Below are 144,179 nucleotides of genomic sequence, written 5' to 3' on the forward strand. Positions count from 1 at the left end.
TCACTAGTTCCTTGTCTTCCAAAATGTCCCTGGCAAGCTGGGGCCCACGCCCGAGTATTTATACTCCTTGGACAGCGCCACCAGCTGGCCGTCCAGCATTATTTCACGAGTAGTTTCTTGATGAATGATGAGATTTATAACATTCTTCCTGCCTAAAATATTTGGAAGTCCGACGACTTCCTCTTAGCGGATCAAGTGGGCCACGAATAGCCGCAGTCTTTTAGATTTTTGTTTATGGCCAGAAGTCACGTCTCCCCAGACCGTGTCTTGGTTCCTGGGCCGCTTGGTCCTTACCGGTGGATCGACAGGGCCCATGTTGCTCTGATCGGCCCGAGGGAGGCTTGGGAGATCGTGACTCCGGGTGCGCGTCCCCACAGGCGCAGAACTGGCTTCATCCTGTTGGATAGCCAGGGATTGACCAGCGTCCTGGCCTCGGGTGGCCATCCCATGGGGTGCGCTCAGCTCCCCGAGTGGATCCGGTGGGGCAGCTGGCAGATCTCTCGATGCCCCAGGTAGGGCGTCATCTTCGGGGGAGCGCAGAGTGTCAGCATCATCCCCGTGGGTCCCTCTATCGGTTGAGTCCATGGAACCGGCTGGACAGGGAGCCAGGTCCCGCAAAATGTTGCATTCCTGGCCATTAGGGTACCGCATGTGCGCATACGTGGGGTTGACATCCGTGAGTTCTACTTCGTCGACAAGAGGATCGGTTTTAGATGATCGGACGAATCTTCGGAGCAGCACGGGGCTGGGAGCTGCCAACTATGATGGTAGAGACGTCCCATGGGTGGAGCGACGCCGGAAGCTGAAGAATCGCTTGTGAGGTGTGACATTGGTAGATGTAGAAAGGAGAGACCTGATGGAATGCAACACGTCAGGGAGCATAGTTTCCCACTGCTGGTCTGGTAGGTTGCGTGACCTCAGCGCAAGACGAACAGCGTTCCAAATGATAGCGTTGTATCTCTCAACCTGTCTGTTACTGATGGGATGGTACGGTGTCATTTTACTTGTGGCGATTCCCCGTTGGGAGAGATAACTTTTGAGTTCGCTTGACATGAAGGAGCGACCCTGATCAGAGTGGATGAAATTGGCCATACTGCAAAGGGAAAAGACTTGATCAAGGCATTTGATCACTGTGGAAGTAAGCATATTGGGACAGTGGAAAGCAAAGGGAAAGCGTGAATATTCATCCACCATAGTCAGTAAGTGGGTGTTTCGTGTTGAGGAGGGCAATGGCCCTTTAAAGCCAATGCTAAGTCACTGCATAGGCTGCATAGCGTGGATGGAAGAATTGCGGTTTAAATTCCGCACAAATTCTACAGGAGGAGCACGTTCTTTTCACATCTTCCGTAGAAAATGGAAGATTTTTAGATTGCACAAAGTGCAACATACGGGTAACGCCAGGATGGCATAAGTCAGTATGAAGATCCGCCAGAGTCGAAGTTGACATAGAAGAGCAGAATGCCCACGTGAGGGTATCCGGGACCACATTCTCTTTGCCGGGTCGATGATGTATGGTGTATCCAATGGTGGCCAATTCCATCCTCCAGAGATGTATTTTGTTATTCTTGATCTTGGTGCGTTTCCGGTTATCCAGCATAAAGGCCACGGAGCGCTGATCGGTTATAAGTGCGAAATGGCGACGAGTGAGAAAATGACTCCATTTACGTACCGCTTCGATGATGGCCGTAGCCTCCTTCTCGACAGGAGGATAATGGAGCTCACTACCCTGCAAAGTTCTGGACAGAAATGCAACGGGTCAACCACCTTGATTCAAGGTAGCAGAGATCGCCACATCTGATGCATCGCACTCGACCACGAAAGGAAGATTTTCATCAATGGAACGAAGCATGGCTTTTTCCAGTTGTCGCTTGAGGAGGTTGAAAGCTGAAATAGCCGTTGCCTCCAATGGAAATGACTTTGCGTGAAGCAGGGGCTGGATCTTGTCGGAGAAGTGGGGTATCCATTTTGCATAATAGGCGAACATGCCGAGTGCCCGACGAAGAGAGCCGAGATTCGTAGGGGCAGGAAGCTCCTGAAGCGGACGAAGTCGCTCCGGATCCGGTTTGATGACACCGTTGCCCAACCAGTAGCCAAGGATGTTGACTGATGGTACTGATTTCACAGATTTGGACTCATTTAAGGTTAAGCTGCGATGACGGAGAACGTCAAAACATTTCTGGAGATTGGCATCATGCTCCTTCTAGTCATGACCAGCAATGGTGATATTATCCAGATATGGAAAAGTGTCCGTTAAGTTCTCCTGTTTGGCTAGGCTATCCATTGCCCGTTGAAAGACGGCCACCCCATTGGTGACCCCAAATGGAAGGCGACAAATCTGGTAAAGCCGACCATTGGCCTCAAAGGCCGTATACTTCTTGTCAGAGTCCTTTAACGGCACTTGATGATATGCGCTCTTTAAATCAATAGTTGAAAATACCTTGTAGTTGGCAAGGTTATTGACCATGTCATCGATGCGTGGTAGCGGGTAGGCATCCAGGTCGGTATACTGGTTAATAGTTTGCGAGTAATCGATACAAAGACGTTTCTTGTGTTGCTTCAGAGGATTTTTAACAACGATGACTTGAGCCCGCCAGGAAGATGAACATGGCTCAATGATACCATCAGCTAGAAGGCGAGAGATTTCTGTCTCGATAAAGGATCGATCATCTTGGCTGAAACGTCGTGATTTAGTGACTATGGGCTTACATCGGGGGGAAAGATTGGCAAACAAGGAGGGCTCGTCAAGCGAAGCCGCCGAAAGCGTACAAAACAGTACTTTGGAAATAGTAAGCTCCGGCTTTGACCCTCCAAACTCGAAAGTGAGTCTTTTGTGTTGTTTCTGGAAATCCTGTCCCAGGAGCACATCACTGCATAGGTTCTTGAGCACCCTGAGCTGGGTGGAGAAATAAGTGCAGCCATTGAGAATAATGTCGACATGACAAAAGCCGGAAGAATTGGTGGTCAGTGTCATCAGAGCCATTGCAATTTCCCTGTCCGAGGGGTAAATACGCAGTTTTAACTTACTGACAGCCCACTCACTAATGGAGCTGTCAGAGCTGCATGAGTCGATTAGTGCACTCAAAATGTGTCCATTTACCAAAACCTTTGTGGCTGCATGGGACAGACTTTGGGGAAAAGCAGCTGTGATGGGAGGAGGGGCAGTTTTACCCTTGACAGCTGTAACCTTAGTCGTGGCTCTTGGGGGAGGAGCAGTTTTATAGATAGTAGCTGCAAAACTAACAGGAGCTCTCGACCGGTATACCTTAGAAAAGTGGCCTTTCTTACTAACAGCGGCACTTGACTGGCATACCTTAGAAAAGTGACCTTTCTTGCTGCAATGATTGCAGGTCGCGTTACGAGCAGGACAAAATTTCCTATAATGGAACGCACCTCCACAGAAGAAACACTTCCTTCCAGATTGCCAAGGTGCCGCTAGGGCGGGGTCACCATCAATGTAGGTTTCTAGGGTAGGGTTGTCATCAGCCGGGTTGGAGTCGCCATCCATGAGGGCTTCCGCCCGAGGCCTATTGCAAGAGTCATTAAAGGTGATAGCAGCAGCCCGTGCATGTGGTGAAAGATAGGTGTCTGCATTCCTCTTTGCTAAGTCCAGAGAACATGCCTGGTCATAGGCAGCCTGTAACTTGAGGGTTTTATTCTCCAACAGACGCTGACGTATGAAGGGAGACGCAATCCCATTAATAAAGGAATCACAAATTAACTCCTCCTGGTACTGCTCAGCTGTAACAGCTTTAAGATTACAATCCTTGCTGAGCCTGCGAAGTTTCTGAAGGAATTTGTCAAGTGATTCCCCGGGTTGTTGTCGAGTTGTGGCCAGTAGATGCCGAGCAAAAATTTCATTTGGGGACTTGGCATATAGCTGCTGTAGTATTTGGATAGCGGCGTCATAGTCTACACAGTCTTCGATATAATCAAACACATGAGGGGATACATAATTAGCAAGCATTCGTATCTTGTTAGGAAATTTCTCACCACACATCTCAAGGAAGTTGGTAAAGGTACGATACCAGTGTTTCCATACCTTAGCGGCTGTAAGTGAATTCGGGTCCAGGTCGAGACGGGCGGGTCTGAGTAGTTTCTCCATGATGGATCGATTACTTGTCTGAGTTCCCTTCTACGGTTCGAGTCGTAGCTGGCTGTTCTCGAGTCACCCAAAGTGCGGAGTCGATATCAAGTTGATTAAACTGACGTAATAAACCTCACTACGCACTTGGTTTGAGCATAAAGCAAGGCTTTAATCAACTTGTTTCAGAACATGGAGGTCTAGTTGTACTTCACTAGTTCCTTGTCTTATAAAATGTCCCTGGTAAGCTGGAGCCGACGCCTGAGTATTTATACTCCTTGGACAGCGCCACCAGCTGGCCGTCCAGCATTACTTCACGAGTAGTTTCTTGATGAATGATGAGATTTATAACAGGGTATCTCAGAGATTGGTGTTGGGATCCTTGTTGTTCCAAATTTACATTCGCAACTTGGATTCAGAATACAAACTGGACAGATTCATAGACAATATGAAACTAGAAGGGGGCAATTGTGGCTCAGGAAGCAGTTTGGGAATTACAAAATGAGTTAGGCAAAATGGGGTAGATTTTGGTCTTTATCGCCTGGGCTTTAAGCATTAGAATCATAGGGGGAGAAATTTGGTATCACCCCATTTGGGGCGCAATTATCGGCCGGGCGCAAAGTTTAGCGCCTGGCGCAAATTATCACCTCCAACTGCAAACTTGGCTTCTATCGCCCCTGGAGGTGATTGCAGCACTAAATCAGGCGCTACACACCTGTCTTAAGGTGCAAAGGCCGAGGAACGAGGCGCTAACTCAGAACCTTCAGCGACTGGTGCACAAAGACATCCAGGTCTCATTGAACTTCCCCTTCTCCCAATCTATTGCCATTCAGATAATAATCTGCCTTCCTATTTTTGCCACCAAAGTGGATAACCTCGCATTTATCCACGTTATATTGCATCTGCCATGCTTCTGCCCAATCACCCAATCACCCAACCTGCAGACAGGAAGCAAAGAGTTGGAATAAATGGCTCTTTTTCCAAGTGGCAGGCAGTGACTAGTGGAGTACCGCAGGGATCAGCCCTAGGACCCCAGCTATTCACAATATATATAAATGATCTAGACGAGGGAACTAGATGTAATATCTCCACGTTTGCAGACGAAACAAAGCTGGGTGGGCGTGTGTGCTGTGAGGAGGATGCCGAGAAACTCCAGTATGATTTGGACAGGTTGGGTGATTGGGCAGAAGCATGGCAGATGCAGTATAATGTGGATAAATGTGAGGTTATCCATTTTGGTGGCAAAAACAGGAAGGCAGATTATTATCTGAACGGCAATAGATCGGGAGACGGGGAAGTGCAACGAGACCTGGATGTCCTTGTGCACCAGTCGCTGAAGGTAAGCATGCAGGTGCAGCAGGCGGTTAAGAAGGCAAATGGTATGTTGGCCTTCATAGCGAGAGGATTCGAGTACAGGAGTAAAGATGTCTTGCTACAGTTGTACAGGGCCTTGGTGAGACCACACCTTGAGTATTGTGTGCAGTTTTGGTCGCCTTATCTGAGGAGGGATTTTCTTGCCATGGAGGGAGTGCAGCGAAGATTCACCAGACTGATACGTGGGATAGCAGGAATGACATATGAGGAGAGATCGGGTCGATTGGGCTTATATTCGCTGGAGTTTAGAAGAATGAGAGGGGATCTCATTGAAACTTATAAAATTCTAACAGAACTTGACAGACTAGATGCAGGAAGGATGTTCCCGATGGTCGGGGAGTCCAGAACCAGGGTTCACAGTCTAAGGATAAGGGGTAAGCCATTTAGGACAGAGATGAGGAGGAATTTCTTCACCCAGAGAGTGGTGAACCTGTGGAATTCTCTACCACAGAAGGCAGTTAAGGCCAATTCATTAAATATATTCAAGAAGGAGTTAGATATATTTCTTAAGGCTAAAGGGATCAAGGGATATGGGGAGAAAGCAGGGACGGGGTACTGAATTTGGATGATCAGCCATGATCTCATTAAATGGTGGAGCAGGCTCAAGGGGCCGAATGGCCTACTCCTGCTCCTATCTTCTATGTTTCTATGTTTCTAGGAGAGTACTGCAGGGCTCCTCCTGAGTGGTCCAGACAGCAGAACCGTTGCTTGAGCACGCCGATCGTCTGCTCAATTATGTTCCTGGTAGCGATATGGCTCTCATTATAATGCAGCTCAGCAGGGGTGTTGGGGTTACGGAGTGGTGTCATCAGCCAGGTGCAGAGTGAATAACCCTTGTCCCTGAGGAGCCAACCATTTGGTTAATGCGGTGCCTGGAAAAGGTCTGGCACACCAGTCTGGCGCAAGATGAAAGCATCGTGGCTGCTGCCAGGATAGCAGGCATTGACGGCGAGTATCAGCTGTCTGTGGTCACAGACCAACTGGATATTTAAGGAGTGGTAGCCCTTGCAGTTTCGGAAAACCTCTGCATTTTCATCCGGTGTCTGCAATGCCACATGCCAATGCCACAGGTCAATGGCGCCCTGCACCATGGGGAAGCCCGCTATCCACGCAAAGCCCAGTGTGCATTCATGATGTTTGGCCAGGTCATGGGGAAAGAGATTTACTAGCATCTCCTTTTATAGAGGGCATTTGTCACCTCCTCGATACATCAATGGACAGCGAACTGGGAGATATTGGCGATGTCCCCAGTCGCTGCTTGAAAGGAGCCGGTGTCATAAAAATTCAGAGCCACTGTCACCTTCACTGCTACCGACAGAGATGTCCTGGTCCTCAGTTGAGGCTGAAAATCTGGTTGCAGCAGGTGGCAGAGCTCAGTAACCACCTCCTTGCTGAAGCGCAGCCTTCGCAAACACTGCTCCTCAGACAAATGAATGTAGGAGAATTGTTCCCGGAATACCCTGGGAGGGTAAGGTCTCCTGTGCCGAGGCCTGTTGGCCCTCCTCCCTCTGGCCATGTTTGCCACTCTTTCTCTGCGTCTCTGATGCCTCCGATTCTGCAGGCGCAAGACGACGCCCCGAATCAGTGCAGCCCCCATAGTCTCTTCTAAATCAAAGCAATGAAGGTCAAATCCAAAAGAACCTGCAAAGTGCTGCTCAGTAGCCAAAACTTCCTCACACAGCATTGAATCTCTCCAGAAGTCTCTCTCTCACTCTCAGAATCTCTCTCTCTCTCCGAATGCATGGTGCAAAAATGACTCCAACAAAAAAAGGCAGGAAGAGGCCGCCTTTAAATAGCGTCCCCCAAGCCCCTTCCTGACTGCAAAATGTTCCACTCTCCCTGTCGTTGCTAGTGGCAGGTGGAAAGGAAGGGTGCGCCACTCAATATCCGGTCCAGGGCGTTACCGGGCGTTGCATGCTCGACTGATATCGCGATCTGCGGGCGCAGGAGATCATGGCGGTAGAGTTTAACACCGCCGCAAAAACTCTGGTCAATTTCGCGAGCGGCGCAAACACCGCTGGACCTGGGCACTAGTTGCTTTGTGGGAGGCGCTAATCAGCCAAATTTTTCCTCCATAGAATCATAAAGGCTTACATTATAGAATGGAACCATTCAGCCCATCCTGCCTGTGTTGTTTCATTGAAAGAGCTGCCCAATTTAGTCCCACACCCCAGCTTTTTCCCCAAAACATTACAAATTAGTTCTCTTCAAATACTTGTCCAATTGCCTTTTGAAAGTTCCTACGGAACCTGATTCCACCACCCATTCAGGTACTGCATTCCAGATGATAGCAACCCTCTGTGGGGAAAAAATTCTCCTAATTTCCTGTCTAGTTCTTTTTCCAATTACTTTAAATCTATGACCACTTATTACTGATCCACTTGCTAGAGGAAACAGTTTCTCTCTACTTGCTCTGTCAAACTCCTCACAGTTTTGAATTAGGTCTCCCCTTAACATTCTCTGCTCTGAGGAGAACAATCCCAGCTTCTCCAATCGCTCCACATAACTGAAGTTCCTCATCTCTTGGTAAACCTCCTCTGTACCCTCTCCAAGGCCTTGCCATCCTTCCTTAATGTTGGTGCCCAGAATTATACATAACACTGAATAACCAGTTTTTTGTAAAGGTTTTGCATTATTTCCTTGTTTTTTATTCAATGCCCCTATTTACAAAGCCAAGTATTACATACGCTTTCTTAACTGCCTTATCAACTTGCCCTGCCACCTTCAAGGATTTGTGAATATGCACCCCCAGGCCCCTCTGCACTTCCACCCTCCTCAAAATAGTACCACTTAGATTATTCTTCCTCTCCATGTTGTTTCTCACAAAGTGAATCACTTCACACTTAGCCACATTAAATTGTACCTGCCATGTGTCTGCCCATTTCACCATTGACTGGGCAAAACACAGAAAGGAAAATTTGACAGGAGGATTGTATTCTGTTCATTAATGGAAGGAAAATCGGGCGGATTGTGTTAGGGACATCTGATGCATCTGGCCAGATTTTCCTTTAAATGTTTCATCCAGATAATGCTTAATGCCCAGGTGGTAAACCTAAAACTTAACCTCAATATACAAGTTGGGAGAACAATGGCAGATGAAATTTACTACAAGCAAGTGTTAGGAATTACACAGAGGAAGAATGTGTGAAATAAGTGCTACATAAATAGTGTTGAACCACTTAAGGGTAAATTTCAGAGCAATCTAGGGATTTTAGCAGACTCAATGCTCAACACATCCAATTACTGCAGAGAGGCAACAAACAAAACAAATCAAATACTGAACTGTATCCATCATGATAAACGATAAGAAGAATAAAACCGGCATTGACCTTGGTACCAGCTATGGACATGACAACGACACACCCAGCCCGGTCGACCCTGCAAAGTCCTCCTCACGCACATCTGGGGACGTGTGCCAAAATTGGGAGAGCTGTCCCACAGACTAGTCAAGTAACAGCCTGACATAGTCATACTCACAGAACCGTTGTCGTGTCTGAATCCGGTGCCTTGGTCGATGCTGGGTGGTCCGTCTGGTTTTACTTTTATTGTTTTTCATAGCGATTTGATACAACTGGATGGCTTGCTAGGTCATTTCAGAGAGCAGTTAAGGGTCAGCCACCTTGCTGTGGGTCTGGAGTCACATATAGGCCAGACCAGGTGAGGATGGCAAATTTCCTTCCAATCCAGATTTATTTAATTAATTGAATTTAAATTCCACAGCTGCCATCATTAGTCCATGCCTCTCGATTATTAGTCCGGTAACCTAACCACTATGTTACCGTACTCCTTCCTCATGCTGCCAACCTTTTCCCGTCTTCTATCTACTCCAGCTCTGAACCTCCATATTACTAAAGTTTCTCACCCATTGTCCCTTCTGCCATCTCCAAACTCAACTAATTTGTGAGACCCATCTCCTATTTTCTCAATCCTCTTTCCACTCAACCCCCCTTCTAGGCCCCAATGCTAACTGACTTTGTCAATGGTTCCTTCTTCTAAGGTACCACCACACACCCCTTCAAAACCACCATCATTACCCCCCCTAATAAAACTCACCCTTGACTCATCCAACTTGCCCATCTACTGCCCAATTCCAACCTCTCTCATTTCTCTAAGATTTTTGAACATGTTAGCAACTTCTAGCTCAATGCCCATCTCTCCTGAAACTCCCTCTGTTGAACCTTCTGGTCTAGCTGCCACTCTTCTCACACTTCTAAGCCAAAGTTCCAAGTGGCATCCTCAGTCACTGTGGTGCTTTATACAGTCTCATTTTCCATGACCTTTTCATTGTGTTCAACAATGTTGCACATGTCATATTCCTCCAACACCTCTTCCCTGTCTTCTAGCGCCGTGGACCACACTTGCATGATTCCATTCCTACCTGTCTCTACATAGCCAACATCTCTCCAGCACTTGCTTCCCTTCCCTTCCCCACTGCGTCATCTACAGGGGTGGGGGGGGGACAGGATGTATCCTTTGCCCCCTCCTTTTTCATATCTAGATGCCCTTTAGTGACATCATCCACTGGCATGGGGTCAGGTTCCACATATACTCCAATCACACCCAGCTCTACCGCTCCACCAGCTTTCTTGACCCCTCAACTGCCTCTATGCTGTCTGGCTGCTTGTCTGACATCACAATATCACAAGAAAATTACAGATGTGGATGGCCATTCAGCCCACCATTAAGATGCATCCTACAGTCCACCGATTGTAGCATTGAATTATTTCTCCAAGGCCATTGAGAGATTTAAATAAGAGGACTTTAAAAGGATTATAATTTGAAAGACTGAGTGCCAATGGAGGGTGGAAAAAGCGGCCAGCAAAGAGATTATCCTCCTCCCTATGGGGAGTTGCTGACAACCTACACGTGGTCTCCCTGTGTGTGCTAATTTACCAAGAACTTGCCAGCTAATATCATTAAGAAGACAACCAAACACCTGAAAGTGGCCTTCTGGTCTGAAAAGCAAGAAAGCATCAAACATGTCAACCAAGGTCCCTTTCAGGATCAACCAACCAAAATAATTGGCCCAGAACTCCGCATTTTTCAACTCAACGTTGAAGGCCTATCTAGAGCAAAGTGTGAGGTCTTATCAAAGGAACTTAGAATGCAAATGATCGATGTTCTTGCCCTCCAAGAAACCCACCTACCTGAACCCAACTCATACCAGATGCAGACCCATGGATTCCACATGATAGCGTGCTGATACCACGCGAAATACAATATGGTCACATACTTCCGGACCAACCGAATTACTGAAGCTGAAGAAATCGCGCCGGCAGACAGTTCACCATTTTCCATCACAATCAGAGTGGGTAAGCTGACTGCTGTGAATGTCTATAAGCCGCCGACGGAGACATGGCCAACCATCACCCTACCAACTGCTAACTACTCAGCCATTTATATTGGCTATTTCAACAGCCACCACTACATGTGGGGCTACCAAAAAGTAGACTGAGCGGGTGAACAACTAGAAGACTGGCCGCTGGCCTTCAATATCCATCTCGTCTATGATGCCCCTTTTTTCTGCCCGCTGGTGGAAGGAATACTCACCGGACCTCTGCTTCACGAACGTTGACAGCAAAGGAAGGCCACTCACCTGCTCCCAGAAGATTCTTAAGAACATCCTCCGCTCACAACACCGACCCAGCATCATATATGTCGGGATCGAGGTGCAGATAGTCGCCTCAGTCCCGAAACCAAAATGGAACTTCTTTAAGGCTTCATGGTCCACTTTCATGAGCATTGTCGAGCACACAATCCAGAGAATACCGCCGTCCCCAAACAACTATGCTCGTTTTGCTCGACTGCTGAAAGTGGAGATCACAAGAAGAATCCCGCGTGGCTACAGTCAAGAATACTTGCCATGCTCTTCCCAGGAAAGCGAGAGACTGCTGACACAGTTCAATGTCACTCAAGACCCGGACACAGCAACAGCATTTATGGATTCCCTTGACAAAGGCAGACTAGCACTATTGGCGAGAAGCCACCGAAAACTTGGATTTCTCACACTCCAGCAAGAAACCCTGGAACCTGCTCCGCCGGCTTGGAACCGCCTCATTGCTCCCACATGAGACACCAAAGATCAGTGCAGATGCCATTGTGGCCTGCCTCCTAACCAACTCAAAGGTAACGACAACTGTAGTGTATGTACTTTGAAGAAGGAACTATATTCTGCAGCCCCTGTATACTGCAGTACCAGTAGTGACCACCCCTGTATATAAGCCTGTGTAGTAACTTTGTATAGTAGTTCCAGTTTTGTCTCCATTCAGTAAACACCTGTTATAAACAACTCCTGCAGTCCGTGTCTCAATTACACACGGACGTTACAACAACCACGGAAAACAAACGCAGAGTGGAAAAGTTGCTTAAGCTCTCTCTGCTAAGAGCCACTCTGCACACTACCTTTGTGGCGGCCTTCACCACCGAAGAGGTGGACACAGTGCTGATAGCCACCAAGTCTGGGAAGGCCGCCGGGATCGATGGCATCTACCCTGAATTTCTCAAGAACCAGGGCCCAAGTGGATGGAAGTGGCTTGCCAAACTCGCCGACAACATCCTTGACACTGGGATAATCCCAGAAGTTTGGCACCATTCCATAGTCGTTGCCGTCCTAAAGCCAGGAAAACCAGTCAATGATCCCAAAAGCTGCTGCCCCATCTCCCTTCTGTCTATGGTCTACAAGGTGGTTGAACGGCTCTTCCTTAACCAGATAAAACTGGTTTTAGAAGCTGCCCTCCCAAATGAGCAGGCTTCAGAGAGGGAAGAAGCTGCTCTGACCAGGTCCTTGCATTTACTACCAACTTTGAGGCAGGGTTCCAGAAGCAGCTGAAAACTGGAGCTGCCTTTATAGACTTTTCATCAGCATATGACACTGTCTGGCACGAAGGTCGGCTACTGAAGCTTTCAGTAATCATCTAATGCCGTAAGTCTCTCAAGGCTTATCAACACCCTAACGAACAATTGTAAGTTCCGCGTCTATCTTGGTGACAAGATCAACCGAACACAGATGCTCAACAACAGTCTGCCGCAGGGTTGGTTCTTGCACCAGCCTTTTTCAAAATCTATTGGCGGACATGCCCTGCATCAAATCCCGGACGTTCGCATATGCCGATGACATTGCACTGCTGACGCAGGCATCAACACTAGAGGAACCAAGTAGGTCACGAACAAGCGACCTGGACCTACTGGAATGCTACTTCCAGACCTGGCGCCTCCGCCACAATCCAGAGAAGACATTTGTGTCGGCGTTCCATCTGAACAACCAAACAGCTCAATGCTTCCTTCTGCGGAAGGTGACTTACCCATGAACCACGCCCAAAAAAGCTGGGCATCACCCTGGACAGGACTCTTACCCATCGGCCTCATCATACCAACACCGGCCAACAAGTAAAACCAGGGTGAACCTGGTCCGGAAACTCACTGGAATGTCATGGGGCAGCACAGCCAAAGCACTTTGCACCATAACAGTGGCCCTAGTCTACTCTGCTGCAGAATACTGCTCTGCCTCATGGTCTGCCTGATCATGTCTGCCTGCAGCTGCCACACCAAGATCATGGACGTGCAGCTAAACGCCGCCATGAGGATGGTGTCAGGGATGCTCAAGTCCATTCCAACTGAGTGGCTCCCGGTGCTATCTCACATTGCCCCACCTGCCATTCGCCGCGATGCCACCGTGCTCCGTGAGATGGAAAAAATCATGAGCAACATCGATCTTCCCATTCACGAAAACTTGAAATATCCATCACGAAAACACTTAAAATCACGCCGGCCTTTCTGGGAAACAGCAGCCAATATTCATGCAGCTGGCTTCAACCGACTATCCAGATGGACGGAATCATGGGACACATGCAACATAAAGAACCATCACCTCATCACTGACCCAACAGCAGAGGTCCCGGGCTTTGACCTCCCTCGGAGACAGTAGACAGCGCTCAACCCAATCTGCACAGGGCATGGATGCTGCGGCCACCTGCTCCACAAGTGGAAGATGAGGGATGACCTGAAGTGCGACTGTGGTCGTGAGTCCCAGACCATGGAACACTTCACATCAACCTGCCCACTAAGATCCGTGGCAGGAGACACCTCATTTCTCCACTCAACATCTCAGGAGGCCATAGAATGGATAGCCAAACTAGACATCCCATTATAAGCTTTTCCCGTCATATGAAAAAACAACAACCCTTGTAGTGGCGCTTCTTAGTTTCCAAACAGGCGGCCACTGAGCTGTGGGGCTTTTAACAACGAGTAGACGCGTGTCGAAATAAAACATTCCCAAACGTAGCTTTGTCTTTTAAACTGTTTACTATAACACTTTACGAACAGAATTACAAAGCAAACACGTATAAACGAACACGGTCAAAAACTGTATTGCTCCAAACCTCACAACTTCTGCCTCCTTCAGCCACGTGGAGTTTAAACTGTAAAATGGCTGCATACCATGTGTGGCTTAGGGACTGTACCATTGTGGCAAGAATGAAGGGGGTGTCTCGGACTATACTACTGGAGCAAGAAAATAGGGGGTTTCTTAATACAATAAGTCAATCAGGTAAATTAACTGTATTATGCTATTTAACCAATATTTTAAAGTATTTTCTTAAGCTTTTATGGCTCTTACATTCCGGCCCCTAATTGACTAGGCACATGAAGCGTATCAATTACTCAAACATTAAGAGTCATAAACTAATGAGTTCAACATATTTACAATATAAGTGTCCACTTTTTTCGTTCAGGAACTTTTCACGCTGCTTCTTGTAGCAGGCAGAGCTTTGTGATCGGTCTTTCCAGGGTACTGGTCTTGGTTTGCAAACAAACGCGACGAACGACGCCTCTGGAGTCTGGCATGGTCTTAATTATTTTTCCCATCAACCAAGAATTTCTAGGGGCTGAATCATCCACGATTAAGACAATGTCTCCGACAATGAAGTTCCTCTTTATTTTGGACCATTTTTGACGCTCCTGTAGCAGAGGTAAGTATTCTCTTGTCCATCTGGTCCAGAAAAGGTCTGACATATACTGAACTTGCCTCCACTTCCAACGGGCATACAGATCTTCCTTTTTGAAGACTCCCGGGGGCATGGCTGGCTGTGTTTTCAACAACAACAGGTGGTTCGGAGTCAGGGCTTCGAGGTCATTGGGATCATCTGATGTCTTAGTTATCGGTTGGTCATTAATGATGGCTTCGACCTCGCACAGAACGGTTGGAGTCCCTCGTCGTCGAGCGCTTGCTGCTTCAGTACAGAACTGAGTAGTTTTCTTACGGTGCGTATCTGTCTTTCCCAGACACCTCCATGGTGGGATGCAGCCGGAGGATTGAAGATCCACTTAATTCCTGTTTGCATCATGGCTTCCTGTATTTTAAGCCGATTCCAACCTTCAATAGCTTCCCGTAGTTCTCTCTCCGCTCCGACGAAATTAGTGCCATTATCAGAACGCATAATGGACACCTGCCCTCTTCTACAGACAAAGCGCCGCAAGGCGTTAATACAGGAATCAGTGTCAAGCGTGTGTGCCACCTCAATATGAACTGCTCTGATGGTCAAACAAGTGAAAAGCACACCATATCTCTTGACAAGGCTCCGTCCTCGCTTTACCTCGAAAGGCCCGAAACAGTCCACCCCTACGTTTGTAAATGGGGGCTTGTCTGGTAACAAACGGTCTTCAGGCAGGTCTGCCATTTTCTGCTCCCCAGCTCTAGTGTGTAACCGTCTGCAAACAATGCATTCAGAGAGTATTTTTCTTATTACAGAATTAGCTCCTGGAATCCAGTATCTTTGTCTTAGCTTCGCAAGCACGTGATTCCTCCCACTGTGTCCAATACTCTGGTGTATATGCTGAAGAATGAGAGTAGCAACCCGGAGGTCCTTAGAAAGGATAGCAGGATGCTTGGCCTCCTCTGGCATAGCAGATTTGTTTAGTCTCCCTCCCACCCTCAGTACTCCATCTTGCAGTGTAGGGTCCAGCTTGTAGATATGACTACCTTTCTTGATTGGAGTATTTTGCTGTAAAGCTTCGATTTCTTCTGGGTATCTTTGTCTTTGACTGAAGCAAACTATCTCCATCTCAGCCTTGGCCAAATCCTCCACGGTCAATGAATTCTTACCCAATGTGGTCTTGTGCTGATGCATATACTGCTGTAGAAGCATTCTCTGCTTATCGGGGTTACTTTCAGACTGACTGATAGTGGCTCGGTACTCTTTTCTCTTACCGCTCAGGTGTAGCAGCAACTCTTTCAACCTTAGAAACCATGCAACTGCTTTCCTCAACTGGTGCCATCCTGAGAAATGGTTAACAAGCTTGTTCACTGTGTCGAAGTTCTCTTTCGTAGTTATGAGATTTACTGTGACTGATCTCTTGACTTCGACGTCGTCTTCAGCAATCTGACTTGGCATATCTGGTCTTTCTGGCCATGATCTCTCTGTTTCCAGCAGATAACTTGGGCCTTGTATCCAAGTTTCACTCCTCATGAAGTTTTCAGCCTTCAATCCCCGTGAGGCTTGATCTGCTGGGTTTAATGAGGTGTTTACATACCTCCATTGAGGTGGTTGTGTAGATTCTCTAATGGATTAGATTCTGTTTGCTATGAAGGTCTTGAAGCGTATCTTCTCATTCTCTATATACTTCAGCACCGTCGTGCTATCCGTCCAGAAGACAGATTCTTCTAGTGGGAGCTGTAACTCTTTCCGCATCGCCTGGTCAACTTTAACTGCAACAACCGCTGCCGTCAACTCCAGTCTCGGGATGGTGACCTGCTTCAGCGGAGCCACCCTGGATTTCCCCATGAGGAAGGCACAATGTTTCTGGCCCTGTTGATTTGTCAGCAAGAGGTAAGTAGCCGTGCCATAGCCGTCCTCACCGGCGTCCGAGAAATGATGTAGTTGAGCCGTCTTTGTAACTCCAAAACTCACGGGCTTGATGCATCTACTGACGTTGAAGCTAGAAAGTTGTTGCAAATCTGTCAACCATCTGTGCCATCTCTGAGCTTGACCTTCTGGGATATCTTCATCCCATCCTCTCTTGTCTCTACACAGCTCTCGTAGCATCAGCTTCACCGGCAGAATGAGTGGTGCCAGGAATCCAAGAGGGTCGTAGATGGAACTGACCACGGAGAGAATCCCTCGTCTTGTGGATGGTCTTTCGTTCACCATTATCCTGAAGTTGAACGTGTCTGACTCAATGCACCATTGTACACCAAGAGCTCTCTCGATAGGAAGGACATCGTGGCTCAGGTCCAGATCTTTGACTTCAGTGGCTCTTTCCTTTTCTGGGATAGACGCTAGAACTGCTCTGCTGTTGCTTATCCACTTAGTCAGATGGAATCCTCCATTTGAACACAGAGTTCTAAGGTCTCTTGACAGTGCGATGGCATCGTCTTCTGTTGACACGGACTTCAGACAGTCATCGACATAAAAGTTTCTGAAGATTGTCTCCACAGCCTCTGATGGTGCTTTGCCTTTGCCATCTTCTGCAGTTTTTCTGAGAGCATAGCTTGCACAGCTGGGAGATGATGTGGCTCCGAACAAGTGTACAGCCATTCTACATTCCACCATCGCTTGACTAACGTCGCCATCTGGCCACCAAAGGAAACGCAGGAGATCAGCATCTTCATCAGGGATTCTGACTTGGTAGAACATTGATTCTATGTCTGCCATCATGGCAACGAGCTCTTGTCTAAACCTAGTCAAGACGCCAATGAGGGTATTAGTAAGATCAGGACCTTGAAGCAGCTGGTCGTTCAGTGAAGTTCCTCTGAATGAGGCGGCGCAGTCAAACACTACGCGGATCTTTTTCTTCTTTGGGTGATACACACCGTGATGAGGAATGTACCAGACCCTTCCATCGTCTCTGTTCAACTGTTTCTCGGGCACTTTTACAGCATAGCCTTTCGCTATGATGTTTCTCATGAAGCCTTTGTAGTCTTCGTGAAAGTCGGGGTTCTTGTTCAGCTTTCTCTTTAGACTGATGGCGCGTTGCTCTGCTATGCAGCGATTGTTCGGCATCTTCGCGGTCTGTCTTCTCAGTGGCAAACCAATGTGATAGTGGCCATCGATGAACTGTGTAGACCTTGTCATCAAATCCATGAACTGACGATCTTCTTGTGACATCTCTGTCTTTTCCTTGCAGCTGCGTTCTGAAAAGTCTGCGTTGAACTGCTGTATCAACAGCTCTTCAATGCTTGCGATAGAGATGCGATTAACTGTGACATTTTGTCGTTCCTCCTTGTTCGACTTGTTGCCATCATCTCTCCTTAACGGTCCATTGACTACCCATCCAAGGGCTGTCCTGACGGCGTAGGGTCCGTCATCCTTGCTGTTTATCACCTGCCATGGCTCCATAGTTTTGTAGGCATTGGTTCCAATTAATAGGCCAATTTCTGCTTCAATGTATGGGAGACGAACCTTTTCTAGGTAAGGCCATCTATCCACATCCTTCTGCAGGGCTAAGTTCCCTATTCTAACAGGAATCTCCCTCTGTGTGAAAACATTAGGCAGGTCTATGAAGTCCTTCTCTTCAAGTCCACACACTTCTAGGTCTGACAGGATATAACTTTGCATTGATTTCTCATGACCCATGGTGCGTAATAGGATTTCTGTTCTTCTGCCTCTAACGTTCAGCTGTCGCATGAGTGATTCTGTGCAGAACGTTGCTGAACTACCTGGATCCATGAAGGCGTAAGTCTCCACAAGCTTCTCGCTCCTCTTAGACTTGATCTTTACTGGTACGATGGCAAGAATACAATCACTGTCACCGGCCCCAGTGAGTCCACAAGTCTCTGGTTCTAGCGACACCAGAGCACTTGAAACAACCTTCTTGTCGGTATTGTTTTCTTCACTCTTCTTAGAGACTTGTTCTTCTTTATGGATATGCAGCAGACTGGGATGTTTCCGAGTGCACTCTCTGCATGTTGTTCTTTGCTTACAGTTTCTACTCAGGTGCCCCTGAGAGAGACATCCAAAACATAGGCCGTTGTACTTCAGGAATTCGATTCTGTCCTTATGTGGCTGTGCTTTGATGTCGCTGCAGAAATCCAATGTATGATTCTTCTGGCAGAATAAGCATGGCTTCTGAAAGGCATTAGCAGGCGTCACTGTGCTGCTCTTTTTGGGAGATGAGTTCTGGGGCCTTTCTTCCTCGGCCTGAGTGATGATAGTTGCAAAGCTGCTTCCCCTGGAACCACCTTTCCTGAGAGTCTTTGATTCAACAGGCTTGGCTTTCACTCTTCCATCGGTGGTTGGGCTGGCGTCCTGGATGTTTCCAAACAATGGGTCCCTCGCAATTTTAGCCTGTTTGTCTATGAAATTCACTAAGTCTGCAAACCTGGCTCTACTTTTCCGTCTCTCCATTATCTCAAAGGCTGTTCTTCTCCATTGTTCTCTCATCCTGTAAGGAAGCTTAGAGATGATGATTCTCATAGTCGTAGGATTGTCCATCTCTTCCATGAATTCAACATCCTCCATGGTGTTGCGACATCCTATGAGGAAAAGAACATATGCGTTCAATGCCTCTCCGTCCTCTGATCTGATCTGTGGCCACTTGGTAGCCTTTTCAATATATGCAGTGGCTATCTTCAGCTCATTACCATAGTGCTCCTGCAGCAACTTCCTGGCTTCTATGTATCCCCGGTCCGGTCTCATGTGTTCACAGCTTCTGACCAGGTCTTGTGGTTTACCACTGGTGTACTGTCCCAGGTAGTACAACTTATCACTGCTGCTCTCTGTTTTGGAGTCAATGGCTTGTTCAAAGGATCTGATGAAGGGCTTATACTTGAGTGGGTCGCCTTGGAACACTGGTATGTCTCTTTGAGGGAGTCGAAACAGATTCTGTTGTTTTACAAGCATCTCTGTAATTTCGTTCTGACGTTGCATCACTCGGTATAGGCTTCTCCCTGTGTCTTCAGGCCTCTGGTGGTCATCAGCAGGGTCTAGTCTAGACCGTCTGACATCTGGGGTAGCATCACATGCCCCTGTTAGTGGAGAGGCCACTCTTCCACGCTGTAATGCCAGGGGATTGCCTTCGGACTCTCTTGTAACTCTTGAAGGTGCCCTGGATCCAACTCTATGTGACAACATTGACTGGCAGTATTCGCTCCCGCCGTCCCGTGAGCCTTCATAATCTTCATACGCACTCAACCTGGCGTCTGAGACCACGATAGCTGTTTTTATCTCCAGCTGTTCTTTCTTTGCCTGCACCTGGGCCTGTTGGGCCTGCAGTTGGGCCTGTTGGGCCTGCACTTGGGCCTGCAGTTGGGCCTGTTGGGCCTGTTGGGCCTGCAGTTGGGCCTCTTGGACCTGCAGTTGGGCCTCTTCCCGTTCAAGAGCTTGCTTCTCCGCTAAAGATGCTGCGCGCGCCATCAACGCCGCCCGTTCAACCTCCTCTCTCATGCGTCGCGACGAGCTTGTGGTAGAAGCGACTGACCTGCGTCCAGAAACAGAGCTACCTTCTTTTCGATTTTTGCTCGGTCTGGCGGAAGTCTCTGAAATGCTATCGTCTGGTCCGACTTCATCGTCAACTTTATCTTTCTCTGCTGTATCAGCATCTTGACGAATCTTTAACATCCACTGTTCTGTGGCCTTGATATAGTCCTTAATGCTGGTTGATTTAAGATCAAACCAGTTGTGCTGATCAGCGTTTCCCTCTTCTTCAGACAGAAGTGCTAATATATCTTCATTGAGTACATTAAATTCTTCATGCAGCTTGGAGAAATCGTAATACATTATGTCTTCAGCTTTCTTAATATTAGCATTATCTTCCATGAGACGATCAATGATCTTCATTTTTCCAGTTATCTGAGCTAATTTAGCCTTCCTTGCACCTATGCTTCTATGTAACTTCTCTTCCATTGCCTTTGGGGGGAGCTTTATTTCCCTCTTTTGGCCAGCAATCCTTCTGGCTGGGGGAAGCTCCTGGCTCCGTAAGGCCTCGGCCATTTTACCCGCAGCTCTTATTTAGCATCTCAATAGAATGAACAAAGCAAGTAACAGTCACTGTACCTTTGCTTTCTTATATTGTCGTCTGGCTCCGTGACCATTCATGTATACGTTCGCCGACGATTCCGTCCTTTCCTTCTTAGGGAGCAAATTTTTGACTAATGTAGTGGCGCTTCTTAGTTTCCAAACAGGCAGCCACTGAGCTGTGGGGCTTTTAACAATGAGTAGACGCGTGTCGAAATAAAACGTTCCCAAACGTAGCGTATACGTTCGCCGACGATTCCGTCCTTTCCTTCTTAGGGAGCAAGTTTTTGACTAATGTAGTGGCGCTTCTTAGTTTCCAAACAGGCAGCCACTGAGCTGTGGGGCTTTTAACAACGAGTAGACGCGTGTCGAAATAAAACATTCCCAAACGTAGCTTTGTCTTTTAAACTGTTTACGATAACACTTTACGAACAGAATTACAAAGCAAACACGTATAAACGAATACGGTCAAAAACTGTATTGCTCCAAACCTCACAACTTCTGCCTCCTTCAGCCACGTGGAGTTTAAACTGTAAAATGGCTGCATACCATGTGTGGCTTAGGGACTGTACCATTGTGGCAAGAATGAAGGGGGTGTCTCGGACTATACTACTGGAGCAAGAAAATAGGGGGTTTCTTAATACAATAAGTCAATCAGGTAAATTAACTGTATTATGCTATTTAACCAATATTTTAAAGTATTTTCTTAAGCTTTTATGGCTCTTACAACCCTCCCTATCAAATCTGCGGTCATCACCACCAGTCCTAAACAAAAACACCCTTAACGCCTCTGTCCTTGCAAACTACCACCCCACCTCCAACCTACCTTTCCTCTCCAAAGTCCTTGAACATGTTGTCACCTCCCAAATCCGTGCCCAAACTGCATGTTTGAACATCTCCAATCAGGTTTCCATCCCGCCACAGCACTGAACTGGCTCTTATCAAGGTCACAAATTATATCCTATATGACTGTGACCATGGTAAACTATCCCTCCTCATCCTTCTTGACTTGTCTGCAGCCTTTGACGCAGTTGACCACACCATCCTCCTCCAATACCTCTTCTCCACTGTCCAGTTAAGTGGGACTGCCCTCGCCTGCTTCCATTCCTACCTTGGCTCCCGGTCCAACAACGCCTCTCTTTTAAAATTCTCATCCTTGTGTTTGAATCCCTCCATGGCCATGTCCTTCCCTATCTCTGTAACCTCCTCCAGCCCGACAACCCTCCGAGATCTTGTGCTCCTCCAATTCTGGCCTCTTGCGCGTCCCTAGTTTTCATCGCTCCACTATTGGCGGTCGTGCCTTCAGCTGCCTTGGCCCTATCTCTGGAATTTCCTTCCTAAACCTCTCTGCCTCTCTACCTCGCTCCCCTCTTCTAAGAAGCTCCTTAAAAACCTACCTATTTCACCTGTCCTAATATCTCTTTATGTGGCTCCGTGTCAAATTTTGTGTGTTAACACTCTGTGATGTGCCTTGGGATGTTTTACTAAATTAAAGGCGCTGTAAGTTGTTACAGTTGAGTTTGGAGATGACTAAGATTTGTATAGAGATTTTGGCAGTGGAGGGGCTGGATAGAAAGGAATCAGCACTTTTGGTGATGGATAGGGTTTAAAGCTCTGCTCAATTTACTTTCATTGACTTCAATGGAAATGAAAATTGAGAGAGATATAAAATGGGCTTCCAATTCCCTATCGCCTGTTTAACACTGTTGCACAAAATCAAAATTACATCCAGTATATCAATTTAGAGGATGTCAGATCATAATTATGGGATCTATTTTGTCTATAAATGAAATTTTACATCAGCAGCATTTCACTGTGACACTTGCTGCATGTTGACTGAGGAACACCTGGCTTTTTTTGGAACTCGCCTCATTAAGACTTTTTATGCATGTTTGGCAGTCCCCCACACCCCCTCCCCCCTTCCCACAGGCTTTTAAAGCCTTTTTAGTGCTGCTTATTTTAACTGGGATCCACATCTGTCTACACAGCTGGATATACAAAGCTAGACAATTAAACAATTAAACTTTATGACAGTGAAATAAAAAGTGTGGGAGATACCAAACCAAAGTTTTTCTATTCAGAGCTGAACAATGTCCCCTGTGGAGAAAGGCAAACTTTTTAATGGAATTTGTATATTGACAACATGATAAAATGGTAAAGAAAGTCTTCAATTACTTTTCTTCAGTGTGTCATAAAAAGAGGCAGTGTGACTGTGTAACAGATGTATCTTCTTGTCACATTTATTTCCAATATCTTCTGCTGGGATTGCCTGCATTTATCACGTATTTTCCTTATGCTTTTCTAACCATTAAACATTTATGCTGTGAGATAGCAGCTAGTCTGTAGGCTTGACGTCCGTTTTTTGGATGAGATGTACTGTTTCATTAGTAACACATTGTTCAGATGTTATTGATAAATCATGTTTTATAACCTTGGAAATTAAATTAATCGGTGAAAATAACTGAAAATATACTTAAATCCACTGTATGCTGTTCTAATATAAGCACAACCCTCTTATGTTAAGATATAGGTGTTGCCCTTCGCTCAGTGGTAGCACTTTCACCTCTGAGTCAGTAGGTCATGAGTTCAAGCCCTATTCCAGAAGCTTGAGCACATAATCTAGGCTGACTCTTCAGTGCAGCACTAAGAGAGTACTGCACTGTCAGAGCTGTTATCCAAGAAACATTAACCTAACTAAAACTTCAAATAATTTTTTTTTATAAATCACATTTTTAAAATAACTGTAAATTACATAAAATAACTATTTTAAACATTAATATACATTTTTGAAAAAATTAATTACAGTTTTTAACAGGGCTAAAAATAAACTTACCTTTCTTTAAAGTATTTAAAAATAATAAACCTGTGGAAAAAATGTTTTAATTTTTCTTAATTCACCACTTACCTTGTTAAAAGCAGGCCTTGCAACTGCTTTTTAAACGCGCAGCTTCTAGAGACTTGCCCTCCTGGAGAAACCTGTAAAAAAAACAGAAGTTCCAGGCGTACGCGCTGCCTCTCTGGCGCACGCGTTCGACCTGTGAACCCCTTCCTTCAAGGGAATGGAAGTTCCGGTTTCCAGCGCATGCACGAAACCGGCACTTCCGTTGGCCCTACGTGTGAGTACACAGCGCGTACTCACCCGTGGGGACCCGAATTTCTGGCCCATTAAATCGAGGCCCTGTCTGCCCTTCCAGATGGATCCCATGTCAATATTCGAAGGAGAGTAGGGGAGTTTTCCCAGTGTCTTGCCCATCATTTATCTCTCAACCAACACCATTAGAACAGATTATCGCATTTGTTTTTGTGGGACCTTACTGTGTACAAATTGGCTGCTGTGTTTTCCTACTTTACATTTACAGCATTGACTATACTTCAAACGTACTTTATTGGCTATGAAGTGTTTAAGGACATGAAAGGCGCTATATAAGTGCAAGTTTTTTTCTTTCTATTTATTTTCATATTCCAGAATTTTTGCACCCATTTGAGTCGCAAGCAGTTTAATGGTTATAAAGAACTTTCTATCCTTGACTACTTTACACACATTTTTTTAAAAGACCTTCATCTTGACATGAATGTATTTGGGAAATTTTACTTTTGTTGCTCACCAACACAACTTTGTCAAAATGCATCATCTCTCCATTTGCATGTGTAGCCATCCTGACCAAAATGATGGTCATCTCTTTTCCCTTCTTCTAACAGAACATCACATGCTGACTACTTTTTCAAAAAAGCAGCGAGCTTTTGAAGACATGCACCAATATACCTTTTTAAATATATGATAGTTGTGAGTAAGAGGGAGCTGAATTAATATGCAGATAATTGAAGTAAAACAATTGCTGAAGCTTGCCTGAAAATCCACTGTTTGTGGCCGTCGTTGACACTGATGAAGAACAGCTCAGCAGCAGTAACTATCACTGGAAGTAATGGTGCTGTTTATGTTAGTCTTTTCCGGATAAAGTGTTGATAATTGGATTATACATGGAATTTAGTCCTCTGGTTTTTATCCCAACAAATCTAAACACAGGGCTTGAAATTCCTGGGTTGGGGGAGGGCTGCAAATGGCAGTTGCACCTGCAGGGGCTGCTGGATTTGGGACAGGCCTTAGATCCACCAGACTTCTGGCCTATTTACACTCCGTCATAAATTCTGGCACTTTTGCAGGAAGGACTGAAGAAGTGCCCACCCTCTCAATGGTGGAACCGTGCAAGTACTGGCTTTAGAACGTGACATTGCCATCTGTCCTAATTTCAGTCACTTCCACCTTCCTATGTTCCCTTCTAAATTAACACCAGTATATAACAAATGAGCCAATTGATCAAGGCAGAAGTGATTTGCTAAAGGTAAATTGCTGAACTACAGATCAGTCAATTCACTGTCCATTATTGCAGCAGACAAGATGCAAATGTATTCTTTACCAGGACAGCTCAGTTTATACAGCTCTACAGTAGTTCCAGGCAAGTGAATAAGAGGGCAATCAACTTCTGCAGAATCGCAGGATTCTCCAGGGTTTTAGAGGCTAACAATGTTTTAATTCATTCTTGGGATGTGCATGTCACTGGCAAGGCCGGCATTTATTGCCTATCCCTAGTTGCCCTTGAGAAGGTGGGGATGGGCCTTCTTCTTGAACCTCTGCCATCCATGTGGTGAAGGGGCTCCCACAGTGCTGTTAAGTAAGGAGTTCCAGGATATTAACCCAGCAGTAATGAAGGAATGGCGATATATATCCAAGACTGGATGGTGTGTGAGAAGTGATACTTGCTGATCTCAGGGGTCATGATCACCAGTGCTGCAGTGTAGCACTACTATGAGGCACACATTAAAACCAGAATTGACACTGAGCAAGACATTGGGATAATGAAAGGAAGGTTCAGATGCCCGGATAGATCAGGCAGTGTTCTACGGTAAGCACCAAATACAGCTTCTTGAATTTAGGGATGGGCAATAAATGCTGGCCTTGCCAGTGATGCCCACATGCCATGAATGAATAAAACAAATTGTGGCAGCATGCTGTGTCCTTCACAATTTTGCCCTCCAGAAAGACGTGACAGTCAAAATTCCAGAGAATGCTGATCTAGTTGGTGCAGAAGACCAGAACCATGAAAGGGTTGCAGCAAGCCCACAGGCAATGGTTGCTAGAGAGCTGAGATGCAAATTCAGTCAGGACACCTTCACAGATGCCTAAACAAGTATTCGTCAGGGGTCTTCGCCCACAACAGATCAGCCTCATTTCACCAAACAATCTCTGCAAAGTCAAACTATAGATCCTTAAATCCAGCCTTTACACGAAAAATCATTGCCACAGCACGGTGGCATAGTGGTTAGCACTGTTGCCTCACAGCGCCAGGGACCCGGGTTTGAATCCGGCCTCGGGTGACTGTCTGTGTGGAGTTTGCACATTCTCCCCGTGTTTGCGTGGGTTTCCTCCGGGTGCTCCGGTTTCCTCCCACAGTCCAAAGATGTGCGGGTTAGGATGATTGGCTATGATAAATTGACCCTTAGTGTTAGGGGGATTAAATACGTGGGATTACGGGGATAGGGTGGGATATGTGTTGGTGTAGGGGTTACGGGGATCGGGTGGGATATGTGTCGGTGCAGGCTCGATGGGCCGAAATGGCCTCTATCTGCACTGTGGGGTTTCTGTGATTCTGTGAATGTAAGAACCGCATTACCCATTCCTCAGTCTCCTAAAACCTAACCAAACACCAATCAATCAAGCCAGCAATTATTCCACTGAATTATTCCAGCTACAACAACATGCTATCTTCACCGTGCATACCCCTTGGGGGGGATTTTAACTCAGGTGCGGGATGGTGTTGTGTTATCCGAATTTCGTGTTTCCCACACAAATCTAAATAGATGTAGGAGATTGATGCAATTTTAACTTAAGTGGCCAAATGATTTCCAATGTGTTGGAAGCCTTTGAAAATGGGTTTTTCATGACTGAAAGTCCCCTCCGATGACATCATCATTGTTGCTGCATTTAAGGTCCACAGCAAGCCTTGCTTCTTCTGCAGGCTTCCAAGCTTTCTCCATTTGGTGTCAGAGGGACCTGCAGGAAAGATGACAAGCAGGAGGGCAAGAGCAGCTCCTCGTTTTGACGAGGCGGCACTGCAGGCATTAGTGGATGGGGCAAGGGCCCACAGGGAGGTCCTGTTCCCTTCATCAGGGAGGAAGAGGCCTCCCACTCAGACCAAGGCTGTGTGGATGCAGATGGCTGAGGAGGTCAACTCCTTGGGAGTCACCTGCAGAACCTGGATGCAGTGCAGGAAAAGATTTCATGACCTTCAGCGCACTGGAAAAGTGAGTATGAATTTCCCATCACCCTCAATCTGATCCCCATTGCCTTTCCTCACCAGCACTCAGCTTTAGCAATCTCTTCCTCCACATCCCACTTGACACTGACATCCAGGCACCCTTACCCATTCCCTCTTTCTCTATGCTCACATTCACATAACTATTCCACCATACAGCCCTCACACTCCCTATCACTCTGATGCTTTGAACACAACTGACAACACACAGGGAGAGGGCACTTCGTCTTGCAACCTCACTCCATCTTTGTCTCCTTCTAAGTATCTATGCTATGCAATCTCTACACTCACTCCTTCACTCTCACTCAACCTCCATTTGTCTCCCTCATTGCAGGAAAAGAGAGCTCACAACAAGAGAGAGCGAGCCAGGACAGGAGGAGGGCCACCCTCAATAACCCACCTGACCCCCTGGGAGGAGGCCGCCCTGGAAATCATCGGCATTGAGGATGATTCGCATGTGGGGGACGGAGAGATGGGTGCAACACAGCAAGCTGGTGACAGAAAAGTTTCCCATCTCTCTCTTTGACATTGCATGAGTCGCTGATAATGATTGTGAAGCTGTAACAGATGCACTTATGAGCATCTGCAAAAAGCTATGTGCATGTAGCCTTTGCATCACATCTGACACTTTCCTTTACTCCCCCACAGGACCATCACAAGCATCCAACCCCCCTAGCAAGGAAGAAGAGGCTGAGCAGCCAGACTCCTCAGAGGAAACAGCAACCTCTGAGGGCGCAGTGTCAGTAGAATTCAGTGCACCCAGCACCAGCGCAGACACTCACACCTCGGTGGGACCTTCGTGACATAGATCGTGTTGTCACCTGGTGTATCACAGCTCACAAGTGAGCATCAGCAGATTGTGGAGACAGGGACAGCTGTGGAGAGTCCTAGTCGGAGGGCACAGGACTCTGCCAGCTCGGCACAGCAGCATGTCGACCCTCTGCCTCTGTGTCCATCCAAAAGGTCAGAGGTGATGGAACTCCAGGCACAGATGCAGGAGTCTCTGGCAGGTTTTGTCTCTGGGGTTGCTGCGAGTGTGGAGCGAATGGAGGAGTCCATAGCGAACATGAGCAGAGCCTTTGTGGAGTCATTGGCGCAGGAACGCATCAACACGGAAAGGATGGCTACCTCCGTAGAGACGATTGCTACCTCTGTGCTAAGGCTTTCTACCGTACAGGAGAGGATGGCTATGGTAGAGAAGAGGAGGGCTACGGCCATGGAGGAGCTTAGTCGCCAGGGTATGGAAAACATGGTCATTGTTCAGAATAGAATGACATCTCTCAAGGAGCGATGGACATCTATTGAACAGAGAAATCAGACCTTCATGGAAGTCCTAAATAACAACAGAAAATGCTGGAAAAACTCAGCAGGCCAGGCAACATCCATGGAGAGAAATTAGAGTCAATGTTTCAGGTCAAAACCCTTTATCAAGACTAAAGAGGAACAGGGAATGAAATAGATTAAAAGGCCGGGCTGGGAGAGAACAAAAGAGAAGAAGAGACATTAAGACATATTCAAAACGAGACGAGATGGTGATAGGACTAGTGGAGACAAAAGACAGCTCTAGATTAGGTGTGAAATGCGCTGGCAGAATGGGAGACAGCTGCCATGTGAGAGAGAGAAAAAAAAGGAAAGGAGGGGGAAACAAAACAAAGGTGTGGATAAAAAATAAAAGTAAAAATGTAATAGGGGCCGAGGTTATGATCTGAAATTGTTGAACTTGATATTGAGTCCGGAAGGCCGTAAAGTGCCAAATCGGAAGATGAGGTGCTGTTCCTCGAGTTTACGTTGAGCGTCTGTGGAACAATGCAAGAGGCCAAGGATGGTGAGGTCCGAGTGGGAATGGGGCGGTGAATTAAAATGACAGGCGACCGGAAGCTCGGGGTCACCCTTACGGACTGAACGGAGGTGTTCTGCAAAGCGGTCACCCAATCTGCGTTTGGTCTCCCCAATGTAGAGGAGACCGCATCGTGAGCAGCGATTACAGTATACTAGATTGCAAGAAGTACAACTAAATCGCTGTTTCAACTGGAAGGGGTGTTTGGGGCCCTGGACAGTGGGAAGGGGGGAGGTGTAAGGGCAGGTGTTACATCTCCTGCGCTTGCACGGGAAGGTGCCAGGCGAAGGGGAAGGGGTGCTGGGGGTGATAGAGGAGTGGACTAGGGTGTCTCGGAGGGAGCGGTCCCTACGGAATGCTGAAAGGGGAGGGGAGGGGAAGATGCGTTTGGTGGTGGGATCACTTTGGAGGTGGCGGAAATGGCGGAGGATGATCCGTTGAATGTGGAGGCTGGTGGGGTGAAAGGTGAGGACAAGGGGAACCCTATCGTGGTTCCGGGAGGGAGGGGCAGGGGTGAGGGCAGAAGTGCGGGAGATAGAACGGACACGGTCGAGGGCCGTGTCAACCACGGTAGAGGGGAATCCTCGGTTGAGGAAAAAGGAAGACATTTCGGAAGCACTGGTGTGGAAGGTGGCATCATCGGAGCAGATGCGGTGGAGACGGAGAAACTGGGAGAATGGAATAGAGTCCTTACAGGAGGCGGGGTGGGAGGAAGTGTCGTCCAGGTAGCTGTGGGAGTCAGTGGGCTTGTAGTGAATATTATTCAATAACCTATCCCCAGAGATGGAGACGGAGAAGTCGAGGAAGGGAAGGGAAGATTCAGAGATGGACCATGTGAAGGTGAGGGAAGGGTGGAAATTGGAGGCAAAGTGAATGAAATTGTCTAGTTCAGGGCGAGAGCAGGAGTGGACTAGGGTGTCTCGGTTGCGGGGACCAAACGCAGATTGGGTGACCGCATTGCGGAACACCTCCGTTCAGTCCGTAAGGGTAATCCCGAGCTTCCGGTCACCTGTCATTTTAATTCACCGCCCCATTCCCACTTGGACCTCACCGTCCTTGACCTCTTGCATTCTTCCACGGACGCTCAACGTAAACTCGAGGAACAGCACCTCATCTTCCAATTAGGCACTTTACGGCCTTCCGGACTCAATATCGAGTTCAACAATTTCAGATCATAACCTCGGCCCCTATTATTTTTTATCCACACCTTTGTTTTGGTTTTCCCCCGACCCTTTCCTTTTTTTTCTCTCTCCCACATGGCAGCTGTCTCCCATTCTGCCAGCGCATTTCACACCTAATCTAGAGCTGTCTTTTGTCTCCACTAGTCCTATCACCATCTTGTCTCGTTTTGAATATCTCTTAATGTCTCTCCTTCTCTTTTGTTCTCTCCCAGCCCGGCCTCCTAATCTATTTCATTCCCTGTGCCTCTTTAGTCTTGATAAAGGGTTTTGACCCAAAACGTTGACTCTAATTTCTCTCCACGGATGTGGCCTGGCCTGCTGAGTTTTTCCAGCATTTTCTGTTGTTATTTTGGATTTCCAGCATCTGCAGTATTTTGCTATCGCCATTCATGGAAGTCCTTCTGAGTATGACTGCCATTGCAGATACGGGTCCCCATGGACCCCCTGATGTGCAGCAAGGTGCTCTCCAGCCACTTGCAGATGCAGAGGGGGTCCTGACCCATGAGAGGGAGGTTGGTGGCAGAGCTCAAGGAAGTGGGGGTTCCTGTCCAAGCGCTCACACTTCCGTGCCACTGCAGAGCCCTCGGTCAGAGCCCCACCAGAGTCTACACCCAAGTGAGATAGATGTCTCAACCCCTGCACAGCCACAGGAGCAGCAGACTGTTGACGAGCCCTCACAGGCTCGCAACCCCAGAGGACACCCGCCAAAAGTGTCGAAACAGGAGCAGCAGGAAAGTGAGCAAGGGGCCTCCACATCTGCTGAAGCCACAGGGGAACCATTATGTAGGAGCATGCGTAAGAGGACGATAAAGCACAAGTAGTCACAAGGGTAGTCACTTGGGTGAAATTTGATGTATTGTTAGAAAAAGCCATCAGATTAATAATGTTAATAAAAAATCTGATGGCTACTGCTGTTGTGGCGTGTGTCATTTCGCGAATAGGACTTTCATATTGAGGGCTTAGGATTACTTGCAATTGTCAGTATGCCGGTCAAATAGCTAGGAATTCGCAGGGTCTTGGCCATTGTCGATGCTCAGGTAAGAAGCTGTGAGGCAAAATGGTTTGATTAACTAGGCTAAGCAAATCTGGCCAGGATGAGTGCATTCCTTGCATCCCAGGCAGCAATATTCTCGCGTAATGCTGCCGCTGGTTGATGGGCCTCTGCAGGATGTTTGTTTTTGCACTCCTCCTCCTCCTCCTCCTCCTCCTCATCTGAGGAGGATATGAGAGGAGCCACTTGGGCCTCAGAAATCTGCAAGCCACGATGCTGTGCCATGTTGTGAAGTGCACAGAAAACCACGACGATTCTGGAGACCCTGGCTGCTGAGTACTGCAGGGCTCCACCTGATCTATCCAGGCATCTGAAGCGCATCTTCAGCAAACCGATGGCTTGTTCGATAATGGATCTGGTAGAAATTTAGCTGGAGTTGTAGCGCTCCTCAGCTTTGTTGGCTGGCCTCCTCAACGGCGTCATCAGCCACGTCCTCAGGGGATAGCCCTTGTCTCCAAGTAGCCATCCGTTAAGTTGGTCTGGTGGACTGACTAGTGGAGGCACACTAGACTGGCGCAGTATGAAGGAGTCATGGCAACTGCCAGGGTACATGGCACAAACATGCAAAATCTCCTTCTTGTGGTCACACACCAGCTGAACGTTGAGGGAGTGGGAGCCCTTGCGGTGGACAAAAATACCTGGATTGTGATGGGGAGCCTTAAGGGCCACATGTGTGCAGTCAATGACGCCCTGCACCCTTGGAAAGCCTGCCAGATGAGCTAATCCAACCGCTCGCAATGTGACACTTGCTCGATCCTTGGTGAAATGGATGTGATTGTGCGCGAGGGCAAAGAGGGCATCGGTTACCTTCGTGATGCAAGTGTGTGCGGCCTCCTGGGAGATGCCGCTGAAGCCTGTTGCTGATCCCTGGAATGAGCCTGAGGCAAAAAAGTCTAGTGCGGTGGTGACTTTGACGGCCACCTGGTCCTCTGGGCAGCACGTCTTGCTGTAGCATTGCGCAGATGTCAGTCACTACCTCTCGCGAAAGTTGGAGCCGCCTTTGGCACTGCTGTTCAGACATGTTGATATAGGTGACCCTGCATCTGTAGACCCTGTTTGGGGTGCATCTCCTGCGCTGACGGGCTTCCAGGCACTGGCCCCTTCTGGCCTCTGCAGCCTCAGGCTGGCGCTCCTGCTGATGCTGCTGTTGCTGGTGCTGCTGTTGTTCCTGGTTCTGCTGCTGCCGCGGCTGGTGCTCGAGCTCCTCTAATGCCCAGATGGGAAGGAAATAAATGGCTCCCATGCTTCTGGTACATGCCTCCGTTGAGGAAGCGCTGAGTGAAGGCGGCAAGAGGGGTTTTCCAGGAGGCCACACTGGAGATGGGTGTGAGGCTCCAACCTTCCACAGGTGTGGTTGAGCCTTGTAAAAGTTGCCCCAGACCTGAGACCACTAAGTCTTGCCTCCTGCAAATGATGGATGATCAAATCTCCTCTTTAATGGTTGACCTGCAGTTGATAGTCAGCAATCCAATAGTGCTCCCGCCAGGTTTCACATTCGTGATTCCCACCAGGCATGTTTTATGTGGGGAAAGGGTTAAAGTTGTAAGGGCCTGTTAAAATAGCATTATAGAGGCCATTTAGTGGTAATTAAGGGCCTTAAAGACCAGTCCCGCCTGTTGGATGCGGGACGGAGTCGGGACCATCAGACACGCCTGAGTTAAAATTGCTCGGAGTCGGGAACCAGGCGGGAGAGGGGTCCCGCCCGCTCGCCAGTTTTTGTGATTTTAACCCCCCGCACGCCTCCAAGCCCGACTCCACGGCTCAATGAAAATCAAGCCCAAGTGTCCATGCAACACATTCTCTGGCCTATTCTAACACTTCTCCTAACAACCACCTGAGGGCTTGGGGATCTAAGATGTATATGGCTGTTCCATGCTACAATGTGCCTCTTAGGACACAGGTGACTCTCCTCTCAGGGCTGCTGAGTCCTGGGTGGACACTGAGCAGCTTGCTTTTCTTTTACTTTGTACCCTTGCCACTGATTCCATCTCAATCTGTCAGCCACTGTCTTAGGTTGAACCAAACTGTTTGCAACCTCAGTATCCTTTTCAATCCTGAGCTGAGCTTCTGTCACAAAGGCTGCCTACTTCTACCTCTGTAGCATTGCCCATCTCCACTCTATGTTAACCCACCTGCTGCTGAAAGCCACATTCATGCCTTTGTCACCTCCAGACTTGATTATTCCAATGCTCCCTTGGCCGGTGTCTCATCATCCACCCTTCATACACTCAGTTCATCCAAAACCCTGCTGCCCATATCCCATCCGCATCAAGTCCTGCTCACCCATCACCCCATCCTTGGTGACTTCCATTGGTTCCCAGTTTGTCAGTGCCTCCAATTTAAAATTCTCATCCTCTTGTTTAAAACTCTTCTTGGCCTTGCCCTTCTCTATCTTAGTATCCTCCTTCAGTCCTTTAAACCCCCTGAAACCTCTGCATTCCTTTGACTTTGCCCTCTTGTGCATACCCCACCCTATCGCCCTACTATTGGCAGCTGTGCCTTCTACCTTTATGCTCTGGAACTCCCTCCTTAAAGTCCTCAAATTCTCCACCTCCCTCACCTCCTTTAAGCCCCTCCTTAAAACCTACTTCCTTGACCAAGCATTTGGTGACTTCTCCTAATAGTTCCTTCTTTGCCTTGGCATCCATTTTTGTTTGATTACACCTCTGTGAAGCGCCATGGGACATTTTTCTATGTTAAAAACACGATATAAATTGTTCTTGTAGTTGTTGTTTGTTGTTGATGATATTGTTGTTGTTACTAATAATTTTGGCCCGTATTTTCCGATCGGAGGCTTCCTGCGGGCGGAGGCCTCTGATCTGGAAAAAATCTACGGACTTACCTGAGGGCTCCCGAGGTGCGTATACTTCCATTCCTGGGCCTCTCCAAACGCAAAATGCGCAGGGCCCACCTATCCCAGAGGCGCATGCGGTTCGCAAGCATCCCTAGGATCACGTGGGCCATGGGGAGCCATTAGGAGAAGGGTCTGTCCCTTCATACACTTGACAGATAGACCTGTCAAATATATGATTGGAGATCACCCCAAAAAACACAGTAAAACATTAAATACATTTAAAATAAAAATCACATTTTTAAAATTAGTTGAAATTACAATAAATGAAATATTTTAAACAAAAATTTTATTTTTTGAAAAAAATAATTAAAGTTTTTTACGGGGCTAAAAATAAATTTACCTTTTTTAAAGTATTTTTAAATGATAAATGAGTGAATTTTTAAAATACTTTTTTCAACTCTTATGCTTGTTTTAACAGGCGTAAGATTTCTAAGGGTTTTCTGCGGGCGGAGGTTCTCCAGAAAGCGGAACTATCCGCCCACAGAGGCCCTTCTCCTGGGCAGGCGTCCGATCTGTCAAGAGCATTCTTGACAGATCGGAAATACCAGTTTTCAGTGTATGCGCTTTGCATGCCTGAAACCGGCATTTCCAATGTCTCTACGGGTGTATACACAGCACGTACACACCCGTACGCATTGGAATATACAGCCCATTATCATTATTGGCTCTGGGTAAGTCTGCTTCTGCCAACTACAAAGCTCCTGTGTAGGTTTCTGCAGTGAACTGGCGGAGAGCTCCTCTGTGGTGCTGTTCTCAGGGAAAGCAGCCTCATCAGGATGCACTCCACCTGTTCCACTGATACTGGTTACCAGTGATCAGCAAGAGAATAAACATTATGGATACAGAAACATCCTTAAATCACAGAGAGAGTGTAAACCAGATATCCTGTAGGCCCTCTGAGATGCTGCCCTGGATACCTCAGAATTTGGCAACCATCGATCTCTGTAAATGATCTCCCAAGACCTGCAGTCCTTCATTCAGCACTTCCTCACTGGAATAACTGACTTGCTTGGAGCTCTCAATAGGCCTGGGATTATGCAGATTTTCCTGGGGTTGCATTGCAATGATGAGAATCCCTCTCAGATGTTAGTGCATAGTATAGCATTGGGCTCTACCACAATCCCAGCCAATTGTCCTACATCTTGAGAAAGGCTGCCCAATGCTTCCACATGTTTGATGCACTGTGTAGGGGGTTTTGGTTTGGGGTTGGTGTCTGGTCAATCAGTCATGTGCTTGAGCTGCCCCAGCCCCGTGCGGTTCGAATCGCTTCCCCTTTGGTTCTGACCACTGGACTTATTTACAAGTAGCGATATAGACAAATGAGATCAGTGGTTCGGTGCAAAGAAAACTAATGTTTATTAAAATAGAGAACAATTACTATACAGAGAAAATCACTATGGATGCAGCAAAATTACACTTAACGGGGGAGGAGAAACTGACACATCGAGGGAAAGTGACTAGAATGACACTTTAGCAATTCCCCTTAACTCCCACCCTTTACATTTATCTAGGTTATCTTGTGATGGGCCAGAAAATTGATGCTCACCAGTCTAGGATGTAGAAACGCCTGCTCCGTGCCCTGTTGCCTGCCGATATCTTAGGTTTTCACCGCCCCAAAGCAGAGATACCCCAGTAATTTAAACGTAACTGCGGATATTCTACTTCCCTGGACGGGCTCTTCGTCGACGGTCCTTTTTGCTGGGTTGATGGTAAGGCAGGGCACCGGAGGCGAGGCAGGAGAGAGAGAGAGAAATGGCCTCCCAAGGGACTAGTTATACACTTCCCGGTAGCCCTTATCTCCCACCAGATCAGCTCATTTGTTTTGTCTAATCTGGACGTATTGAAGCTCATACAAAAGGTACCGATCTGGGCCCATCGACCTGGATGGTCAGTAATCAGAATTAAATGCCTCATCAGTGTTCCCCATTGTCCAACTGGTTTCGTGATGGGGCCATTCCAGTCTGAATGCCCCGTAGATCGCTTTGAAATAATTGGGTAAACAATGTTGACGTCCTCTAAACGAAGGCCTGAATACAGCTGAGCTTGTCCCACTACATATTGAATAGGCCTTGTCTGCTCTTGATTGTTTGTGCAAACAACCTTGATGGCTTTGAATCAGAGGCCCGAATGCCACTGGGTTTGTTTCTCATGCATAAATGCAGAAGGTCTGTCTGCATTCAAGTTCTGGAAAGTTCCTTCTCACAGTCATCAGAATACAAGCTTGTCAGTCCAAACTGAAACTTACAGGCTTTGGCCATGAGGCTGACCGCAGCCATCTTGCTGAGCCCTGGATTCCAAACTCAGTCGAACCAGGGCTTCTTTAATAAACCAAAAGTAAATCCTCGGGGGAGACATGAAATTTGCGAATCCTTCCAGTTCTCCCTAGGATACTGAAACTTGCTTGAAGTGTCCAATCAAGGTGAGCAAAATTTATGACCCCCCCACAAACAACCTTCCCCTATATTAATCTATTCACGATCCCCCGACACATACATTCCCCTTACTTAGAGAAAACCTAGTGCACGGCAGGCATCTATCGATAGCAAATATGATCTGTTAGAATAATCCAAGCACGAAAGGGATCCAACACCCCTGCACTACTTGGGACATCATAAAACTTTATTACAACACACAATCTTTAATAAAATCAACATCAGGCCAAAACCACATTTATTAAAATTAATGAATGGAAGGAACGAGCTTTATTAAAAATAACAAACGAGTCTGCCATCACTCGGTAGTGATACGACACAAAGCTCACATGGGTGTTTCTTCTTCCACCTGGGCATACTGGTCCTTCCACAACCTTTTCGCTTTAAATTCTACCCCGGGACCCTTTCTCCTACACTGGACACAAACCAGGTAGAGGACGACCCCTAGCTGACAGACTACTAAGATTTGGGATGCCATTCGAATCCAGGAGGGGACCTCTATACTTTCAAAAACGTCCCACCAGGATGGGGTCATAATATCTAAAATGTCAGCCCCTATCTGTACAGTCTTCTGTTCCAAAGTGTAGAAGTGCTTTTGTGATACCAGAACGGCTTTTAATAATTTGGTATGGTGCTCTGGGAGAGGGGGAATCGGGTAACCGAAGTGGGCGGCATATTTCTGGAGGTGGGTAAAACTCTCCTCCACAGTGAGGTGAACAGTGGACGGTTCAGGAATGGGGACAATTCGTATCTGTGCCACTTGAACTTCTGCCTCGGGTTTGAAGCAGAAGCTGCTGTCACTCACCGCGCACCAGCTGTGCTATCCGTGCTGGTAGTGAGACGTTCCTGTGGTGACGCAATATGTCCCACCTCCTATATATGCTACCTGTGGGGGAACATGGCCTTGTGCCATGGCTTCCATGGTACAATTTATAGGTTTCGCGTCAGCAGCTCTGAACCTGCATTGTGGTTTCGAATAGGCATTCAAGTGCTGGGGACACAGGATGATGTGTGTTCCCTATTATGTCCGTGAATGATTGAGGCACGGACAGCAGGAGTTGAACAAAACAAGTCTTTACTGATGGAAGTCAATAGTGAAACTGAAAACAACAGAGGCTCACTAGCGCCTTTTATACAGGGGTGGTCACTGCCGGTACTGCAGTCTGAGACCAGTTATTCTCTTAAAGGTACATACACAACAATTCCTCCCCTTTTAGATGAACAGTACATAACATTCATTTAACAACTAAATGTTAACTAATTACAATCACAATTACGGTTGCTAGATACATTGGTTAAGTTTAAGCAATTATAAGTTCAGTCTTTGAGGAGGCTTCCTGATTCTGTCTGGATAACGCCTCTTTGGGGTATCAGGTTCTTCTGGCAATGTTGAGTCGGGATCAATGTCGTCGTTTGGTTCATCTGCTTCCAATATTACCGGTTCTGCGGTAGCTGCAATTGGAACGTCGATTTCATTACCAGGTGTATCAGATCGTGGTGTGGAGTTGACGTTTTCCAGTGACTCTAGAATCTGGTCAGCATGGCGTCTTACAATGCTCTCCCCAACGTCCACGGTATACATGAGAGGTCCTTGCCGTGTACAAATCGTTCCTGGCTGCCAATTCTCAGTGCGGTAGTCTAGGGCCAAAACTGGTTGACCTATCTTAAAACTCCTGGTCGGCCTTTCATTCATATTCTGAAACTGCCTGTTCTCCACATCTCTTCAGACGTTTGGCTTAATCAAATCCAAGCGGCATCGTAGTCTTCGATTGAAGAACATTATGGCTGGAGTTTGGTTGGTAACCGCATGTGTCGCATTCCGGTAGGCAAACAAGAAGTTGTCCACCTTGTGTTGTAGGGGTATATCTTCATTACACATTGCCTTGATAGCCTTCTTGAATGTTTGGACAAACCTCTCGGCCAATCCATTAGTGGCTGGATGATATGGGGCAGATGTGTAATGCTTAACACCATTGTTCTTTAAGAACCTCCGGAACTCTTCAGACACAAACTGTGGTCCATTGTCAGAGCAAATCTGTTCAGGCAGCCCATTCCTGGCGAATATGGTTCGTAAAACTGTGATAGTTTTTTCCGTGGTGGTTGAGGACATTTTTATTACCTCTGGCCACTTTGAATGCGCATCCACCGCAATTAAAAACATCGAGTCCATGAAGGGACCAGCAAAATCAATGTGCACCCGTTGCCATGGAGATGAGGGCCACTCCCATGGATGCAGAGGAGCTTGTGGTGGGGCGCTTTGGACCTTCTGGCATCCTGCACAGCTCTTGGTCATCTCTTCGATTTCTCTATCGATTCCCGGCCACCACACAAACGCTCTGGCTAAGTTCTTCATTTTTACCCCACCCAGATGACCCTCATGAAGCTCATTGAGCACTCTATCCGTCAACTTAGGTGGAATTACTACTGTGGATCCACACATCAAGGTTCCTCTGCACACTGACAGCTGTTCTCTTCTCGGCGAGAATGCTGGCAGCAGTTGTTCGCCATGTGCTGGCCATCCCTTCACCGTTAAATCATAGACCCGTGATAGTGTTGGGTCATTCCGTGTTTCCTTTTCTATGTTTGCATTCGTCACAGGGAGACATTCGACTATGGTCGAGTGGAATAACTCCATTGGATCCACTGCAAAGTCTTCTTCTCCCACCATCGGCAACGGTGGGCGTGACAATCCATCAGCATTTCCATGCTGTTTAGTTCCTTTGTACTCGATGTCATATTGGTGTGCCCCTAGGAAAAGGGACCATCCCTGCAGCCTTTGTGCTGTCATTATCGGTACGCCCTTCTGAGGGTTGAAAATGGAGACAAGAGGTTGATGATCGGTTAGTAGAGTAAATTTTTGACCGTGCAGATAGTGATTGAACTTCTTCACCCCCCACACTAGGCTGAGGGCCTCTCTGTCAATCTGGGCGTAGTTACTCTCGGCAGAAGATAACGAGCGTGACGCAAAAGCAATCGGCCTCTCTAAACCATCAAGGAATTTATGTGACAGTACCGCCCCAATGCCGTAGGGAGACGCATCACATGCCAGTCTGATCGGCAGTGCTGGGTTGTAGTGAGCCAATACTTCCCTTGAAGTGATTAAGTCCTTACTCTTCTGAAAGGCCCGCTTACAATCATCGCTCCATTTCCATGCTACCCCCGTTCGTAGCAGGGCGTTCAGTGGGTGCAGAATTGTCGACAAATTCGGCAAAAACTTATGGTAGTAATTCACCAATCTGAGGAATGACCTCAGTTGCGACACATTTTCAGGCGCTGGGGCCTTAACAACCGCTTCAATTTTGTCAGGGGACTTATGTAACCCCTCTTCATCAATCACGTGGCCACAATACGATATCTGTTTCTTAAAAAATTCACACTTGGGGCGGTTGGCTCGCAGCCCATGTTCCCGTAGTCTAGTGAGCACCTGTTCTAGGTTGTTAAGGTGTTCACTGTCATCTTCACCTGTCACAAGGATGTCGTCCAAGTAACACTGAGTCCCCGGAATCCCTTGCAGGACTTGTTCCATCGCTCTTTGCCATATCGCCGGAGCCGATGCTACTCCGAATACCAATCGATGATACTGGTAAAGACCTTTGTGAGTGTTTATCATGAGATACTTCCTAGAGGACTCTTCAACCTCCATCTGCAAATATGCTTGAGCTAGGTCAATTTTTGTAAAACGCTTCCCTCCAGACAGTGAGGCGAAGATGTCTTCTATCATTGGAAGAGGATATTGTACTGTGTGAAGGACTGGGTTCACCGTCACCTTGAAATCCCCACAGATGCAAATCTTCCTTGGCTCCCTGGACTTATTGCTTAACGTTTTCTTCATGACAGGAACGATGGGTGTCACCCACTCGCTCCAGTCGACCTCAGACAACACGCCTGCCTTCTCCAGATTCTCCAGCTCTGCCTCGACGGCTGGGCGAATTGCATATGGTATCGGCCTTGCTTTGAAAATCTTGGGAACTGCATTCTCTTCTATTTTTATCGAGGCGGTTACGCCTTTAAGCGTGCCCAGTTCTTGTTGAAATACCTCTTTGGTGTTAGCTAAGATTGTTGACAATCGTCCAGGAGTGACGTCTTCATCTTTTTTACCATCCACCGTCATTGCATGAATGGAGTGCCAATCTAAGTTTATCTTCCTGATCCATTCCCGTCCCAGTAACGGTGGTCCACCATTTGGCAGTATGTAGAGATACAATTTCCGTATTTTCTTGCCGTTGTATTCGACAGGCACCCTTATTTTTCCTCTGGGGTATACTTTTTGCCCCGTATACGTCGTCAAGATGATGGATGTCTCTCTCAAGGGTATGTGTGAAAATAGCCGCTCATAGTCTCGTCGATTCATGATGGTTAGCGCTGATCCTGTATCCAATTCCATTTTAACTTGGGACCCTGGTATCGTGAGGGTGACCCAAATGGTTCGGTGATCCTCTTTTGCGATTACATTGTGAAGTTTGAGACAGCTTAGTCTCCTGTTCCCGGATTCACTATCGCTCATCTGGTCTTCGGAACTACTGTCCGTCATCTTTTGTACTTTCTTGTACGGTTCCTTAGTAGCCTTTTTGTTGCCGCTGGTCTTCTTCCCAGACCTGCAAACTCGTGCAATGTGTCCCATCTTCCCGCATTGCCTGCATATTTTGTCTTTGGACCAGCAGTCCTTCTGATCATGGTTAGTTCTGCCGCAGCGATAACATTTTGCAAATCCCCGTGTCATTTCGTGGGTGCCGTATTCCTGTGGTTATTGTTGAATTTCTGCAGCTCCCCTGGCTGCTGCTTCATACGATACTGCCACGCTGAAAGCCTTATCTAGCGTCAGCTCTTTCTCTGAGAGTAACTTCTTCTGTGTTCCTTCACTCAGGAGTCCACAGACAAATTTGTCCCGTAGGGTATCTGCCAGTCCTGCTCCGAACTGGCAGTGCTTTGCTAGCTTGCGTAGTTCCGTAAGGTACTCAGCATTGCTCTCATCTTTATGCTGAGTTCTCCTGTGGAATTTAAATCTTTCTGCTATCAACAGCGGTGCAGGGTTTAGGTGTTCCTGTAGGACAGCAACAATTTCGTTAAAACTCTTCGCCTTCGGTTTGGCTGGAGTAATCAGGTCCCGCAATAGGCCGTACGTTCTAGCGCCCATTAAGTTTAGCAATATCGATGCCTTTTTCTCCTCCGCTATTTCGTTTGCCTCGAAATATACCTCGACTCTTTCCACATACATGGTCCAGTCCTCTATTGTATTATCAAAAGCAGTGATACAGCCAGTCTTCGGCATCTTGCAAATCTAAAATGGCGCCTCCTGCGCTTTGCCTTCTTCCCCGATTTAACAAAATGGCGCCTACTGCGCTTTGCCATCTTCCCCGCTGATTAAGATGGCGCCTCCCGCGCTTTGCCATCTTCCCCGCTGTTGTTAGCGCTGCTTTCCGCGGTTCCCGTTGCAACCTGAAGCTCCTCGCAGTTTCTTGCGCGTTTAATATTTCTTTTAAATTATTTTCCCGTTGTGGGACAACCCTGTGGGACTCTTGCCTCCCTCTTCGCGGGTCTATACGCAGCCTGGCTTCGTAGCACCGGCCGCGCCCTGTGTGCTCCACCCTCTCTCTCTCTTCTTCCCGACAACGCTTCTCGGCCCCGTTGCAAACCACCCGCTCGAGTTCGCGACCGCTGCAGCCCAGGAAGGATCAGTGCACTACCTGCCACCAGCCCGATTAGCTGAAGCACCGTCGACAGGAACCAGGCCCCGCTTCCGACAGCGTCTCCAGCAATCTTCAACTCCGCAAACACAGGGGCGGATGCCCATGGTCGACGCCCATTTCTACTGCCTCTTACTTTCTTTTCTTTCTGGCCTCGAACTCTGCTCACTTCGCTGTAGGAATGGATCCCAGGTGGTGGTGCAGACTGTAGGTAGGTTCGTATCTGCTCGTCGCCAGTATTACGTCCGTGAATGATTGAGACACGGACAGCAGGAGTTGAACAAAACAAGTCTTTACTGATGGAAGTCAATAGTGAAACTGAAAACAACAGAGGCTCACTAGCGCCTTTTATACAGGGGTGGTCACTGCTGGTACTGCAGTCTGAGACCAGTTATTCTCTTAAAGGTACATACACAACACTCCCCAGCTATGGCACCCCGAGAGGTCAGTACCCGTCATAGCGTGCTCCCACTTTATGACATAGGGCGGGACCGCTGCAAAACGAATGTGTGCACCCCCTTGAATGATTCCAATGTTCTCCACCCTGTATACCGGTGCGGGTCGGGCCGGCCCGCCCATGACCGGCATTCTTACAACTATCCGCATGACGGTGTGGTTGGACTGCCCAAAAATGTACTTGCTCTCGAGGCGGTTCAGAGAAGGTTCACTCGGTTGATTCCAGAGATGAGGGGGTTGACGTATGAGGAAAGGTTGAGTAGGTTGGGACTCTACTCATTGGAGTTCAGAAGAATGAGAGGCGATCTTATCGAAACATATAAGATTGTGAGGGGGCTTGATCGGGTGGATGCAGTGAGGATGTTTCCACTGATGGGTGAGACTAGAACTAGGGGGCATAATCTTAAAATAAGGGGCTGCCCTTTCAAAACTGAGATGAGGAGAAACTTCTTCACTCAGAGGGTAGTAAATCTATGGAATTTGCTACCCCAGAGAGCTGCGGAAGCTGCAACATTAAATAAATTTAAAATGGAGATAGACAGTTTCCTAGCAGATACGGGAATTAGGGGTTACGGGGAGAGGGCAGGGAAGTGGACATGAGTCTAGATTCGGATCAGCCATGATCCTATTGAATGGTGGAGCAGGCCCGAGGGGCCGTATGGCCTACTCCTGCTCCTACTTCTTATGTTCTTAGTGTTGTGTATGTCCCTTTAAGGGAATAACTGGTCTTAGACTGCAGTACCGGCAGTGACCACCCCTGTATAAAAGGCCCTAGCAGGCTTCTGTAGTTTCAGTTTCAAGCTGCCTCTCGTTCAGTAAAGTACCTGTTAAACTGTTCTCCCGAAGTCCGTGTATTATTGAGGCGCGGACTTTACAGTGGCGACGAGTAAGTTCGAACTCACCTGCAGTGTGGCATCATCTCACGGGGATCTCACCTGAAAGGAAGGTCCTAGAAGGTCGTAGTCTGAGCAACGGGCGTCGACCGGGGGCAACCGCCCAAAGAATCCATCGGTGTTTGGAGAATTGCGGGAGAGGCTGTGGTTCCAGCGAATCGTGCTGGTAGCAGGTAGCGCGCTGACCTTTCCGGACTGCGGCGGGCTCAAGCTCGATCGAGCGGCTCTACAAATCGGGCCGCGCAGCATCGCCGGGAAAAGAAAACAAGAGAGAGAGGGTGGAGCGCACAGGGCGCGGTCAGTGCTCGAGAACAGGACAGCAGAGAGAAACTAAACGGGGGAGGAAGGAAAGCGAGATGCGCTGAAGCTGCGGGTCGCCGCCATTACCCGTAGAACGCTAGCAGCAGTGTGGCAGTAAGGGGAAGAAGCAAAAGCGCGGGAGGCGCCATTTTATCCCGTTCGGGAAGAAGCAAAAGCATGGGTGGCGCCATTTTATTCCATTGGGGAAGAAGCAAAAGCGCGGGAGGCGCCTTTTTTAAATCGGCCAAGATGCCGAAAAGTAGCAGTATCACTGCTTTCGACAACGAGGTAGAAGACTGGATCACGTATGTGGAAAGAATTGAAGTGTACTGCAAGGCAAATGAGGTGGCTGATGGAAAGAGGGCGTCGGTATTATTAAATCTGATGGGTGCGAGTACGTACGGCCTATTGCGGAATTTAATTACCCCAGCTAAACCAATGGAGAAAAGTTTTGAGGAGATTGTTCATATCTTCCAGGAACACCTAAGCCCTACACCACTGCTGATAGCAGAAAGATTCAAGTTCCATAAAAGAAACCAGCACAAAGATGAGAGCAATGCTGATTATCTTACGGAACTACGCAAGTTATCGAAGCACTGCCAGTTCGGAGCAGGACTGGCAGACACCTTACGGGATAAGTTTGTCTGCGGGCTCCAGAGTGAAGGAACCCAGAAACGACTACTTTCAAAAAAGGACCTGATGCTAGAACAGGCTTTCAGCGTGGCAGTATCCTACGAAGCAGCAGCACGGGGAGCTGCAGAAATACAACAGAAACCACAAGAATACAGCACTAACGAAATGGCGTATGGAGCTGAAAAGTGCTATCGCTGCGGCAGAACTACCCATGAGCAGAAGGACTGCTGGTTTAAAGACAAAATATGCAGGCAATGCGGGAAAATGGGACATCTAGCAAGAGTCTGCAGGTCGGGAAAGAAGACCAACATGATAAGAACTACTAAGGAACAGTACAGGAAAGTAAAGAAACTGACAGATAGTAGATCAGAAGATCAGGAGAGTGATAAAGACTCCGGGAGCAGGTGACTAAGTTGTTTAAAGTTACACAACGTGATCGCAAAAGAAGATCACCGAACCATTTGGGTCACCCTCATGATAGCAGGGTCCCCAGTGAAGATGGAATTGGACACAGGATCAGCCCTAACTGTCATGAATCGACGAGACTATGAGCGGCTATTCTCACACATACCCTTAAAGGACACGTCCATTGTATTGAAGACATACACGAGGCAAAAAGTCTACCCCAGAGGAAAAATAAGGGTGCCAGTTGAATATAACGGAAAGGAAACACAGAAACTATACGTGTATATACTACGAGATGGAGGACCACCATTATTGGGACGTGAATGGATCCAAAGACTACAATTGGATTGGCATTCCATTCTGGCACTAACTGTGACTGACAAAAAAGATGATGACGTCGCACCTGGACGTCTGTCACAAATTCTATCTGACGCGGAAGAGGTGTTCCAACAAGGACTTGGGACTCTAAAAGGAGTAAAGGCAACCATAAAGATTGAGGATAACGCAACCCCAAAATTTTTCAAGGCCAGCTGTGGAAGCTGAACTGGAGAGTCTGGAGCATTCAGGAGTGCTGTCTACGGTGGACTGGAGCGAATGTGCCACACCCATCGTTCTTGTAATGAAGAAAGCATTGAGCAGCACGCCTGGGGAGCCAAGGAAGGTTCGCATCTGTGGGGACTTCAAGGTGACTGTGAACCCAGTCCTGCACACAGTACAGTATCCGCTTGCGCGGATAGAAGATATTTTCGCCTCACTATCTGGAGGGAAACATTTTAAAAAGATTGACCTGGCTCAAGCATATCTACAAATGGAGGTGGAAGAAGCATCTAGGAAATACCTCACGATAAACACTCACAAAGGCCTTTACCAGTACAATCGACTGGTATTTGGGGTAGCATCGGCCCCGGCTATGTGGCAGAGGGCAATGGAACAAGTCCTGCAAGGGATCCCGGGGACCCAGTGTTATTTAGACGACATCCTGGTTACGGGCGAAAATGACAATGAACACCTTGCCAATCTGGAACAGGTGCTCACGAGATTGCAGGAATATGGGCTACGAGCCAACCGTCCCAAATGCGAGTTCTTCAGGAGACAAATCTCGTATTGTGGCCACATGATTGATGAGGAAGGGTTGCATAAGTCGCCGGACAAGATTGAGGCTGTAGTCAAGGCTCCAGCACCAGAAAATGTGTCGCAACTGAGGTCGTTCCTCAGGTTGGTGAACTACTACCATAAGTTCTTGCCGAATTTATCTACAATTCTGCACCCACTGAACGCCCTCCTTCAAACTGGTGTAACGTGGAAATGGAGTGATGAGTGTAAGCGTGCCTTTCAGGAATGTAAATGCCAAATCACTTCAAAAGAAGTATTGGCCCACTACAACCCAACACTACTGATTCGGTTGGCATGTGATGCGTCACCTTACGGCATTGAAGCGGTGCTGTCACACAAATTCCGTGATGGTTCAGAGAGGCCAATAGCCTTTGCATCGCGCTCACTAACCTCAGTCGAGCGTAACTACGCCCAGATTGACAGGGAGGCCCTCAGCCTGGTGTGGGGGGTGAAGAAGTTCAATCACTATCTGCACGGGCAGAAATTCACCCTACTGACTGATCATCAACACCTGGTCTCAATTTTTAGCCCAAAGAAGGGCGTTCCGGTGATGACGGCGCAACGGCTGCAAAGATGGTCACTTTTTCTAGGGGCTCATCAGTATGACATAGAGTACAAAGGTACGAAACAACATGGAAACGCTGATGGGCTGTCGTGCCTACCATTGCCTACGGCGGAAGAAGCACCTGCAGTGGACCCGGTGGAGATATTCCATGCGACCATAGTCGAATGTTTGCCTGTTACAAACGCAAGTATTGAGAAGGAAACCCGAAATGACCCGACACTCTCTCGGGTCTATGATTTGATGGTGAAGGGATGGCCAGCATATGGCGACTCACTGTTGCCAGCATTCTCGCCAAGGAGGGAACAGCTGTCAGTGTGCTGGGGAACCTTGATGTGTGGATCCCGAGTGGTAATTCCACCCAAGTTAAGAGATAGAGTACTCAATGAGCTTCACGAGGGTCATCTGGGAGGGGTAAAAATGAAGAGCCTAGCCAGGGCGTTTGTGTGGTGGTCCGGAATCGATAAAGAAATCGAGGATATGACCAAGAGATGCACAGGATGCCAGAAGGTCCAAAACGCTCCACCACAGGCCCCGCTACATCCATGGGAGTGGCCCTCATCTCCATGGCAATGGGTACACATTGATTTCGCTGGTCCATTTATGGACTCAATGTTTCTAATCGTTGTGGACGCCCATTCGAAATGGCCAGAGGTCATTAAAATGTCCTCCACCAACACGGAGAAAACTATTGCAGTCCTAAGGACCATCTTCGCCAGGAATAGGTTGCCAGAACAGATCTGTTCCGACAATGGCCTACAGTTTGTGTCTGAGGATTTCCGGAGGTTCCTGAAGAATAATGGGGTGAAACATTACACATCTGCCCCATATCATCCAGCCACAAATGGATTGGCTGAGAGGTTTGTTCAGACCTTTAAAAAGGCCATAAATGCAATGTATAATGACGACATACCACTGCAACACAAGGTGGATAACTTCCTGTTTGCTTACCGGAATGCGACACATGCAGTAACCAACCAAACTCCAGCCATACTGTTTTTCAACCGGAGACTAAGATGTCGCTTGGATTTGCTCAAACCAAACATAAGACGAGATGTTGAGGATAAGCAGTTCCAGCACATAAATGAGAAGCCAACCAGGAGCTTCAAGATAGGGCAACCAGTCTTGGCCCGCGACTGCCGAACAGAAAAATGGCAGCCAGGCACGATATGCACACAGCAGGGACCACTAATGTACACAGTGGACATTGGAGAGAGCATCGTGAGACGCCATGCTGACCAGATTCTAGAGTCACAGGAACAAGCCAAACCTGTACCACAAGCATGTGCACCTGGTAATGAGCCCGAAGTACAGATTGCGTCGACCTCAGATGCAGTGGTATTGGAAGCTGACAAACCAACCAATGACAATGAGCCAGAATTGACTCCACCGCCAGAACAAGATACTCGAGAAAGGCGCTATCCAGTCCGAATCAGGAAGCCTCCTCAAAGACTGAACTTATAAATGACTATTCCAGTTGATGTATATATTACTGAGAAAATTGTAATTGTAATTAGTTATTATTTAGTTGTTAAATGAATGTTATGTACTGTTTATCTAAAAGGGGAGGAATTGTTGTGTATGTCCCTTTAAGGGAATAACTGGTCTTAGACTGCAGTACCAGCAGTGACCACCCCTGTATAAAAGGCCCTAGCAGGCTTCTGTAGTTTCAGTTTCAAGCTGCCTCTTGTTCAGTAAAGTACCTGTTAAACTGTTCTCCCGCAGTCTGTGTATTATTGAGGTGCGGACGTTACAAATATGTTGTCAGCTGTGGCTCAGTTGGTAACACACTCTCCTCTGAGTCAGAAGGTTGTGGGTCATAGTCCCACTCCAGGGACTTGAGCACATAATAACTTGGACAACACTCCAGTGGAGTGCTGTGCTGCCGGAGGGACTGTCTTTCGGATGGGACGTTAAACCGAGGCCCTGTCTGCTCTCTCAGGTGGATGTATAAGATCCCATGGCACTAATTTGAAGAAGAGCAGGGGAGTTATCCCCATGTCCTGGCCAATATTTATCCCTCAGCCAAAATAACAAAAAACAGATTATCTGGTCATTATCACGTTGCTGTTTGTGGGACCTTGCTGTGTGCAAATTGGCTGCCGTGTTTCCCACATTACAACAGTGACTCCACTTTAAAAGTACTTCATTGGCTGTAAAGTGCTTTGAGACATCCAGTGGTCGTGAAAGGCACTATATCTTCTTAGGCAGTCCCTCGGAACCGAGGATGACTTGCTTCCACATTAAAAATGAGTTTGCAGGTGACTGATTACTCCAATGCGGGACCTACAGTCTCTGCCACAGGTGGGTCAGACGGTGGTTGAAGGGGCGGGTGGGTGGGGTGCTTGGGTTGACGTGCGCTCTTTGTGCTGCCTGCGCTTGGCTTCCGCTTGCTCCCGACGAAGAGACTCAAGGTGTTCGGCGCCTTCCCGGATGCTTCTCCTCCACTTTGTGCGGTCTTGGGAAAGGGATTCCCAGGTGTCGGTGGGGATGTTACACTTTTTCAAGGGGGCTTTGAGGGTGTCCTTGAAGCGTTTCCTCTGCCCACCTGGGGCTCTCTTGCCATGCCAGAGCTCCCAGTCAGTCAGTCTGTCTGTCTTTCTTTCTTTCTTTCTTTCTTGAAACAGAAATAGGAGCCAACAGAGGTACCAAAGAATGAAAGATCTTGCATTCATATCATCCTTTCATGACCTCAGGACATACCAAAATGCTTCACAGGCAATGAAGTACTTTTGAACTGCAGTCACTGTTGTAATGTAGGGAAATGCAGCAGCTAATTTTGAGCACAGCAAGAACCCACAAACAGCAATGAGATCAAAAACCAGGTAATGTAAGTATGCACAGACCCTGTATAAAAGGCCCTAGCAGGCTTCTGTAGTTTCAGTTTCAAGCTGCCTCTTGTTCAGTAAAGTACCTGTTAAACTGTTCTCCCGAAGTCCGTGTATTATTGAGGCGCGGACTTTACACTTATGTAGTCCACTGGGACTGGGTAGGCCTCCGAAGCTAGCCGGAGCTGGCATGGGCTTCATGCATTGTCAAAAGGGTGGAGGGCTTCGAGGCGTTTGTTGCTGATCCAGGAGGGGACTAAACCGTGTTTTAAATCCTCCAGATTACTGCGGCCCTCGCCCAGCAACCATGCCCCGTACAGCACGCACACTTCATTCTGCGCAGCCTGGTCAGAAGCGTTTCTGTCCTCCCTGATGAGAGCATTTACCGTCTTTGCATGTTTTTCCAGATCCGCTATGATCTCCTTTAAGTGGAGTGTCATGGCCTGGTCTTCATGCAACTCAGAACGTACCACCTTATTCTCATCAGTTAAAATACACTTTAATTGCGTTTTTAAACCATTAATCTGGGTCTGCAGCTCAATGTCATCCAAACTGTTGATGACCGAGGACCCCGTGTTAAAACCAGTTAAAACATCATTAAGAACACCCCTTCTTTGCCTCCCAATCCCATCCCAAATCTCGTGGTGAGTATACAATTCGGTCTTATTGACTGAAAAGTCAAATTCACGGAATTTTTGAAACATCTCTGTTAATAGGGCTTGATACAATTTGGCAGTCTCTGCGGGGCACCACGCGGGTAAGTGTATCTCAGTGAGGTTTAAAATCACCAAGGCCACCGCGTAATGCACCCCTTGATACAGCACCTGGTCTGTGGGCACTAGCACCAGGCTGTTCCCTGGTCCCTTGGTGGTGGCGGGGCATCCCTCTGCTACTGTCCGTGACGTCGGGGTCGTGGGCAGGGGCCGTCGGGGGCGGGTCACTAGTTCAGTGGCATTAACCGAGATTGGGGAGTATGGGATCGTGCATGCATCCAGGCAAGACTCCCAGTCCATCCCCCTCCCGCTATCTTGCCACTGGCTGTGGAAAATGATGGAAATGCCTGTGGGGCAGGCCTTCTCTGATCCCCACAGGCATCCCCAACACAGTGAGAGGTGTTAGGTCGTTCCTGGGTTAACGGGGTACTGCAGGGGCGTCATTGAAGACTGTGCAACCACAGCAGCCCCTTTGCTCCGACTCCTACACAAAGGAGTGGAATGGTCTTGGGATGAGGTTTGCCAGGCAGCATTTGTCAAGCTCAAGGGAGACTTGCAGACCACACCAGCCCTAGGAGCCATAGATGGGGGGAAAGAGTTCTTCTTGGAGGTAGCGGCCAGTGGGGATAGTCTCAGTGCGCAGCACGGCAGGCTAAGGCCCGTGGTCTACTCCTCCAGAGTACTCACTGATGTGGAGAGGAGCTGCTCAATTTGCGAACGGCACCTTTTGGCCAAGTATTGGGCTGTGCAAAGATCCTTGATCTTCACAGGCACCTCTCCCATCACCCTCCTCACACACCACACACCCACCCAGATGCTTCTGGACGGGAGGATTAAAGATGGGACAGTCAGCAGTGCACGTATTGCATGCTGGACCCTCCTCCTCTCGCAGATGGATCTGAAGGTGAGTGGCCTTTGCGAGCCAAAGCTCGCGGCCAATATGGTATATCCTGGAACAGCCCATTGGTGTTCCATAGAAGGGGTATGGGAGGTGAATGTAGGTTTACGGGCCGGGATACATCCCTCAGGCCGCGAAATCTATGTAGACGGTTCCAGCACGGTATCTGCTGGTGAACGACTCACGGGTTGTGGAGTTTATGACCCAACGGCAAACATTGCCCTGGCGATCAAGCTCCCCAGCACCATGAGCGCCCAACAGGCTGAACTGTTCATGGTGGTGTACGTGGTTACCCACCCCAAAATCTTCCTCACCCCATACATGATTTGCTCGGACAGCATGTTCACTTGCAACTCGTGTATGGAATACCTGGCCATCTGGTCCCGTCGCGGGTATACCTCCACCGACGGGAGGCCCTTAACAGTAAAGCCCCTGCTGGAGAAAATCCTGGCAGCCGTGGGGGAGGAAGGCGAGGTCTTCATCCACAAAGTGAGGGCCCATTCCTCCACAGAACGCCGCAGCCAGGGTAACCAGCAAGCCGACATGCTGGCCAAGGAGGGTGCATGCGCAGGCACTTTCTGGGACCCGTACGAGTCCGGGCCCGTGGCGGCAGTTAGAGGCAGGGATGGGACCCAAGGGAGCTTAGGAGTAGTGTTAGCCTCGGACCTTAAAACGGTCCAAGCCCAGGACCCTGTCCTGAAAACCGTCATTAGCGCAGTAATGGAGGGCAGGAAGGTAGAAGGCCCTTACGGCGAGCGGACCCTAATATCTCGTTCCTCAAATCCTCATAATTTTTCTGCCCCTTTTTACATTCATCAGATAGGGTCTGGAGGAGATCACTCCTCAGAGAAAACAGCAGCATCTTAGCTTGCTCTGCGTCATCACAGTCATTAACGAACGCTGCCTGTTCTATCTCCCTGATGTGCAGAGAGGGGTCTCCCTTTTCGGTGAGCTTGGGGATGTGACTAACCATGGTACTGAGCTGTTGGGTGCCATGCGGCACCACAAACTGATTTTGGATGGCCCCTGGGTCCTCGTCATCAACGGACGGGCCGTACCCCCGTTGTCGGAGGGGGTACACCGGTCCTGGTCCCGGCCTATCTAGCGGGGCCTGCTGTGCTTACCCTACCACTTCATCCTCCACCACCCCTTGCTGCCAGAACTCCTGAAAACTCGGAGCTATGGGTGGCGGCCGTGGGACCTCTGATTCCCTAGCCAACTTTGTTCTGGGTGCTGCCTGTGGGACAGTTCTGTTTGGGTTGCCGGTAAAGTCCGACTGGCCCGCCTTCAGGCTGATGAGGCATACCATGCACTTTGCCCTCGATAAGGCCATGCCCAAGCTTTCCTCCCTACAGGGCCCGCGATCTGCCTCCTCGAACCCCGGTCGCAGGCTAGCTTGTATGCTGCCTTTACCTCCCTTACTTTCACCTCCTGCTCTCTTAATTCTTGGGTGAGGTCGTAAATCGTGTCCTGCAGCCTTATCTCGTTGCCTCTCGCCTCTCTGACCTGGTATTCCAAGTGCTCCATCTTGCGCCTAGCGCTGTCTTTAATTTCAGCGGTCTGGTATTCCAGGCGCTCTACCCTCACCTGATGTTCCCGTTGCACCTCGACGGCCCGGGCCTCCAGGCGCTCTACCTTTGCCTGGTTGTCAGGAATGACCCAGGTTCTGCCTTGCCTCGCCACCAGAGGGCACCATGAACTCTTAATTGTTTCCTTCTTTTTTCCTAATTGTACTCACCTGTGCATGGTTATATGCCTGCTATTTAAGTGGTGCTTAGTTTTATGTCCAGTGCTCAGTATTGAGTTTCACACTGCCTTGTGATCCTCTTGCCGGCCTGCAAGCCTTTATCTGTGCTGTTGTTATTTTGTTTGTTTCTAGTAAAGTCTACCTTTGTTTATGCAACCTAACCTCTGCCTCAGTTTGCCTTCCTGCAGTTGGGTTCACCCAGTGCCACTCATCACAGCAAGACTGAGTCAAACATGGACCCAGCAGAGAGGGACCAATGGCTACAATGAGTCTTTGAACATCTACAACTGATCTTGGATGAACTGCGGTGCTTCGCCACATCGTTCTCCCGAAGCCAGAAACAGCTGGAGGCCCTTGTCATTGCTTTCCATCAGAGCCAGAGTCAGGCGACCCAAGCTACTCCAGCACCATTACCCGCTCCTCCGGTTTCGCTTCCCCCTCTGAAAGAACCCCGATTACCTACACCCGAGCGCTATGACGGTAACCCGGAGGATGTCGAGGCTTTCTAACCCAGTGTTCCCTGGCTTTCGAGCTGCAAGGTTCATTGTTTCCCAGTGACCGTTCCCGAGTAGCCTGCATTGTTTCGCTACTCACCGGCAAAGCACTTACCTGGGCTACGGACGTCTGGGAACAGCAAACTCCGGCATGTTCAAACTACCAACTTTTCACTGAGGAAATGAGAAAGGTCTTTGATCATCCTGTCAGTGGGAGAGAGGCATCCAACAAACTGCTTCGGCTTCGCCAGGGGGCTCATAGCGTTGCGGACTTTGCCATTGAGTTTCGCACTCTCGCGGCAGAGAGCCAATGGAATTCGGAGGCGCTCATTGCCACTTTTCGCCACGGTCTCACGGATGAAATCAAGGACGAACTGGCTTCCAGAGATTCGGTGAGTGATTTGGAGTCTCTCTTTGATATGTCCATTCGAGTGGATAATCGTCTCCGTGAGAGGCGAAGAGAACGCCGCTCCTTTTTCACCCCACTTCCGGAAACAAGAGCCTTCCCTGCTTCGAAGCCATCCGAGAACCTCCGAGCCATCCCGAGTCCATCTTTGACTGATCCAGAGGAGCCCATGCAGTTAGGAGTAACTCATCTCTCGCAGCCTGAACGTGATCGCCGAATGAGAGAGGGATCTTGCCTCTATTGTGGGGAACCGGGCCACTTTCGCTCTTCTTGTCCAGAGTTGGTGGGAAAAGCCAGGGCTCGTCCAGGACGGAGGGCCCTGAGATGAGCGTAACCGTCCCTCCCGGTCCCACTGTTTCTAGGGTCCTGCTGGCATCTTCCCTTTTCTGGGGCAATCAACAACATGATCTTAAGGCCCTGGTGGATTCTGGGGCCGATGGTAACTTCATGGATCTGGGTTTAGCTAAACAGCTCAAGATTCCCCTGACACATCCAGATCACCCCCTCACTGTTATCACCCTGGATGGAAGACCCCTGGGCTCCGGAACTATTCACCATCTTACTGCCCCCCTGTGTTTGGGCGTGGAAGGACAACATTTCGAGACCATCCAATTCTCCCTTATCCACGCTCCCGAGTTTCCATTAGTTCTAGGTTACCCTTGGTTGGCCTGCCATAATCCACGCATGGATTGGGCCGCCGGCCGGCTTACGGAATGGGGCTCCGCCTGCCACACCACCTGTCTTCGCTCCAAGCCTCCTTCCCAGCCCCAGGAGCTACCATCTCACTCTGAATTGTCCCGAGTGCCTCCCGAGTATGAGGATTTAAGAGAGGTTTTTAATAAGGTTCGAGCCACATCACTTCCCCCTCATAGGCCATATGACTGTGCCATTGACCTCCTGCCTGGGAGATCCTAGTGGTAGGATCTTCTCTCTTTCTGCTCCAGAGACCGCCGCCATGGAGGATTACATCCGTGACGCCCTCGCCGCTGGCTTCATCCATCCGTCCACCCCTCATGCTGGTGCCGGTTTTTTCTTCGTGAGTAAGAAAGATGGAGGTCTCTGCCCCTGCATCGACTACCGTGGCCTTAACAAGATTACTATAAAGAACCGTTATCCTCTTCCGCTCATGTCGACGGCCAGCCTGCCTACACGATCCGTTGCCTGATGGACTCTCGCCGGGTTCGCGGGGGCCTCCAGTTCCTGGTGGACTGGGAGGGATATGGTCCGGAGGAACGCTCCTGGGTCCCGGACCGGAACATCCTGGATCGCGACTTGGTGCAGGACTTCCTTCTGGGGGCACGTCGAGGGCCATTCCTAGCGGGGGGGGTCCTGTCAGGAATGACCCAGGTTCTGCCTCGTCTCGCCACCAGAGGGCACCATGAACTCTTAATTGTTTCCTTCTTTCTTCCTAATCGTACTCACCTGTGCATGGTTATATGCCTGCTATTTAAGTGATGCTTAGTTTTATGTCCGGTGCTCAGTATTGAGTTTCACACTGCCTTGTGACCCTCTTGCCGGCCTGCAAGCCTGTATCTGTGCTGTTGTTATTTTGTTTGTTTCTAGTAAAGTCTACCTTTGTTTATGCAACCTAACCTCTGCCTCAGTTTGCCTTCCTGCAGTTGGGTTCACCCAGTGCCACTTGTCACACTGGTGTTCCTTTGCCATCTGCGCTCTTTCTTAGCTTAACGCCTGAAGTGCCATTAGCACTTTCTCTTCCGCTAAAACCTTATCCTGCATTTCTAGGGCCAATTTCTTGAGCTTGGCAGCCTGTGCTGCTACAACACTGTCCAGCACTAGGACTTGTTTCTTGTAACACATTAACCAGACTGCCTTTTCAATTGCCCTCTTATGCTGTTTACTCGCCATCCACTGGGCGGCGGCGTCTATGGGACGCTCGGCCTTAAACATAGCGCCCACCCATTTCATGGCGATATTGACCTTTCTGCACACAGAAGTGGACAACCTCTCTTCCATTGCGGTTTCTCCCTCCGCACCACTGTCTGTCATATCGCATACTGTCACCGATGCTACTACCTGGCTCGCCATTCCTGTAGGGGGTTGTGGTTTGGGGTTTGTGTCTGGTCAGTCAGTCATGTGCCTGAGCTGCCCCAGCCCCATGCGGTTCGAATCGCTTCCCCTTTGGTTCTGACCACCGGACTTATTTACAAGTAGCGATATAGACAAACAAGACCAGTGGTTCGGTGCAAAGCAAACCAATGTTTATTAAAATAGAGAACAATTACTATACGGAGAGAATCACTATGGATGCAACACAATTACACTTAATGGGGGAGGAAAAACGGACAAATCGAGGGAAAATGACTAGAATCAGAGAAGGCCTGCCCCACTAGCATTTCCATCATTTTCCACAGCCAGTGGCAAGGTAACGGGAGGGGGATGGACTGGGAGTCTTGCCTGGACGCATGCGCAATCCCATACTCCCCAATCTCGGTTAATGCCACTGAACTAGTGACCCGCCCCCGACTGCCCCTGCCCATGACCCCAACATCACAGACAGTAGCAGAGGGATGCCCCGCCACCACCAAGGGACCAGGGAACCTGGTGCTAGTACCCACAGACCAGGTGCTGTATCAAGGGGTGCATTACACGGTGGCCTCGGTGATTTTAAACCTCACTGAGGAAAACTTAACCGCGAGGTGCCCCGCAGAGACTGCCAAATTGTATCAAGCCCTAATACAGAGATGTTTCAAAAATTCCGTGAATTTGACTTTTTGGAGGTCAATAAGACCGAATTGTATACTCACCACGAGATTTGGGATGGGGTTGGGAGGCAAAGAAGGGGTGTTCTTAATGATGTTTTAACTGGTTTTAACACGGGGTCCTTGGTCAGCAACAGTTTGGATGACATCGAGCTGCAGACCCAGATTAATGGTCTAAAAACACAATTAAAGGGTATTTTAACTGATGAGAATAAGGTGGTACGTTCTGAGTTGCATGAAGACCAGGCCATGACACTCCACTTAAAGGAGATCATAGCGGAGCTGGAAAAACATGCAAAGATGGTAAATGCTCTCATCACGGAGGACAGAAACGCTTCTGACCAGGCTGCGCAGAATGAAGTGTGCGTGCTGTACGGGGCATGGTTGCTGGGCGAGGGCCGCAGTAATCTGGAGGATTTAAAACAAGGTTTAGTCCCCTTCTGGATCAGCAACAAACACCTCGCAGCCCTCCACCCTTTTGAGAATGCATGAAGCCCGTGCCAGCTTCGGCTAGCTTCGGAGGCCTACCCAGTCCCAGTGGACTGTGGGCAGTCCAACCACACCGTCATGGGGATAGTTGTAAGAATGCAGGTCATGGGCGGGATGGCCCGACCCACACCGGTATACAGGGTGGAGAACATTGGAATCATTCAAGGGGGTGCACACATTCGTTTTGCAGCGGTCCCGCCCTAAGTCATAAAGTGGGAGCACGCTATGACGGGTACTGACCTCTCGGGGTGCCGTAGCCGGGGAGCACACATTGTCCTGTGCCCCCAGCACTTGAATGCCTATTCGAAACCACAATGCGGGTTCAGAGCTGCTGACGTGAAACCTATAAATTGTACCATGGAAGCCATGGCACAAGGCCATGTTCCCCCACAGGTAGCATATATAGGAGGTGGGACATATTGCATCACCACAGGAACGTCTCACTACCAGCACGGACAGCACAGCTGGTGTGCGGTGAGTGACAGCAGTTTCTGCTTCAAACCCGAGGCAGAAGTTCAAGTGGCACAGATACGAATTGTCCCCATTTCTGAACCGTCCACTGTTCACCTCACTGTGGAGGAGAATTTTACCCACCTCCAGAAATATGTCGCCCACTTCGGTTACCCGATTCCCCCTCTCCCAGAGCACCTTACCAAATTATTGAAAGCCATTTTAGTATCACTAAAGCACTTCTACACTTTGGAACAGAAGACTGTACAGATAGGGGCTGACATTTTAGATATTACGACCCCGCCCTGGTGGGACGTTTTTGAAAGTATAGATGTCCCCTCCTGGATTCGAATGGCGTCCCACACCTTAGTAGTCTGTCAGCTAGGGATCGTCCTCTACCTGGTTTGTGTCCAGTGTAGGAGAAAGGGTCCCGGGGTAGAATTTAAAGTGAAAAGGTTGTGGAAGGACCAGTATGCCAGGGTGGAAGAAGAAACACCCATGTGAGCTTTGTGTCGTATCACTACCGAGTGATGGCAGACTCATTTGTTATTTTTAATAAAGCTCGTTCCTTCCGTTCGTTAATTTTAATAAATATGGTTTTGGCCTGATGTTGATTTTATTAAAGATTGTGTGTGGTAATAAAGTTTTATGATGTCCCAAGTAGTGCAAGGGTGTTGGATCCCCTCCGTGCTTGGATTATTGTAACAGATCATATTTGCTATCGATAGATGCCTGCCGTGCACTAGGTTTTCTCTAAGTAAGGGGAATGTATGTGTCAGGGGATCGCGAATAGATAAATATAGGGGAAGGTTGTTTGTGGGGGATCAGAAATTTTGCTCACCTTGATTGGACACTTCAAGCAAGTTTCAGTATCCTAGGGGGGACTGAAAGGATTTGCACATTTCATGTCTCCCCCGAGGATTTACTTTTGGTTTATTAAAGAAGCCCTGGTTCGACTGAGTTTGGAATCAGGGCTCAACAAGATGGCTGCGGTCAGCCTCATGGCCAAAGCCTGTAAGTTTCAGTTTGGACTGACAAGCTTGTATTCTGATGACTGTGAGAAGGAACTTTCCAGAACTTGAATGCAGACAGACCTTCTGCATTTATGCATGAGAAACAAACCCGATGGCATTCGGGCCTCTGATTCAAAGCCATCAAGGTTGTTTGCACAAACAATCAAGAGCAGACAAGGCCTATTCAATATGTAGTGGGACAAGCTCAGCTGCATTCAAGCCTTCGTTTAGAGGACGTCAACATTGTTTACCCAAGTGCTTCAAAACGATCATGATGGCAGACTCATTTGTTATTTTTAATAAAGCTCATTCCTTCCGTTCGTTAATTTTAATAAATATAGTTTTGGCTTGATGTTGATTTTATTAAAGATTGTGTGTTGTAATAAAGTTTTATGATGTCCCAAGTAGTGCAGGGGTGTTGGACCCCCTCTGTGCTTGGATTATTGTAACAGATCATATTTGTTATCGATAGATGCCTGCCGTGCACTGCGGTTTTCTCTAAGTAAGGGGAATGTATGTGTCGGGGGATCGTGAATAGATAAATATAGGGGAATGTTGTTGGGGGGTCAGAAATTTTGCTCACCTTGATTGGACACTTCAAGCATGTTTCAGTATCCTAGGGGGGACTGAAAGGATTTGCAAATTTCATGTCTCCCCTGAGGATTTACTTTTGGTTTATTAAAGAAGCCCTGGTTGGACTGAGTTTGGAATCCAGGGCTCAACAAGATGGCTGCGGTCAGCCTCATGGCCAAAGCCTGTAAATTTCAGTTTGGACTGACAAGCTTGTATTCTGATGACTGTGAGAAGGAACTTTCCAGAACTTGAATGCAGACAGACCTTCTGCATTTATGCATGAGAAACAAACCCAGTGGTATTTGGGCCTCTGATTAAAAGCCATCAAGGTTGTTTGCACAAACAATCAAGAGCAGACAAGGCCTTTTCAATATGTAGTGGGACAAGCCCAGCTGCATTCAGGCCTTCGTTTAGAGGACGTCAACATTGTTTACCCAAGTGCTTCAAAACGATCAACGGGGCATTCAGACTGGAATGGCCCCATCACGAAACCAGTTGGACAAAGGGGAACACTGATGAGGCGTTTAATTCCGATTACTGGCCATCCAGGTCGATGGGCCCAGATCGGTACCTTTGGTATGAGTTTCAATACGTCCAGATTAGACGTATTGAAACTCATGCAAAAGGTACACCCGTACGCATTGGAATATACAGCCCATTATCATTATTGGCTCTGGGTAAGCCTGCTTCTGCCAATTACAAAGCTCCTGTGTAGGTTTCTGCAGTGAACTGGCAGAGAGCTCCTCTGTGGTGCTGTTCTCAGGGAAAGCAGCCTCATCAGGATGCACTCCACCTGTTCCACTGATACTGGTTACCAGTGATCAGCAAGAGAATAAACATTATGGATACTGAAACATCCTTAAATCACAGAGAGAATGTAAACCAGATATCCTGTAGGCCCTCTGAGTTGCTGTCTTGGATACCTCAGAATTTGGTAACCATCAACCTCTCCAAATGATCTCCCAAGACCTGCAGTCCTTCATTCAGCACTTCCTCACTGGAATAACTGACTTGCTTGGAGCTCTCAATAGGCCTGGGATTTTGCAGATTTTCCTGGAGTTGCATTGCAATGATGAGAATCCCTCTCAGATGTTAGTGCATAGTATAGCATTGGGCTCTACCACAATCCCAGCCAATTGTCCTACATCTTGAGAAAGGCTGCCCAATGCTTCCACATGTTTGATGCACTGTTACCTTTAAATCATTGACCACAGCCTCTGTAGTCAGGGATGACATTTCCTAAGTTTCCACTCAGCAACATCCAGCTCCACTTCTTTAAAAAATGTGCATAAAATAGTCCAGGATAAAAAAAAGTTCTTTATGACCTCAGACTGGCTTCCTTGTGCTCTGTGCCTCACCTAATGTCTCAACTGTCTTGAGCACATCACCAGTGGCCGTCTCTGAGCTGCTATGTACAAGGGAAAGGGTGAATGATGAGGTGGGTAAGTCATGACCAGCATTACCAAGGGTAGAAAGAGCTGGTATCTCTTCAGACTCATTGTTACCTTCTGCATCCTGGCTTGCACTTTCTGGAAAAAAAACACAACAAGTATCTCTGGGAACAGCAGACAATCATTTTCACCTCATTTGGGTTTGTCTTTAGGAGAACTGTTAGGTTTTTCAGGGCTTCATAGATATATTGGCCTAGAAATCCAATGGCGCCATGTCCATTTTACAGGCGTAAAATGGGCGCCTAACCATGTAATATTGTGAGCTTTATGCGCACACCCATTCTGCGCTTGAAGTGTGCCACCCACCATATTGGTAACGACTCCTGCATAGATGTCCAAGGCCCACACCTGAAACCGCCGTTAGTCCCTCTGCACATGCAAATAGGGACCTAACATTTGTTTGAGGCCCCCATTGCAAAATTTATTTGCAACTGACCACAGCAACAAAAATAATGATCCTTAAATGTAGGTCCATGGCAGGGGAGGTGGGGGGGGGGGGTGGTGCTGTCTAATCTCGAGTGGGGCCCTGGAGTTCCAGTGACCTAGGCTGGTTGTGTGGAGCCCGGAGGAGCACCTTTGCCCAGTACTGTCCAAAAATGGCAAATGGGGTACGATGCACAACATATGACTCTGACTTCCATATAATAGGTCCTATTGTGGACATGGGAGAAGATTTTGGAGTTCACAGCAACAGTGTGAATGGGCTAATAAGTGATTGCCCCCATTTTCCAGGCACTACTGCCTGTTTCTGCCATGTGAGAGGTCCCAAAATCTCCCCTCTTGAGTTTTCAGGCCCCTTCTATTTCTGACCTATTGCTGGCAGGACTCATATCCTTGACTGCCTGGACCATTCAAGAGGAGCTCTGCTGTACACCTGTGACTGTGTCTCCAGATTTGTGGTTGTGTGCTGCCTAACTTTGCTATACTGAGGGACCAGCCCTTACCACAATCTGGGAAGCAAGAAGTGGAGGGGTGGAGGAGGAGGAAGAACAGCACAAAGAAGAGTAAGAGCAGAAGCAGCATTGACCACCAGTGGACCTAGCTACCAGAGCTCTCAGCGAATAACAGTCCTGCAATCCTTATCATCACCATCCTTACTACCATCCTTCATGCTAGCCTTATGGGTCTTGCTCAATGTTCCCTTTAAGCTGTGCAGCTGTGTGGCTGTGCAGTGCTCTGGTGTGCCAGTGCAGCTGGCTTTTAAACGGAAAAAAACGCGCATGCGTGGAATTTGGAATGGGCCCATTAAAGGGACCACATGGCCCAAAAAGAAATTAGAGGCAACATTGGTCTCGCCCTTACTTCATTTCAAAAATTAAGAGCAAATCCGGTAAAAAAATGACTCCAACTCTATCCCACCTGTGTATAATAGTTAATAGCAATAATTAAGAATCGCTCTTGTGCAATCCCTTAGTACCTATCTTCTGTTCTCATTTATATATCCTAGTGCTCCTACGAGGTGTATCACTCATGGCTACAGCCTGGGAGATGGAAAGCTGCTGAGCTTCTATTGAGGATACTTTAGATGGCCGTGGTGGATGACCTTGAGCAGCTTTAGATCTTGAGGGTTTGGCTACAAATGGCAGAATCTCGGCATGGGGCGGGGCAGTCTGGCCCATCTGGCTGTGTGGCACTAACAAAGGCACTGGCGGAGTAAGTGGCAAGAGCACAGACATGTGCTGTAGCCACTGGAGATTCACCTCATAGGAACACTAGGATAACTAGGTACCTCTCCCAGGGGGCCAAGGCCACTCTCCTGTGCCTGCGCCTCAGCACTCCTCCAGCTCTGCACCGACTGCAGGAATGATGTGCCGCTCTGGAAGCACCTGTTAATGCTAGCCCTCAGAGCTGAGATGGCAGCAGTCTGAGCTGCCATGGAAGCTTTCAGAGCTATCACCAGAGGCTCCATGATGGTGGATGCCACTGTCCTGTTTGTGGAGCCGACCACTCAATCCATGTCAGACAAAGTTGGAACTGAGCTCCTCCATGCTCTCGGCAATTGTGCGCAAACTTGCTGGTAGGCTACCCAATGCACCTAGCATTTCCTAGTATATACCCATCAGCCTTCTATGGTAGTCTGGGCCCTCTAAGTCAGCACCTGAGTCCTCTGCAGCAGAGATAATGGGGTTGATTTTCGTTCAGGTGCGGGGAATTGGCGGTTTCCCCGAATTTATTGATTCCGACACGATTGTAAATGGGTCTGTGAGATTGATGCAAATTTAACACAATTGGCCAATTGAATTCCAGCGTGTGGGAAGCCTTGGCAATTGAGTATTTCGGATCAATTTTCGTTCAGGTGCGGGGAATTGGCGGTTTCCCCGAATTTACTGATTCCAACACGATTGTAAATGGGTCTGTGAGATTCATGCAAATTTAACACAATTGGCCAATTGAATTCCAGCGTGTGGCAAGCCTTGGCAATTGAGTATTTCCAATCAGAAAGTCGCAGAGTATGACATCATCATTGCTGCTGCCTTTAAGGTCCACAGCAAGCCTTGCTTCCTCTGCAGGCTTCCAACCTTCCACATTAAGATGGCACAGGAGCCTGCAGGAGGAACGGCCAGCGGGAGGGCCAGATCTGCGCCCAAATTTGATGAGGCTTCACTGCAGACATTATTGGATGGTGCTAGGGCCCACAGGGAGGTCCTCTTCCCTTCTTCAGGGAGGAAGAGGCCTCCCAGTCAGACCAAGGCTGTGTGGATACAGGTGGCAGGTCAAGTCAACTCCTTGGGGCTAACACGAAGAATGTGGTTGCAGTGCAGGAAGAGATTCCATGACCTTCTTCGCACTGGAAAAGTAAGTACTGTATGATGTTTCCATCACCCTCAATCTGATCCCCATTGTCTTTCCTCACCAGCACTCAGCTTTAGCAATCTCTTCCTGCACATCCCACTAGACACTCACATCCATGCACCCTTACCCATTCCCTCTCTCTCTATGCTCACATTCACAGAACTATGCCACCATGCAGCCCTTACACTCCCTCTCACTCTGAAGCTTTGAACACAACTGACAACACACAGGGAGGGCCCTTGGTCTTGCAACCTCACTCCATCTTTGTCTCCTTCTAAGTATCTATGCTATGCAACCTCTGCACTCACTCCTGCATTCTCACTCAACCTCCACTTGTCTCCCTCAGTGCAGGAAAAGAGAGCACACAACAGGAGAGAGCGAGCCAGGACCGGAGGAGGGCTGCCCTCATTAGCCCAGCTCACCCCCTGGGAGGAAGGTGTCCTGGAGATTGCCGGGGCAGACTGAGATATGGACGTTGCGGTGGGACAGGCAGGAGCATCCCCTCAAGCTGGTGACAGAATAGTTTTCCATCTCTCTCATTGGCATTGCATGAGTCGCTGATAATGATTCTGAAGCTACATCATATGGACTTATGATCATCTGCAGAATGCAATGTGCATGTAACCTTGGCATCACATCTCTAACTTTTTCCTTGACTCCCCCACAGGACCATCGAGAGCCCCCGTCCCCACTCTGCAGGTGGAAGAGCCTGAGCAGCCAAACTTCTCAGAGGAACCTGCAAACTCTGAGGGTGCAGCGTCATCAGCAATAAGCGCACCCAGCACCAGCGCAGACACTCGCACCTCAGTGGGACCTTCAGGACATAGAGTAGAGAGTTCACCTGGTGTATCACAGCTCACAAGTGAGCATCAGCAGATTGTGGAGACAGGGACAGCAGTGGAGAGTCCTCGTTGGAGGGCGCAGGACTCTGCTAGCTCAGCTCAGCTGCATGTCGACCCTCTGCCTCTTTGTCCATCCGTAACATCAGAGGTGATGGAACTCCAGGCACAGATGCAGGAGTCTCTGGCAGGTTTTGTCTCTAGGGTCGCTGCGAGTGTGGAGCGAATGGAGGAGTCCATCGCGAACATGAGCAAAGCCTTTGTGGAGTCATTGGCGCACGAACGCAGCACCACGGAAAGGAAGGCAACCTCCGTGGAAAGGATGGCTACAGTAGAGGAGAGGATGGCTACGGCCATGGAGGAGCTAAGTCGCCAGAGTGTTGAAAACATGGTGAGTGTTCAGAATAGACTGACATCTCTGGAGGAGCGATGGTCAGCTATTGAACAGAGAAACCAGACCTTCATGGCAAGCCCTCTGAATAGGACTGCCATTGTAGTAACGGGTCCCCATGGCCCCCCTGATGTGCAGCAAGCTGCTCTCAAGCCACTTGCAGGCACTGAGGGGACCTGACCCATGAGAGGGAGGTTGGTGGCAGACCTCAAGAAAGTGGGGGCTCCTCTCCAAGCGCTCACACTTCCATGCCACTGCAGAGCCCTCGGTCAGAGCCCCGCCGGAGTCCACATCCAATGGAGATAGAGGTCTCAACCCCTGCACAGCCGCAGGAGCAGCAGACTGCTAGCGAGCCCTCACAGGCTCGCCATCCCAGAGGACACCCGCCAAAGGCGTCGAGACAGGAGCAGCAGCAAAGAGAGCAAGGGGCCTCCACATCTGCTTAAGCCACAGGGGAACCACTACGTAGGAGCATGCGTAAGAGGAAAATAAAGCACAAATAGTCACAAGGGTAGTCACTTGAGTGAAATGCTGTGTATTTTGTGTCAATGCCATCAGTTGTGTGTTTTGCATAAAAATTCTGATGGCAACTTCTGCAGTTGTGGCGTGTGTCATTTTGCGAATGGGGCTGGAGGTCCTCTAATGCCAAGAGAGGAAGGAAAAAAAGGCCTCCCATGCTTCTGGGAGGTGCCTCAGTTGAGGAAGCGCTGAGTGAGGGTGGCGAGAGAGGTCTCGCAGGAGGTCACACTGGAGATGGGTGTCAGGCTCCAAACTTCCACAGCTGTGGTTATACCTTCTAAAAGTTCCCCCAGACCTGAGACAACAAAGTCCTGCCACCTGCAAATGATGACTGATTAAATATCCTCTTTAATGTTGGACCTGCAGCTGATAGTCAGTAAGCCAATAGTGTTCACGCCAGGTTTCACAGGCGTGATCCCCACCAGGCGTGTTTTATGTGGGAAAAGGGTTAAATGGTATTATAAAGGACAATCAGTGCTGTTTAAGGGCCCTAAAGACCAATCCTGCCTGTTGCAGGCAGGATTGATTCGGGTCAATCAGACACACCTAGGTTAAAGTGGCATGGAGGCAGGAACCAGGCCGGGGGGGGGGCGGTCGCGACCACTAGGTTTTGCGATTTTAACCCCCTGCCCTAAAAGCCCGCCTCACGGCCCAGTGAAAATTGAGGCCAATATGTGATCTTGCCCTCCGGCGAGCTGGCACTTGTGGTGTTCTATCCCCCTGCCCAAGCTCTGGCACACTTGTGGCCAGTGATTCACCATGTGAAGACCTCTCTTCTAACCTACCCTCTAAAGTTTGAGTGGTGTCAATATCTGAGCTGATGGTTGCTAGGGTCAGATTGAGTGATGCTGCATCTTCAGGAAGGCTGCCCTTCTCTTCAAAAGCAGCACAGAGGCTCGACATTTTCAGCACCTGAAATGAAAGAGAGGGACAAGGGTTAGCCTTTTGTGTGAAGGGAGAGCAGAGAGATGGATGGCTGCTGAAAGCAGCTGCTGTTTGTTATGCAGAGTGTATGGCGTGAGATCGAAGTGAGAAGGGGAAAAGAGCATAAGGCATGAAAAAACCATGCGCGACATATCCTCCAGTGTTGTCTCTCACCACGGCTATGACTTGCCTCCTGCCTGTTTGGGCCAGAACATCTTCCTCCAGTTGGGAAAGGATGTTTGTAATAGGCTTATGAGTTGTTTCGAGAATATGCCTTTCATAGTAGAATAGTGCAGAATTTTTGTGCAAGATGTGAGGTGTGGGGAAGTGAGCGTTGTAATAGTGATGAGAGTAGTATGAGGGAATAAGCCATATTTCAGTAAGATACACCATAATATGAACAGAATTCTGATATTTATTAATACATGATATACTGGGTTTAAAAGTCTGGAAAGCCTCGGAGACACAAGCTGCAAACAGAAAAACAGGCTTCTGAAATAAAGATCTGTTGTTTAACAAAGTTGTAAAAACCAAACAAGCTTTGAAATGGGAATTAGTTAAATATACTAAAGCAATTACCCTATTGAAATGGCAGTTTGGCGCTTCCGAAATAACACAATGAAAATGCTCAGTTTAAGGTGTTATAAGCTAACACATTGAACAGAAACACAAACATTAAAAGAGGCATGTGCCTTTGAAAAGATGACATCAAGTAAAAGAAACACCTGCTGGTCAAATAGTTTTTATGTTAAACTTGGAAGACAGGAAACACGATTAAATATGCAACCAATTGAGATAGCTAGAAAACAAGTAAAACACTCAGTCAAAGTGTCTTTAATTTATACATATAGTAAATGTGATACCAACAAGAACACTTTGAAGATATGACTTCAATAGATACACCAAGCAATTACATTGTGTTTGTATTGAATTTGGAGCAGTAAGGAGACTCAATGTCTGCTAAAAACCAGTTAAGCCAATATTAAGAATTGAATGAAAGAATTTTGTAAGAATGGCATCAAACAGAAACCATAGCTATCATATTGTTTTTATGATGGTTTTTGAAACACCTAAAGATAGAGACATAATTATGCATGCAATAGTTGAATAGACAGTAAGATAGAAAGCATTCAACAGAGGTATCAATAAAGACAATTAGCTGACATCAGCAGAGAACTTCAAAGAATAAATCACTGCAAAAAGGGTATAAAAATAAGAGCTTTTCAAACAGAAAGTCAGAACTCGTTGAACGGGCCAAGTGTTTCTCAACTTCACAGGCATGCTCTGTAAGTTGTTAACTTTGAGTCTTGGGTAATCAAAGTAATTGAGTTTGGTGGATGTTCTGGATTTAGAGATAAGTAAGAAATGTAGAAATGTAACGAAGTAAAGATTTGAGAATAAGGATCTCTGAGAAATAAGAAATGTAAGATATTTGTATTTTGAATGGTTAATGTTGCGACTGATTCAACAGCTGTTAACTAAATGTGGGCTCTTAAATAAAACTACATAGTGTTAGAATTGTCTCAAAGAGTATTTCTGTATAAGCTCATGAACCCAATTTCTGTACACACTTTTGTAAGGAGTTGCAGAATTCTGGGGGGTATTCTGGACCCTCATAATAGCTGGAAGGTTACAGTCTAGTTAAACTTATTAAAAATGCTATCTGGAGGACGGTAACATCTTCAGTCATTCCTTTCGGGAGAGATAGCCTGAACCTTTAGACCCATTTAAGCATCTTGTAGAATTTGGCTATCTCTAACTTTAGTTGAAGGTGAACATCTGGGGAATACGTCTGATCTGGGGTAGCCCGGGAAGGGCTAGGACTTGTAATTATCCCTTCAGTAGAAGGTATAGAATGTGTGAGTAGGAGGAGAAAGGTGGAGTGAAGTGTGGTGCAGTGATTGTAGTAGAGTGAAGGGAAGTGGGGGAGGTGAGTCCGATGAATAGTGAGGCTATAGCTGTGAGGAAAGAGTAATTCAGGTCAGAGGTAAGATTCTTACCTTGACAACACTGGTGAGGTCATTAATCTTTTTCCAGCATTGAAACCATGTTTGGAGCTAAGCTCCTGGCATTGGTCTCCTCAGCGACCTCTTCCCACTGGTAGTGGAGGTGTTGCCTGAAGGGCTTTCTGCTCCCACAGAGGGAACAGGGTTTCCCTCCTTCTGTCTATTGTGTGAACCAGGGCCTCCAACACTGCATTCTTGCAGCCATTCGTCCACTTCTGAAATTTCCCTGTTGTCTGCAGTCAAAATGTACCTCCCCATTAAGAAGTGCTGGCTGCCTTTGAGTGTCGTCAAAGACGTCTGATTTTGCGCACCCCAAACAGGTATGCAGCCAATAAATAGCACAGGAAGCGCTGGCTGTATGCCTAATTCATTATAATGAGCTGCCAGCACAAATTTTCCCATTGTCCGAGTGCATCACATGCCCTGTCCTATGTGTGTCTGTTTTCGGGCAAGATTGAATTTTTAGGCCACTAAGTCACCATTACCTCAATATTGGCGGTTGCTTTAAAAACACTCCAATTGGAGTGTTTTATGCTTGCATTGGAACAGCTTTATGTTGTTATTGTTGAATCGGAACAAATTAAACAAATGTCAGAGAACGAAGCAGGCATCAGAGCTAGTTTGGACACACCCATCATAAGGCCAACAATCATATCTGCTGGCTCTGGCACACCTACCTCACAATGATCTTGGGGAATTGCTTCTGCAGACTTCAAGACAACATGAAGTCACTTGGAAATAACAACAGAAAATGCTGGAAAAACTCAGCAGGCCAGGGCAGCATCCGTGGAGAGGGAAACGGAGTTAACGTTTCAGGTCAAAAGCCCTTCGTCAGAACTGGAAAAAAAGCAGGAAAAGGGATAGATTTTAAAGCAAGTGGGGGCTGGGAAAAGGGGGAGGGGATGAAAGAACAACAGGGAAGGTCAGTGATAGGATAGAAAGCAGGAGAGGTTAAGAGACATTGAGAGACATTAAGAGATATTCAAGGAATAAAGAATGGCTCTAGATGAAGTGTGAATGGCCCTGGCAGAATGAAGGACAGCTGCCATGTGGGAGGGAAGAAAAATGCCCAGACGAAAGTGTGTGTAAAAAAAATAAAGAATATATATATATATATGTGATAGGGGCCGAGGTTATGATCTGAAATTGTTGAACTCTATGTTGAGTCCAGAGGACTGTAGAGTGCCTAATCGAAAGATGAGGTGCTGTTCCTCGAGCTTACACTGAGCTTCCATGGAACAATGCAAGAGCCCGAGGACGGTGAGGTCTGAGTGGGCATAGGGCGGTGAATTAAAGTGACAGGCCACCGGGAGCTTGGGGTCCCCCTTACGGACTGAACAGAGGTGTTCTGCAAAGCGGTCACCCAATCTGCATTTGGTCTCCCCAATGTAGAGGATGCCACATCGTGAGCAGTGAATCCAATATACTAAATTGCAGGAAGTACAAGTAAATCGCTGTTTCACCTGGAAGGGGTGTTAGGGGCCCTGGACAGAAGGGGGGAGGTATAAGGGCATGTGTTGCATCTCCTACGCTTGCACAGGAAGGTGCCGGACGAAGGGGAAGGGGTGCTGGGTGTGGTAGAGGAGTGGACTAGGGTGTCGCGGAGGCAGCGGTCCCTACGGAATGTTGAAAGGGGAGGTGAGGGGAAGATGCATTTGGTGGTGGGATCATGCTGGAGGTGGCAGAAATGGCGGAGGATGATCTGTTAAATGTGGAGGCTGGTGGGGTGAAAGGTGAGGACAAGGGGAACTCCATCGTGGTTCCGGGAGGGAGGGGCAGGGATGAGGGCAGAAGTGCGGGAGATAGAACGGACACGGTCGAGGGCCATGTCAACCACAGTAGAGGGGAATCCTCGGTTGAGGAAAAAGGAAGACATGCCGGAAGCACTGGTATGGAAGGTGGCATCATCAGAGCAGATGTGGCAGAGACGGAGAAACTGGGAGAATGGAATAGAGTCCTTACAGGAGGCGGGGTGGGAGGAAGTGTAGTCCAGGTAGCTGTGGGAGTCAGTGGGCTTGTAGTGAATGTTTGTCAATAACCTATCCCCAGAGATGGAGGCGGAGAAGACGAGGAAGGGAAGGGAAGAGTCGGAGATGGACCATGTGAAGGTGAGGGAAGGGTGGAAATTGGAAGCAAAGTGAATGAAATTTGCTAGTTCAGGGCGAGAGCAGGAGATGGCACCGATACAGTCATCAATGTACCGGAAAAAGAGGTGAGGGAAGGGACCCGAGTAGGACTGGAACAAAGACTGTTCCACATATCCCACGAAAAGGCAGGCATAGCTAGGACCCATGCAGGTACCCATAGCAACACCTTTGATTTGGAGGAAATGAGTGGCGTCAAAGGAGAAGTTGTTCAATGTGAGAACAAGTTCAGCCAGGCAGAGGAGGGTGGTGGTGGATGGGGACTGGTTGGGCCTCTGTTCAAGGAAGAAGCAGAGCGCCCTCAGGCCATCCTGGTGGGGGATGGAGGTGTAGAGGGATTGTACGTCCATAGTCACTTGGAGATTTGTTCCATCTGCTGCAAGGCCACCTGCAACCAACCTAGGGACAGCATAGTCCGTGGCAGTCAACTTTTTTGTATCTGCCTCCTTTGAGTCTAGCATAGGGATCACCTGCACTATCAGCCAATGTGCTACCCACTGTTGTATGGATGCACTGGTCAGTATAGCCAGATACTTCAGCTGCAATTTTGCCGGCACTCAGAGGGCAGGTTTGGAGGCGGGTCAAAGGGTAAAATTGTTTTGATTGACAGCGGGTTGCGATCCCGCTGTCAACCCACTCCAAACAATTTTCCCAAGTGTCTGGTCCCCGATTTGCGCATGGAGCCGACACCTAGCGGCGGGAAGAGGATTAAATGCAATTACCTGCCTATTAACAAGTAGTTGCTAGTAGTTGACAGGCTTTTTTTGAATTTTGGCGCTTCTGCCTCGGGTTTCCCGATGTCCGGACACCACGCCAGGTAAGTGTGGTGTGTTGTGAGTCTGCTGTAATGTTTCTGGATTGATGACAGCTGCAGAAGTACTGTGAAGGATCCAATGATGCACTGGTGAGTCTCATAGGTAAGAAAATGTTGGGAAATGCATTTTTAATACATTTACACATTTCTTTAGGTTACAAGTTTTGAAATACATGTCCAGTGCCACCTCATTGGGAGAACCTCTCTCACCAGTGACAGATTGCTTCTGTTACCTCACCTGCAGCTGCCATCTATTCCAGCCTAAGGAGGAAGTCATTGGAGAGCCTGGGTGCAAGAGGTGACCTTTTTGCAGTGATTTTCAGTGTTTGCAGCACTGCAATGCTGTCAAACACTGAGAAATCATCAGTCAAAAAAAAAATTGTGTGTGGTCCCTTTAAGAAAACTGGCAGATGACGCATCATCAAATGACGTCATCTGACCGGCTTCCTCTTAATTGGCTGGCAAGCCCGCAGGGTGGGCTTAACAAGGTCAATCAATGTAAAATCACGTCTGTGGGCCAGATGCAGCTGGGAGCGGGACTGGAAGCCAGAAACCACCTGACCCACACCCAACACTCCTCCATTGATAAAATCGTGGCCTTAATCTCTTTTGGTGCTGACTAGCACCAAGAGCATTACAATGTTACTGTACTGCTACATTTCCCAAAGTACAAGGGAGCCCAGCAGTAATTGAGCAACAGATTGCTGGGCAACATTTTGTAACAGAACTGAGCTCATCCAAAACTCTGCTGCCTGTATCACAACTCGCACCAAGTCCTGTTCACCCATCACCCCAGTGCTCTCTGACCTACATTGGCTCCTGCTCCGGTAATTCCTCAATTTTAAAATTCTCATCCTTGTGCTCACATCCCTCCATGGCCCCACCCCTCCCTATCTCTGTAATGTCCTCCGGCCCTACAACTATCTGAGATAGAGTCATAGGGCTGGATTTTCATTGGGCCATGGAGGCGGGATTGGAGGCATGTGGGGGGTTAAACTTGCATAAACTGGTGGGCGGTCCCAACCCCGCCTCCATCCTGCCTCCAAGCAATTTTAAATAATTTGTGTCCAGTGGTCCTGTCTCCGTCCCGCCTCCAAGAGGCAGGATAGGCCATTAAGGCCCTTAACAAGCACTAAATTGGCTCTGTAATGCCATTTTGATATGCCTTGGCGATTTTAACCCTTTTCCCACGTGAAACACGCCTGTTCTGAAACACGACGGTGAAACCTGGCGGGAGCACAATTGGATTGCTGACTCTCAGCTGCAGCTCAACCAGTAAAGAGGAGATTTGATCAGCCATAATTTGCAGGTGGCAGGACTTTGTAGTCTCAGGCCTGGGGGAACTTTTAGAGGGCATAACCACAGCTGTGGAAGTTTGGAGCCTGACACCCATCTCCAATGTGATCACTTGGGAAACGCTTCTCACCACCTTCACTGAGCACTTCCTCAACTGAGGCATATACCAAAAGCATGGGAACCATTTATTTCCTTCCCTTCTGCGCATTAGATGAGGAAGAAGACAAGCTGTGGCACCAGCAGAACCAGGAACAACAGCAGCACCAACAGCAATAGCACCAACAGGAGCGCCAAGCAGCTGCTCACCCACCTGAAGATGCACAGGCCAGAAGGGACCAGCGCATGGAAGCCCGTCGGTGCAGGAGATACCCCCCAAACAGGGTCTACAGACTCAGGGTCAGCTACCTCAACATGGCTAAGCAGCAATGCCAAAGGCGGCTCCGACTTTCGCGAGAGGCAGTGGGTGACATCTGCGCAATGCTGCAACAATACCTGCATCCCAGAGGACCAGGTGGACACCCCTTACCAGTGGCCGTCAAAGTCACCACCGCACTCAACTTTTTTGCCTCAGGCTCCTTCCAGGGATCAGCAGCAGACATCAGCGGCATCTCCCAGGTGGCCGCACATGAATGCATTACGCAGGAAACCGATGCCCTCTTTGCCATCGCGCACAATCACATCCATTTCAGCAGGGATCAGGCAAGTGTCACGGCGCGTGCGGTTGGATTTTCTAATCTGGCAGGCTTTCCAAGGGTGCAGGGCGTCGTTGACTGCACACATGTGGCCCTTAAGGCACCCCATCGCAACCCAGGTATTTTTGTCAACTGCAAGGGCTTCCACTCCCTCAACATTCAGCTGGTGTGTGACCACAGGAAGGAAATTTTGCATGTTTGTGACAAGTACCCTGGCAGTTGCCATGACTCCTTCATACTGCGCCAGACTAGTGTGCCTCCGCTATTCAGTCCGCCAGACCAACTTAACGGATGGCTGCTTGGAGACAAGGACTATCCCCTGAGGACGTGACTAATTACGTCGTTGAGGAGGCCATCCAACAAAGCTGAGGAGAGCTACAACTTCAGCCACATGTTCACCAGAACCATAATCAAGCAAACCATCGGTTTGCTGAAGATGCGCTTCAGATGCCTGGATAGATCAGGTGGAGCCCTGCAGTACTCAGCAGCCAGGGTCTCCAGAATCGTGGTGGTTTGCTGTGCACTTCACAACATGGCACAGCGTTGTGGCTTGCAGATTCCTGAGGACCAAATGGCTCCTCACATATCCTCCTCAGATGAGGAGGAGGAGGAGGAGGAGGAGGGGGAGGAGGAGGAGGAGGAGGAGGAGGAAGAGGAGGAGGAGGAGGAGGGTGAAAACGAACATCTTGCAGAGGCCCATCAACCAGCGGCAGCAGAATGCGAGAACATAGCTGCCCGGGATGCAAGGAACGCACTTAGCTTGGCCAGATTTGCTTAGCCTAGCCACTCAAGTACTTTTGCCTCGCAGCTTCATACCTGAGCACCGACAATGGCCAAGAACCAGCTGATTCCTAGCAATTTGACCACCATACTGACAATTGTAAGTAATCCTAAGCACTTAGCATGGAGGTCCCATTCGTGAAATGACACACGCCACAACTACAGCAGTAGTCATCAGACTTTTCATTTACATTATTCATCTGATGGCTTTTCCACATAAAACATCAAATTTCACTCAAGTGACTACCCTTGTGACTATTTGTGCAGTATCTTTCTCTTATGCTCCTACGTGGTGCTTCCCCTGTGGCTTCAGCAGATGTGGAGGCCCCTTGCTCACTTTCCTGCTGCTCCTGTCTCGACACCTTTGGCGGGCATCCTCTGGGGTGACGAACCTATGAGGGCTCGTCAACAGTCTGCTGCTCCTGCGTCTCTGCAGGGGTTGAGACGCCGATCTCAGTTGGGTGTGGACTCTGCTGGGGCTCTGACCGAGGGCTCTGCAGTGGCATGGAAGTGGGAGCGCTTGGAGAGGAGCCCCCACTTCCTTGATGTCTGCCACCAACTTCCCTCTCATGGGTCAGGTTCCCCTCAGCGCTTGCAAGTGGATTGAGAGCACCTTGCTGCACATCAGGGGGCCCATGGGGACCCGTATCTGCACTGGTAGTCCTACTCAGAAGGACTTCCATGAAGGTCTGGTTTCTCTGTTCAATAGATGACCATCGCTCCTCCAGAGATGTCATTCTATTCTGAACACTCACCATTTTTTCTGCACTCTGGTGACTTATCACCTCCATGGAGGTTGCCATCCTTTCCATGGTGATGCATTCATGCGCCAATGACTCCACAAAGGCTCATGTTCACTATGGACTCCTCCATTCGCTCCACACTCGCAGCGACCCTGGAGACAAAACCTGCCAGGGCCTCCTGCATCTGTTCCTGGAGTTCCAGCACCACTGATCTTGTGGATGGATCCAGAGGCAGAGGGTCGACATGCAGCTGAGCCGAGCTGGAAGAATCCTGCGTCCACCGACTAGGACTCTCCACTGCTGTCCCTGTCTCCACAATCTGCTGATGCTCACTTGTGAGCTGTGATACACCAAGGGCAGCACGGTGGCATAGTGGCATAGTGGTTGGCACTGTTGCCTCACAGCGCCAGGGACCCGGGTTCGAATCCAGCCTCGGGCGACTGTCTGTGTGGAGTTTGCACATTCTCCCCGTGTTTGCGTGGGTTTCCTCCGGGTGCTCCGGTTTCCTCCCACAGTCCAAAGATGTGCGAGTTAGGTTGATTGGCTATGATAAATTGACCCTTAGTGTTAGGGGGATTAAATACGTGGGGTTACGGGGATATGTGTTGGTGTAGGGATTACGGGGATCGGGTGGGATATGTGTCGGTGCAGGCTCGATGGGCCGAAATGGCCTCTATCTGCACTGTGGGGTTTCTGTGATTCTGTGATTCTGTGACAATACTACTTTATGTCCCGAAGGTCCCACCGAGGTGTGAGTGTCTGCACTGGTGCTGCTTGTTCTGAATTCTGCTGATGCTGCGCCCTCAGAGGTTGCAGCTTCCTCTGAGGAGTCTTGATGTTCAGGCTCTTCCTCCTGGCTAGTGGGGATGGGTGCTTGTGATGTTCCTGTGGGGGAGTAAAGGAAAAAGTCAGAGATGTGATGCCAAGGTTATGTGCACATTGCATATTGCAGATGATCATTAGTCCATCTGTTAGAGCTTCAGAATCATTATCAGTGACTCATGCAATGTCAATGAGAGAGTTGGAAAACAATTCTGTCACCAGCTTGCTGTGATGCACCCCTCTGTCCGTCCCCCACTTGCGCATCTTCCTCCACTCCTACGATCTCCAGGACCGCCTCCTCCCAGGGGGTGAGGTGGGCTAGTGAGGGTGGTCCTCCTCCTGTCCTCGCTCTTTCTCTTTTGTTGTGAGCTCTCTTTTCCTGCAATGAGGGAGACAAGTGGAGGTTGAGTGAGAATGAAGGAGTGATGGTAGAGATTTCGTAGCATAGATGCTTAGAAGGAGACAAAGATGGAGTGAGGTGGCAAGACCAAGGGAGTGTGAGGGCTGCATAGTCGAATAGTTAGGTGAATGTTAGGTGAATGTGAGAAAGGGAAAGGGTAAGGTGCATGGATGTCAGTGTCAAGTGGGATGTGGAGGAAGAGATTGCTAAAGCTGAGTGCTGGTGAGGAAAAGCAATGGGGATCAGATTGAGGGTGATGGGAAATTCATACTCACTTTTCCAGTGCGCTGAAAGTCATGAAATTTCTTCTTGCACTATGCCTCGGCTAATGAAGACAAGTATCCCATATGCCTTATTAACCACCTTATCTACCTGTCCTGCTGCCTTCAGGGATCTATGTACATGCACACCAAGGTCCCTCAGATCCTCTGTCCTTCCTAGGGTCCTACCATTCATTGTGTTGTAAGGGGTTTTAGATCGCAGAGGTTTCTCTCTCTAGAGGCCTCTCTCTCTTGCACAGTAAAACCTTGAGTGGTTTGACCCACTCGCCCCTTAGATTCTATACTCTGGACTTTGGGGCAGGAACTACAATGTAGAGAAAACTCTTGTAGACCAAGTTTGATGAAACAAAATGAAATTTTATTGCATAAGGAAAAATAAATCAAATGCAAGCAGATAAGAGAGTACATGGGAGGGAAAAACACAAACAAATCATAATGACACAATACTAACTAAGGCAACTACAGGCATCTTATACTCTACAAAAATCATCCTGAAATAAGGAAACACACGGAACATCGAGGGACAACAACTCATGTTAATTGTACCCTTAAGTCCACCCCCTTAAACCTATCTAGATCTGATTGTGAAGGGCCAGAAACATGCTCACCAATCCAACTAGGAAGTACCAGGTTTTGAAAGCAAGTCTCTGTTTGATCCCTTCAGGCGCCCCGTCTCCTCGTGGATCGTGGAAACCCTGTGGGCTGCGCCACACCTCTCTCCTGAGGTGGGGGTCGGGGCGGCTGGACACCGGCGGGCCTGGATGTCGGCAGGGTTGAGGATCGTCAGCTCGACCCTGGTCAGAGGAGCCTTGGGCTGGTCTTCATATAGGTTTCTTCAGTTTAATTTTCGTCTCTTCCCGAGCCGGAGTGGCTGGAAGGTTTCTTCTCTCGGGGTTTTATTTTTTGTCTCTTCTCCCAAGTTGGCTCAATGGCCTCTCGTTTTCGTCAACGGCCCGGGGTTGGTCGATGATCTCCCGATGTTTGACCCCAGGGCGGGACGCCGGCTTGAACGGTCTTCTTGATGGCGGTTTGGTCTTCTTCCTCCTCCGATGGTGGAGAGGAATTTGTTGATCTTCTCCCAAACCAGCTCCTCTTGTTCCACTGCCGCTCGGCCGTGTGTCTTTCCTGAGTGTCTCTGTGTACCACTTCAACGCCTCCTCCTCCAATTATACCTTTTCTTCAGGAGCCTCCACTTCCCGCCCAAAATCAGGTTAGCCTTTGTTTAACTTTTGGCAGGCTGGGAGCACAGCGGGATAGTTATTATATTTTAAAATATTTTAGATGGCCGGTAAAGGCCCATCTCTGGTCTGGAATGACCTTCATTGTTTTTAATGTCCTGCTGATCTCGTTATCTAGTCCTTGGTGCTGTTCTCATGAATATGAAATTGTCCCCTTTTGTCTGGGTCAACATTTAGATGGCCTCTGTCTCCAGGCCGATCTTGACTGGATCTGCATCTAATCCATATGTATATGTGGGGGTCTGGTTTCGTTCTCTCAGAAGCGGCTTCCAGAACTTACTGTGGGTTGAATCCACAAAGCTGTCTGAGGTTACGCAGGAACCATTTTAAAGTGTCCCAATAAGCCGGTCACATGGTACGGTGGCCATTTTGTATGCCCCTTTTTCTGGGCTTCTTTTAAAACAGTCTTTAAAATCATGGCCTCTTCTGCCATTTGACCCTTATTAATGTAAAGTCCAATTTTGTGAATCCTACAGTGTATTCCCTTGCCTTGTTAGTCCTCTCAAAATGCATCACCTCACACTTTTCAGGGTTAAATTCCATTTGACACTGTTCTGCCCACCTGACCAACCCGTCTATATCGTCCTGTAGCCTGAGGCTTCCCTCCTCGCTATTTACCACCCCACCAATTTTCGTGTCATCTGCGAACTTACTGATCATACCTCCTACATAGTTCTATGCTCCTCCAATTCTGCCCTCTTGTGCATTCCAAATTAGTTTCGCTCCACCATTGGTGGCCGTGTCTTCAGCTGCCTAGGCCCTAAGGTCTGGAATTCTCTCCATAAACCTCTCCACCACTCTACCTCTCTCTCCTCCTTTATGTCGCTCCTTAAAATCTATACCTTTGACCAAGCTTTTGGCCACCTGTCTTAATATCTCTTTATGTGGCTCGGAGTCAAATTTTGTCTGATAATGCTACTGTGAAGAACCTTGGGATGTTTTACTACATTAAAGGTGCTATACAAATAGAAGTTGTTGTTGCTCTTGACATGCCTATTTGGGCCATACACTTGTGAAATGGTTGAGAAGGCTTCATCTGGCTGCTTCCATAAAGTATGTAATCTTCTACTCAAATACACAAATCACTGAAAGTTGCGATACAGGTCAATAAGGCCATAACAAAAGCAAACCAAGCACTAGGGTTTATTTCTATAGGGATAGAATTGAAAAGTAGAGAAGTTATGCTAAACTTGTATCAAACTTTGGTTAGACCACACTTGGAATATGATGTACAGTTCTAGTCACCATATTCTAAAAAGGATATAAAGGCACTGGAAAAGGTGCAAAAAAGATGATGATACCAGAAATGCGAGGGTATACCTATCAGGAAAGGATGAACAGGCTCGGTCTCTTTTCTCTTGAAAAGAGAAGGCTGAGTTGTGACCTAATAGAGGTCTTTAAAATTATGAAAGGTTTTTGTAATGTATACAACATTGAAGGGACTACTTTGTTTTGCGGATGTACATCCTTAGATGTGAGCGTATATAACAGACGCATATCGATTTGTATAGTCAGTGCCGAAGTTTCAGTTACTCAGTAAAGATCACTTGAAGTTACTCTCAGTCTCTGCTGCTTTATTATTTTATGTAGTTGTGTATAGCGGTACTGTTGTGTATGTACCTTTAAGGGAATAACTGGTCTCAGACTGCAGTACCGGCAGTGACCACCCCTGTATAAAAGGCCCTAGCAGGCTTCTGTAGTTTCAGTTTCCAGGTTGGCTCCATTCAGTAAAGACTTGTTATAATCAACTCCTGCAGTCCATGTCTCAATTACACACGGACATAATACTGGCGACGAGTAAGAAACAAACTTACCTGCAACTCGGCAGCACCTCAGACGACGTTATTGAAGGTCGAAGCCAGAAGAAAGAAAAAAAAAATCCAAAGAAACTTGAGAAACGGGCGTCGACCGTGGGCAACCGCCCTTCAAATCATCGAATTGAAAAGTGCAGGAGAGACTGTCGAGAGCCAGGCTTTGTTCTCCAGTCTGTGGTTTCCCAGCTAATCGGGCTGATGGCAGGTAGTGCACTGATCCTTCCTGGGCTGTGGCGGGCTAGAGCTCGATCGGGTGGCTCTGCAACGGGGCCGGGCAGCGAGTCGGGAAGCAAAGAGAGAGAGAGAGGGTGGAGCACACAGGGCGCAGCCGGTGCTTCGAAGCCGGGCAGCGTTCGGACCTAAGAAGAGGGAGGGAAGTCTCCCAGAGGGTCCGCTCCACGACGGGAACAGTTCTGCAATTAACGGAGCAAATATTGAAGCGCGATAGAAAAATAAAAATACCGCGGAGAGCAGCGTTGGCAGCAGCAATCGGGGAGGCGCGAAGACCATAGGGCGTCGCCATTACAGGATAGTAAAATAAGTATAATCGCCAGCAACAGCGTTGGCAGCAGCGGCAGCGGTGGGAAAGCGCGGGAGGTGCCATCTTAACTCGGCGGGTAAGAAGGAAAAGCGCGGGAGGCGCCATTTTGATCCATCGGGGACGAAGGCAAAGCGCGTGAGGCGCCATCTTAGATTTTCAAGATGCCAAAGACTGGCAATATCATTGCCTTCGATAATGCAATAGAAGACTGGACCACGTATGTGGAAAGAGTCGAGGTATATTGCGAGGCAAACGAAATAGCCGATGAGAAAAAGGCATCGGTATTGCTAAATTTAATGGGCGCAAGAACGTACGGCCTATTGCGGGACCTGATTACTCCAGCCAAACTGAAGGCGAAGAGTTTTAACGAAATTGTTGCTATCCTACAGGAACACCTAAATCCTACACCGCTGCTGATAGCAGAAAGATTTAAATTCCACAGGAGAAATCAGCATAAAAATGAGAGCAATGCTGATTACCTTATGGAAGTATGCAAGCTATCAAAGCTCTGCCAGTTCGGAGCAGGACTGGCAGATACCTTACGGGACAAATTTGTCTGTGGACTCCTGAGAGAAGGAACCCAGAAGAGGTTACTCTCAGAGAAAGAGCTGACGCTAGATAAGGCTTTCAGCGTGGCAGTATCGTACGAAGCAGCAGCAAGGGGAGCTGCGGAAATACTACAAAAGCCACAGGAATACGGCACCCACGAAATGACACAGGGATTTGCAAAATGTTATCGCTGCGGCAGAACAAACCATGACCAGAAGGACTGCTGGTCCAAGGACAAAATATGCAGGCAATGCGGAAAGATGGGACACACTGCACGAGTTTGCAGGTCTGGGAAGAAGACCAACGACAACAAAAAGGCTACTAAGGAACCGTACAGGAAAGTACAAAAGATGATGGACAGTAGTTCCGAAGACCAGATGAGCGATAGTGAATCCGGGAACAAGAGACTAAGCTGTCTCAAACTTCACAACTTAATCGCAAAAGAGGATCACCGAACGATTTGGGTCACCCTCATGATAGCAGGGTCCCAAGTCAAAATGGAATTGGATACAGGATCAGCTCTAACTGTCATGAATCGACGAGACTACGAGCGGCTATTCTCACACATACCCTTGAGAGACATCCATTGTCTTGAGGACGTATACGGGGCAAAAAGTATACCCCAGAGGAAAAATAAGGGTGCCTGTCGAATACAACGGCAAGAAAATACGGAAATTGTATCTCTACATTCTGCAAGATGGTGGACCACCGTTATTGGGACGTGAATGGATCAGAAAGATCAGAAAGTTTAGACTGGCACTCCATTCAGGCACTGACGGTGGCTGGCAAAAAGGATGACGACGTCACTCCTGGACGATTGTCAACAATCTTAGCTGACGCCAAAAAGGTATTTCAACAAGAACTGGGCATTCTTAAAGGCGTAACCGCCTCAATAAAAATAGAGGAGAATGCAATTCCCAAGTTTTTCAAAGCAAGACCGGTACCATATGCAATTCGCCCAGCCGTCGAGGCAGAGCTGGAGAATCTGGAGAATGCAGGCGTGTTATCTAAGGTAGACTGGAGCGAGTGAGCGACACCCATCGTTCCTGTCATGAAGAAAACGTTAAACAATAAGTCTGAGGAGCCAAGGAAGGTTTGCATCTGTGGGGACTTCAAGGTGACGGTGAACCCAGTCCTTCACACAGTACAATATCCTCTTCCAAGGATAGAAGATATCTTCGCCTCACTATCTGGAGGGAAACGTTTTACAAAAATTGATCTAGCACAAACATATTTGCAGATGGAGGTTGAAGAATCCTCTAGGAAGTATCTCACGATAAACACTCACAAAGGTCTTTACCAGTATCATCGACTGGTATTCGGAGTAGCATCAGCTCCGGCGATATGGCAAAGAGCGATGGAACAAGTCCTGCAAGGGATTCCGGGGACTCAGTGTTACTTAGACGACATCCTAGTGACAGGTGAAGATGACAGTGAACACCTTGCCAACCTAGAGCAGGTGCTCACTAGACTAAGAGAACATGGGCTACGAGCCAATCGCCCCAAGTGCGAGTTTTTTAAGAAACAGATATCGTATTGTGGCCATGTGATTGATGAAGAGGGGTTGCATAAGTCCCCTGACAAAATTGAAGCGGTAGTTAAGGCTCCAGCACCTGAAAATGTGTCGCAACTGAGGTCATTCCTCGGATTGGTGAATTACTACCATAAGTTTTTGTCAAATTTGTCCACAATTCTGCATCCACTGAACGCCTTACTATGAACGGGAGTAGCATGGAAATGGAGCGATGAATGTAAGCGGGCCTTTCAGAAGAGTAAGGACCTAATCACTTCAAGAGAAGTATTGGCTCACTACAACCCATCACTACCGATAAGACTGGCGTGTGATGCGTCTCCCTACGGCATTGGGGCGGTACTGTCACATAAATTCCTTGATGGTTCAGAGAGGCCGATAGCTTTTGCGTCACGCTCGTTAACTTCAGCCGAGCATAACTACACCCAGATTGACAGAGATGCCCTCAGCCTGGTGTGGGTGGTGAAGAAGTTCAATCACTACCTGCACGGTCAGAAATTTACTCTACTAACTGATCATCAACCTTTCATCTCCATTTTCAACCCTCAGAAGGGCGTACCGATAATGGCGGCACAACGGCTACAGAGGTGGTCCCTTTTCCTAGGGGCACACCAATATAACATCGAGTACAAAGGAACTAAACAGCATGGGAATGCTGATGGATTGTCGCGCCTACCGTTGCCGATGGTGGAAGAAGAACTGGCAGTGGATCCAATGGAGTTATTCCACTTGACTATAGTCGAATGTCTCCCTGTGACAAATGCAAACATAGAAAAGGAAACATGAAATGACCCGACACTCTCCTGGGTCTATGATTTAACAGTGAAGGGATGGCCAGCACATGGCGAACCACTGCTGCCAGCATTCTCGCCGAGAAGAGAACAGCTGTCAGTGTGCAGAGGAACCTTGATGTGTGGATCCAGAGTAGTAATTCCACCCAAATTGAAGGATAGTGCTCAATGAGCTTCATGAGGGTCATCTGGGAGGGGTAAAAATGAAGAACTTAGCCAGAGCATTTGTGTGGTGGCCGGGAATCGATAGAGAAATCGAAGAGATGACCAAGAGCTGTACAGGATGCCAGAAGGTCCAAAACGCCCCACCACAAGCCCCTCTACATCCATGGGAGTGGCCCTCATCTCCATGGCAAAGGGTGCACATTGATTTTGCTGGTCCCTTTATGGACTCGATGTTTTTAATTGCGGTGGATGCACATTCAAAGTGGCCAGAGGTAATAAAAATGTCCTCAACCACCACAGAAAAAACTATCACAGTCTTACGAACCATATTCGCTAGGAATGGGCTGCCTGAACAGATTTGCTCTGTCAATGGACCACAGTTTGTGTCTGAAGAGTTCCGGAGGTTCTTAAATAACAATGGCGTTAAGCATTACACATCTGCCCCATATCATCCAGCCACTAATGGATTGGCCGAGAGGTTTGTTCAAACATTCAAGAAGGCTATCAAGGCAATGTGTAATGAAGATATACCCCTACAACACAAGGTGGATAACTTCTTGTTTGCCTACCGGAATGCGACACATGCGGTTACCAACCAAACTCCAGCCATGATGTTCTTCAATTGAAGACTACGATGCCGCTTGGATTTGGTTAAGCCAAACGTCAGGAGAGATGTGGAGAACAGGCAGTTTCAGAATATGAATGAAAGGCCGACCAGGAGTTTTAAGATAGGTCAACCAGTTTTGGCCCGGGACTACCGCACAGAGAAATGGCAGCCAGGAACGATCTGTACACGGCAAGGACCTCTAATGTATACCGTGGACGTTGGAGAGAGCATTGTAAGACGCCATGCTGACCAGATTCTAGAGTCACTGGAAAACGGCAACTCCACACCACGATCTGATACACCTGGCGATGAAACCGAAGTACCAATTGCAGCTACCGCAGAATCGGTGATATTGGAAGCAGACGAACCAAACAACGACATTGATCCCGACGCAACCTTGCCAGAAGAACCTGATATCCCAAAGAGGCGTTATCCAGACAGAATCAGGAAGCCTCCTCAAAGACTGAACTTATAATTGCTTAACTTCAACCAATGTATCTAGCAACCGTAATTGTAATTGTAATTAGTTATTATTTAGTTGTTAAATGAATGTTATGTACTGTTTATCTAAAAGGGGAGGAATTGTTGTGAATGTACCTTTAAGGGAATAACTGGTCTCAGACCGCAGTACCGGCAGTGACCACCCCTGTATAAAAGGCCCTAGCAGGCTTCTGTAGTTTCAGTTTCCAGGTTGTCTCCATTCAGTAAGGACTTGTTATAATCAACTCCTGCAGTCCGTGTCTCAATTATACACGGACATAATAGATACAAACACAACAGTTTTGATAGATTAAACACACAGGTCGGAATTTTAATCGGGGGGGCAGGTTGGGGTGGGGAGGCTAGGAAGTGGCCAGAAAACCCGGGAGAACAGGTTTCCGCAGGCCCTGCCGAATCCAATGGCAGCGTCTGATTTGCATTTGAAACCTTCGTTTCCCACCTGCAGCCAGCCAGATGGAGTGGCTGGCTGGCTGTGGGTGGGTAGATCTGTGGCACTAGGCTGCAGAGAGGAGGGAGGGAGGGATCGGGTGGGGGCCGGAGGGGGTGGTCGGGGGCCAGACTCGAAGCGGGTTTGGAGGCCGTGAAGGCGATCGGAGACTTCGGTGGGGGGGGAATCTCCGATCATGGTGGGGGTGGGGGGGGTGCGGTGGGTTAGGCAGGGACGCTGGATCCAGGAGGTAAACTAAAGGGTACAATCCTAAAGGGGGTGCATGAACAGAGAGACCTGGGGGTATATGTGCACAAATCGTTGAAGGTGGTAGGGCAGGTTGAGAAAGCAGTTGAATAAGCATATGGGATCCTGGGCTTCATAAATAAAGGCATAGGATACAAAAGCAAGGATATTATGATGAACTTTTATAAAACACTGGTTCAGCCTCAACTGGAGTATTGTGATGAGGAAGGCCATTTGGCCCGTGCTAGCTCATCCACCCAGAGCCTACAGTCTCCCCATTATAGTATCTGGTTGTTACATGATTCCAGGGTTCTTGCCTCCACCATCCCACCTGGAGGTCCATTTCACATGTTGGGCATATGTTGTAAGAAGAACTTTTTGACTCAGTCCTTAATTTGCCTTGTCACAGTTTGAACCTGCAGTCTTTGTCCTACTATCACAGTTTAGTTTGAAGCAGTGTTCTGGATTTAACCTAGCCCATTTATTATACTGTACATTCCTCTGTGAGCCTCAGTCTCCTCCTTCCTGGTATGAAAATCCCTAGTTTCCTCATAATACAGTCCTCTTCAGTGCATTACTGAGGGAGTGCTACACTGTCAGAAGTGTGTCTTTCAGATGTAAACTGATGCCTCATTTGTCTTCTCAGGTGGATGTAAAAGATCTGGTGGCATTATTTGAAGATGATCGAGGTAGTTCTCCCAGAGTAACAAACATTCATCTCTTCACTCAGAGGGTTGTGAATCTTTGGAATTCTCTGCCCCAAAGAGCTGTGGATGCTCAGTCGTTGAGTAATTTCAAGGCTGAGATCGATAGATTTTTGGACTCTAGAGGAATCAAGGGATATGGGGATCGGGCGGGAAAGTGGAGTTGAGGTTGAAGATCAGCCATGAACTTATTGAATGGTGGAGCAGGCTCGAGGGGCCGTATGGCCTACTCCTGCTCCTAATTTTTATGTTCTTATCCCATACTACCAAAAACAAATTACTTAGTTATTTATCTCATTATGATTTGTGGAATCATGCTGTGCACAAATTGGCTGCCATTGTTCCCTACATTACAGCAGTGACTACACTTCAAAAGTGCTTCATAGGAACATAGGAAATGCTAGACAACAAAAGACCAAGGCTCATCTAGTTTGCCTTCTGTCATCCTGGTAGTCGCATGATACAACAATAATGGTGTTGTTGGCTGTGAAGTGTTTTTGACCATCCTGGGGCAATATAAATGCAAATTTCTTTCTTTCTAGCACTAGAGATCAGTCTTGTGCATCCAGGGCTTCAATTTGTTGCTTGCTTCTCAGTGACTAGAACTTGGGTGTGATTTAATTGAATGGCGGAGCAGGCTAGAGGGCTGAATGGCCTACTCCTGTGCCTAATGTTCCTATGATCTGAGCAGAACACTGTACATGACTTTCTCCAACTTATGCTCTGCTGTTCTGGGTATATAGTTCAACATGCCTAGTTGTGGCTGGGAAATTTAGACCCTCTAAATAAATGGGGGTACAAATCTTTTATCGCTAGGGCTACTGGACTGCCCAAAACATTTTTTATTAAACTTGAAATTCTTTGCTATATATTACATTTTCTGACTCGCGAACATCGGGGGTCGCTCCCCGTCCTTTACCATTCTCCAGGGATTATTTAATGTTCTAATATGTATGCGTACAAGATTTATTAGCTGATTGACGTCTCTTGGTAATAAAAGATGTTATCTAAAGGAATACATTGCCCTGCCTGACAGAGATTTATCATTCTGATTTATGATATTTTAAACGCCTGCTTTAAGAAAAAGTGCCAAGGAAAAGAAAAAGTATGACTAAATATAAACAGCTAATATTGTAAACAAATATAATAACAAGGTTAGTGAAACTTGTTTAATATGCAACTTGAAAAGATATTCACTTCTGGAGCATATCCTCTTTGCAGCTGTGTTTGTGCAGGCAGGGTTTAATAAACCTTTAATATGGCCAAAAATTCAATGACACAGTTCAGATGGCATTTTAGTATGGCAGGCTAACTGTTACATCACTGGCTTCCTGGCCAGATGGGAACAGCTTTTGAGTTTCCAAGGCTGTTTATCACATATCTCTCCCCTCTTCTCCATTACCAGCACAGTTTGGCAGTTCTCAGCCATGTTGTCAGGTGGAGTGGTGTGCCTCGGAAGAGGAAAAGAAATGAACACTGCCTACTTCACCCTGCTGATCTCTCCATCAGGAAGTGGCATTGCCGGTAGTCACTAAGGACTGCATATTCTAGACCACCCACTTCCAAATGAATGAGATCATCATGAAAAAGTTGGAAGAGAGAGATAAGAAAGAAACAGGAAGCCCAGCATTCTTTTTGCTGGCCTTGAGGTAAAAACTAAATCAATGAACACTGTTTAAATCTCACACCGGGGAGAAGTGACATTCTCGTAAGTGACATTCCAGATTACCAATAATTGAGACAGTGACAAAATAGAGAGGCCCAGATCATTACTGAATTGAAAGATTTATTGTATTCTTCTCCTTCAGGCTTCTCAATGTCACAAATCTTCTTTCAGTCTACAAGGTTAAAGGCCTATTTTCTGGACAGCCTTGCAAATTCCATCAATGTTATTGTACGATTAGCAGTTATTGTACTGGCCAGCAGCAGGGATAATTTCCAATTAAAAACTAAAACTCCAAAGTGCCACACACGCACACTGGGAGGTACTTCTTGCTTTGTCTCTGTTCTTCACATTCATAACACAATATCACCCAGAATCATTGAAAAGACTTTTACACACCTTCATAATCTTTCTCTGTAGTCTTCTGACATCACAAGAATGACAAATAGCTGTCTTATTCATTTATTTTTAGACTTTATTCTTCACATTTTATTACATGCCTCGAATGCATCTGATTAATGGGTCTTAGTAGCTTTGTTTCTTAGAAATCTGTATTTTGGATGATCTTCCCTGTCTGGCTTCCTCATGCACGTGGTCGCAGTAAAAACACGGGCCCTGAAATTCATCAAGGGCTCTATTGGTCTCCCACCATAACTTTGGTCAGATACCAGCGGTAGGAACCCCCAGGGAAACGGCTGAATATGGCACTATTCCATTTCCCTGGGAGTTTCTGCTGGCTTCCTATCATAACTTCAGTGTGAGCTTGGTGGAAACCCAAGGAATTTCAGGGCCACAGTCTATTTTATTGTCTTTTTCGGAACCTTAACTCTTTTGAAATAAGGAGGTCACATATTACTTGGAAAATGAGAATCTAAATGGGGTAGAAGAGCAAAGGCATCTCAGAGTACAAATACACAAATCACTAAAAGTTGTGACATAGGTTAATAAGGCCATAAAAAAAGTAAACCAAGCACTAGGGTTTATTTCCAGAGGGATAGAATTGAAAAGTAGAGAAGTTATGCTAAACGTGTATTGAACCTTGGTTAGACCACACTTGTACAGTTCTGGTCGTCATATTATAAAAAGGAAATAGAGGCACTGGAGAGGGTGGAAAAAATGATTTATAAGGATGATACCAGAACAGCGAAGTTATACCGATCAGGAAAAGATTAACAGTCTGGGAAAAGAGAAGTCTGATGGGTGAACTAACAGAGGATATTAAAATTATGAAATGTATTGATAGAGTAGACACAGAGGCATCGATTTTCCCTACCTTGGCGAGTCTGTGGCGGGTGACGTCGGTGGCGGGTCGCGGCCTCGCTGCTGGCTCCATCCCGGCCTCTGATATGACTTTCCCCTGATTGGGCTTGTTAAGCCCGCCCAGCGAGTTTCCCAGCCAATTGAAGGAAGCGGGTCTGCTGGCGTCATTTGATGACGCGTCATCAGCCGGTTTCCTTAAAGGGACAGTGCGCAAATTTACTTTGTCATTTGTGCTGTCAGTGTTCTACAGCATTGAGGTGCTGCAAACACAGACAAGCACTGCACAGAGGTGCACGGCTGCACCCAGGCTCTCCCATGACTCCCTCCATATACATATGGAGGGAGTTGCAGCACGCAGGGAGGTCTTCTTCCCTTCCAATGGGCAAAAGAGACCTCCCCAGGATACCAATGCAGCCTGGTTGCATATTGCACAGGAGGTCACAAGCAGGGATGTCATTAGGAGGACCTGGCTGCAGTGGCGCAAACCTTTCAATGATCTCAGTAGATCATGAAATGTTACTGCCAAGCCACACTCCTGCTGTGCCACTCATCACATCCACATCACTCTGCCTTCCCGACCCTACTCCTGCACATCCTTATTCACACCAACTTACCTTGCACTTCCACCCATCCCTCTCTATCTACATTATCACATCCCCATCTCACTAGCCACCCCTCACACTCACCCTCATCCTGGTCCAATCATACCAATTAACAACACAAAAGGGTAGGCACTTGTGTGTTTTAGCCAATGTTCATGTGAAGTTTCTGTTAATGTGGGGTCAAACATTGAAATCTTTATTTTCAACACTTTGCATTCTTGGACAGATTTGTGTGCACCTTTGGAAGTGGCTTAGAGAGTTGTAGTGAATGATGAGACGTAACGGTACCCACCCCCCCCCCCCCACCAATGTTGATGAATGTAAAAAGGAATGGCTTGGGCATTGTAGGGATGTGTTAGATCCGTGTATCTTAATGTTGTATCCTTCAATAATCAGACAACGACTGCAGGGAACGATTCAACAGGTGTTTACTGAATGAGGGTTACTCTAGAACTAACTGTACAGATCACTACTCAGGGTTTATATACAGGTGTGGTCACTGCCGGTACTACAGTATACAGGAGCTGTAAAAAGTAGTTTTCCCCTTAAAGGTACATACATTACAATTCCTCCCCTTTTAGATTAACAGTACCATAACACTCATTTAACAATTAAATATCAAACTAATTACAATTAACACTTTTAACATGCAACATTAGCTGAAAATAGTCTATTTATAAATTCAGTCTCTGGGGAGGCTTCCTGATCCTTTCTGGATAGTGCCTTTCCCGAGTGTCTTGCTCTTGGTGCGGAGGCGATTCTGGCCCCCTGTCGTCAGTTGGTTCATCAGCTTCCGATGTTACTGTTTCTGGGGTAGATGCTACCTGTACGTCGGGTTCATCACCAGGTACATATGGGCGAGGCATGGGGTTGACTTGTTCCTGTGACTCTAGGATCTGGTCAGCATGGCGTCTCACGATGCTCTCCCCAACGTCCACTGTGTACATTACTGGGCCCTGCCGTGTGCATATCGTTCCTGGCTGCCATTTTTCTGTTCGGTAGTCGCGGGCCAAGACTGGTTGCCCTACATTGAAGCTCCTTGTTGGCTTCTCATGGATGTGCTGGAATTGCTTACTCTCAACATCTCTTCGTACGTTTGGTCTGAGCAAATCCAGGCGAGATCTTAACCTTCGGTTAAAGAACATCATGGCTGGGGCCTGGTTGGTGACTGCATGTGTCGCATTCCGGTAGGCGAACACCTTGTGCTGCAGCAGAATGTTGTCATTGTACATAGCCTTTATTGCCGCCTTAAAGGTTTGTACGAACCTCTCAGCCAATCCATTTGTGGCTGGATGATATGGGGCGGCTGTGTAATGCCTTACCCCATTCTTTTTCAAGAACCTCCGGAACGCTTCGGACACAAACTGTGGTCCGTTGTCAGAGCAAATCTGTTCTGGCAAGCCATTCCTGGCAAAAATGGTCCGTAGGACTGCAATAGTTTTCTCCGTGGTGGTGCAGGACATTTTGATCACCTCAGGCCATTTCGAGTGCGCATCCACGGCTATTAAAAACATTGAGTCCATGAATGGACCAGCAAAATCAATATGCACCCGTTGCCATGGAGATGAGGGACACTCCCATGGGTGTAGAGGGGCATGTGGTGGTGCATTTTGGAACTTCTGGCATCCTGATCAGCTCTTTGTCAGGTCCTCGATTTGCTGATCGATCCCCGGCCACCACACATAAGCCCTAGCAAGGCTTTTCATTTTCACCCCTCCCAGATGACCTTCGTGAAGCTCATTGAGCACTCTCTCCCTTAACTTGGGTGGAATTACCACTCGGGATCCACACATCAAGGTCCCCTGGCATACTGACAGCTGTTCTCTTCTGGATGAGAATGCTGGCAACAGTGAGTCGCCATGTACTGGCCATCCCTTCACCGTCAAATCATATACCTGAGACAGTGTCGGGTCATTTCGGGTCTCCTTCTCTATACCAGCGTTAGTTACTGGCAAGCATTCAATTATAGTCGAATGAAATATTTCGACAGGATCCACTGCTGGTGCTTCCTCCGCATTAGGCAGTGGCAGGCATGATAGCCCATCAGCGTTTCCATGCTGTTTCGTGCCCTTATACTTGATTTCATATTGGTGCGCCCCTAGAAAAAGGCACCATCTTTGTAGCCGTTGCGCAGTCATCACCGGAACGCCCTTCTTTGGATTAAAGATGGAGACAAGTGGTTGGTGGTTAGTCAGCAAGGTGAACTTCTGCAAGTGCAGATAGTGATTGAACTTTTTCACTCCCCACACTAGGCTGAGGGCCTCCCTGTCAATCTGGGCGTAGTTACACTCGGCTGAGGTTAGTGATCGTGACGCAAGGGCTATTGGCCTCTCTGAGCCGTCCGAGAATTTGTGCGACAGCACCGCTCCAATGCCGTAGGGTGACGCATCACATGCCAACTGAATTGGTAATGCCGGGTTGTAATGGGCCAATACCTCTTTCGATGTGATTAGTGTTTTGCTCTTCTGGAAAGCTCATCTACATTCGTCACTCCACTTCCATGGCACCCCAGTTTGCAGTAGGGTGTTCAGTGGGTGTAGTATTGTAGACAAATTTGGCAAAAACTTATAGTAGTAGTTTACCAGCCCGAGGAACGACCTCAGTTGTGACACATTTTCCGGTGCTGGAGCCTTGACTACTGCCTCAATCTTCTCTGGGGACTTATGTAACCCCTCTTTATCGATAACGTGGCCACAATACGAGATCTGTTTTCTAAAAACTCGCATTTGGGGCGGTTAGTTCGGAGTCCATATTCCTGCAATCTAGTGAGCACCTGCTCCAGGTTGGCAAGGTGATCACTGTCATTTTCGCCCGTGATCAGGATATCGTCCAAATAACACTGGGTCCCTGGGATCCCTTGCAGGACTTGTTCCATTGCCCTCTGCCAAATAGCCGGAGCTGATGCTACCCCGAATACCAGCCGGTTGTATTGGTAGATACCTTTATGGGTGTTGATTGTGAGGTATTTTTTTGATGCTTCTTCTACCTCCATTTGCAGATACGCTTGGGCCAGATCAATCTTATAATCCCTCCAGATAGCGAGGCGAAAATATCTTCAATCCGCGGAAGTGGATATTGTACGGTGTGAAGGAGCGAGTTCACTATTACCTTAAAGTCCCCACAGATGCGAACCTTCCTTGGTTCCCCAGGCGTGCTGCTTAACGACTTTTTCATCACAGGGACGATGGGTGTAGCCCACTCGCTCCAGTCTACCTTGGACAGTACACCTGAATGTTCCAGACTCTCCAGCTCTGCTTCGACGGCTGGGCGGATCGCATAAGCCCTTAAAAAATTTTGGGCTTGCGTTTTCTTCAATTTTAATCATCGCTGTCATGCCTTTTAGTGTTCCGAGTCCTTGCTGGAACACTTCTTTCGCGTCAGTTAGGATCTTTGACAGTTGCCCAGGTGTGACGTCGTCATCCTTTTTGTCAGCCACAGTCAGTGCTTGTATGGAATGCCAATCTAGCTGTATCTTTCGGATCCATTCACGTCCTAGTAGTGGTGGTCCTCCATCTGGCAATACATATAGGTACATTTTTGGTGTTTCCTTGCCGTTATATATAACGTTCGCCCTTATTTTTCCTTTGGGGTAGACTTTTTGCCCCTTGTACGTCTTCAAGACAATCTTTGTATCTCTCAAGGGTATATGTGAGAATAGCCGCTTGTAGTCCCTTCGGTTTACAACTGTTAGGGCTGATTCTGCGTCCAATTCCATTTTCACTTGGACTCCTGCTGTCTTGAGCGTGACCCAGGTAGTTTGGTGATCCTCTGTTTTGATCACATTATGTAGTTTCAGGCAACCCAACTCCTTGCTTCCGGAGTCTGTATCACTCTTCTCTTCGTCTGAACTACTCTCCGTCACCTTATGTACCTTTTTGTACTTCTCCTGTGGAGATTTCTTGCTGCTGGTTTTCTTTCCCAACCTGCAGACTCTTGCTATGTGTCCTACTTTTCCACACTGTCTGCACACTTTGTCCTTGAAACAGCAATCATTATGGTCATGTGTTGTTCTGCCGCAGCGATAGCACTTCACTGTTCTGTATGACATTTCATTTGTGCCATATTCTTGCGGTCTCTGTTGTATCTCTGCAGCGCCCCGTGCTGCGGCTTCGTGTGATACTGCAATGCTGAAAGCCTTTTCCAGCGTAAGATCCTTTTCTGATATAAGCCATTTCTGGGTTCCTTCACTTTGAAGCCCACACACAAACTTGTCCCTTAAAGTATCTGCTAGTCCCGTTCCAAACTGGCAGTGTTTCGATAGCTTGCGCAGTTCCGTTAAATACTCAGCATTACTTTCAGCTTTATGCTAGTTCCTTTTGTAAATCTTTCTGCTATCAGCAGCGGTGTGGGGTTTAAGTGGTCCTGTAGGACTGACACTATGTTTTCAAAATCCTTTTCTACTGGCTTCTCTGGGGTTACTAGTTTTCGTAGTAAGCCATACATTTTTGCACCCATTGAATTCAACAATACCAGCGCTTTCTTGTCATCTTACACTTCATTCGCCTTGCAGTATACTTCTATGCATTCGACATATGTCGTCCAATCTTCGACTTCATTGTCGAACGCTGTGATACTGCCACTCTTTGGCATTTTTGGGTGTGGTTAGACTGGCTTAAAATGGCATCTCCCGCGCTTTCCTTTCTTCCCCGCTGCGGCTTAAAATGGCGTCTCCCGCGCTGCTGCCAACGCCGCTCTCGGCAATCCTCGCGGCAAATGGCAGCGCCTCGCGTTTTCCTGCGCGCCTCTCTCCCCCGTTGACGCTGCTCGGCCCTGGAACACCGCCTGCGCTCTGCTCTCTCTCATCTCTCTCCCCCGTTGACGCTGCTTGGCCCTTGAACACCGGCTGCGCTCTGCTCTCTCTCGTCTCTCTCCCCCGTTGACGCCACTCGATCCTGAATACCAGCTGCACCCTGTGTGCTCTGCCCTCTCTCTCTCCCCCGTTGACGCTGCTCGGCCTTTTTCTGTGCCGCTCGGTAGGGCTCTAGCCCATCGCTGTCCAGGAAGGGTCTGCCCAGTACCTGTTGCCAACCCGTTTCGCTGGACCACCATGACTGGAAAGCCAAGCCTGGCTCTCGACAACCTCCCCTGCGATGCACAAATCTCCGCTGGATGACTGGGCGGTTGCCCATGGTCGACGCCCGTGCTTCTGGACTCGACCTTCTTCCACTGTTCTCCAGGAGCGAATCCCTGGGAGGTGATGCAGAGTTGCAGGTAGGTTCGAACTTGCTCGTCGCCACTGTTAGATCCGTGTATCTTAATGTTGTGTCCTTCACTAATCAGACAACGACTGCAGGGAACGATTCAACAGGTGTTTACTGAATGAGGGTTACTCTAGAACTAACTATACAGATCACTACTCAGGGTTTATATACAGGTGTGGTCACTGCCGGTACTACAGTATACAGGAGCTGTAAAAAGTAGTTCTCCCCTTAAAGGTACATACATTACAGGATGCTTTATGTTGTTGGTGTGGGGTGGCGCCAACCTGGCACATCATGTGGCAGCCAGGGTGTGCAGCATCAAGTGAAGTAAATATGGCCATGGGGAGGCCATCCCTGGGGTCATGGGCAGCAATGTGTTCGGGTGCTGGTGCCCTGTGTCCTGTGCAGCATCAGATGATTGCGGAGTAGATTGGTGTGGTTGTTGGTGTTGTTGGTGTGCCTGGTGATGCTGTAGTTGGGTTTGAGCATGGTCAGATTCTGAGGACCAAGGTGAGGGAGTATAAAGTTCACCCATGCTGATGGAATAGATGGCAGGTGAAGTAGAGATGACAGAAGTGATCTGTCAATGGAGGTCAGACTGGAAGAATACTTGTATAAAGACTTGCAGCATTCTGAATCTGTAGTGGAAATGCAGTTTACAGAAGCTAGTGGTTAAGGGAATATTTCTCAATCAGCTGGGAGCTTTGACTTGACATGTGAAGCTGTCAACTCATTAGCTGATTCAATGGCAAGTGACCTCCCACCTCAGCTTCACAAACGAGGTCTAGGCACAGCGGGATACCAGTGGACGACCTGTCAAATTCAAAAAGCTGGGGAATAAAAGCATTGTTAAGTGGCTGTAAACAAGCCACTAATGATTTGAATTGGGTCCTGAGCTGCTACCTGTCAGGTCTGCACAGCGCTGGCTGACCCAACATTGGGAAAGGCAGGTGTGCACATTTTGACTGCGAGTTTCTGACCCGCTGTCAATCATTTTAAATTTCACAGCTGACCCGCTACCCATCCCATCTGCTGAGCACCGACAAGATCGCAGCCAGAGAGACTGTTTCCACTTGTGGGGAAGAGCAAAACTAGAGGCCATCAATATAAGATAGTGACCAAGAAATCAATTAGGCAATTCAGAAGAAACTTCTTTACCCAGAGATTGGGGGGAATGTGGAACTCGCTACCAATGTTCCCTGTAAAAAAAATTTGTGCGTGGCCCATTCAAATTTTCACACATGCATGTTTTCTCACATGTAAAAGGTGGTGAGCGGCTTGCATGGGACCTCCAGACCGCTGCACAGCCGAGCGGCCGCACAGCTTAACAGAAATGTTGCTCGCTACCACAGGCAATAGTTGAGGTGAATAGTATAGATGCATTTAAGAGAAAGCTAGATAAGCACATGAGGGAGAAAGGAATAGAGGGTTATGCTGATAAAGTTAGATAAGGAAAGATGGGCGGAGGTTCGAGTGGAGCATAAACGGCGGCATGGGCTAGTTGGCCTGTTTCTGTGCTGTATATCCTTATAATTCTATGTAATGTTAATTTTAAATAGTGTTTTTCACCAACCATGGCCCTCCTCCTTTTTCTCTCCTGTAGGCATTGACTCCTTGCTGGGTTATGGTTTTGTGAATGTTTGTTGTCTTCCAGTGCCACAGCAAAGTGGCTGTTCTTTTTGTGTGAGCTTGGATAGTGGGGACATGATTTTTCTAATGCTCGCAGATTAGTGGCAGCTTGGGACTTCTGTTGGATCCGTGGTTCAGTGGATATGCTGTTATTAAATAATCACACGGATGCTGTACATTAACAATAAACAGGACTTTACTGGAGGAGAGTAGTCTCAAGACTGGGGTACAGAGGCATGCACAAAGCTTATATACAGGTGTGGTCACTGCCGGTACTACAGTATACAGGAGCTGTAAAAGTAGTTCTGACTTAAAGGCACATACACTACAATTCCTCCCCTTTTAGATTAGTAGTACCCCTAATATTCAAATAACAATTGACATTTCAACATGTACATTAAACAACAAAAGTCCATTTATAGATTCAGTCTTTGGGGCGGCTTCCTGACCCTTTTGGGATAGCGCCTTTCCGGAGGTTCTTGTTCTTGGTGCAGAGGCGATTCTGACCCCTTTTCATCGGGTAGTTCATCGGGTTCCACTGCTACTGGGTCTGAGGTAGATGCTACCGGTATGTCGGGTTCATCCCCAGGTACTCGAGACATGGGGTTGACGCGTTCCTGTGACGCTAAGATCTGATCGACATGGCGTCTCACAATGTTCTCCCCGACATCCACTGTGTACATTAATGGCCCCTGCCTTGTACATATCGTTCCGGGTTGCCGTTTTTCTGTTCGATAGTCACAGGCCAAGACTGGTTGCCCTACATTGAAGCTCCTTGTCAGCTTCTCATTGATGTGCTGGAATTGTTTGTCCTCAACATTTCTTCGCACATTTGGTCTGAGCAAGTCCAGACGAGATCTCAACCTTCGGTTAAAGAACATCATGGCCAGGGTCTGGTTGGTAACTGCAGGTGTCGCGTTTCGGTAGGCTAATAAGAAATTGTCCATCTTATGCTGTAGTGGAATTTCATCGTCGCACATGGCCTTTATCGCCTTCTTAAAGGTTTGTACGAACCTCTCAGCCAATCCATTTGTGGCTGGATGATACGGGGCGGATGTGTAATGCCTTACCCCATTCCTTCTCATAAATTTTTGGAACTCGTCGGACGCAAACTGTGGTCCATTATCAGAGCAAATCTGCTCTGGCAAATCGTTTCTTGCAAATATGGTCCGTAGGACTGCAATCATTTTCTCTGCAGTGGTTGAAGACATTTTTATCACCTCAGGCCACTTTGAATGAGCATCCACTGCTATTAAGAACATTGAGTCCATGAATGGACCAGCGAAATCAATATGCACCCGTTGCCATGGAGAGGAGGGCCACTCCCATGGGTGTAGAGTGGCATGTGGTGGTGCATTTTGGACCTTCTGGCATCCTAAACAGCTCTTAGTTAGGTCTTCGATTCGTTGATCGATTCCCGGCCACCACACATAAGCCCTAGCAAGGCTTTTCATTTTCACTCCCCCCAGATGACCTTCATGTAGCTCATTTAGCACTCTCTCCCTTAACTTGGGTGGAATCACCACTCTGGATCCACACATCACTGTCCCCTGGCATACTGACAGCTGTTCTCTTCTGGATGAGAATGCTGGCAACAGTGAGTCGCCATGAGTTGGCCATCCCCTCACCGTCAATTCATATACCCGAGACAGCATCGGATCATTGCGGGTCTCCTTCTCTATATCCGCGTTCGTTACTGGCAATCGTTCAATTATTGACGAATAAAATATCTCGATAGGGTCCACTGCTGGTGCTTCCTCCACAGTAGGCAGTGGCAGGCGCGATAGCCCATCAGCATTCCCATGCTGTTTCGTGCCTTTATATTCTATTTCATATTGATTCACCCCTAGAAACAGGGACCATCTTTGTAACCGCTGTGCAGCCATCACTGGAACGCCCTTCTTAGGATTAAAGATGGAGACAAGTGGTTGGTGGTCAGTCAGCAAGGTGAACTTCTAGCCATGCAGATAGTGGTTGAATTTTTTTACTCCCCATACTAGGCTGAGGGCCTCCCTGTCAATCTGGGCGTAGTTGCGCTCGGCTGAGGTTAGTGACCGAGACGCAAAGGCTACTGGCCTCTCTAACCCGTCAGGGAATTTGTGCGACAGCACCGCTCCAATACCATAGGGTGATGCATCACATGCCAAACGAATTGGTAGTGCTGGGTTGAAATGGGCCAACACCTCTTTTGATGTGATCAATTCTTTACACTTCTGGAAAGCTCATCTACGTTCATCATCCCACTTCCATGGTACCCCTGTTTGCAGTAGGGTGTTCAGTGGGTGTAATACCGTAGACAAATTTGGTAAGAACTTGTGGTAGTAGTTTACCAGCCCGAGGAACAACCTCAGTTGTGACACATTTTCCGGTGCTGGAGCCTTGACTACTGCCTCAATCTTGTCAGGGGACTTATGTAACCCCTCTTCATCGATGACGTGGCCACAATACGAGATCTGTTTCTGGAAAAACTCGCACTTGTGGCGATTAGCTCATAGCCCATACTCCTTTAATCTGGTGAGCACCTTCTCCAAGTTGGCGAGGTGATCACCGTCATTTTTGCCCGTGACCAAGATGTCGTCCAAATAACACTGGGTCCCTGGAATCCCTTGCAGGACCTGATCCATCGCCCTTTGCTAGATAGCCGGAGCCGAGGCTACTCCAAACACCAGCCTGTTGTATTGATAGAGACCTTTATGAGTGTTGATCGTAAGGTATTGCTTCGAAGCTTCTTCTACCTCCATTTGCAAGTACGCCTGGGCTAGATCAATTTTGGTGAAGCGTTTACCTCCAGATAGCGAGGCGAAAATATCCTCAATTCGTGGAAGCGGATATTGTACCGTGTGAAGGACTGGGTTCACTGTCACCTTAAAATCCCCACAGATGCGGACCTTCTTTGGTTCACCAGGCGTATTACTCAACGACCTCTTCATTACAAGAACGATGGGTGTAGCCCACTCGCTCCAGTCCACTTTGGACAGTACTCCTGAACGTTCCAACTCTTCCAGCTCTGCTTCAACAGCTGGTCTGATCGCATAAGGCACTGGCCTGGCCTTCAGAAACTTTGGGCTTGCATTTTCCTCTATTTTAATCGTTGCTGTTATTCCTTTTAGTGTTCCTAGTCCCTCCTGGAACACTTCTTTTGCGTCAGTTAGCATTTTTGACAGTCGTCCAGGTGTGACGTCGTCATCCTTTTTGGCCTTAACCTTCAGTGCCTGTATGGAATGCCAATCTAATTGTATCTTCCGGATCCATTCACATCCTAGCAGTGGTGGTCCTCCATCTGGCAATACATATATATCCATTTTAGGTATTTCCTGGCCTTTATATGTCACTTTCACCCTTATTTTTCCTTTGGGGTAGACTTTTTGCCCCGTATACGTCTTCAAGACAGTCTCTGTAGCTTTCAAGGGTATGTGTGAAAATAGCCGCTTGTAGTCTCTTTGATTTATGACTGTTAGAGCTGACCCTGTGTCCAATTCCATTTTCACTTGGACTCCGTCTATCTTGAGTGTAACCCAGATAGTCTGGTGATCCTCCATTTCTGTTACCTTATGTAGTTTCAGACAACCCAGCTCCTTGATTCCGGAGTCTGTGTCACTTTTCTGTTCGTCTGAACCACTGTCCATCACCTGGTGTACCTTTTTGTACTTCTCCTGTGGAGATTTCTTACTGTTGGTTTTCTTCCCAGACCTGCAGACTCTTGCTATGTGTCCTGCTTTCCCACACTGTCTGCACACTTGGTCCTTGAACCAACAATCTTTCTGGTCATGTGTTGTTCTGCCGCAGCGATAGCACTTCCCTGTTCCATAGGACATTTCATTGGTGCCATATTCTTGCGGTCTCCATTGTATCTCTGCAGCGCCCCTTGCAGCTGCTTCGTGTGATACTGCCATACTGAAAGCTTTGTCCAGCATAAGGTCCTTTTCTGATAGAAGCTGTTTCTGGGTTCCTTCACTTTGTAGCCCACACACAAACTTGTCGCTTAACGTATCTGCTAGTCCCGCTCCAAACTGGCAGTGTTTCGATAGCTTGCGCAGTTCCGTTAGGTACTCAGCATTGCTTTCGTCTTTGTGTTGGTTCCTTTTATGGAACTTAAATCATTCTGCTATCAGCAGCAGTGTGGGGTTTAAGTGGTCCTGTAGGATTTCTACTATGCTTTCAAAATTCTTGTTTACCGGCTTCTCTGGGGTTATTAGATTTTGCAGTAACCCATAAGTTTTTGCACCCATGGAATTTAACAGAACCAGTGCTTTATTAGCATCTGGCACTTCATTCGCCTTGCAGTACACCTCAATACGTTCCACATATGTCGCCCAATCTTCGACTTCATTGTCGAACGTAGAGATACTGCCACTCTTCGGCATCCTTGGGTGTGAGTTAACTGTCAAAAATGGCGCCTCCCGCGCTTCCCCTTCTTCTCCGCTGGCACAAAATGGCATCTCCCGCACTTTCCTTCCTTCCCGCGCTCGCCCTTCTTCTCTGCTGCGGCTTCTAAAAATGGTGTCTCCCGCGCTCTTTCTTCTTCTCCGCGGCTCAATGGCGTCTCCTGCGCTCCCCTTTCTTCGCCCCGCGGACCTTGTTCAGCCCGTGAGCCCTGGCTGTGCTCTGCGTGTTCTTCTTTTTATATTTTTCGACGCCGCTCAGTCTAGAAACCGGCTGTTTCTCTACCCTCTCTCTCTCCGGTTTGTTTTCTTTTTCTCGACGCCGCTCGGTGTTCAACCCCCGGCTGCGCCCTGCACTCTTCACCCTCTGTCTTACCCCGTCGACGCTGCTCGGCTTTCTCTCCGCCGTCGGTCGGCTCCAGCCACCGCTGCTCGGGAAGGGTCTGCGCTGGACCTGTCGCCGGTCTCTTGCTGCTCGTTGTGGCTGGGGAACCAAGCCCAGCTCTCCACAGCCTCCCCTGCGAAGTTCAATCTCTGCCTGACTGCTGGGCGGTTGCTCGTGGTCGATGCCCGTGTTCCTGGCCTCGACTATTTTTTTATGTTGCAGGTAGATTCGAATCGACACTCGTCGCCACTGTTGGATCCATGGTTCAGTGGATATGCTGTTATTAAATAATCACACGGATGCTGTACATTAACAATAAACAGGTCTTTACTGGAGGAGGGTAGTCTCAAGACTGGGGTACAGAAGCATGCGCAAAGCTTATATACAGGTGTGGTCACTGCCGGTACTACAGTATACAGGAGCTGTAAAAGTAGTTCTGACTTAAAGGCACATACACTACAACTTCCACCTGCTGCTTTGACCCTGCCGTAATCCTGACTCATTTTCGTGGGTCAAGGTTCATCAGCTTTGCAGGGTGGGTTCCTGGCAGAGTCCCCGCCACCAAAAGGGATCCCACTGCTATAAGCACAAACATTTGAGGTGGTACTGCAGCAAGACCACCGCTGCAACACCTGAAGAGGTGAAGGGAATTTTAAGGGGGTGGAAGAGCATTGAAGAGGAAGGAAGGAGATTTTGTTTTAGGCTGTGATTGGGTCGATTAGTGATTTGGGGCCTATCTGGAGGTAGAGGAGGCCATGTATAGGCCCTCTGTCTCCATCCAATGACTTGGGAGACTTGTTGCCAGTACACCAAGGACTACTGCAGCCCTTCTCCTGATGGTCTTTGGAGTTGGCAGGGACAGGGGCAGTGAGCAGAAAAATCCAGCAATTTGTCAGGCCCCACCTCCTGCTGGCAGTGGGCAAGAGGCAGCTGGCATCCATCCTAGTGGCAGAGGGGGAGAGAATTTGAGCTTGGGGTGGGAAATCAACGCTTGGCCTTGCTGCCCAATTTTCCTGCTACTATCCCTCCTGATTTAGGGTGGGACAGCAGAAAAAATCCAGCCCTGAGTGTCAGCAAGTTATTTGACTGCAAGGGCTTCACAGCTGAGCCTGATGTCCACATGTGGATTCTTCCACCAGAGGTCACTGGATAGCAATCAGGATTGGGATTTTCCCCCAAGTCGATTTTCCTTTTCTAACTCAGGGTGCTCAGGCAAGGTGTAGAACCCCATAATGGCTGAGAGGAGCTGACTCAGCACATGTCAGGGATGAAAGGTGGTGCAGCTACTTATTGCCTTAACGACTTGAAACATCTGGGAAGTGGAGTCTCATATGTACTGAACAGGACTAGGTGCAAAGCTGGATATTACTAATTTCCTCCCCACACGGCACCTAACAGGTGTGAAAAGCCTCACTCCATGGCCTTTCATCCAGTAATTCTGCCAAGAATTGACAAAACTCAACAAACTAATGTAGATGAAGTCAAGTGAGAGGGGCTTGAACTTGTGATCTGGTTTAATAATCAAATGCTCAATCACTTGCTCTGCTGTCTAGACACAGGTCATGTTAATGTCACTCTAGTTTATTTGGGAATAACTTTTAAAAAATAATCTCCTGAAAAGTTCCTGATAAACCATTTAAACTCTCAATGTCAAACTCCAGAGCACTGAACTTCCATCACAATCCAATTTACAATTGCCAGCAAAGTTGCTTTCAAGCTGCCAGGAAACAAACTATTACAGATTTTTCCAGAGCTCTTTGGGTAGGTGGTCTGTCTGTTCCCAAATACAGCAAGACTGTGGCTGGTTTCTTCATACTAGTGTGCTGTGGGCCCCACATGAACTCTCTTTGCTGGGTATTTGATTTCTTCACAATCACTGTTTGTCATTACAGCAGCTTTCACGTTCTATTTTAAAGCAGAGCTTTGACCTCAATTAGATCTTAATCACATCCTGTTCTTCTCACCACATCCATTTGGTTTCTCACTGTGGAGATTTTGTAAATGCATGACTTGTCTATTTGGAGCCATTGTCCCCAGGTTTCTGGAGGGCACAGATTCAGAACCCCTGGGCGAACAACAGAAGTCAGTATTGTGAGTATACTAATTGGGTGGTTGCTGATCTCCATCACTGCTGAAAACAACTTTCGATAAGATGGCAAATAGGGGCAACTTCTCCCCGTCCCTTGCCTTCATGGTAGTTATGACTATTGTCTACCTATGTATAATAATTAAATCCAAGATGAATGTAGGGCACTGAGGCATCTAACATGATTTATTAACTGTATTCTCAGCTTAGCATACAGTGCATTCCTTTGCAAAATCAGCATGTTTTTAAAAATGATTATATTCATTGGTGTGCAAGAAATGGTACCACCTTAGTCAAGTTATTTATTTTAGGATAGTCCAAAACTTCAGATAATTTTACTTTTCACATCCCCTGGGTTCCTTTGAACATGTACATGGTACGGCTGGCCAGTGGGCACATGGCTCTGTGCTTGAATATTATGGGGGAGAATTTCTGCTGGGTTGTCCTGATCACCCCTCCTCCTGGTTACTTCAGCAGAAGATTGTCGGAACACTAAAAGAAACAGCTTGAACAGCCATTTTTAGCCATTCTCCGGGAGTTCTGACCGTCAGCCACCAAAATTATAGCGGGAGATTAGGAGAACAGCTGTGGAAATTCCAGGCGTGTCCCTCACATAGTAACTCATTCTTTCCCAGGGCCTCAGAACTGTGGAATTCCTTGCATCCCTCAATCTTCTCTTCCTCATAAGATTTAACAACGGCGGTCCTCAAATAATGAATGTTTGTGGATCTCAGATCCATTTCATCTTAACTGCACAGGACTTTCAAGCACAGGCTGGAACACAAAGGTACATATTAGTTAACCAATTTCTGTCTCAGGCGAGGATCACTTTCATTTCTGGCTGGTCAGTCACTGCAGTGAGCAATGATTGACTGCAAGAGTTGATGAACCAAAAGCTAAAGAGCTCATTGTTACTATCGATGCTATTTACTGCCAGCTCCTGTACTCTGATTTACCCAATAAGGCTCGTGCCAGTAGTTATTACTGAGAAATCTTGCCTTGCTCATTCCAACCTTCAGTTACAGCCGCATCTAAATCTGTCTCACTCAACAGTTAAGGCAAAGTCATCTTACAATTTTAAAATGAATTTGTCCTTTTGACACTGCATGGATCTATATTTATAGTATGAAAGCAATACAGTTGTTGAAACAATAGCCCCCTTAACAGTATGAAGTGAACGAATCAAGTCTGTATATAATTGGAGACCCCAATAGGCTAAGTAATATGCATTCTCTCAAGCCCAAAATGCACCAAGCAGTGAAAATGGATGGGAATTTTGAATAGAGACTCGCACACACAATGCAGGTTCAGAAGCAGGCAGGCCATTTTCTGGTATTTTTACCATGGGTACAAAATGGGAATTCCACTATTGACAGACTGATTGTTTTTTGATCAATATGTTTACATTGAACGCCTGAAATTGTTGCTTTGATGGTGTTGACCTTATAGGGGTGACAATGGCATTTTAGAGCCCAGGTGCAAAATTCTTACAGTGGTCTTGTGTTGAAAGAGGCACATAAAAGTTGACATATGCACTCTTAATTGGTATCAATAAACAAACTCTGAGTCGTTTAAATGCTTTAGTGTGAGAGATAACAGTGAGAAATGGCAGGTCACTGTAACTGCAATGGGAGCAAAGGTATGAAGTGTATCTTCTATTAATCTTTGAAATCTATAATATTTTATGAAGGCTGCAGAAAAAGGGCATTTGTTTCAGATTGTGAAACTACAAATAAAATTGTGTTCCAAAAACAATAAAGCTACATTTTATTTAATACCTCCGTTACATTGCAGATGTGTTTCTACTTGAAGCACATCTGCAATGTACCGAGGCTCATCATTTCCTGGAATTTTCTCCATTTATATTCTGGGGCAGATTCCCAGAGCACACAGTGGCAACAGAGAACTATTATGTACATATAAGTTTGTACATCTGCAGATGTTTCTTAGTCCCAGTCACTACTTTTGCCCTGGCTGGGAAAGGCTTGTATGTGTCAGCAATTTTCAAAACCGTAGGTTGAGTGCACCACTTGCCTGTGAGCAGAGACAATAGGCAGCCTCCATCAGCTCACTTTTTACATTTGTCGTCAGCAGCTTGGGGACAAACTATTCCTTGAGATGACATTCCTCTGCTGCTTGAGGCACTAACATTGCCTCAGCTTTGCTCCGGAAGTAATAGAAGGGGCATAAAATACCCTGCCTGTGTGACAGTGGGTTAGAGTGCTGTTCTTTCACCTCTGGAGCTGGGTTTGAATTCAGCCTGCACTGATGTGCTGAAACCTTTCTCTCTCATGGTAATCTCAACACAGTCTACATGAAGTCAGTGTAAAACTGTCCTATATTGATAATTTCATTCAAATGTCATCAACTGATTGGTGTGGAAAATGCAGTGGGGAATGATCTCCTCAGGTTGGAGTTAAGTCACAGTGTTGGGACAGTATAGAAGTACCTACAATCATACAGCACAGAATGAGGCCATTTGGCCCATTGTGCCTGTGCTGGCCCTTTGAAAGAGCTATCCAATTAGTCCCACTTCCCTGCTCTTTCCCTATAGTCCTTTACTTTGTATTTGCCATCTGGTCGAACCATACCTGACCTGTAAATATACTCAAAGAAAAGCAGAAGGTTCATCAGGTACAGTTGGCTATGGAGAATGCACTCAATCCACTGAGGTAACAGCTGGCTGAATGCTGAAGTTGTCCAAAGCTCCTACAATTACGCCTAAGGGGATCTCCTTCATTTTATGCTTCCTCCAGGCCTCAGGTTGCTCATGGGTAGCCAGGTTGCAGTATGTATGAAATTGACCTCAGGCAATCCCAGAGGAAGAAACTATGGAGAAGGAGTGAGGATCAACAAAACATTCCTGCTTACAGGCCTCTTTAAGCGACACAGGGGGACGTTGCAGCTTTGTGAGATTTCCTGAATCTTGTGTGTTTTTTTCAATCCAATGCTGACAAAATCCTGAAGTCCTTTCACAGGAATGAAAATCTTGACCTATTGGCAATGGCACAGCTTGCAGATTTGTCGGTCTCACAACAGCTGTTTAAAGCAGCATGCAAAAGTAAATATGGATTTTGTGAAGAACTGCGTGTTCTGGTGTGTTATTTACTGTAATCATGAGAAGCAGTAACAGATGTCTTGGGAAAAAAAAGACAGGACCTGAAATTCTGAGATGCTTTTGGTGCAGAAACAGTTTAGTTCCGGCGTGGAGAGGGCCAGATGTTGGGGTGCAAGTCCTAGAGTTACTCCGGTTCAAAAATATATCCCAAGTTCTGATTGAATTGGCTGCTGGCAGAAGATGCTCCCACTCCAAAGTAGTGCATGTCTGCAAATGGTGGGATAATGAGGGCAAAAGGTGCTGTCCCAAAAATTGCAACCGACTTAAGTTAAGCCTGTAGAAAAGAAAGCTAAGTTAGCTGTGTAACTTGCCAGATCAGGAAGTAGATAAGTTCACAAGCTTTGAAAGTCCACAAATTTTATCTGATATATCGGGGGTGAATCTCCATGGGGATTCCCATGCTTGTCCACCGTAATAAAAACTTGTAATTATATAGCATTTTTAACGTAGTAAAACATCGGCATCGGCAGCGGGTGGAGGCGGAGCAGCGCAGCAGAGTGACTACAAGAGACCCCAGAGGCTCAGGTAGGCCTCAGTGCGGCATCGGCAGCGGGTGGAGGCGGAGCAGCGCGGCAGAGCGACTACAAGAGGCCCCAGAGGCTCAGGTAGGCCTCAGTGCGGCATCGGCAGCGGGTGGAGGCGGAACAGTGCGGCAGAGCGACTACAAGAGGCCCCAGAGGCTCAGGTAGGCCTCACCAATCTCCAATCTCAGGCAAGGAGAGAGGTAAAAAGTATTCAAGGTGTGACGTCACCACAAAACAGGTAGGTGATTGGTTGGAGTATTTCTCTCGTTTTAAAACTTTAAGTCTGTGCTTTATAGTTTTTAAGGTTGCTGTGGTGTACCAAGGCCTTTCTGGTGCAGAGTGACTGTTGGTAAACCATTTAACTGGTGTAACTAGAGGGTTTATTTAATTTAAATCCAATTAATTAAAGGGGATACTAGCATCTAAAATCGGGCAGAGGGTGTCCATAACTAACAATAAAAAATTTAATGAATTAAATAGAATGGAGCAGGTGATGTGTTACTGTTGCGAGATGTGGGAGCCGGTGAACCCCATTGAGGCTCACGGTGATTACGTCTGTGACAAGTGTCTGCTGCTACAGGAACTCCAGCTCTGTGTTGATGAGCTGGAGTCTGAGCTTCAGACACTGCGACACATCAGGGAGGGGGAGAAGTACCTGGACTCTGTGTATCAGGAGATGGTCACACCTATGAAGTTAAGTAATTCAGATGTAGCCCATGGTCAGGGACAGGATGGTGTGACTACGAGTGAGGCAGGTACGGGGATCCAGGAGGTAGAGCTGGAGGAGCCGCAGCCCTTGCTCTTGACTAACAGGTTCGAGGTTCTTACTCCCTGTGGGGACAGGAGCAGGGACTGCAGGGAGGATGAGCAACCTGGCTACAGCACCGTGGAACAGGGGGCCATTCAAGAGGGGGGAGTAAATAGAAATGTTGTAGTGGTAGGGGATTGTATTATTAGGGGGATAGATAGAGTTCTCTGCAGCCAAGAGCGAGAGTCCCGAAGGCTGTGTTGCCTACCCGGTGCCAGGGTTAAGGAGATCTCCTCTGGGCTGGAAAGAAACTTGCAGTGGGAGGGGGTGGATCCAGTTGTTGTGGTCCATGTTGGTACAAACGACGTAGATAGGACTAGGAAGCCGGTTCTGTTAAAGGAGTATGAGCAGCTAGGGGTCAAATTAAAAAACAGAACCTCAAGGGTAATAATCTCTGGATTATTACCTGAGCCACGAGTGAATTTGGCTAGGACAAATAAAATTAGAGAGTTAAATGCGTGGCTCAAAGACTGGTGTGGGAGAAATGGGTTTTGCTTCCTGGGACACTGGCACCAGTACTGGGGCAGGAGGGAGCTGTTCCGTTGGGACGGGCTTCACTTGGCCAGTGCTGGGACTAGAGTCCTGGCGGATCATATAACTAGGGCTGTAGAGAAGGCTTTACACTAACTAGTTGGGGGGAGGTTCCGAGAGAGCAAATAATAAAAATGACAACAGAGAAGATCATAGACTTAGGTAGCAGTGGGGAAATTAAAAACCAGAGTGTGTCAGGAAGGGGCAGAAGGTATGGAGTAAAAGGTAAAGTAATAAAAAGGGCAAAAGCAGGAACTAAGTGTCACAAAACATATTTGAAAGTTCTCTATCTGAATGCACGTAGCATTCGTAACAAAATAGACGAGTTAATGGCACAAATAACTACATATGGGTATGATCTTGTGGCCATTACAGAAACATGGCTGCAGGGTGACAATGCCTGGGAATTAAACATACCAGGTTATTTAATGATCAGGAAGGACAGGCAGGAAGGAAGTGGAGGTGGGGTGGCTATGTTAATAAAGGAAGGAATCACTGTAATACAGAGAAATGATATTGGGTCAAAAGATCAGGATAATGAAACAGTTTGGGTGGTGATAAGGAATAATAAGGGAAAAAAACACTAGTGGGCGTAGTCTATAGGCCTCCGAACAGTTGCAACTCTGTTGGACGGAGTATCAATCAGGAAATAGTTGAGGCTTGTAATAAGGGAACATCTATAATTATGGGGGATTTTAACTATCATATTAATTGGACAAATCAAATTGGGCAGGGCTGCCTTGAGGATGAGTTCATTGAGTGTATTAGGGATGGGTTTCTTGAGCAGTATGTAACTGAACCGACCAGGGGGCAAGCAACCTTAGATCTGGTCCTGTGTAATGAGACAGGATTAATTAAAAATGTCCTAGTAAAGGATCCCCTTGGAATGAGTGACCATAACATGGTTGAATTCCATATTCAATTAGAGGGTGAGAAGGTTGGATCTCAAACAAGCGTGCTAAGCTTGAATAAAGGAGACTATGAAGGTATGAGAGCGAAATTGAGTAGAGTGGATTGGGAAAATAGATTAAAGGGTAAGACGATACATGATCAGTGGTGTACATTTAAGGAGTTATTTTACAACTTCCAAAAAATATATATCCCACTGAGAAGAAAAGGGTGTAAAAGAAAAGACAGCCATCCGTGGATAAGTAAAGAAATTAAGGATAGTATTCGACTAAAAACAAGGGCATATAAGGTAGCCAAATCTAGTGGGAGGATAGAGGATTGGGAAAACTTTAAAAGACAGAAAAAGTAACAAAAAGATTGATTAAGAAAGGGAAGATAGATTATGAAAGTAAATTAGCAAAAAATATAAAAACAGATAGTAAGAGTTTTTATAGTTATATAAAAAGAAAAAGGGTGGCTAAAGTAAATGTTGGTCCCTTAGAGGATGAGACCGGTAAATTAATGGTGGGAAATATGGAGATGGCAAAAACACTGAATGAATATTTTGTATCAGTCTTTACAGTAGAAGACACTAAGAATATCCCAACACTGGACAAACAGGGGGCTATAGGGGGGGAGGAGCTAAACACGATCAAAATCACTAAGGAAGTGGTACTCGGTAAAATAATGGGACTCAAGGCAGATAAATCACCTGGACCTGATGGCTTACATCCTAGGGTCTTGAGGGAAGTGGCGGTAGGGATTGTGGATGCATTGGTAATAATTTTCCAAAACTCCCTGGAATCAGCAAAGGTCCCGGCAGACTGGAAAACTGCTAATGTAATGCCCTTATTTAAAAAGGGCAGTAGACAGAAGGCTGGAAACTATAGACCGGTTAGCCTAACATCTGTGGTAGGTAAAATATTGGAGTCCATTATTAAGGAGACAGTAACAGGACATTTGGATAATCATAATTTAATAGGACAAAGTCAGCATGGTTTTATGAAGGGGAAGTCATGTTTGACAAATTTGCAGGAGTTCTTTGAGGAAGTAACATGTAGGGTGGATAAAGGGGAACCAGTGGACGTAGTGTATTTAGACTTCCAAAAGGCATTTGACAAGGTGCCACACAAAAGATTATTGCTTAAGATAAAAAATCACGGGATTGGGGGTAATATTCTGGCATGGATAGAGGATTGGCTATCTAACAGAAAGCAGAGAGTTGGGATAAATGGTTCATTCTCGGACTGGCAATCAGTAACTAGTGGTGTTCCACAGGGGTCAGTGTTGGGTCACCAACTCTTTACAATCTATATTAACGATTTGGAGGAGGGGACCGAGTGTAACATATCAAAGTTTGCAGATGATACTAAGATGGGAGGGAAAGTAGTGAGTGAGGAGGACATAAAAAACCTGCAAGGGGACATAGACAGGCTAAGTAAGTGGGCAGAGATTTGGCAGATGGAATACAATACTGGAAAGTATGAGGTTATGCACTTTGGCAGGAAAAATCATAGAGCAAGTTATTATCTTAAAGGCAAGAAACTGGAAAGTACTGTAGTACAAAGGGATCTGGGGGTCCTGGTGCATGAAACTCAAAAGGTTAGTATGCAGGTGCAGCAAGTGATTAAGAAGGCCAATGGAATGTTGGCTTTCATTGCTAGGGTGATAGAATATAAAAATAGGGAAGTATTGCTTCAGTTGTACAAGGTATTGGTGAGACCGCACCTGGAATACTGCATACAGTTTTGGTGTCCATACTTAAGAAAAGACATACTTGCTCTCGAGTCAGTACAAAGAAGGTTCACTCGGTTAATCCCGGGGATGAGGGGATGGACATATGAGGAGATGTTGAGTAGATTGGGACTCTACTCATTGGAGTTCAGAAGAATGAGAGGCGATCTTATTGAAACATATAAGATTGTGAAGGGGTTGGATCGGGTGGATGCGGGGAGGATGTTCCCGATGATGGGTGAAACTAGAACTAGGGGGCATAGTCTTAGAATAAGGGGCTGCTCTTTCAAAACTGAGATGAGGAGGAACTACTTCACTCAGAGGGTGGTAGGTCCATGGAATATGCTGCCCCAAAAAGCTGTAGAAGCTACATCATTACATAAATTTTAAACAGAAATAGACAGTTTCCTAGAAGTAAAGGGAATAAAGGGTTACGGGGAGCGGGCAGGAATTTGGACATGAGTCTAGGTTCGGATCGGTCATGGCCCTGTGGGTAGCGGAGCGGGCCCAGGGGCCATGTAGCCTGATCCTGCTCCTATTTCGTGTGTCTAATTCTGTTAGATTCAGGAGATGGTTCAGTGATAGTGGATTGGCGGTTAGGATCAGATCAGCCATGATCTTATTGAATGGCGGAGCCGGCTCGAGGGGCCGATTGGCCTACTCCTGCTCCTATTTCTTATGTTCTTATCACAAGGCGCGTCACTGGAGCGTTATCAGACAGAGTTCAACACCGAGCCACGTAAGATATTAAGACAGCTGACCAAAAGCTTGGTCAAAGTGGTAGGTTTCAAGGAGCACTTTAAAGGAGGAGAGATAGGTCGAGATGCGGAGGGATTTGGGGAGGGAATTCCAGTGCTTAGGGCCTAGGCAACTGAAGGAAAAGCCACCAATGGTGGAGCGATGAAAATTGGGGATGTGCAAGTGGCCAGAATTGTAGGATTGGAGAAGCACAGAGATCCCGAAGGGTTGTAGGGCTGGAGGATGTTACAGGGATAGGGAGGGGTGAGGCCATGGAGGGATTTGATCTTTCTTGTAACTTGGGTGAAAGATCTGCCAAAACCCCAGAAAAAGAGCATAAATGCTAATTTCCTGGGTTTTTGTGGCTCTTCTGCAAGTGGGAGAATCCCTGTGCAAATCCACCCCATCAGCTTTGACTGAAGTGATTAGAAAAATCTTTTCTCAGCTGTGCAGCTAAGAAAGGATTCTGCAAACCACCTTTCAGCAGTTTCAGGCAGGGAAATCTTGTTCTGCCCACCCTTCGGTCAGAGTCCTTACCATGGAATTCGCAATGGCCATTCCCACATACGCCCTTATGATGGATGTAGAACAGAAGCAAGAGGAAGAATAAGATAAATCCACACATAGGAGGAGAAAATCAACTAGGATGTACCTTTCTACCGGAGTCTACAAACCGTGCAACTCTCGATGACCTCGCAGAAGATGTTTGTTTAAGGAGGTATGCAAGGAATTCTTTCTCTTATTACAAACTGGCCTTCAAACATCTTCTCAAAAACAAAAAAGAAAGAACAGACTAACTTCAGAATATTGAACTTCATATCACTAAGTAGTTTTGCTATACACCTATATATATGTAGCAAATGTTTCCTTTTACCACTGTGCCTACCCATGATTGCTACCTTACAGACAGCCAGTGGCTCAGTTGGTAGCACCCTCACCTCTGAGTTAGAAGGTTGTGGGTTCAAATCCCACTCAAGAGACTTGAGTATGAAAATCTAGGCAGACACTCCAGTGCTGTGCTGAGGGAGTGCTGCACTGTCAGAGGTGTCGTCTTTTGGATGAGGCATTAAACCGAGGCCCTGTCTACTCTTTCAGGTGGACGTGAAAGATCCCATGGCATTATTTCAAAGAAAAGCAGGGGAGTTGTCCTGGCCAATATTTATCCCTCAATCAACATTACTAAAACAGATGATCTGGTCCTTATCAAATTGCTGTTTGTGGCAGCTTGCTGTGCGCAAATTGGCTGCCACATTTCTTCCATTATAACAGTGACTCCACTTCAAAAAGTGCTTCATTGGCTGCAAAACGCTTTGGGACGTCTGGTTGTCGTGAAAGGCGCTATATAAATGCAAGTCTTTCATTTTTCCTATCTCTGTAACCTCCTCCAGCCCTATAAGGCATCGAGATGTCTGCGCTCCTCCAATTCTGGCCTATTGCGTGTCCCCGATTTTAATTGCTCCACCATTGGCGGCCATGTCTTCAGCTGCCTTGGCCCTAAGCTCTGGAATTCCCTCCCTAAACCTCTCCGCCTCTCTACCTCTTCTCTCTTCTCTCTCCTCCTTTAAGATGCTCCTTAAAATCTACCTCTTTGACCAAGCTGTTGGTCATCTGTCCTAATATCTCCTTCAATGGCTCGGTGTCAGAGTGTTTTATTGACATCACTCTTGTTAAGCGTCTTGGGACATTTTGCTACGTTAAATGCATTATATAAATGGAAGTTGTTGTTGTTATAGATTTTTACAGCACAGAAACAGGCAATTCAGCCCAACAAGTCTACGCCAGTGTTTATGCTCCACACAGGCCTCATCCCACCATCAACATATCCTTCTAGTCCTTTCTCCCTCATGCACTTATCTAGCTTCCCATTAAATGCATCTATGCTATTTGCCTCAAGCACTCCATGTGGTAGCAAGTTCCACATTCTAACCACTCTGTGAGTGAAGATGTTTTTCCTGAATTCCTTATTGGATTTGGTAGTGACTATCTTGTATTGATGGCCTCCAGTTTTAGACTCTCCCACAAGTGGAGACATCTTCTCTACATCTACTCTATCGAACCCCTTCATAATTTTAAAGGTCTCTATAAGGTCACCTCTCACTCTTCCCTTTTCTAGAGAAAGCAGCCCCAGCCTGTTCAGTCTTTCCTGATAGGTGTACCCTCTCAGTTCTGGTATCATCCTTGTAAATCTTTTTTGCACTTTCACTAGTGCTTCTATATCCTTTTTATAATATGGAGACTCGAACATCTGCAGAGTACCCTCAGTGTGGTCTAATCAAGGTCTCTGCTATTTTTAACCTTATCTTGGGTTTAAGGAGGAAATTCAAGAGCATGGGGCTAGGTAGCTGAAGGTATGGCTGCCATTGGTAGGGCAAAAGGAAGGGGTGGATGTAAAGTGACCAGAGTCAAGAATGGAGAGATCATGGGTGGGAAAGGTTGCAGGGGTGGAGAACATGATTAGGCGGGGTGAAGTTGGAAGAACAGGAGCCAATGTAGGTCAGTGAGGACAGGGTAATGAGTAGGTGGAATTTGGCATGGGATACAATACGGTAAGTGAAGCTTGGATGAGTTGAATTTTCTGGAGGGTGTAAGATGGGAGGTCATCCAGGAGAGCATTGGAATAGTCAAGTTTGGAGGTGACAAAATCATCAATGAGGGTTTCAGCAGCAGATGGTGTGGTGGAGGCAGGCGATGTTACGGAGTTGGAATTTAGTAATGTAGGGTTCTCAAAATTCCCACATTCCCCGAAAGTTATGGATAAAGGGACCCTGTATGGACAAGTTATTAAAAAGGGTACCCAAAATGGCTTCTTTAACTTCGTGACCAAAACGTACAGGATTTTAAAAGCAAGGCCCTGCAAAAGGCAGGCACTTTCAAAACCTGAAACGAAACCTAACATGCATGAATCTGTGAAAGACTTTGTGAAGCCAGACAGCTAGGTAAACACAGAATATGCATTCTTCATCTTGGAACAGATCAAGTCAGAATGGGTCTAATCTTGAGGCCATTAAGCTTCTGCATACATAATCGGTAACAGCTCACAGTAGCTACTGAGCCAGGAAAAGGACAACTAAATTTCATAAATAACAAACAGCCAGGATATCGGAACCATTAAACCAGGAGACAACCGCCCCAAAAGCCATTAAAGTGGATGACCGTAATCACTTTGGACGAGCCCGCCAAAAGTTAGACAAAGGACTGACCTGATTTGGCGCACAGATAAGGGATGAAGAACCGGGTATAATTGTAGGCCCACTGGTAGCCAAGGCTCTCTTGCTCTTCGCTCTTGCCGCTTGCCTCTTGCTTCGTGCCTTGTCGTGGGCTCTCTTCTCCCTCCCCATGCCGCTCAACACCAAGGATGCCCATTACTACACCGAGGGCTGAACGCGGGAGGAGAACGAGACCCATTTCAAATACGCACAGGACATACGAGGCCACAAACGGGCAGATGAGATGAGATGAGACGAGAAAAATGGTAAAACTGATAAAGGCAGAGAAGGGCAGCGGAAAGGCGCGTTGGGGAACAAACAGCCTAGTTATAAGCTGGCATTTGATGAATAAGCTGGCGTTCGAAGCATGGGTAGTAAAATCATATTGACAATATAGACTGCCAACCGAGCCCCAACCGTAATAAAACCGTCGCCGACCAAACCGCCAGAAGAAGACGACCCATCGTGACAAAGTATCCAATGAAGACGTTAACGGAGGAAAAGGAGGGTGCTTTGCACAAACAACTCCATCGCCACGCCCTGTGGCCACGTGGCGAAGGCAAACCCCAAAGGACAACAAGAGTGAACCCCAAAACCACAACCAGTTAAATCAACAGGTTTCGAATTGGTGAGCATAAATCCCTGGCCCCTCATAGCTTAATCTAGTTAGGTATTGGGGGTGGGACAAGGGTAGGGGGATTTTAAAGTGTTTGTTCCCTCGATGTGCCGTGTGTTCCTCATTCCCAAAAAAGCATATCGTTTTTATTTGCCTGTAATTATCCTAGTGATTCTCAGTATTGTGATTTTGTTTTGCCTTTAATAAAATTTACGGTTTTCTTGCACTGAACCAGTTGTCTACTCGATTTTCTGTATCGCCGCCTGTACCTAAGTCCGGTGTCTAGAACCCAGGGGGTGTGGGAGCGATTTGAACCGCTCAGAGACAGTCAGGGGCAGAGCTGACTGGGCACACGCCAAACCCCCTACATTAATCTTTGCGATGGAGTGAATATGAGGTTGCAAAGTCAGCTCTTGGTCAAAGAGGTTGTCTGGTTCAGTTTATGGCAACTCCTTGGTAAATTATGGAGTTTTAACCTGTGCTGTAAATATGCTCACTAAGGACTGAGATAAAGGCCAAATCAGTGGGATAGTGGTAGAAAAGGTAATAAAATTGGGCTACAAGGCCTACCACTGCATTCCTGTCCCAACCTCAACTTTCCTCCCTTGTCGTAGCCATGAACGTTGTTGGCTGCCTTTTCATTGCTGCATGTAAATGGTGGCCTGGCAAGCTGTCTTATTTTACTGCCTTTGCCACTGGCACAGTGACAACCAGGAGAGATAGTCCCTGGGGTAGAGGTGAAACACCTGCTGTTACCCCTTTTAGAGGGGCCGTGGCCCATTAGTGGACACCTCTCCCTCCTCACAATCCTTGTCCCAGTCGGAGGCCTAAAAATAATCCCTCCCTAATCCTTGTGGCTATTTAATCCCTTTAAAGTGGCCTCCTTCTTTTCAGGATCTATAGTGCTAGTTGTGCAACACTACCTGAATTTTCCTGCCTTGCAGTGGTGAGCTCCCTCTTGGTGGCAGGGATCCTGCCGGGAACCCACTCCGCATACTTAATGACCCCTGACCCAGGCATGAACAGGAAACTCCAGGTCAAAATGTCCAAACGCATTTCAATTAGGATCTTTACAAGTAGTAGAGAATGGACATCATTCTCTTGGTGTAGTGATGAAGGGTGGTCCCAGAGGTGAAAGTCTACTGGACCACCTGAAGACAATGGCCCGGAATTTGCAGTGGGTAATAACAGTGAATGAACAGCGCTCACTGTTATTACCCCTTTGAAACTGACCACAACTTCAGGATTTAGCGCTTGCGCATCCTAACGTGGAAATCCTGAAGTTGTGGTCTGTCATTCACTGCTCCGACACTGGCTGCGCTGTGGCCCCTGCCTGCCCCTCAGTGTAGTCAGGGGAAATCAGTGATGAAAATATGGGCTTTTCCGTGGTAATATCGCTGTTAAATACCCCATTAAAGGTTAGGCCTTGTTGGATTAGGTGTAACTGGGGTTTTAACACTGCTAAACTAACGTTACGACCCTGAAAAAACTCATTTTAATTTTGTGGCGTGTCAAATTTCTCCATTATAATAAAAATTACAATTTTTAAGAAACTTTCAAAAAATTATACTTTTAAAAGTTTGTTCATTCTTATTTCAGGTTTCTCTTTTCCCCATGTTAGAGCCCCGACCTTTGTTTTGCTCTCTAACATTTTTAGAAAGTCAGAATAAAAGGAACTTCTTCACTTCCTGGTTCCCTGTCTGTGAGAATTCTGCATTGTGATTGGCTGCTTAGACAGCTTGTTGATGTCACAGAAGCTCACGCCATGGAATTCCCACTAAACTATGCTGATCTCAACTGCGCGTCGAAAGAAGCCAAACTTCTCGCCACAGAGATTGCAAGATCTTTGTGGGCAGCTTTCTTCAGGGCCAAATTACAGGCCAGTGGCAGTCACTACTGTTGTCCTGCATAAGATCTAGATGACAATATCACTGTGATGATAATACAGCTGTTCTAAGTTCTTATAATACCCCTGTGTCAAATCATCCCAACAGAACAACAATGCCCCTTCATGCATTTTCAATCCATTTTGCCAACTCACTCTTCGAGGCTGTTATATTTTTAGGATGTCAAAAATTGAAGAGTAGAAACAAAGAAAAGATGATTTTATTGCGGATGTCATGTGCATTATATTAAGATACCAAGCAGATTCATACATTTGATGTGACAAATAATAACTAAAAAGAATATTGCAATAATTACCTTTTAATTTGAAACAGATTGAAATTGAATGCAGGCTTGATGACTGAATCCCAGAATTTACTGTTTTATATCCAACATAAGGTCAGAAATGGGGATGTTCACTGATGACTGCACAGTGTTCAGCGCCATTCACAACTCCTCAGATAATGAAGCAGTCCATGCCCGCATGCAACAAGACCTAGATGACGTTTAGGCTTGGGCTGATAAGTGGCAGGTAACATTCGCACCACAGAAGGGCCAGGCAATGACTATCTCCAACAAGCGAGAGTCTAACCACATCCCCTTGACATTCAACGGTATTACCATCGCCGAATCCCCCACCATCAACATCCTGGGGGTCACCATTGACCAGAAACTTAACTGGACCTGCCACATAAATACTGTGTTAACAAGAGCAGGTCAGAGGCTGGGTATTCTGTGGCGAGTGTCTCACCTTCTGACTCCCCAAAGCATTTCCACCATCTACAAGGCACAAGTAAGGGGTGTGATGGAATACTCTCCACTTGCCTGGATGAGTGCAGCTCCAACAACACTCAAGAAGCTCGACACCATCCAGGACAAAGCAGCCCGCTTGATTGGCACCCCATCCACCACCTTAAACACCGTGGCTGCAGTGTGTACCATCTACAAGATGCACTGCAGCAACTCGCCAAGGCTTCTTCAGCCGCACCTCCCAAACCCGTGACCTCTTCCACCTAGAAGGACAAGGGCAGCAGGCGCAGGGGAACACCACCACCTCCAAGTTCCCCTCCAAGTCACACACCATCCTGACTTAGAAGTAAATCGCCGATCCTTCATCTTCGCTGGGTCAAAATCCTGGAACTTCCTACCTAACAGCACTATGGGAGTACCTTCACTACACGGACTGCAGCGGTTCAAGAAGACGGTTCACCACCACCTTTTCAAGGGCAATTAGGGATGGGCAATAAATGCTGGCCTTGCTGGCGACGCCCACATCCCATAAACTAATTTAAAAAAAACAGGGATCTTGGCCAAGTTTCAGATTCTGAAGGAAATAGGTTGCCTGTAAACATTGATAGAACACCAATAAGAATAGGAACAATGTGATAAAATATGAATTTCCAAAATGATTAATGAATAATGGGGATGATCTGCATAACGGAGATCCCATTCGGACCCTTCATCAATTCTGCTCTACAATAGAGATATGCAGCATTGCAGAAAGGATGCTGCAACAGTAGCACTTGACCAGTGCCATCTGCTGGTCTATTTGACACATTACACCTCCAAGCTGCGCATGAGGCAATTTCCTGCATTCAGATGTGGAAGATAATTTGATATCAAATAAATTTGTCACTAATTTAAATCAGCTGGCTTACATATGAACAGATGCTTGACCTTAGCTGACACACAAAATAATTTAAAGCAGTCCACTAGGTCATCTTGTCTACACATCAAAATTATCCCTTTATGTAAACGCATTAGGAGAGCATTTATAAAATCCTTTTATGCATTAATCGAGATTCAGTCAGCCATGTTTCACTTCTTATCAATAGGTGCTGAAAGCACAAAGATATTGATGTACAGTAGTAAAGTAATATATTCAATGAAGTACTGTGCAGTATTTATCAGGACAATTTCATCAAATGCACTATATCCACAACACAATATACAGAAGCAACTTAGATTTGGGGCAAAGATTTAGTTCACTTCATTTGAACCAAACAACAACCTTTGAACCACATGCCAAACCAAACTTTATTCAACACTCTACCCATTCACCAGATAGTCCAATGGATTCAGACTTGAGTACATCTGATGCACAATGGTTTAGCCATCTTTCACCAGATTTGGCTGAACCACATCAAATGCTATTGGGCCTCACTCACTTTTGCCAAAACCGCCCACTACCCCAGAATCATTCTGGAGAACAAAATCCACTACTGCCCATCTCCTTAAACCCCTCTCACCTTCCCCTGCACCCTCACCTCAGACAATAAGTGCAAGCAGTTCATAGACCTCTTTAATCACCAAGATTGAGTCCATCCATTCCGCTGCCTCTGTTGCTTCTTCCCTTCCCCTTGCCCACCAAGCCAAAGCTCCTCCAAGCTCCCCTGCCCTAGCCCTGAACCTACATCTTGCTCTAGTTTGTCTCCCATCTCTTCTCATGCCATCTCCAAGCTCATCTCATTCATGAGACACATCTCCTGATCCCTTGACTCCATTCCCACCAAGTTGCTGACCACTCAACTTATCTTCTTGGTCCTCATGCTAGCCAACATTGTAAATGGTTTCCTCTCCTCAGGTACTGCCCCTTTCAAAAGCACTGTCATCACTCCCCTCCACAAAAATCCAACCTAACCTTTATCATAGCAAACTACAGCCCATCCTTTTCCTCTTCAAAGCCCTTAAACATGGAGTCACCTCCCAAATCTGTGTCCATCTTTCTCACAACTCCATGTATGAATCTCTCTAATCTGGTTTCTTTCCCTGTCATGGCACTGAAACAGCTGTAACTAAAGTCATAAATTACATCCTCTGTGACTGTGACTGCCCTCCTTGTTCTCTTTGCAGCCTTTGAAATGTTTGGCAACATCCTCCTCCTCCAAAGCCTCTCTTCCATCTCAGTGGGACTGCCCTCACTTGGTCCTTCTCTAACTTATCCAATCATAGACACAGCATCTCCAGCAATGCTTTGTTTTCACTACCACGCATCGTTACCTCTGGAATCCTCCAAGGATCCATCCATGGCCCCCTACTCTTCCTCATCTGTGTACTGCACTTTGGTGACATCATCTGCAGACACTGGACACTGGCACCAGTACTGGGACAGGAAGGAGCTGTACCGATGGGACGGGCTCCACCTGAACATGAATGGGACCAGTGTCCTAGTGGAAAGGCTAACTAAAGAGATGGCAAAGGCTTTAACTAGTAATATGGGGGGAGGGATCGACAAGAAATGAAACAAGCCTAAACTTAAAAGAAACAGAAAAGGAGCACATTGGACAGACTATACGAATGGAGGGCATAAACAGCCAGCGAATAAATAGAGTTATAGAACAGGAGTGTAAAAAGATGTTTAAAAATAAATTGAGAGGAACTGCTATTAAAAATGAGTTAAACTGTCTGTACAGTAATGCACACAATGTCCATAATAAAATAGGGGAACTGGAGGCAATAATAGGTTGCGAGGAACCAGATATAGTAGGGATTACTGAGACATGGCTACAGAAAAATCAGGAATGGCATTTAAACATTGCAGGGTATAACATATTTAGAAAAGATAGAGAGGGAAAAAGAGGAGGTGGAGTAGCTCATTAGAGATAATATAATGGCAATATAAAAAAGTAACACAGCCATCAGTAAGACAAGAGTAGAATCCCATGTGGATAGAGATAAAAGATAATAAAGGATCAATCATTATAATAGGGGTAGTATATAGACCACCTAATAGTGGAAGGAAGGTGGAGGAAGAAATATGCAAATAAATTGGGAAAATTAGTAAAAAATATAGAATAATAATCATGGGGGATTTCAACTACCCTGAAATTAATTGGCCAGAAGAGGTAGGTAAAGGGGATAAGGGAATGGAGTTTGCTCAATGTGTATAGGACCCCTTTCTAACCCAGTATGTAAGAAGTCCAATAAGGGAGGATTCACCATTGGATCTAGTAATGGGGAATGAGTCAGAGCGGTAGCGACCATAATATAATATGGTTTAAGATAATAATTGAGAAGGACATAGGGTAGGGATAATGGGCAGGTACTCTAATTGGCAGGATGTGACTAGTAGGGCTGGATTTTAATTCAGGGGCGGGCTGGGGTCGTGTAATCTGCATTTCGTGTTATCCACCCAAATCTAAATCGATGTGGGAGATTGATGCGATTTTAACTTAATTGGCCAATTGAGTTCCAGCATGTGGGAACCCATGGCAAATGAGTTTTTCCAGTCTGAAAGTCGCCTCCGATGACATCATCATTGCTGCTGCATTTAAGGTCTGCAACAAGCCTTGCTTCTTCTGCAGACTGCCAACCTTTTGGCCTTTCATGCTACAGGGACCTGGAGGCAGAATGACCAGCGAGAGACCTAGGTCTGCTCCCAGGTTTGATGACGTTGCCTTGCAGGCTTTAGTTGAGGGAGCAAGAGCTCATTAAGAGGTGCTCTTCCCTTCTTCAGGGAGGAAGAAGCCTCCCCAGCAGACCAAGGCTGCGTGGATCCAGGTGGCAGAGGAGATGAACTCATTATCAGTAACCCGCAGAACCTGGATTCAATGCAGGAAGAGATTTCATGACCTTCTGCGCACTGGAAAAGTGAGTATGAATTTCCCATCACCCTCAATCTGATCCCCATTGCCTTTCCTCACCAGCACTCAGCTTTAGCAATCTCTTCCTCCACATCCCACTTGACACTGACATCCATGCACCCTTACCCATTTCCTCTCTCTCTATGGTCACATTCACCTAACTATTCGACTATGCAGCCTTCACACACCCTATCACTGTGATGCTATGAAAACAACTGACAACACACAGGGAGGGCCCTTGGTCTTGCCACCTCACTCCATCTTTGTATTCTTCTAAGTATCTATGCTATGGAATCTCTACACTCACTCCTTCAATCTTACTCAATCGCCACTTGTCTCCCTCATTGCAGGAAAAGAGAGCTCACAATAAGCGAGAAAGAGCGAGGACAGGAGGAGGGCCACCCTCACTAGCCCACCTCACCCCCTGGGAGGAGGCGGTCCTGGAGATCGTAGGAGTGGCGGAAGATGCTCAAGTGGGGGATGGACAGAGGGGTGCATCACAGCAAGCTGGTGACAGAATAGTTTTCCATCTCTCTCTGACATTGCATGAGTCGCTGATAATGATTCTAAAGCTCTAACAGATGAACTTATGATCATCTGCAATATGCAATGTGCATATAACATTGGCATCACATCTCTGACTCTTTCCTTTACTCCCCCACAGGACCATCGCAAGCACCCATCCCCAATCGCCAGGGGGAAGAGCATGAGCATCCAGACGCCTCAGAGGAAGCTGCAACCTCTGAGGGCGCAGCATCAGCAGAAATCAACGCACCCAGCACCAGCGCAGACACTCACACCTCGGTGGGACCTTCGGGACAGAGAGTAGTGTTGTCACCTGGTGTATCACAGCTCACAAGTGAGCATCAGCAGATTGTGGAGACAGGGACAGCAGTGGAGCTCGGCTCAGCTGCATGTCGACCCTCTGCCTCTGGATCCATCCATAAGATCAGCGGTGCTGGAACTCCAGGAACAGATGCAGGAGTCCCTGGCAGGTTTTGTCTCCAGGGTCGCTGCGAGTGTGGAGCGAATGGAGGAGTCCATAGCGAACATGAGCAGAGCCTATGTGGAGTCATTGGCGCATAAACGCAGCACCATGGAAAGGATGGCAACCCCCATGGAGGTGATAAGTCACCAGAGTGCAGAAAACACGGTGAGTGTTCAGAATAGAATGACATCTCTGGAGGAATGATGGTCATCTATTGAACAGAGAAACCAGACCTTCATGGAAGTCCTTCTGAATAGGACTGCCAGTGCAGATACAGGTCCCCATGGCTCCCCTGATGTGCAGCAAGGTGCTCTCAAGCCACTTGCAGGTGCTGAGGGGGACCTGACCCATGAGAGGGAAGTTGGTGGCAGACATCATGGAAGTGGGGGCTCCTCTCCAAGTGCTCATACTTCCATGCCACTGCAGAGCCCTCGGTCAGAGCCCCACCAGAGTCCACACCCAACTGAGATCGGCGTCTCAACCCCTGCACAGCCGCAGGAGCAACAGACTGTTGAGGAGCCCTCACAGGCTCACAACCCCAGAGGACGCTCACCAAAAGGGTCGAGACAGGAGCAGCAGGAAAGTGAGCAAGGGGCCTCCACATCTGCTGAAGCCACAGGGGAAGCACCATGTATGAGCACGCGTAAGAGAAAGATACTGCACAAATAGTCACAAGGGTAGTCACTTGGGTGAAATTTAATGTTTTCTGTGAAAAAGCCATCAGATGAATATTGTAAGTAAAAAATCTGATGGCTACTGCTGTAGTTGTGACGTGTGTCATTTCGCAAATGGGACTTTCACATTGAGGGCTTAGGATTACTTGCAATTGTCGGTATGGTGGTCAAATTGCTAGGAATCCACTGGTCCTTGGCCATTGTCAATGCTCAGGTAAGAAGCTGCGAGGCAAACGTGCTTGATTGACTAGGCTAAGCAAATACTGGCCAAGATGAGTGCGTTCCTTACATCCCGGACAGCAATGTTCTGACGTACTGCTGCCGCTGGTTGATGGGCCTCTGCAAGATGTTCGTTTTCGCTCTCCTCCTCCTCCACCTCCTCCTCCTCAGATGAGGAGAATATGTGACGAGCCACTTGGTCCTCAGGAATCTGCAAGCCACGACACTGTGCCATGTTGTGAAGTGCACAGTAAACCATGACGATTCTGGAGACCCTGGTTGCTGACTACTGCAGGGCTCCACCTGATCTATCCATGCATCTGAAGCGCATCTTCAGCAAACCGATGGTTTGCTCGATTATGGCTCTGGTGGACATGTGGCTGGAGTTGTAGCTCTCCTCAGCTTCGTTGGATGGGCTCCTCAATGGCATAATTAGCCACGTCTTCAGGGGATAGCCCTTGTCTCTAAGTAGCCATCCGTCAAGTTGGTCTGGCGGACTGAATAGCGGAGGCACACTAGACTGGCGCAGTATGAAGGAGTCATGGCAACTGCCAGGGTACTTGGCATAAACAAGCAAAATTTCCTTCTTGTGGTCACACACCAGCTGACCGTTAAGGGAATGGAAGCCCTTGCAGTTGACAAAAATACCTGGATTGCGATGGGGTGCCTTAAGGGCCACATGTGTGCAGTCAACGACGCCCTGCACCCTTGGATAGCCTGCCAGATTAGCTAATCCAACCGCACGCGCCGTGACACTTGCTTAATCCTTGGTGAAATGGATGTGATTGTGCGCGATGGCAAAGAGGGCATCGGTTACCTGCATGATGCAAGTGTGTGCGGCCGCCTGGGAGATGCCGCTGATGTCTGCTGCTGATCCCTGGAATGAGCCTGTAGCATAAACGTTGAGTGCGGTGGTGACTTTGATGGCCACTGGTAAGGGTTGTCCACCTGGTCCTCTGGCCTGCAGGTCTTGTTGCAGCATTGTGCAGATGTCACCCACTACTTCTCGCGAAAGTCGGAGCCGCCTTTGGCACTGCTGCTCAGACATGTTGAGGTAGCTGACCCTGTGTCTGTAGACCCTGTTTGGGGGGTATCTCCTGTGCCGACGGGCTTCCATGCACTGGCCCCTTCTGGCCTGTGCAGCTTCAGGTGGGTGAGCAGCAGCTTGGCGCTCCTGTTGTTGCTGCTGCTGTTGGTGCTGCTGTTGTTCCTGGTTCTGCTGGTGCCGCGGCTGGTCTTCATCCTCATCTAATGCCCAGAAGGGAAGGAAATAAATGGTTCCCATGCTTCTGGTATATGCCTCAGTTGAGGAAGCGCTCAGTGAAGGTGGCGAGAGGGGTTTCCCAGGAGGTCACACTGGAGATGGGTGCCAGGCTTCAAACTTCCACAGGTGTGATTAAGCCTTCTAAAAGTTCCCCCAGACCTGAGACTACAAAATTCTGCCACCTGCAAATGATGGCTGATCAAATCTCCTCTTTAATGGTTGAGCTGCAGCTGATAGTCAGCAATCCAATTGTGCTCCCACCAGGTTTCACCGTCGTGTTTCAGAACAGGCGTGATTCACGTGGGAAAAGGGTTAAAATTGCAAAGGCCTTTCAAAATGGCTTTATAGAGGCAATTTAGTGCTTGTTAAAGGCCTTAACGGCCTATCCCGCCTCTTGGAGGCAGGACGGAGACGGGACCATTAGACACGAATTCATGGAAATTGCTTGGAGGTGGGATGGAGGCGGGGTTGGGCCCGCCCGCCAGTTTTTGCAATTTTATCCCCCCACACGCCTCCAATCCCGCCTCCACGGCCCAATGAAAATCCTGCCCGTAGTGTCCGCAGGAATCTGTGTTGGATCCTCAACTATTCACAGTATTTATTAACCACATAAATGATGGCATAGAAAGCCACATATCCAAATTTGCCGTTGACACAAAGATAGGCGGCATTGTAAGAAGTGTAGATGAAAGCATAAAATTACAAAGGGATATCGATAGATTAAGTGAATGGGCAAAACTGTGGCAAATAGATTTTAATGTCAGCAAATGTGAGATCATCCACTTTGGACCTAAAAAGGATGGAACAGGGTGCTTTCTAAATGGTGAAAAGCTGAAAACAGTGGAGGTCCAAAGAGACTTGGGGGTCCAGGTACATAGATCATTAAAATGTCATGAACAGGTACAGAAAATAATCAAAAAGGCTAATGGGATGCTGGCCTTTATATCTAGAGGACTAGAATACAAGGGGGTAGAAGTTATGCTGCAGCTATACAAAGCTCTGGTTAGACCACATCTGGAGTACTGTGAGCAGTTCTGGGCACCACACCTTAGGGAAGATATATTGGCCTTAGAGGGAGTGCAGCGTAGGTTTACTAGAATGATAACCAAGGGTTAAATTACGAGGAGAGATTAAAGAAACTAGGGTTGTATTCCCTAGAAGTTAGAAGGTTATGCGGTGATTTGATCGAAGTTTTCAAGATATTAAGGGGAACTGATAGGGTAGATGAAGATAAACTATTTCCGCTTCTTGTGGAGTCTAGGCCTAGGGGGCATAATCTAAAAATTAGAGCCAGACCTTTCAGGAGTGAAATTAGGAAGCACTTCTACACACAAAGGGTGGTAGAAGTTTGGAACTCTCTTCTGCAAATGGCATTGATGCTAGATCAATTGTTAATTTTAAATCTGAGATTAATAGATTTTTGTTAACCAAAGGCATGAAGGGATAAGGGCCAAAGACAAGTATATGGAGTTAGGTCGCAGATCAGCCATGATCTGATTGAATGGCGGAACAGGCTTGAGGGGCTAAATGGCCTACTCCTGTTCCTATGTTCCTATGAATTCTTTGAAGAGGTAACAAAGAGAGTAGACGAGGTAATGTAGTGGATGTATATACCAAGATTTCCAAACGGCCGTCGATAATGTACCACATAATTGTAATGTATATACCTTTAAGGGGGGAGCTATCTTTTACAGCTCATGTATACTGCAGTACCGGCAGTGACCACACCTGTATATAGCACTGAGTAGTAATCTGTACAGATCAGTTCCAGTGTGAGCCACGTTTAGTAAACACCTGTTGTACCGTTCTCCGCAGTCTGTGTCTTATTATACGCAGACACAACATTGGCGACGAGGCAAGTTCGAACCTACCTGCAACTCTGCATCACCTCCCAGGGATTCGTTCCTGGAGATCAGTGGATTGGAGGTCAAGGCCAGAGACTCGGGCGTCGACCACGGGCAACCGCCCAGTCATCCAGCAGAGACTTGAGAATTGCAGGGGAGGCTGTTGAGAGCCAGGCTTGGCTTTCCAGTCGAGGTGGTCCAGCAAAACGGGCTGGCAACAGGTAGTGCGCAGACCCTTCCCGGACAGCGGCGGGCTAGAGCCTGACCGAGCGGCACAGCAAAGGGCCGAGCAGCGTCGACGGGGGAGAGAGAGAGAGGGCAGAGTGCACAGGGTGCAGCCGGTGTTCAGGGGCCGAGCAGCGTCAAAGAGAGGGAGAGAGACGCGCAGAAACCCGCGAGACGCCGCCATTGCCACGAGGACCGCCGGGAGCGGCGTTGGCAGCAGCGGGGGAGGAAGGAAAGCGCGGGAGATGCCATTTTAAGCCATTGGGAGACGCCATTTTAAACCACACCCAAAATGCCGAAGAGTGGCAGTATCACCGCGTTTGACAATGAAGTCGAAGATTGGACTACATATGTCGAATGAATAGAGGTATACTGCAAGGCAAATGAGGTGTCAGGTGACAAGAAAGCGTCGGTATTGTTAAATTTAATGGGTGCAAAGATGTATGGTTTATTACGAAATCTAGTAACCCCAACGAATCCAATGGAAAAGAGTTTGAAGACATAGTAATGATACTACAGGAACATTTAAACCCCACACCGCTGCTGATAGCAGAAAGATTCAAGTTTCACAAACGTAACCATCATAAGGATGAAAGCAATGCTGATTATTTAACAGAACTGCGCAAACTATCGAAACACTGCCAGTTTGGAGCGGGACTGGCAGATACCTTAAGGGACAAGTTTGCGTGTGGGCTTCAAAGTGAAGGAACCCAGAAATGGCTTTTATCTGAAAAGGACCTTACGCTGGAAAAGACTTTCAGCATTGCGGTATCATATGAAGCAGCAGCACGGGGCGCTGCAGAGATACAACAGAGACCGCAAGAATATGGCACAAACGAAATGTCATATGGAACAGAGAAGTGCTATCACTGCAGCAGAACAACACATGACCAGAATGATTGCTGGTTCAAAGACAAAGTGTGCAGACAGTGTGGAAAAGTAGGACACATAGCACGAGTCTGCAGGTCGGGAAAGAAAACCAGCAATAAGAAACCTACCAAAGAAAAGTACAAGAAGGTACATAAGATGACGGAGAATAGTTCAGACGAACAAAAGAGTGATAACGACTCCGAAAGCAGGGAACTGAGTTGTCTGAAACTACATAATGTGATCACAACGGAGGATCACCAAACCATTTGGGTCACTCTCAAGATAGCAGGAGTCCAGGTAAAGATGGAATTGGACACAGGATCAGCCCTAACAGTCATAAACTGACGGGACTACTGTTATGTCCGTGTATCTTAATGTTGTGTCCTTCAATAATCAGACAACAGACTGCAGGGAACGATTCAACAGGTGTTTACTGAATGAGGGTTACTCTAAAACTACCTGTACAGATCACTACTCAGGGTTTATATACAGGTGTGGTCACTGCCGGTACTACAGTATACAGGAGCTGTAAAAAGTAGTTCTCTCCCTTAAGGTATATATACATTACATACATTACAATTCCTCCCCTTTTAGATTATCAGTACCATAATACTCATTTAACAATTAACATTTTTAATATACAATGTTATATGAAAATAGTCCATTCATATATTCAGTCTCTGGGGAGGCTTCCTGATTCTTTCTGGATAACTCCTTTCCTGAGTGTCTCGCTCTTGGTGCGGAGGCGATTCTAGCACCCTGTCGTCAGTTGATTCATCAGCTTCCAATGCTATTGTTTCTGAGGTAGATGCGACCTGTACGTCGGGTTCCTCACCAGGTACATATGGCCGAGACATGGGGTTGACTCATTCCTGTGACTCTAGGATCTGGTCAGCATGGCGTCTCACAATGCTCTCCCCAACATCCACTGTGTGCATTAATGGCCCCTGCCGTGTGCATATCGTTCCTGGTTGCCATTTCTCTGTTCGGTAGTCGCGGGTCAAGACTGGTTGCCCTACATTGAAGCGCCTTGTCGGCTTCTCATTGATGTGCTGGAATTGCTTACTCTCAACATCTCTTCGTACATTTTGTCTGAGCAAATCCAGACGAGATCTCAACCTTCGGTTAAAGAACATCATGGCTGGGGCCTGGTTGGTGACTGCATGTGTCGCGTTTCTGTAGGCTAACAGGAAATTGTACACCTTATGCTGCAGTGGAATGTCGTCATCGCACATGGCCTTTACTGCTTTTTTAAAGGTTTGTACGAACCTCTCAGCCAATCCATTTGTGGCTGGATGATACGGGGCGGATGTGTAATGCCTTACCCCATTCCTTTTCATAAATCTTCGAAACTCTTTGGACACAAACTGTGGTCCGTTATCAGAGCAAATCTGCTCTGGCAAGCCGTTCCTGGCAAAAATTGTCCATAGGACTGCAATAGTTTTCCCCGTGGTGGTGGAGGACATTTTGATCACCTCAGGCCATTTCGAGTGCGCATCCACGGCTATTAAAAACATTGAGTCCATGAATGGACCAGCAAAATCAATATGCACCCGTTGCCATGGAGATGAGGGCCACTCCCATGGGTGTAGAGGGGCATGTGGCGGTGCATTTTGGACCTTCTGGCATCCTGAGCAGCTCTTTGTCAGGTCCTCGATTTGCTGATCGATCCCCGGCCACCACACATAAGCCCTAGCAAGGCTTTTCATTTTCACCCCTCCCAGATGACCTTCGTGAAGCCTGATCCTGCTCCTGTTTTCGTGTGTCTAATGCTGTTAGATTCAGGAGATAGTCCTGTCATAGTGGATTGGCGGTTAGGATCAGATCAGCCATGATCTTATTGAATGGCGGAGCAGGCTCGAGGGGCCAATTGGCCTACTCCTGCTCCTATTTCTTATGTTCGTTTGTTCTTATGTTCTCTCCCTTAACTTGGGTGGAATTACCACTCGGGATCCACACATCAGAATGAAATATTTCGACAGGATCCACTGCTGGTGCTTCCTCCGCAGTAGGCAGTGGCAGGCGTGATAGCCAATCAGTGTTTCCATGCTGTTTCGTGCCCTTATACTCGATTTCATATTGGTGCGCCCCTAGAAAAAGGGACCATCTTTGTAGCCGTTGCGCAGTCATCATCGGAACGCCCTTCTTTGGATTAAAGATGGAGACAAGTGGTTGGTGGTCAGTCAGCAAGGTGAACTTCTGCCCGTGCAGATAGTAATTGAACTTTTTCACTCCCCACACTAGGCTGAGGGCCTCCCTGTCAATCTGGGCGTAGTTACGCTCAGCTGAGGTTAGAGACCGAGACGCAAAGGCTACTGGCCTCTCCGAGCCGTCCGGGAATTTGTGCGCCAGCACCGCTCCAATGCCATAGGGTGATGCATCACACGCCAACCGAATTGGTAGTGCTGGGTTGAAATGAGCCAACAGCTCTTTTGATGTGATCAATGCTTTGCTCTTCTGGAAAGCTCGTTTACATTCGTCACTCCACTTCCATGGTACCCCCGTTTGCAGTAGTGTGTTCAGTGGGTGTAGTACGGTAGACAAATTCGGCAAGAACTTATGGTAGTAGTTCACCAGCCCGAGGAACGACCTCAGTTGTGACACATTTTCCGGTGCTGGAGCCTTGTCTACTGCCTCAATCTTTTCAGGGGACTTATGTAACCCCTCTTTATCAATAATGTGGCCACAATACGAGATCTGCTTCTGGAAAAACTCGCATTTGTGGTGATTAGCTCGGAGCCCATATTCCTTCAATCTAGTGAGCACCTGCTCCAGGTTGGCGAGGTGATCACTGTCATTTTCGCCCATGACCAGGATTTCGTCCAAATAACACTGGGTCCCTGGAATCCCTTGCAGGACTTGTTCCATTGCCCTTTGCCAAATAGCCGGAGCTGATGCTACCCCGAACACCAGCCGGCTGTATTGGTAGAGACCTTTATGAGTGTTTATCGTGAGGTACTGTTTCGAGGCTTCTTCTACCTCCATTTGCAGATACGCCTGGGCCAGATCAATCTTAGTGAAGAGTTTCCCTCCAGATAGCGAGGCGAAAATATCTTCAATCCGCGGAAGCGGATATTGTACAGTGTGAAGGACTGGGTTCACTGTCACCTTAAAGTCCCCACAGATGCGATCCTGCTTTGGTTCCCCAGGCGAATTACTCAGCGACCTCTTCATTACAGGAACGATGGGTGTAGCCCACTCGCTCCAGTCCACTTTGGACAGTACTCCTGAATGTTCCAAACCTTCCAGCTCTGCTTCGACGGCTGGGCGGATCGCATAAGGTACCGGCCTGGCCTTAAAAATCTTTGGGCTTGCATTTTCCTCTATTTTGATCGTCGCTGTTATGCCTTTTAGTGTTCCGAGTCCCTGCTGGAACACTTCTTGTGCGTCAGTTAGCATTTTTGACAGTCGTCCAGGTGTGACGTCGTCATCCTTTTTGGCATCTACAGTCAGTGCTTATATGGAATGCCAATCTAGCTGTATCTTCCGGATCCATTCACATCCAAGTAGTGGTGGTCCTCCATCTGGCAATACATATAGGTCCATTTTTGGTGTTTCCTTGCCGTTACATATAACGTTCACCCTTGATTTTCCTTTGGGGTAGACTTTTTGCCCCGTGTACATCTTCAAGACAATCTTTGTATCTCTCAAGGGTATATGTGAGAATAGCCGCTTGTAGTCTCTTCGGTTTATGACTGTTAGGTCTGATCCTGTGTCCAATTCCATTTTCACTTGGACTCCTGCTATCTTGAGCGTGACCCAGATAGTTTGGTGATCCTCCGTTTTGATCACATTATGTAGTTTCAGACAACGCAGCTCCTTTCTTCCGGAGTCTGTATCACTCTTCTGTTCGTCTGAACTACTCTCCGTCACCTTATGTACCTTCTTGTACTTCTCCTGTGGAGAATTCTTGCTGCTGGTTTTCTTTCCTGACCTGCAGACTCTTGCTATGTGTCCTACTTTTCCACACTTTGTCCTTGAACCAGCAATCCTTATGGTCGTGTGTTGTTCTGCCGCAGCGATAGCACTTCACTGTTCCGTATGACATTTCATTTGTGCCATATTCTTGCGGTCTCTGTTGTATCTCTGCAGCGCCCCGTGCTGCTGCTTCATGTGATACTGCAATGCTGAAAGCCTTGTCCAGCGTAAGATCCTTTTCTGATAGAAGCCGTTTCTGTGTTCCTTCACTTTGAAGCCCACACACAAACTTGTCCCTTAAAGTATCTGCTAGTCCCGTTCCAAACTGGCAGTGTTTCGATAGCTTGCGCAGCTCCGTTAAATACTCAGCATTACTTTCATCTTTATGCTGGTTCCATTTGTGAAACTTAAATCTTTCTGCTATCAGCAGCGGTGTGGGGTTTAAGTGGTCCTGTAGGATTGACACTATGTTTTCAAAATCCTTTTCTACTGGCTTCTCTGGGGTTACTAGGTTTCATAGTAAGCCATACGTTTTTGCACCCATTGAATTCAACAATACCAGCGCTTTCTTGTCATCTGGCACTTCATTTGCCTTGCAGTATACTTCTATGCGTTCGACATATGTCGTCCAATCTTCGACTTCATTGTCGAACGCTGTGATAATGCCACTCTTTGGCATTTTTGGGTGTGGTTAGACTGGCTTAAAATGGCGTCTCCCGCGCTTTCCTTTCTTCCCCGCTGCGGCTTAAAATGGCATCTCCCACGCTGCTGCCAACGCCGCTCTCGGCGGTCCTCGTGGCAAATGGTGACGCCCTGTGTGTTTCGTGCGCTGCTCCTGCGCTGCTGCAAATGCTGCTCTCTGCAGTCCTCGTGGCAATGGCAGCGCCTCGCGTTTTCCTGCGCGCCTCTCTCCCCCGTTGATGCCGCTCAGTCCTGAACACCGACTGCGCACTGTGCGCTCTGCCCTCTCTCTCTCTCCCACTCTTCGACGCTGCTCGGCCCCTGAACACCGGCTGCGCCCTGTGTGCTCTGCTCTCTCTCCCCTGTCGACGCTGCTCAGCCCTTTGCTGTGCCGCTCGGTCGAGCTCTAGCTCGCCGCTGTCCGGGGAGGGTCTACGCAGTACCTGTTGCCAGCCCGTTTCGCTGGACCATCGTGACTGGAAAGCCAAGCCTGGCTCTCAAAAGCCTCCCCTGCGATGTTCAAATCTCCGCTGGATGACTGGGCGGTTGCCCGTGGTCGACGCCCGTGCTTCTGGACTCGACCTTCTTCCACTGTTCTCCAGGAGCAAATCCCTGGGAGGTGATGCAGAGTTGCAGGTAGGTTCGAATCTGTCTCGTCGCCAATGTTATGTCCGTGTATCTTAATGTTGTGTCCTTCAGTAATCAGACAACAGACTACAGGGAACGATTCAGCAGGTGTTTACTGAATGAGGGTTACTCTAGAACTAACTGTACAGATCACTACTCAGGGTTTATATACAGGTGTGGTCACTGCCGGTACTACAGTATACAGGAGCTGTAAAAAGTAGTTCTCTCCCTTAAGGTATATATACATTACATACATTACAATTACGAGCGGCTATTCTCACACATACCCTTGAGAGACACAAAATTTATTTTGAAGATGTACACGGGGCAAAAAGTCAACCCCAAAGGGAAAATAAGGGTGACCGTTATATGTAACGGTAAGAAACACCAAAACTAGACCTGTATGTATTGCAAGATGGAGGAATACCATTACTGGGACGTGAATGGATCCAGAAAATACAACTGGAATGGCATTCCATACAGGCACTGACTGTGGCTGACAAAAATGATGATGACGTCACACCTGGGCGACTGTCAAAGATCCTAACTGATGCAAAAGAAGTGTTCCAGCAAGGACTCAGAACACTAAAAGGCATGGCAGCGACGATTAAAATTGAAGAAAACGCAAGCCCAAAATTTTTTAAGGCTAGACCGGTACCTTATGCGATCCGTCCAGCCGTCGAAGCAGAGCTGGAGAGTCTGGAGCGTTCAGGTGTACTGTCCAAGGTAGACTGGAGCGAGTGGGCTACACCCATCATCCCTGTGATGAAAAAGTCATTGAGCAGCACGCCTGGGGAACCAAGGAAGGTTCGCATCTGTGGGGACTTTAAGGTAACAGTGAACCCGGTCCTTCACACCGTACAATATCCACTTCCACGGATTGAAGATATTTTCGCCTCGCTATCTGGAGGGAAACGCTTCACTAAGATTGATCTGGCCCAGGCGTATCTGCAAATGGAGGTAGAAGAAGCAATAAAAAAAAACCTCACAATCAACACCCATAAAGGTATCTACCAATACAACCGGCTGGTATTCGGGGTAGCATCAGCTCCGGCTATTTGGCAGAGGGCAATGGAACAAGTCCTGCAAGGGATCCCAGGGACCCAGTGTTATTTGGACGACATCCTGGTCACGGGCGAAAATGACAGTGATCACCTTGCCAACCTGGAGCAGGTGCTCACTAGATTGCAGGAATATGGGCTCCGAACTAACCGCCCCAAATGCGAGTTTTTAGAAAACAGATCTTGTATTGTGGCCACGTTATCGATGAAGAGGGGTTACATAAGATCCCAGTGAAGATTGAGGCAGTGGTCAAGGCTCCAGCACCGGAAAATGTGTCACAACTGAGGTCGTTCCTCGGGCTGGTAAACTACTACCATAAGTTCTTGCCAAATTTGTCTACAATACTACACCCACTGAACACCCTACTGCAAACTGTGGTGCTATGGAAGTGGAGTGACGAATGTAGACGAGCTTTCCAGAAGAGCAAAACACTAATCACATCGAAAGAGGTATTGGCCCATTACAACCCGGCATTACCAATTCGGTTGGTGTGTGATGCGTCACCCTATGGCATTGGAGCGGTGCTGTCGCACAAATTCTCGGACGGCTCAGAGAGGCCAATAGACTTTGCGTCACGATCACTAACCTCAGCCGAGCGTAACTACGCCCAGATTGACAGGGAGGCCCTCAGCCTAGTGTGGGGAGTGAAAAAGTTCAATCACTATCTGCACGGGCAGAAATTCACCTTGCTGACTGATCACCAGCCTCTTGCCTCCATTTTTAATCCAAAGAAGGGCGTTCCGGTGATGACTGCGCAACGACTACAAAGATGGTCACTTTTTCTAGGGGCGCACCACTATGAGATTGAATATAAGGGCACGAAACAGCATGGAAATGCTGATGGGCTGTCACGCCTGCCACTGCCTACTGTGGAGGAAGCACCAGCAGTGGATCCTGTCGAAATATTCCATTCGACTATAGTTGAATACCTACTGGTAACTAACGCTTGTATCGAAAAGGAAACCCGAAATGACCCGACACTGTCTCGGGTATATGATTTGACGGTGAAGGGATGGCCAGCACATGGCGACTCACTGTTGCCAGCATTCTCGACAAGGAGAGAACAGCTGTCAGTGTGCCGGGGGACCTTGATGTGTGGATCCCGAGTGGTAATTCCACCCAAGTTAAGGGATAGAGTGCTCAATGAGCTTCATGAGGGTCATCTGGGAGGGGTAAAAATGAAAAGCCTAGCCAGGGCTTATGTGTGGTGGCCGGGAATTGATAAACAAATCGAGGACCTGACCAAGAGCTGCTCAGGTTGCCAGAAAGCCCAAAATGCACCACCACAGGCCCCTCTACACCCATGGGAGTGGCCCTCATCTCCATGGCAACGGGTGCATATTGATTTTGCTGGTCCATTCATGGACTCAATGTTTTTAATAGCCGTGGATGTGCACTCGAAATGGCCTGAGGTCATCAAAATGTCCTCCACCACTACGGAGAAACTATTGCAGTCCTACGGACCATTTTTGCCAGGAATGGCTTGCCAGAACAGATTTGCTCCGACAACGGACCACAGTTTGTGTCCGAAGAGTTCCGGAGGTTCTTGAAAAAGAATGGGGTAAGGCATTACACAGCCGCCCCATATCATCCAGCCACAAATGGATTGGCTGAGAGGTTCGTACAAACCTTTAAGAAGGCAATAAAGGCTATGTACAATGACAACATTCTGCTGCAGCACAAGGTGGACAATTTCCTGTTCGCCTACCGGAATGCGACACATGTAGTCACCAACCAGGCCCCAGCCATGATGTTCTTTAACTGAAGGTTAAGATCTCGCCTGGATTTGCTCAGACCAAACGTACGAAGAGATGTTGAGAGTAAGCAATTCCAACACATCCATGAGAAGCCAACAAGGAGCTTCAATGTAGGGCAACCAGTCTTGGCCCGCGACTATCGAACAGAAAAATGGCAGCCAGGAACGATATGCACACGGCAGGGCCTACTAATGTACACAGTGGACGTTGGGGAGAGCATTGTGTGACGCCATGCTGAACAGATCCTAGAGTCACAGGAACAAGTCAACCCCATGCCTCGCCCATACGTACCTGGTGATGAACCCGACGTACAGGTCGCATCTACCCCAGAAACCGTAGCATCGGAAGCTGATGAACCAACCGACGACAGGGGCCAGAATCGCCTCCGCACCAAGAGCAAGACACTCGGGAAAGGCGCTATCCAGAAAGGATCAGGAAGCCTCCCCAAAGACTGAATATATAAATAGACTATTTTCAACTAATGTTGCATGTTAAAAGTGTTAATTGGAATTAGTTTGATATTTAATTGTTAAATGAGTGTTATGGTACTGTTAATCTAAAAGGGGAGGAATTGTAATGTATATACCTTTAAGGGGGGATCTATCTTTTACAGCTCATGTATACTGCAGTACCAGCAGTGACCACACCTGTATATTGCACTGAGTAGTAATCTGTACAGATCAGTTCCAGTGTGAGCCACGTTTAGTAAACACCTGTTGTACCGTTCTCCGCAGTCTGTGTCTTATTAGACACAGACGCAACAATAATAGACTAATGAATAAGGTCAAAGCATACAGAGCAGAATGGATAGCTAGCTGGCTGAAAGACAAAACGCAGAGAGTAGGGGTAAAGGGTAGCTATTCAGAGTGGCAGAAGGTGGGAAGTGGGGACACCACAAGGATCATTGCTGGGACCAATGTTGTTCACAATTTGTATTAATGATTTAGGCTTTGGAATCAAAACAGAATATCTAACTTTGCGGACGACAACAAATTTGATAGGGGAGGTGGGTGGTGGTGGCAGCAGGGATAGTCAATACTGAGGAGGACTGCAACAAATTACCAGAAGACATTAATAAACTTGCAGAATGGGCATATAATTGGCAAATGAATTTCATATTACCAAAATGTAATACTAAAAATGTAAATGTAATAAAATAAGGAGGTCACATATTACTTGGAAACTAAGGGCTAGATTTTCCAAGCCACGAGGAGGCGGGTATGGAGGCGGGACTGCCGGTAAAGTTGCAGAAAGTGGGGACGGATGGCAAACCCGCCCCCATCCCGCCTCTGTGCCCTTTTGCCAGGAGGCGGGAAGATGTCCTGCTTTGGGTCCCATCTCCTCGAGGCGGGAAAGGGATTAAATCATTTTAACAGGAAAAAGGATTAGTGCCATTTTACCTTTTCAGGTAAAGGCTTCCCGACCTCGGAGAACCCCGCCGGGTTGGAGGAGTTGAGTAGGAGGTCTGTGGGGGTCGGAGGGGCCTGAAAGTAAGATGTAGAGGTGAGTGATGGATGCAAGTGTGGAATGGTAAGTATGTAAGATGAGTGTTAAGTGTTAAAAAAATGTTTACTTACCTTGGTTTTGGCCTACAGCCTTCATCCACTCTGGATCGGGAGTCCCGATATCTTCCTTGTAGACTTCACAGACTGGCTGTTGGATCCTCCGAACCAACAGTCATCTGAAATCTACAAAGTTGAAAGGTTTGATGAGTCCTGAACACAAGGGCTCATCAAACTACACAGAATGTCTGTGTTTGACAGCTTCACAGAGCTGTCAAACATTGACATTTCTTCTTTCAAGAAGTCTTGACAGATGGCACGTCAGATGTTGACGTGCTCGGTCAGTGACTTCCCCCTAATTGGCCTGCTGAACCCACAGGGCAGGCTTAACAAGGTCAATCAGGGGAAAATCCCTCTAGTTGGCCAGAACATGATGGAGGCGGGACATCGACCCGACAAGCAGTAGTCCCACCTCCAGCCCGTCACCATTCACAAAATCCAGCCCTAAGAATCTAAATGGGGTAGAGGAACTACGAGTTCTAGGAGTACTAATACACAAATCACTAAAAGTAGCGATGCAGGTTAATAAGGCCATAAAAAAAGCAAACCAAGCACTCAGGTTTATTTCTAGAGGGATAGAATTAAAAAGTAGAGAAGTTATGCTAAACTTGTATTGAACCTTGGTTAGATCACACTTGGAGTATTTTGTACAGTTCTGGTCGCCATATAATAAAAAAGATATTTAGGGACTGAAGAGGCACAAAAAAGATTTACAAGGATGATACCCGAAATGCGAGGGTACACCTATCAGGAAAGGATGAGCAGGCTGGGTCTCTTTTCTCTTGAAAAGAGAAGGCTGAGGGGTGACCTAATAGAGGTCTTTAAAATTATGAAAGGTTTTGATGGAGTAGACACAGAGGGGGGAATTTTTCAGGGGAGCAGCGGGGGTGGTTGGAGGTGGGTCGGCTGGAAAAACATTATTTTTGACAGCAGTTAGGGAACTCGCTGTCAACCCGCCTCCACGCTAGTCTCCCAGATGTTAGGTCTGTCATCGCAGAACAGACCTGACACCAAGAGGTGGCGGAGACAATTTACATTACTAGAGAGATTGTTAAGAGGCAATTAACTAGTATTTTATGCTTACCTTTAGATTTTTAGAGTTCGTCAACGGCTTCCCCGCTGCTCGGTGATCACGTCAAGTAAGGAAGTTGGGTGTCTTTTTTGATTTTTTTATTCATTGATGGGATGTAGGCATCGCTGGCTAGGCCTGCATTTAGTGCCCATCCCTAATTGCCCTTGAGAAGATGGTGGTGAGCCGCCTTCTTGAACCGCTGCTGTCCATATGGTGTAGGTACACCCACAATGCTGTTAGGAAGGGAGTTCCAGGATTTTGGCCCAGCGACAGTGAAGGATCGGTGATACAGTTCCAAGTCAGGATGGTGTGTGGCTTGGAGGGGAACTTGTAGGTGGTGATGTTCCCATGCGTCTGCTGCCCTTGTCCTTCTAAGTGGTAGAGGTCGCGGGTTTGGAAGGTGCTGTTGAAGGAGCTTTGGCGAGTTGCTGCAGTGCATCTTGTAGATGGTACACACTGCAGTCACAGTGCGCCGGTGGTGGAGGGAGTGAATGTTGAAGGTGGTGGATGGAGTGCCAATCAAGCGGGCTGCTTTATCCTGAATGGTGTCGAGCTTCTTGAGTGTTGTTGGAGCTGCACTCATCCAGGCAAGTGGAGAGTATTCCATCACACTCCTGACTTGTGCCTTGTAGATGGTGGAAAGGCTTTGGGGAGTCAGGAGGTGAGACACTCGCCGCAGAATTCCCAGCCTCTGGCCTGCTCTTGTAGCCACAGTATTTATATGGCTGGTCCAGTTCAGTTTCTGGTCAATGGTGACCCCCCAGGATGTTGACAGTGGGGGATTCAGTGATGGTAATGCCATTGAATGTCAAGGGGAGATGGTTAGAGTCTCGCTTGTTGGAGATGGTCATTGCCTGGCACTTGTGTGGTGCGAATGTTACTTGCCACTTGTCAGCCCAAGTCTGAATGTTGTCCAGGTCTTGCTGCATATGGACACGGACTGCGTCAGTATCTGACGAGTCTCGAATGGTGCTGAACAGTGTGCAATCATCAGCGAACATCCCCACTTCTGACCTTATGATGGAGGGAAGGTCATTCATGAAACAGCTGAAGATGGTTGGGCCTAGGACACTGCCCTGAGGAACTCCTGCAGTGATGTCAGGTGATTGAGATGAATGACCTCCAACAACCACAGCCAAATTCCTTTGTGCTAGGTATGATTCCAACCAATGGAGAGTTTTCCTCTTGATTCCCACTGACTTCAGTTTTGCTAGGGCTCCTTGATGCCACACTCGATCAAATGCTGCCTTGATGTCAAGGGCAGTCACTCTCACCTCACCACTTGAGTTCAGCTCTTTTGTCCATGTTTGGACCAAGGCTGTAATGAGGTCAGGAGCTGAGTGGCCCTGGCGGAACCCATACTGGGCGTCAGTTAGCAGGTTATTGCTGAGTAAGTGCAGCTTGATAGCACTGTCGACAACACCTTCCATCACTTTGCTGATGATTGAGAGTAGACTGATGGGACGGTAATTCGCCGGGTCGGATTTGTCCTGCTTTTTGTAGACAGGATGTTGTGTCAACATGTGATGATTTCTTTAGTTGACAGCTGCAAATAGTCTATAAAAGCTTCCATTTCATTGGTGTTCACTTTCCAAGGTTAGAAGCTGTTACTTACTGCATTTGGAAGACAGATTAACCTTTATGCAGCTTGTAAGAGTTTGGAGCTAACTCTCTATCCAGTGTCACCTCATTGGAACAACCTCTCTCACCATTGACGGATCATTTTGGTCATCTCAAGTTCACCTGCCATCTATTCCATCAGCATCTTTGTCCTTGAAAAAATCTCACCTTGGTCCTCAGAATCCCACCACGATCAGCCCCAACACCAGCAGCAGCAAGCACACCAGCAGCACCAACACCACCACCAACCTTCTCCACAATCATCTGATGCCGCACAGGACACAGGGCATCAGCACCCAACCACATTGCTGCCTGGGACGCCAGGGATGGCCTCACCATAGCCAGATTTACTTCACTTGACGCTGTACACCCTGGCTGCCACATGATGCGCCAGGTTGGCACCACCCCACACCAACACCATAAAGCATCCCTACAATGCCCAAGCCATTCCTTTCACATTCATCACCATTGTGGGAGGTACTGTTATTGTTATGTTCATAAATAAATAGACATTATCATTATGAACAGCTAGCTTGAGCTAGTCACTTTATTCAGCCATGTGGACTTGTACAGCATCCATCTTGACTACTGCCTTGTGGGTAGCCTAGTGCATTGTGGGTAGCCCCACCCTTATATACATACAGCTCCACCTAGTGTACCATTCTAGAATGACATGTTACTGATCATTACATCCCCCCTTTCTTTGAGGTTAAACAAAATCAATATCAATCAACTTTCAAGAAACACGATAAAAATGATATCAGTAACACTTTTGTTAGTGCTCTATAAACATAAACATTTTCACAACAGTCAACACATTTTCAATGTTTTACTTTATACTCAAAGATTAAGTCTATCAGGCTTTTTTACTTCACGTGTGGATCTTCTCAGCACAGGTGAGTCTGATGTGTTTTCATGAGAGCCTGTATGTGTGTTTGTGTTAGATTGTTCTGGTGGTGAATGACAAGTTTCAGTTGTGGCATTGTCATCGATTTGCTCTTGGATAGTTTCTTGTGTTTTCAGGAGGGAATGGCGGTTCCTCCTGAGAATCTGTCCTTCCTCAGTTCTAACAGTGTATGACCTTGGTCCTACTTCCTCAAGAACTGTAGCTTTCCTGTTCCATGCATCTGGATCCTCAATCCTGACAACATCATCCCTTGTCAATGGTTTCAGAGTTTTGGATGACTTGTCATAGTGTGACTTCTGTTTCAGCTTTAACAGTTGAAGTCTCTGTCTCAGTTCCTTACTCTGCTTTTCTTTTGCACAGCAGGGTAGTGTGGTATGCAACTTGCAACCCATTAGGAGTTCAGCAGGTGAAGAACCAGAGTCTAAAGGTGAGGCTCGGTAGCTCAGCAGGGTGAGATAAGAATCAGACTTGCTTTCTGTTGCTTTCTTCAGTAGCTGTTTGAGAACTTGAACACCTTTCTCTGCCTTACCATTTGACTGAGCATACAGAGGACTGGATGTGATGTGTTGAAAGTCACAATGTGCTGCAAACTGTTGCCACTCCTTACAGTTGAAGCACGGACCATTGTCGCTAACGGCAATCCTGGGAATTCCATGTCTGGCGAAGATGGATTTCACATGCATTATGACACTGCTTGCTGTGGTGCTTGAGAGCAGCACCATCTCAGGATAGTTAGATTAGTAGTCAATCACTACTAGATAGTCTTTACCATTCAAATGAAAAAGGTCCATACCAACCTTTTGCCATGGTGCTGTTGGTAAGTCAGCTACTATCATTGGTTCCTTTGCTTGTTTGTTTTGGTGTTTCTGACATGTCTCACATTCGCTGATCATGTTCTCAATGTCCTTATTTATGCCAGGCCAATAAACAGTGTCTCTTGCTCTCCTTTTGCATTTTTCAATTCCGAGGAGTCCCTCATGAATCATTTTGAGCATGTCTTGACGTACAGCCTGTGGAATGACTATTCTGTTCTGTTTTAGTAATAGTCCACTTGCGACACTCAACTCTGACCTTATGTGAAAGTACTTTGGACAGGAACCTTTTGGCCAACCATGATGAATGTTCTCTATTACTGTTTGTAACACTGTATCTTTTATTGTTTCTTCTGCAATTTGCTTTGATTTTATGTCTGATACGGGCAGTGCAGCAGTGACCATACTCACATGAACATCCACGCCTTCCTCAGTAGAGCTCACATGACTCATTGTGGGTGCTCGGGATAGTGCATCTGCTAACACTATGTGTTTGTCTGGTGTGTAGCTCAGTTCAAAGTCATATCTTTGCAGCTTCATCATGAGTCGTTGAATCCTTGGAGACATCTCATTCAGGTTCTTTTTTATGATGGCAACCAGTGGGCTGTGGTCTGTCTCAACTGTGAAGGTGGGAAGTCCATATATGTAGCCATGGAACTTTTCTAGTCCGACTACCAAGCCTAGACATTCCTTTTCAATCTGGGCGTATCGACACTCAGAATCAGTCATAGACCTGGAGGCATAGGCAACAGGCTTCCAATCTTCACCCTCTGCTTGTAGCAAGACCGTGCCTAGGCCATCTTTTGATGCATCCGTTGACACTTTGATTCTCTTTGTTGGGTCAAAGAAGGTGAGTACAGGTGTGGTTGTCAGCACTGTTTTAAGGTTCATCCACTCTTGTTCATGTCTTTCTGTCCATGTGAACTCATTTGTTTTATCTAGCAGGTCTCGCAGACAGGCTGTCTTGGCTGACAAGTTAGGAATGAATTTTCCAATGAAGTTTATCATCCCCATGATGCGTAGCACTCCTTTTTTGTCAGTGGGTCGGGGCATGTTGAGTATGGCATTTACTTTTTCCATATCTGGCTCCATTCCTTTACCAGATAGACTATCTCCTAGGAAAGTGACTTCCTGGATGCCAAACTGACACTTGGCTTTGTTGAGCTTCAGTCCATTCTGGCATATGCTCTATAGCACTTTAGTCAGTCTCTCATTGTGTTCTTTCAGTGTGGAGCCCCAGATGATGATGTCATCAACATAGACCCGAACTCCTTCCAGGCCTTCAATTATGTGTTCCATCGCTCTATGAAAGATTTCAGATGCAGATATTATCCCGAAAGGCATTCTGAGGAAACAATACCTGCCAAATGGTGTGTTGAAGGTACAGTATTTGGTGCTCTCTTCATCCAGTTTTAGTTGCCAAAATCGTTGTGAGGCATCGAGCTTTGTGAAGTATCTGGCACCTGACATTTCACTGGTGATTTCTTCTTGCTTGGGAATCTGGTAGTGTTCACGTTTTATGTTTGCATTTAAGTCCTTTGGATCCATGCATATTCTTAGATCATTGTTCTTTTTCTTTACACATACCATGGAGTTAACCCAGTCTGTTGGCTCTTCGACTTTCCTGATGACTCCTAGTGTGGTCATTCTGTCCAGTTCTTTCTTGAGCCGGTCACGCAGGGGTGCTGGAACTCTCTGTGGAGCATGTACCACTGGCTGAGCATCCTCCTTTAGCTGGATCTTGTAAGTGAATGGTAGAACTCCAAATCCTTTGAACACATCCTGGAAATTACTCACTGCAGAATCCACGGAGTCATCTGGTCTGCTTATGGCACAGCTTATACGGTAGACACTCTTGACCAGTTCTAAGTCCTCACAAGCTTTGTCACCTAGTAGTGAATCAAGTCCTTCAGCCACAACAAAAAACATGAGATGATGCACTTTGTCTTTGACTGTCACTTTAAGTCTGCATACACCTAAGCTATCTATTTGCTGTCCATTATAGTTCTTCAGTAGTACTGACTTTTTCTGTATTTTGGGCTTTCCTTTCATATTTTTAATGTCACTCATACTGATTAAGTTTGCTTTTGCCCCAGTGTCTAGTTTCAATGTAACTAATGCTCCATTTACCTGCAATGAAATCATCCATTTGTCCTCTTTTACTGCATTAACTTTATGTTCAGCATTGTCCATTCCTGAGGTCTGCACATTTTCTGTATCCTTTTCTATATTGTCACATGACACCATTCCTACTGAAAATGTCTCACTTAAATCAGTGTCCTCAATCACATTGACTTGTTGCCCTTTCTTTGTTTTTACTTTTGAAAAGCATTGTTTTGCAAAGTGATTCTTTCCATTACATTTTGTGCACATTTTCCCAAACGCTGGGCATCGTCGTGACTGGTGTTTGTAACCACAGTGTTTACAATTAAAAATTCCATCCTCCGATTGCTTTGCATTTCTGTTCTGCCCATGTTTCTTCCCCTTGTAGGACACAGCACCACTATCACTTACTACAATCGCATTATTATTAATTTCACTGAAAGTCTTCGCGTGCTTTTGAGTTAGCTCACTGGCTTGGCATATTTTCACAGCATTCTCCAATGTTAGTTCGGTTTCTCTCAACAAATGTTCCCTGACCTTTTTATCATGAATACCAAACACAATCTGGCCATGAATCATGGATGATTTCAGTTCAGAAAAATTACATGTCTGTGCTTTCAGTTTCAGATTAGTCACAAAGCTATCAAAAATCTCATTTTGCTGCTGTGTCCATGAATGGAACACGTATCTCTCATAGGTCTCATTCTTTTTGGGAGAACAATGTGTATCAAATTTCTTTAGCACATCGTCCAGTTTGTCTCTGTCCTTCTCTTGATCAAATACAAACATATTAAATACCTCTGTCACCTGCGGGCCTGCAACCGTGAGCAGCAACACTATTTTCCTTGCATCTGGCATTGTACCGAACCTGATGGCAGCAATGTAGAGTTCGAATTGTTGTTTGAAAGTCCACCAATTGCAGTCGACATTCCCCGTGAGTTTCAAACCCTCCAGTGGCTTCAAAGTCTCCATGTCGCGTTTCACAATATTCAGCAGATTTTACCAATCCTAATACCATGTTATGTTCATAAATAAATAGATATTATCATTATGAACAGATAGCTTGAGCTAGTCACTTTATTCAGCCATGTGGACTTGTACAGCACCCATCTTGACTACTGCCTTGTGGGTAGCCTAGTGCATTGTGGGTAGCCCCACTCTTATATACATACAGCTCCACCTAGTGCACCATTCTAGAATGACATGTTACTGATCATTACAGTTATGTCTCACCATTCACTGCAACTCACTAAGCCACTTCCAAAGGTGCACACAAATCTGTCCAAGAAAGCAAATTGTTGAAAATAAAGATTTCAGTGTTTGACACCACATTAACAGAAACTTCACATGGACATTGGCTAAAACACCCAAGTGCCCACCCTTGTGTGCTGTTAGTTGGTATGATTGGACTAAGATGAGGGTGAGTGTGAGGGGTGGCTAGTGAGATGGGGATGTGATAATGTAGATAGAGAGGGATGGGTGGAAGTGCAAGGTAAGTTGGTGTGGGTAAGGATGTGCAGGAGTAGGGTAGGGAAGACAGAGTGATGGGCTGTGATGAGAGGCACAGCAGGATGAGGTTGAGTGTGGTTTGGCAGTAACGTTTTGTGATCTACTGAGATCATTGAAAGGTTTATGCCACTGCAGCCTGGTCCTCCTAACGATATCCCTGCAATGTGCAACC

The sequence above is a fragment of the Somniosus microcephalus genome, chromosome 2, assembly GCF_052327205.1.
Source record: "Somniosus microcephalus isolate GS21.2 chromosome 2, FLI_Smic_1.0, whole genome shotgun sequence".
In the NCBI taxonomy this organism is placed as follows: domain Eukaryota; kingdom Metazoa; phylum Chordata; class Chondrichthyes; order Squaliformes; family Somniosidae; genus Somniosus; species Somniosus microcephalus.